The following is a 144,179-nucleotide window of genomic DNA, read 5'->3' as shown; positions in this document are numbered from 1 at the left end:
ATAGAGTGCCCACTCTGGGTCACGGTGGGGGGGTGGGTCCTGCCTCAGGTGGAGGAGTTGAAGTATCTTCAGATCTTATTCATAATTGAGGGTAGGATGGAGTGGGAGGTCAACAGGCAGATCGGGGGGATGTCTGCAGTGATACAGATGCTAAAGGTGAAGCACTCGATTTTCCAGTCGATCTACGTTCTGACCCTCACCTATGGTCTTAAGCTCTGGGTAATGACCAAAAGAATGAGGTCGCAAGTTCAAGCAGGTGAAACGAGCTTCCTCTGTGGGGTGGGCGGGCTCAGCCTTAGAGATAGGGGGAGGAGCTCGGACATCTGGGAGGGACTCAGAGTAGAGCCGCTGCTCCTCCATGTCCAGAGGAACCAGTTGAGGTGGTTCATCTAGTGAGGATGCCTCCTGGACGCCTCCCTGGGTATGTGTTCTGGACATGTCCTTCCAGGAGGAGACCTCGGGGCCGACCCAGGACACTCTGGAGACACCCTGCTGGGAGGTTCATTGTACCCTATTATTTAACATTTGTAACAATATTTGACAGAAATAGGCCTTTATGTACGTAGAAAAAGTGTCAGGGTCTGATTTACTAAAGTTTTGCTCATGTAAAAACATGTTCAAACTTGACTGCACACGCATAAACCCGTTAAAGCTGATCTACTAACAGGATGCACTGAGGGTTGTATCTCTGAAATGGTCAAAATAACTCGTTCAACCCATTTAACATGTTTGTCCTGATGAATATGAAATATGGGCATTTCTACCAGAACGAGAAAAATTAATGGGAGTAAATGCAAATATTTATTTAGTGCGCAAAATGTGATTGACCAAACCTGAAACTGGTTGCGGTGGTTGATTCTGCGTCTATATTTATCTGGTCTTAAAGGCAGGTTTGAACTGGAACAGCTTCACCACAAACTGAGGGGGCGGGGCTTAGGCCCAACAAAAGGCAACGCCCACAACCAATCTGTTCTGATCACATCAACATTTATGGAACAACCCAAGAACAAATAATACAGAAGTATGTCCTACCCACAACGCCATTGGAGAACTTTTAGATGAACTCATGGCTGATCTGGGTCCAGTCTGGGTTCAGTACCTTCAAGGACTAAACTCCTCCTACGGTTCATTTAACGTCTGCATCATTCCAGTCACTGTTCCATTAGTGCTGGTGGATCCCACAGCAGTTTATACAGCCCACTGTCTCCATGACGACAACCAATAGCACATGCTAAATCCTCAAGACTTTAAAGGTGCAGGAGACTTTGATGACCAATTTTTCAGCAAATCTGTCAAACCTCAATCATATCGTCAGTATCATGAATCTGTAAATCATTTCTGTCATAACTCACCTGAATCTCTTCCATCACAGTGAACAGTTTCTTAGTGCCATCCACCAGAAACAAACCATGTGTTTACATTCAGAGCCGGGAGGGAATCTTCAGAATTTTGTCACGACGTGCATTGTGGGAAACGAAGGCTCGCACAGCCACCTGACAACGGCAGCTGCTACAGACACGACATGGAAATGGCAGGAGCTGCCTTCCCTCCATGCATATTCTTCCAGACATTTCCACATTTCAGCTGTTTCCGTGTCGTGTTTGTTTCATCCACATAATATCATATGGCCGCACTGCTGCTGCTGCTGCAGGCGGCTGCACAAACCTCCCTTTCCCACAATGCACGTCGCGACAAATTTCTGAAGATACCCGAATGACCAACTAGCTCTGTTTGTAAACTCATGGTTTGTTTCTGGTGGATGACACTAAGAAACTGTTCACTGTAATGCAAGAGATTCAGGTGAGTAATGTCAGAAAGACTTACAGATTCGTGACACTTAGGATATGACTGAGGTTGGACAGATTTGATGAAAAATTGGTCACAAAAGTCTCCTGCACCTTTAACCTGTTGTCATTCATGCAGGAAATCTGAGTTGATCACCTGTGACATGCAAATCAACAGCACACACATGTTTTAGTGCAAGCAAGTAAATTTGCGCCCGTTATTTGTGATCTTAGTAAATCAGGGCCCTTGGATCTTTGAGTTCAGTTCATGACAAATGGGAGCAAAAACAAAAATGTTGCATTTATACTTTTGTTCAGTGTAATATGAAAAATCTGCATGGGTGTACAGATATAATATTATATATATATATACACATATATATATGTAAAAGGATTATATAAAAAAAGAAGTCCAACATTCAAAAAAGGAGTGGGAAAAGTTGAACTTATAATCTCCCACCCCCTTACCCCATCCTTCTACCTACCCTAAATTCTTCTGTCAGATCCCATAAGTAACTCAAAAATCTGACACATTTCAGACTAAATTTCGACTGAGCACAAAACAACAAAACTGGCTGAACATACCAAGGATAGACTGTCCATTCTGCATCAGCATTTCACATTAAAATAAACTCTGTCCTTTCTGTAGCAGTAATAGTGCACAAATCAAAAACAAAAATAAACTTTGTCCGTTCATAACATTAATATACAAATCAAAATAAACTTTCCATTTCTTAGCAGTGATATATATCTCCAAATTAAACTGTCCATTTTGTCATATGTACTCAACATATTGGATTTAATTGTCTTATTAAAGATGTGGTTAGATTTTCTTGCCTTTGTTTCATCATTTCAGTTGTTCCATAGGTTGACTCCTTTCACAGATCCAACCTTCCATCGTCCTCGTCCTGAATCTTGGTTTTTTGAAGTTGTCTAATCCTTTTAGACAGGACTGACTTTTACTTTTTGCAAATTTATGTTGAATATTGACCGGCAGAGAGTCTCTATTTGCTTTGAACATGATTTGTAGTATACTGTACTCTGAAATTTTAATATTCTTAGTTGTCGAAATAATGGATTTATTGTATCTCTGTAACCTTTTCCACTTAATATTGTGCCAACGGCTTTTTTTTGTAGAATGATAATCTGTTGCACATGTGTTTTACAAGCCTTTCCCCAAACCTCCACACATTATGTCAGATAAGGTCCAATTAATGAGTTATATAAACTATATAGAGCAGAATTGTTTAATAAATCCTTTACTCTATGTAATATGGAAATAGTTTTAGCAATTGTTGTCCTCGTATGATTTATATGTGATTTCCAAGTTAAGTTTTTGTCCAGCATGATCCCCAAAAATTTTGTTTCCCCCACTCTATTTATTACTCAACCATCTATATTAAATTCTTCATATGCCTCCCTCCTTCTATAACGAAATATCATAAAAGGAGTTTTTTCCTTGATTTAAGGATAATTTATCTATATCACACCATCTTTTTATTTTTTGAATTCTTCATTAACCACCTCCATAACCTGTGTAATGTTTTCCCCAGAGTAATACAAAGTTGTGTCATCTGCAAACAAAATATATTTTAACAGTTTGGATACACTGATGTAGTCATTTATATACAAAATAAACAGATTAGGCCCGAGGACCGATCCTTGCGGCACTCCACATTCAATGTACTTGTACCTCACACTTCATTCGGTACCTGCACATATTGTTTTCTTTTGTCTAGATCACTTCATATCCATTGTTGTGCTACTCCCCTGATTCCATATTTGCTCAAGTTTATTGATAAGAATTTTATGATCGATGGTATCAAACGCTTTCCTAATATAAAAAAAAAAAAGCTTCCCAGGTGTAATTTCTTAACTACTGCAGTTTCTGTTTCTTCAGTCAGTTCCATGAGTCCCATTGATGTAGAGCAGAGGTGTCAAACTCATTTTAGTTCAGTTCCACATTCACCCCAATATGATCTCAATGAGCCAGTGAAACCAGTAAACCAGTAAAATAATACCAGTGAAAAAAGTAAAATTACATTATGATAATGTTTACATCTACATTTCCTTAGAAATCTGAATAATATGAACAACTTGAAATGTCTTAAGAAAAACAAGTGCAGTTTTAACAATATTGTGCCTCAGTTTATCATTTACACATGTGCATTACAACTTACATTACAGCTACAAATACACAAAACATTTAGTAACAGGTATAATATTGATAAAATAGTTTTTACTTTTCTCAAGACATTCCACATTGTTCATATTTGTTCACGTTATTCACATTTGTAGTTATTTCAACATTTTCATGTAATTTTACTTTTTTACAGTAAAACAAAGATAAAATCGGCGGTTGTCATTATTTATAGGTTATTACGATAGTAATTTTTCTGGTGTGACCCAATTGAGATCTAATTGGTCTCTATGTGTCTGTATGGAACCTGAATTCAAATGATTTTTACTCTATTGATTGTTGATATCTTCAGTGTAATTTGTGCATTTCATAAATTCATCCCATGGGCCGGACTGGACTTTTGGCAGTCCAAATTTGGCCTCCGGGGTGCATGTTAAACACCTGTGATGTAGAGTGTTTTGAACAGAAACCATATTGACCGATTCTTATGATGTTGGGTTTTTCAAGGAATTTATCCAATCATGTTCCAAACAGTTTTTCTAAAATTTTTTGAAAACTGTGGCAGTAATGACACATTCTGTAATTAGAGAAGACATGTTTGTCTCCGTTCTTATACAGTGGGATGACCTTTGCAGTTTTCATGTTTTCTAGAAACGTACTTGTTTTAACTGATCGGTTGCATGTGTGTGTAAAAGGGTCGACTACTAGTTCAGTTCTGTTCTTTATCAAAACCATGTCCAGGTCGTTGCAGTCAGTGGATCTTTTGCCTCTATTCAGTATTTCTTCTTCTCTTATCCTGTCAAGAAAGACACGATCCACATTATCCATAATTATAGTATTATGTTCATTATGTTTGTTTATTTTTGAAATTTTTGCTGCAAGATTTGGGCCTACTTTAATGAAATACTTATTAAATTTGTTTACTATTTGAGTTTTGTTATATAAATTTCTATTTTATCTTTTGTAAAATAACTTGGGACAGGTGGTTTAACTATCATTTTTATTACACTATTAATTATTTCCCATGTAGCTTTTGTATTTTCATTTTTGCTGAATAAGTTACCATAGTGTTCCTTTTTATGTCTTTTAATTATCCCTCCTAATGTATTTTCATATTTCTTATATCGATCTTCTGCTTCCTTTGTCCTTAATTTCAAATAGCAACTATAGAAGTACTTTTTTTTCTTGCAGGCATTTCGTAGACCTTTAGTCATCTATGGCTTATCGCTGGAACACTTCCTGGCAATATTCCTAATTTTACATTCCTTATTATACAATTCCATTAATAATGCAATAAATGTGTCACAGGCTACATTAACATCATTTACATAGAAACTCTCCTAATTTTGCTTCCTTAAATCTTCCTTAAGTGCCTCCAAGGCTTCTTTGAATTGGTCTCTTATTTGTATTTTTACTGGGGATTTTATCATAATACAATAATGATTTTTATAAACAGTGAATACAGGTAAGTGATTGCTTATGTCCATTATCAATCAGAATCAGAATCAGAATCAACTTTATTGGCCAAGTATGTGAACACATACAAGGAATTTGGCTTCGGTTTTTACAATGCTCATGATATACAGTTCCAACATGAACCCAGACAACATGTGGACCAAGATACAATATAGACAAACAGTCCACTGGAGACAGAGACAACAAGACAACAAGATTCCACTTTTTACGTTTCCCTCTATTATATTCGTGATAATATTATCGATGACAGTTGAACTTTGAACTGTGATTCTTGTAGGTTTGAATACCATTGGGTACAGATTCAGAGTGTACATTGAATTTAGAGATTCATCAGTTCTGTTGAATCCATTTGGGTTTTCTATGTCAATGTTGAAATCTTCACATAAAAAGACTGTTTCATTCTGGCTTTTGTCAAATAACTCCATTATTTTGTTTGAGAAATTCTCTATACAGGACCCAGGTGTTCTATAGACGCAGCTGATCATAATATTTTTAGTTTTTTCATTTATAATTTCCACAGAGACAATTTCCACAATGTTTTTGACAACTGTTGTCATGTTAGCAATAGTTTAAATTTCAGGGTTGACTGAATGTAAAGCGTTACACGATCCCCCAGGTTAAATATATTTACAGATACACATGTAAAACTACTGCTGTTCTACATCTGAGCAAAAAGCAACTTTCGACAACACATTCTGATATTTGAGATGTTCAGACCGTACATTAAAGGGTTAAACAGTGGTTGAATTGTTGGAAAATATAGTGATAGAAATACTCTCAATATGTTGGGAACATGGTTCATATTAAACCTGCTGCTTATTATTTCAAAACAACATCCGAAAGTAAAGTTTATCAGTGAAGCCAAGTGAGGTGTACAGGTACTGACCGCTTTATGTCTGGTCTGTTTAGATCCAGAAAAACACACTTTAAGGATCCTTATGTAGGTGTAGAGGATGAAAACTAAAGGTAAAAAAATTGCATTAAAAGTGCCAATAAGTCCATAAATATTAACTGCCGTAGTGTCAGAACAGGCCAACTTAACAACTGGATAATTATCACAGTAGACTTTGTTAATAATGTTTCCACACAGATGTAAAGACGAACTTAAAGAAATCATAACAGCACAAGCAAGGAAACCATAAAACCACGGTATAATAACCATCACAGAAATCCTGTTTCTGGTCATATGTGTGTTATATTGTAGAGGATGACAGATGGCAAAGTATCGGTCAAATGACATGACGGCTAAGGTTAAAAATTCAACTATTCCATAAAAGTGTAAACAGTAAATCTGCAGGAAACAAAGTGAAACAGAAACAGTGTGAATGTCTGTGAGTATGTGAATGAGTAGAGATGGGAATATCCCTGTACTACCAAACAGTTCATTAACAAACAGACTGCACAGAAAAAGGTACATAGGTTCATGTAAGCTTCTGTTCACACAGATAACCACAATCAGCAGAACATTGGACACAAGCATTAGAACATACAACAACAAAACGATCACAAAACATAGATATTTGAGATGCCCGGTGTCAAAGTAAGCAGACAGAATGAAATGTGTCAAATGTGTGGAGTTTCCCATCGTCCTTCTCTTAGTCTGTGAAACAGTCATAACTCAGTTCAATTAGACATAGAATACATCTGGTAGAAAAAGTCCAGCTGTTGGTCTGACTGACATGGAACTAAAGCGTCACAACATCAAACACAAAACGTCTGTAGAATGTTTGCTGAAAAAGCCCAAAGTGTCCACGAATAAAGCTGTAAGAGATGAATGTTGAGTTAGTGTCAGTGTTGGGTGTGACTGAGTGAACAGTGTGTCAGTGTTAAACCTGGACCTGCTGGAGTGGGACTGGGAGTCCAGACCAACTGAACTCAACCTCTGCTTCATGTGGATTTGAACCCTTGGACTCAGGACACGCCTCCTGCACCACACTGACCTCATGACCTCATCCTCTGATGGGATGTCCCAGAGTCCTACACAGCAACACATGACATTATGTACACAACAACAACACAAGGTTTGGTCATAAGGGACAAGTGTTCATTCAGCGCTCATATGAGGACCAAGATCTGAGCTATGATCATGTTTCTTTTTTTTTTTTTTTTTAATTCACTTTTTATTGACATTCTGTATCAATGTTGACAAAGATATTCATTTTAAATGTCATCAACATTATATTAATCTGAATGTCCCATTTTCTAACAATGAAACAAACAAAAAGAACATAAACAAGTAGGGAGTGAATTGCAGTTATTGCGTTTACTATATCTAATCTTCTATACAAAAATACAAATATCAAAGTCCGGTCTGCGTGGCATGATGTATTCCATCCATTTCTTCCACCGCGTAACAAACAAGTCCTTCTTATAGTTCACCTCTGCAGTAAGTCTCTCCATCTTATATATGTCCACTGTAATGTCCATCCACATACTCAGCGTTGGGCTTTCCGATGAAAGCCATTTTCTTGTGATGGCTTTTTTGGCTGCTATTAGCAGGATATTAAATAAGTATTTGTCTCTCTTTGGCCATCCTTCTGGTATAAGTCCAAAAAATAAAGATTTACATTCAAAGGATAAGTGGCTCCCGATAATTTCTTGTGTTTCCTTATGTATTTCCTTCCAGTAATTTTCAATAACAGAACAATTCCAGAGGAGATGACAATGATTTGCATTTGTATTACCACATTTTCTCCAGCAAACTGGGGAGTTATCTCTATAGTTGGACTTTTGATGTGGTGTAATGAAATATCTAATCAAGCTTTTCCAGCCAAACTCTTTCCAGCTCTGTGAACTACTACACTTCCATTGATATTCCCAGACTCTGCTATGATCATGTTTCATATGAAGTGTCTAATAATGTGTGATTGATTCTACTTCAAGGCCGATCAGAGGTGTCTGTATGAATCTCTCTGAATTCATTTTATCAATAGAACACAGTAAAGGATTCCACCTGCAAAGAAAATACATGAGGTCCACAGGCCGGAGAAAGAGATCCAGAACTGAAGAAGATGTGATGGTTCACGGTGTCAAAAGTAGCATAAAAACACTGATATGGTGTCAGGATGAGGCCAGATAACATTATAAACGTACGTGAAATATTGTAAGTCCAAGTGAAGTTTGTGAAAACCAAAAATATATACTTCTTTTTAAAAATGCGCCTATAAAACCTATGTTGTTCATACAACCCCTTCTTTGCTTTTACAAAATGCTTTCTGCATTTACAAAACTTCGTGTTTATAAAAGATTCTGGCCTTTTTTTGAGTGAGGGGCATGGTTAGATGAGAGGCGTGTCCAGACCTGGTCCAGACAGGAAGCAATATTAGTGGTGATGGACAGACATCGCCTCATTCAGTACCACCATAATGTGTCTATTTCATCTTAAATAACACCACTTATTATTATCCGACAGAGTGAAGGTAAGGCCGTCACAGGAGACCCCACCCACCCTGTCCATCACCTGTTTGACCTGCTGCCCTCTGGGCAGCGTTTTAGGTCAGTCAAATCTCACACCACCAGATTTACCAACAGCCTCTTCTTCTGGGCCATGCGGATGGTAAACACAAACCAAACCTCAATGTGATGGACAATAAACCACTGATGAGACACATACCTGATGACTGGTACATGTATGTTTACACTTTAGTCATATGTATATATATATATATATATATATATATATATATATATGTGTGTGTGTAAAATGCTTATATATATATATATATATATATATATATATATATATATATATATATATATATATATATATTAGGGCTGCACGATTTTGGCAAAAAAAAAATCCCGATTTTTTTCCTCTAAAAACTCGATTTTCGATTTCTATTTCGATTTTTGGGTATAACTAGAAAAGACAACAGAAGTCAGCATGTCGTTTTCGTGAGCAGTCCACAATGCAAGCCACTGCTCCGACCTCAAAGCTGTGATGGGATCACGTGATGAACCCACAGTTTTGTTTTGTTTTTTCTCTTCATTAAATCTTTAAAATGAAGTAGAGTACACAAACAATGTATACGACAAGAAAATAACATAAGTTTGTCAGGGGGAATACACTATAATAAAATGTCCAAATCAGAGCAAATACTTATGTTTTTTATAGCCTTTTTGTTTCCACATTTATCCAACAGCTTTAAATAAAGTTCAACATCTTACAAAATATAAATAATATTTGGTTTTGTGTTAAAGAACTTACATTTGTGAATGAAAAATTAGGCAAGTAAGAGGACTAAATTAATTATTTAAAAAAAAAAGATGAGGTTTTTTTTTTTTTTTTTTTTTGTTTCCCCTTTTTGGGGTACCTGGGCCCACAGCAGTGATACCAGTGTAAGTCAGTGACAGGCATCAGTCGTGCGTGCGTGGACCACGTAATATGAGTGATCCACATGCGGTTCTATTTAAACTGGGGGATCCGTGCGTGGAACAGACCAACCCAGGACACACTGGAGGGATTCTATCTGTGGAGCTGGGGGATGTGTGTGGGCACAGGGCTGTGTGGGCTCCTCTGCTGAGGCTGCTGACCCCGAGACCCAGACCCGGTTCGGAAGAAGACAGTACGGTACGGATCCGGGACAACGGAAGATGAGTGATCCCCATCTCGCTATATTTCAATTGCGGGATCCGTGCGTGAAGCCACGGCTTATATTGCTATAAGTACTGCGGGTTCATTAACAGATTTAACGTCCGTGGTCATTACACGGACTTCTGTGACAGACCGCTGTCACAGGAAGAGCCTATGGTAGCCCGCGGGCACGCGGCCCGGAGGCAGAAGAAAGATGAAATCGATTTTACGATTTCCCTTTTTTAAAAATCGTCCTAATTAAAAAATCCGATTTCGATTTAAAATCGATTAATCGTGCAGCCCTAATATATATATATATATATATATATATATATATATATATATATATATATATATATATATATATATATTTAGGCATTTTATCTCGTAATATACCTCTAATTTGAACATATTTATGTGAGACGTATCTTGCGTTAAATGGAAGTTTAATGTGTGACTTTAAATCTTGCTCTAAAATGTCAGATGACCATCATACATCATGAACCAAAATGGAAAAGAAGAAATGAAATATTATAAGTTGTTTTGCAAGCCTAAGTTGTTATATTCTGATTTATATTTTGTATCTGTATTTGGATCTTTATTTTATTTGTACTGAACAGTCAGTGAAAGGTTTGATTCATGTGTGGTGTGTGGTTAAGATGAACTCACACCTGTCTGTGTTGAACTTGGAGAAAAGGTCAGATTCTAGTAAAAAGATCTTATTTTACAGCTTTGGAAAGTAATTGTGGTAAAGAGGATTGAGCAGAAAAACCAGATTATGAACTTAGGGATTTTTTGTGGTCAAGAAATGCTAGCCTAATTGCGCAGGTGTTAAGCAAGAGTGTACTTACTGAAACTCTTTGTGGCTAAATGATGCAGTAGAGGTCGACCGATTATCGGCCGGGCTGATCATCGGTGCCGATATTTGGAAATTTGACGTATATCGGTATCGGCTTTTTTTTTTTAACCCGATGGACCGATATCAAGAAATCAATTTTAAACTGGGTTATTTGGACCCAGATGCAGCCGCACCTCTTTCTCTCCTGCCTACTGTCTCCAGCACTATCCACCGAGCGCCCTCTGATTGGTTGACGCGGAAGCTGTCCTCACACACACCAACACAGTCTCATTCCAAGTCGTCAGAAATTGATGCATGGTCAGAGCCCCATAGCAGCACTATTTGACGCAGGGGGTACCCCTTCCACATCGGATTTTGATGCGGAAGGGGTACACACCGCGGAGAGGGAAAGTTTTCTAATGTGAGAAGCTCTGGAGAGAAAACACATGTCGAAGGTAAACGCAGAAAACTCTTCCAAAATTGTACTAAACATCCCTGTGCTCTACATCTCACAACTACTACTAACGTTACAGTGAGCAGCAGAATAATGTAAGACCGGAGTAAACATTAGCGGTAGCTCTGCTAACTCATATTACCTCCCGACATGTCTGTGAATTACACTGCTGATAATATGGAGATGGAAACAGTCTGTGATAGAAAAGAATGTGTTTGTGATTAAGACAGAGCGCGTAAAAAACTCAGTTCACTTGTTTTAGGGAAGCACGCTAAGGTGGAGGCTGATTGGCTTTTACCAGAACACTAGTTGGTCAATCTGGCTCTAAATGCTCTGCAGACTATGTATTAGTAATGGGGGAAAATGTATGTAATGTGGAGAATAGTGTGTGTTTGCGTTGAAGTCATATGAAGAACTCTACAACTCACAACTACTAATGTTGCTGTGAGCTTTCTAGTCCTATGATCTGAAAATTAAAGTGAAGATGAGAGAGAGTAAAATTCAGAAGTGATTTATCTGAACATGGTGGAACATTCTGAATACTGTGTGTGCTTATTAAAGCCCTAAAGGCTGTTTGTGTTCTGTCAGGAGTTTAATTGCACTAACAGCAATTATTATACTTTTTATGTAGCTTTTGTCATATTAATCATTAATAATGTGGCAACATAGTTTTGAATGACAGGGTCCCTGCTATCGCACGGTAAAATATAGAATTTAATAATGAAATCAACTTTAGGCTTCCCAAATGCTGTAATTAATGAAGCAGGATGAGTTGAGCATGTCAGCATGTGGCCCAAGAGTTTACAAGAGTTGCTGCTGAGCTTGTTAACTCCCTGTATTTTTGTTGCGTTTGAACTTAAAACACAAATAAGTCATTATAGTTACATTTAAATTTTACTTTATTTACTGTGGAAAATTTTCAGGGAGCTATTTATTTAAGCTTTTATTCAACTTTATAAGAGATGCTTCTGAGTCAAGGAAATCCATGCACTTCTGGAGCTATTATCAGAGGTTTTTCTGAACCGGGGAACAGAAGCACTGCGCCCTCATACTTTCAGCTGGTGCCCCATTACTGAAATTTACAACATAATTACACTTCTAACAGAAGAATAAGTTTCTCTTCGATTGGCTGTAGGGGTGAAACGATTCCTCGAGTAATTTGAGTACCTCGATTACAAAAAATGATCGAGGAATATTCTCTGCCTCGAGGAATCGCTTATTTAATTGTAAAGCTCAAAGCACGGCATTTCGCACGGACTATTTAATGTGTCACAACGCGCTTATGTTCCTCACGCAAAGGAAGATGACAGAGGACGCGGAAGTGTTCGGATAAAGCAGCGGGAAGATAGAAGAGACAAGCATAGAAAGGCCAGTCAATGCAGCAATGATGATGAAAGACAAAAAAAACAATAAAAAAGACAGAAAATGTCGTTAGTGTGGAAGCATTTCAGACTGAACAGCAAGTTAACACTGTGTCATGTGTCCGTTGTCACACGGCCCTTCCACACAACAACATCACATCTCCGATGTAGCATCCTCTCATAAAACACCCAGAATGGACCCGAGATAAAATAGAATTAACTTAGAGCAAATCAATGAGATTAACGTCAATATACCTTACTAACATAACGTTAGCCCTGTGGAGGGCTAGGTTTGTGTTCATTATGGAACTGTCGAATGTGTGTCTAGTTCATTACGATTTTCACAAGCATAGATATAGGCAGCGATCTGTGATTTGCACGGTTAATTTCCCTAAAGCACGGCCAAAATGGTGCACGGGTTGGTGAAAGCTTTCTCTTACCTTGTCATGGCCGAATTTTGGCAAAATCCAACTACTACTACTGCTAAAATGAAACGAATCATCAATTAACTGGATGCGTGCGTGCGTGTGGGGGGGTTATAGGTTATGAGACAGACAGATAAGGGGGGGGGGGGCATTTCCTTGATTCTCCTGAATATAGCAGGAAATGTGTCAAATTGTTCATGCATGGACTCGTTCACAGTTCCCGTTCAAATGTTCTTGTCTCTTTTATGCCACAACACATTCCTGTTAAATCTAAATTGTAAATTCTGAAACTTACAACTGCCAAAGTTGAGTTGCACATCAAAAAGGCAAAGTTTATGCCTTTTTTTTTTTTTTTTTTATTAATGCCTTATATGTTTGATACTTACTAGAAACACTAAGTTGAAAGTAATTAAATTTTATTCATTTTTATTTGTATTTGCAATTGCCTCTCTGAAAATGTTTCTAGTCAAGAAAATAAATTTTGTTGCGTATGCACAATATGAATGTAACAAATAAAACTGTTAGTTATCAAAAAAAATAAATAAATAAAAAGGAAACCAATTGGTCCTTCATTAAGTGAAATACCTTATTTCCTCTTGTGTATTTATAATTGCTCTTTAAGCAGAATACTCGAATACTAAAATATTAAATTGCTGCAGCCCTAATTGGTTGCTTGAAAAAATTGCAGGAGGGCCACTAGAGTTACAATACAGGGCTCGTGACTGCGACTGAATTACGGTCGCATGCGCCTGAGAATTTCGGTAGTGCGACTGTTTTTGAGATTACGATCGCACGGTGCGCCAATTAAAAAAATGAGCGAAAATTAATACGTGCGCCTAGAATAATGGCTGCAGAAGTAACTCGTCAGCTGAAAATAAACAAGCTCCACGCCCCGCTGACTGAAGCGGAAAATCTAGTCCCCGCCCCCTCGCGTACGCAGGCAGCATAAATAAAGGGATCAAATAACTCCACCGACGTTTGAAACAATCTCCTGCCAAACCCGGTTAGTAGCGCTGGCGTTGTTCCAAGTATTTTCCCATGACGTAATGTATCCTGCAAGTCAGATGATCATGTTGCGCGAATCAACTTGCTACACGATCAGCTGACCGTAACCACCGAATCGAGGGGCTAATGAATAAACAACAAGCGGTATCCAGACGTGTACATGATTCGTCAAAAGTTTCTTCCTCAAAAGTTGGTTGTTACAAATAATGGTGTGATTCGTCTTTCTTCTCCAAGAACCAACTAAAGTATATACCACACATTAGGGCTGTGCAATTAATCGAAATTCAATTACGATTTCGATTATTAGACGCAACGATTACAAAAATTATGTAATCGAGAAAAAACGATTATTAATTTTGAGTTGTTTTAATTCACGCGCACGCAAGCTCCCATGAGCTGCTCTGCCCCGCCCCCCTCTAAGCTACAGCTGCCTGCTAGCCGGCAGGTCCACCCCAAGAGGACAGTTGTACCTAGCGGTCTGGACAAATGGCAGGAGAATCACAGCAGAAGTGCTTGGTAAACAAAAAAGGCAAGTCAGATTCAATTGTATGGAATCACTTTGGGTTTGATGAAGAAGACGAAGAGCAAAAACACATCACGTGCAAAAAGTGTTTCGTTGTTGTGTCCGCACCTACTGGTAACACAACAAACCTTTGTAACCATCTAAAGTTTAACCACCGCCACCTTTATCATATTCTTTATCTTATGAAAAACTAAAACGCATAAAAACAACTTCGTCCGCAATGCAATCTTCAGTCTCCGAATCTCTTTACGCTGCAACTCCCGTATTAACCTAACCCTAACCTGTATAACCCTAACGTGCGTATTCTACAGGGTGTCCCAGAAGTCTGCATACATAGGAAAAATAAACGTTTCTTGACATAAACCATTTTTATTTATATAATATGCTCTGTATGACTGCCATTTGTTGGGAACACATTTCAATGCGTGTCCTCCAATGCTGAAGAACTATAAAGAAGAAATATAAAGAAATAAATGTTAGAACCATATGTATTACAGGGGTTGGACAAAATAATGGAAACACCTTCTATGATGCCACAATGTTAGGTGTTTCCATTATTTTGTCCAACCCCTGTATGTCCCCTGTGTATGGAGACTTATAGGACACCCTGTAGATGGCTGTTGTATACAGAAGGCCTTAACTGAAACCTCACAGCACGCCACTGAATTTACTATGTTTCATACTACATTGAACATACTTGAATTTATAATTTGCACTTTAGGTGAGGTTTTTTTTTTTTTTTTTATTGCTACAGTTCTATGGCAAGTCTATAGCAGTTTAATTACAGTGCACTATTTGTTTACAAAAGGAAACATACTTGAATTTACAGTACACTTATTTGATTTCAAAGATTTTTTTGTTTCGTACAAAAGTGAAAATGCTTTGCTTTAGTGGTTAAAAGTTTTATTTATGTTTAAAGAGTATATTTTACATTGTTTTGCAAGAAAAAAATAAACAACTTTAAGGTTAACAAATAATCGTTTTTAATAATCGTGATTTCAATTATTGCTAAAATAATCGTGATTATTTTTTTTTTCTATAATCGAGCAGCCCTACCACACATTGACAATTGTTTTGCAGCTGTGTCAATGTAAGCTTTTTCTTTCATACTCTATTCAAATACTTTATTCTAGGTTGTTAACATTGCTTAAATACATATAGGAATATTACTTGGTATGGCCAAGAGTTTTACTTGTTCTCCAAATTTTTTATATAATAGTGGTGCGCCTAGATTTTAGCCTGTGCTCCTAATTTTTCAGGGTTAGGAGCACAGTGCTCCTAGGTCAAAAAGTAAATTTTGAGCCCTGCAATATCCCTCTCAGATAGCCTCAGAATGTTCCATTTTTACCTCAATTTTTCAAAAGGGAACACAACCACCCCCACCCCACCCCCCGGCTTAGTCGCTTCGCTCCTTCACCTACCTGTGCTCCCTCTTACTAATTTTTTCTAGAAAAACCCCTGTATAATTTTCTCTTTGTTTGATTAAATAAACATGCTTCAGGCATTCAAACGAAGTTCAGTGTTTGCAATATTCAAAATTTTTTACGACAGTTTTTACACTTTTACTGCAAATGAATATCGGCTCCAAATATGTTGGTTATCGGCCCCCTCTAACTACTAATAATTGGTATTGGCCCTGAAAAACCCATATCGGTTGATCTCTACTATGCAGTGTAAGCTAGATTTTGGAGCAAATGTCAAACCAAGGTTTGATTGACAGGTGTCCAGGGCGCTTGTTAAACTAAGGTGACTTTACAAATATGGTTTTTCCTGGAATTAACCTACATGGAGTGATTTGACACATGTTGGTGACGTGCTTGTCTCCAACAATTGTTTTAACCAATCATACTGTGCATGTGGAATAAATGTAACTAAATATGGGAATAACGATGGGAAGTCTTTTAAGAGCCACAAAAGATTATAAAATGTATCAAAGAACCTTCTTAAAAGAGACGAATAGTGTGTTTGATGCTAGACTAATTGATAACTGACCTCTTTCTTTTTTGTAACTTTTTCTATTTTTGCCTGAAGCAATTAATCAAGCTTTGTCTTAACTTTTTAAAACCTCAACCCTTGTTTTTGGTGAATTCTTCCTTTCTCCTGGTTTGGTCCTTCCATCTGACACATAACTAGTGAGTTAATTTAAATTACGTGACCCCCCACTGGAGGAAGCCTAAATGGAGTAGTCCAGAGCCACCGTTGGTCAAGATATCTCTAGAACATGCAGCTTTTTGTCGAGATATCCAGAGATTTATAGTACCAAGGTGGTTTAAAGAAAATGAAACTAGGGCAGTAGTTCATTCACCGAAATTAATTGTGTTTTTTGAGATTTACCTTTTGCTGCGTGTTTACATTTATATTGTACACGATTTAATATATTGGTTTAATATATGTCTGTATTTTATTGTGTTGTTTTTAGTCGTATTGTTCAGTCGCTGGCAGAGATCACCTGCAATTTCATTGAACAACCTGTGTAGTGACATTATGGCCTGTTCTATTCTATTACCATCAAATGTATAGAACACCTGTTCACCACTCTTTATAATGACAATGGAGGGTGCTGTGGAGTTCATTTGAATTTAGGTAGACACCACGAAGGTGTACCAGTTTAGTGGATAATTCCAAAAAATGAAACGTAAATATATAGCCTATGTATTACCAATAAGTCTTAATTTAAAATAAAGAGACCCAGAGAGATGTTCAACTTTTAGGTAAAACATAAAAGCCTTCGATTTAATATGTTTAATGATTCAGCAAAAATAACTATTTTTGGTCTTCTTAAAAATATATATAAACAACCAGACACAACATTTTGGACAATATAACAATACAAAATAGTTTTTCAATTTCAACCCCAATTTAAATCCGATGCAAATTATCTCTCATCTTAACTGAAATATACCCTTGGATAATTTACACACATACAATAGTTTATCACAAAACGGAACTTCGACCACATGCGGATTAGCTTAACTAGACACAGAGAAAATGGCGGTGATGGTGGACCCAACGCGCGCACGCACACTCACATTTAGTAGAACTTCACAACTCTGACAGTTTTACTCACGAACAAAAATCCGCTGCAGGCCTTTTGAGTCCTGGAAAAACATTGAGTGCGTCGAAATATACCTCTGAAAAACACTGAGTGCGTGGAAACCACAGTCCGGTTGACTGACAGTGATGCAGTGAACCGCTAGCCTAGCATTAGCCTTCTGCGGCGCGAGCTTCGTCGTCTACGGCTCCCTGTGCGCATGTCCCGTTCCTACGGTCAACCCTCTGGCTCTGGTTCCAACACAGTTGTCTCTCGTAGCTCTAAGAGTTTTCAAATGGATTGATCGGATCCGTGACCCACTTGTCAGGTGTAAAATCCGGAACACTCCGCCTGTCCATCTTCTCCCTCACTTGTCTTTCCTCCGTCCTCGCGAATTCGGGTCCTTTCTCTCCTCTGTCCGTTCACCTCAACGTACAAGTACATACCCTTCACATCACATCAGCCAATCACCATTGACTATTTTGATGGACTACAACAAGTGACCAATGAGAATGAACCACATGGAACGCGACAAGAGTACAGTCAAAGGAAATAGAATACATATTGGATCTAAAACTATTATTTAGACCAAGTAATATTAATAAACCAATAACATTTTTCATCACATAAAACATACTGTTAGACTTTGATGTAAACCTTTGTAATATGTCACTGCTTTCTTCTGTCTTAACCATTTATTTCTCCACAGGGCTACATGTACATTTTTATTTGTCGCAGTAATTGATCATTAGAAGTAGGAAAAAAAAACATTCACCACTTCAGAACTTTAATTCTATGTTTAAAATATGAAACATCTGAAAGGATGTACAGACATACATATACTGTATGGGTTAAAAATATTTACAGATACACATGTGTAAAACTACTGCTGTTCTACATTTGAGCAAAAAGCAACTTTCGACAACAGATTCTGATATTTGAGATGTTCAGACCGTACGTTAAAGGGTTAAACAGTGGTTGACATACTGGAAAATATAGTGATAGAAAGACTCTCAGTATGTTGGGAACATGGTTCATATTAAATCTGCTGGTTATTACCTCAAAACAACACCCAAAACTAAAGTTTATGAGTGAAGCCAGGTGAGGTGTACAGGTACTGACAGCTTTATGTCTGGTCTGTTTAGATCCAGAAAAACACACTTTAAGGATCCTCATGTACAAGTAGAGGATTAAAAAAGATGGAACTGAAATGATGATAAAACCGAAACTTAGTGAATAAATATTAACTGCCGTAGTGTCAGAACAGGCCAACTTAACAGCTGAGTAATTATCACAGTAGACTTTGTTAATAATGTTTCCACACAGATGTAAAGACAAAGTAACAGAAATCATGACAGAAACATATAGAAAACTATAAAACCATGGTACAATAACCATCATAGAAATCTTTTTTTCTGGTCATATGTGTGTTATATTGTAGAGGATGACAGATGGCAAAGTATCAGTCATATGACATGACGGCTAAGGTTAAATATTCAATAATTACATAACTGTATATACAGTAAATCTGCAGGAAACAAAGTGGAGTAGAAACAGTGTGAATGTCTGTGAGTATGTGAATGAGTAGAGATGGAAACATCCCTGTACTACCATACAGTTCATTAACAAACAGACTGCACAGAAAAAGGTACATAGGTTCATGTAAGCTTCTGTTCACACAGATAACCACAATCAGCAGAACATTGGACACAAGCATTAGAACATACAACAACAAAACAATCACAAAATATAGATATTTGAGATGCCCGGTGTCAAAGTAAGCAGACAGAATGAAATGTGTCAAATGTGTGGAGTTTCCCATCGTCCTTCTCTTAGTCTGTGAAACAGTCATAACTCAGTTCAATTACACATAGAATACATCTGGTAGAAAAAGTCCAGCTGTTGGTCTGACTGACATGGAACTAAATCATCAAAACATCAAACACAAAACATCTGTAGAATGTTACTACTACTACTACTACTACTACTACTATGTTACCCTGCTGTTGCCCCCCCCCCCCCCCCCCCCCCCAACTTTAATGTCCTTAATATTATACCATTCTCTGGTTTATCCAAAGGCCTCACATAACATTAGGTCTCAGGTGAAGCCAGTTTCCTCAGGTGACGTTTTAACACAAAATTAAAGTTAAAGTACATTTATAATGAACTAGTGCATTGACCTGTGGGAATCCATGGGTTCTAGAGGCAGTATAGTAGATAATGGGAGCTGAGCTAAGTTTACTGGTGTAACACACAGATTAGGAAAAAATTGAATGGTCCTCTTGTTGTAGTCTTGACATGGACGTGGACCAGAGCCTTTTATACAGGACTGAACATGACGGTTTAGTGACAGCAATAACTCCAGTCTGTCTGATCGGAGTCTGCACAGTCTGTCACAGTGTTACAGTGAAGGGGGGTCATTAACAGGCCAGGTCTAACTGGGGATCGGTGGAGTGGAACCGGGCCACAGTAAGAACCAGACCAACTTTGTTAGTGTGTGATCACAGCTGGACCTGGTTCTCCTGCTATGTCCGTTGATCCAGATCCACCGCTCACCCCCCCCATTTTCAGCTGTGAACGGACTCGTCCGCAGGCCACCTGTAAGCCCATTGTCATTTGAAAAACCTGTCTGATCCTCGACCCAAAATACATCAGTACCGAAAAGGCTACATCTGTCCACTTGATCAGTTTTAAATGAACTCAACTTCTACAGCACATTGTCTCCACCTTCATGGAGCCCAAAGTGCTTTACAAAGCCCCCCCCCCAATCCAAAGGGACACCGTACACAGGGTCAGTGACTTCAGATTCCTGGGTACATACATTTCTCAGGACCTTCCATGGGGCACTAAAAAATGTTACTATGAAGACTTGAAATAAGTATGTTCTGCTTAAAATAGCAAAAGCATTCTATAATCCTTACATAATATTTTCTTATTTAAAAAAAATTTGATAAGTGCCATTTTTTTACTGTACTGGCAAATAATTTTAATTGAAACAAGACCTTTTAACCCAATAATGAGTTTAATTTTCTTATTTTTGTAGGGGCCTTTTTCGCAGAGTAAGTGCTGTCTTTGTTTTCTTCGAATGGATAATAATACAATGTATAGTTTCCCAGTGTTTCAGTGGATCTTTTGCTGACTCCATTTAGATCCAGGGGGTTTCATAAACTGCCACCCTGACTAGACTTCTTACCACTTCATGTCAAACATTCTACATCTGCCAGTGTTTAGTCTGAGTTTTTATGAGTTAAAGCCTCGATTTACTGACGCTGACAAAGGTTGGAAGAGAGATAGAACGACATATGATTTACAAAACCATTGTTTATTAAATATTCACAATGTGCAAAGACCTTTTATTTTTGTTCATCGTGAACAATTAACACTGGAGGAAAATCCAAAAGCATCTGATTTTACCTGACATTCTGTTTAGTTTTGATTCAGTTTTCTGTTGGACTAAAGGACACGTTCTGGTCTCCTGTGTGTTTGTATGTATTAAATAAATGGGTGTGTGTCTCAGTCAAATGCACTATTCTGTCTCTGAAATCCTTTTGGTCCATGTTCACTGATGCATGACTCAGTTCCTGCAGTAAAACAGTCAGATCCATCATCTCCAAATGGATCCTTTATCCTGATCATGTCTGTAAAACTAAGTCTGAACTCTGTTGGATTCAGAGGGACATGATCGACTCGACTGGAAAGAAGTTCCATTAAAGACACTAATCCAACAAACAGGAGTAAATCAGACATGTTTAGGTGATCAGTTGGATGGTCCATTCACGTCTACATGGAATGGATCAGTGTTCAGCCTTCTCAGTTGTCCTTTATATTGAACATCTGTCCCTCCTCATAGATTCTACAGCTGATAGATTTGACGGATAAATATAGTGTGTTGAACAGATTTACACCAATAGAATCTCCAAGGTGGACCAGAATGTTCTGTTAGATTTGAAAAGTCCAACCGAATGATTCGACTGGATTTTCCACCATGATATTCAAATGAGTTCAGGTCAAAGGTCATGTCTGCTAATTCTATGAAGCTGGAGATGGATTAAAGGCACAAATTCAGTATTATATGTACTAGTGGCATTGTACCTGTGGTGCCACTGTATGATAGCATGATAAGTAGAACTTGTCTGCCACCACTATCCGTTTGTAAACTACCACTTAATCCTGCATTGTGCAGGTAATAATTGGAGCCAACATGTGAGGCATGAAGGGAAGAGCATGTATTTGTTTGGTCTGTCAAACATGATTACATTCACACAGCGGTAGTGAACTGCAGCCTTCACACTGTAGCATCGTCTGCTAGCAGTAGAAATGTCATGAACGGCAGCAGAACCACCTCTGAAAATGGAGTATGGCGACAGGGATGAAGAATTCAAAGTAACGAGAGGCTAAAATCGCCCAGAATACCTCACAACATTTGAATACGGACGTAAAATTGTGCCTAGTAGATAGTCAGGTGATGCTTGTATTCATTCGGTGAGTGTGGCGGCGATCAGGCCTGTGAAGGCTGAGGAAAACCTGCACAAATGCCCTCCTGTGCTGCAACGTCAATCTGACAGAAACAGAACATGCATTATATAGTTGGATAAATGGTATAGAAGTGGATCCAAGTGCATCAGAGCTTTGATGGGATTTTAGTAAATATTGGTGCTTGAAGGTGATGGTAAATGGAGCTGAGTTCAACATCTGGAGGTTTAGAGAGTTGGACAAGATCAATATATGGAACCAGAAGATGGATCCGACTGTTTCTGAGTACGTCTATGACAGTGGGACAGGTAGGGACAGAAAGGACACAAAGCCTTAGACTTTTTGTTTCTCCACATCTCTATTCCCTCTGCTGGGAGGTTCGTTGTACCTTATTATCTAACAAACACAGCTTCATTGTGATGAAAGGAAAAAGAGTTGTCAGGTCAAAACGTTGAATCAACACCTAAAACGAACACATGAGTATTAATGAGCCTGCTGATGAAATTGCATTAAAGATGATTCATGATCAACAAAAAGCCCAAGAAACAATCAAACATTTATTCTTTTAGGTTTTCTGTGTTTTGGAGTGACGACTTACTTCCATTTTACCCCCAAATTATTCTTTATATAGTTTTGGATTTTCGACAGTTTCAGTCCATAAGCTAAAGGGTTAAAGAACGGCTGACAAATGATTAAATAAAATGATAAAATAATTTGTAAAACATTCGGTACATTGTCCATATTCAACCTGCTCTGGATGATCTCAAAGAAAACCCCAAAAGTATAGTTTAAAATTGAAGCCAGGTGAGGTGTACAGGTACTGACGGCTTTATGTCTGGTCTGTTTAGATCCAGAAAAACACACTTTAAGGATCCTCATGTAGGTGTAGACGACTAACATGACAGGAGCAACAGTGGTCATGCCAGTGTAGACGAGTGCATACATGTTATTGACTCTGATGTCAGAACAGGCCAGTTTAACGATTGAGTAATTAATACAGTAGACTTTATGAATAATGTTTCCACACAGACGTAAAGGAGCTGATAATGATACGAGGAGAATAGTGGCAATGGATGAGAACAACCATGACAGAAGAATGAGGAGGAGAACCTTCTGAGGCGTCATTTGAGCGTTATAATGTAAAGGACAACAGATGGCCAAGTATCGGTCGTACGACATGACGGCTAAACTGGAAACTGAACAACTGCATAAGTGTGAACACAGTAAAGCTACAAGAAACACAGTGAAACTGAAACAGTGTGAACGTCTGTGAGGATCTGAAACAGAAGGAATGGATACAGCGCCGTACTCCCAGAGAGTTCATTCACAAACAGACTGCACAGAAACAGGTACATGGGTTCATGGAGGCTCCTGTTCACACAGATAAGCACAATCAGAAACACATTGGTGGCAATGATCAGCAGGTACAGACTTAACAGGATCAGGAAGTACAGGTACTTTAAAAGTCCACTATCGAAATAAGCAGTCAGATAGAAATATGAGAAATCTGTTTGGTTTATCATGGTCCTGTTGGTTCAACGACACAACCTCAGCAGAGGACGAGGTAAATTCTAGTTAACAGGCATCATCTCATCCACGTCGTCGTAGAAATGTGGACAAACAGTCCAACACACTGCAGGCGGCAGTTTGGACGAAGCACAGTGGGAATCCATTCAAAGAAAAATGGCAGTGATTGGGTTGAAAGAACACAGACTGGAACCCTCAGCCGCTACAACTGAACTACAGGCTGGATGGAGTTTACATGGAGGTTTTTCCAGGAGCAGCGTGACGTGGTCCATCCAGACCAATCAGAGGAAGGGGGGACTGGAGGGTAGCGCCCCCTAAGGAGCATGGATCACAGCCCGTTTCACCTACATCACAGGGGTCAAACATGCGGCCTGTGGGCCAAAACCAGCCCACTAAAAGGTCCAGTCTGGCCTGTGGGATGAATCTGTGACAGACAAAAATTACACTGAAGATATTAACGATCAACAATGTTGAAATCGGATTAGTCCAGGGCACCACGTCCAAAGTCTGTCTTTGTACGCACCAGTTCAGGGGTGAGCGTGCCTCTGCGTATCAGACAGGCCTCCTCTGTCTGTTTTTAAATCCCTTCTTCAAACCCATCTTTTCTCCTTGGCTTTTGAAACCATGTGAGATGTTTGAAGGTACTATCTTTATTCTATTGTTTTATTTGGTAGTGGTTTATTGTTCTTATTTATCTATTTTATTTATTTTTTTATGTTATTATTTTTTATATTATTATATACATTATTTTATGTTTATTTTTTATTATTTATTTTGTTGTTTATAATTATATGGCTTTTTAATCTATTCTTGTATTTTATTCTTTTATTTGGGTTTTATTTACTCTTCTGTACAGCACTTTGGTCCACTGCAGTTGTTTTAAAGTGCTTTACAAATAAAGTTGGATTGGATTGTTTTAGTGCAGGGCTGTCAAACTCATTTTAGTTCAGTTCCACATTCAGCTAAATTTGATCTGCAGTGGGCCGAACCACTAAAATACTAACATAATAATATATAAATAATGTCAACACCAAACTTTTCTCTGTGTTTAAGAGCAAAAAAAGTAAATTTACATTAATGAAAAGGTTTACATCTACAAACTATCCTTTCAAAAGATGTGAATAACATGAACAAACTGAAAAAATTAGTGAAATTTTAACAATATTCTGCCTGAGTTTATCATTTACACATGCACTTTATACCTTACAGATCACAGTGGATCTACAAACACATGAAACATTTAATAACAGGCAGAATCTTGTTAAAATTGTCCTTATTTCTCTTAAGACATTTCAGGTTGTTCATATTTGTTCAGGTTATTCACATTTTTTGCAAAATTATACTTTGTTTTAGTGTAAATACATGAAAATATTTACATTTACAAAGAGAAAAATTTGAAGTTGTCATTGTTTATATGTTATTATGATAGTATTTTACCGATTTGACCCACTTGAGATTGAATTGGTCTGAATGTGGAACCTGAACTAAAAGGATCGTTAATATCTTAGTGTAATTTTTGCATTTCACAAATTCATCTCAAGGGCCAGACTGGACCCTTTGGTGGGCTGGATTTGGCCCCCGGGCCGCATGTTTGACACCTGTGTTTTAGTGTAAAAAAGTTCAATTAAGTGAAAATGTTTACATTTACAAACTATCATTTCACAAACAATATGAATAATCTGAACAAATATGAACAACCTTAAATGTCTTAAGAGAAGACAGCGTAATTTTAACGATAATCTGTCTGTTATTAAATGTTTTGTGTATTTGTAGATCCACTGTGATCTGTAAGTTGTAATGCACATGTGGAAATGAGAAGCTGAAGCATAATAGTGTTAAAAATTCACCTACTTTTTGAAAGAAATTTCTGCTTTTTTTATGGTTGTTCATGTTATTCACATTTTTGAAAGGATAGTTTATAGATGTAAACAGTTTCATAATGTAATTTTACATTTTTCACTCAAAACATAGAGAAAAGTTTGGAGTTGACATTATTTATAGGTTATTATTGGACTGGTCCGGCCCAGTTGAGATCATATTGGACTGTATGTGGCCCCTGAACTAAAAGCAGTTTGACACCCCTGACCTCCATGAATGGGCTGTTAGGCTGAAAAAAAAAAAAAAAATAAAAATCTGGTGGTTCACATGACCTCAACCCAACAGGAAGTCAGACATTTTTAATTCAATGTTCAAACCTCACATTCAATTGGGGGGAACGGGGGTGGGGGGGGAGCAACTGTAACACACAACTAGAGTAATAGAATATTACCAGTTACTTTAGACAGACTTTATGTTGTTCATGGTTGAATCTAGATTCATATCAGATACAGAATCTGTTGATAAATCTTCAAATGAGATAAATTCTGAAACACATGTTGGTTATGAACAAGGCAACGTGGAGTAAAAGTCACATAAAGACAAAATGAATGAATGAATGAACAGATGAATAAATGAATGAATGAATGTGAGCGTCAACATCACCCGCTCACTGTGGTTTATGTCACAGCCGGTTTAACTGAATCCAAATGGAAACGTGCGACCCTCTGTTCACATGGCGTGTGTTGGTGGTGTGGACGCTTTGGGACACAGCAGGTGTTTGCAGCTGTCCCGTATGTTGGACATCTGCAGTCCGTACACGAGCGGGTTCAACAGCGGCTGAATGACCAGAAAATACAGAGACGAGACGATCCTCAACCCGCCGGGAACCCAACTCATATCGAACCTGCTCTGAAGGATTTCGAAGCAGCAGCCGAAGAAGAAGTTGAGCAGCGACACCAGGTGAGGCGTGCAGGTACCCACGGCTTTGTGTCGGCTCAGGCGACAGCCGCCCGCGCACGCACGCAGGATTTTAGCGTAGGAGAAAAGGATGAGAACCAGAGGGACTAAAGTAGTGAGAACCACGCCGAAGAGGCCGTAAATATTATTCACACCGTTTCCGGAACAAGCCAGTTTAGCCACTAAGTAATTATGACAATAAACACTGTCGATGACGTTTCTACACAGAGTCAGACGCACGTTTAACGACAAAGTAATTATGAATTTAACAAAAGAGTAAAACCACACGAGGATGATGAAGAGGAAGGCTTTGTTGGGAGTCATGCGAGTGTGATACTGCAGAGGGTGACAGATGGCCAGGTAGCGGTCATATGACATCAGAGCCAAATTACAGAATTCCACATGTGCGTACGTGTAAAGACAGAAAATCTGCAGGAAACACATGGAAACAGAAACGGTGTGAACGTCCCTGAGGATGTGAAGGAGCAGAAACGGAAACAGCCCCGTACTCCCGTAGAGTTCATTCACAAACAGACTGCACAGAAACAGGTACATGGGCTCATGTAAGCTCCTGTTCACACAGATAACCACGATCAGCAGAACATTGAACAAGAAAATTAGAACGTAAAGTAACACGGCTACCACGAAAAAGAAGTATCGCACGTTTCCAACAGACAAATAAGCCCCGAGAATGAAATAAGACACGGTTGAATTAGTCATGATGATGTGAGGAGGTTCACTCGTCATCTGTGCACATGTGCACGGTTCTGGTGAAAGCGGAAAAACTCTTAAAGGGAAAATCAGCAGAATTCACACGTTTGAACCAAGGTTATTATCGTTAATGAAAACTAACGAAATGACAAAAACTAAAATTTTAAAAATATTTTCATTAAATGAAATAAATCAAAACTATAATTAAAAGAAAAAAATGAACTAACTGAAACTGTATTGTGTGTTTACAAAACTAACTAAAACGGATAAAAATTATGGATAAAATTCCCTTCATTTTCGTCTTTGTCAATGTTGGACTGATATAAAATTGATTTATTTCACTCCAGCAATTTTACCTAGTGGCACCATACGACACTTTTTGGTCCGTCACTTGTGTTCACTTGTGGTTTCCAGTCGTCTTCTGGTCCCCACTCTACCTGGAAACATGGAGACTAAAGCAGCAGAGTCCTGTCTGGGATTGATTTGAATATAAGATAAAAAATATGAAAAAAATAAAATTAATACTAAAACTAAGCATTTAGAAAAAAATGAAAGCTAATAAAAACTAGCAGACCTGCTCTAAAAACAAATTAAAACAAACTGAAGTCGAGAAAGAAAAGTCAAAACTAAATCAAACTAAACTATAGTGAAAAATCCAAAACTATTAGAACCTTGGTCTGAAAATATTAAAGTCGTTCAACACTGATGATCTGCTGTGGAACAAACAGAAGATGAATGAGTCACATGGAAAAGCAGACGCTCATTTCTCCAGCAGTCGTCTGAAGTGTTCAGTCAGACCGTATCAGAGCTGTTCACGGTCACTCTGCGCCGCCGGACGACGTTCGTGTGTCGACGGTTTCACAGTCGAGCTGCGACGACGTCAAGCCTTCGTCATCTGCAGACGTTCAGGACGTTTTTATACCGTGAGAGAAAACCCCAGAGAGCTCATCATCCAGTCCACAGATCTGAAGCATGGGCTAAACAGAACCAAGAACAGAACCAAGAACAGAGCAGAACCAAGAACAGAACCAAGAACAGAGCGGAACCAAGAACAGAACCAAGAACAGAACCAAGAACAGAGCGGAACCAAGAACACAGCGGAACCAAGAACAGAGCAGAACCAAGAACAGAACCAAGAACAGAGCGGAACCAAGAACAGAACAGAGAAGAACCAAGAACAGAACCAAGAACAGAGCGGAACCAAGAACACAGCGGAACCAAGAACAGAGCAGAACCAAGAACAGAACCAAGAACAGAGCGGAACCAAGAACACAGCGGAACCAAGAACAGAACAGAGCAGAACCAAGAACAGAACAGAGCAGAACCAAGAACAGAGCAGAACAAAGAACAGAACAGAGCAGAACCAAGAACAGAACCAAGAACAGAGCAGAACCAAGAACACAGTGGAACCAAGAACAGAGCAGAACCAAGAACAGAACAGAGCAGAACCAAGAACAGAACCAAGAACAGAGCAGAACCAAGAACACAGCGGAACCAAGAACAGAACAGAGCAGAACCAAGAACAGAACCAAGAACAGAACCAAGAACAGAGCAGAACCAAGAACAGAACCAAGAACAGAGCAGAACCAAGAACAGAACCAAGAACAGAACCAAGAACAGAGCGGAACCAAGAACACAGCGGAACCAAGAACAGAGCAGAACCAAGAACAGAACCAAGAACAGAGCGGAACCAAGAACAGAACAGAGCAGAACCAAGAACAGAACCAAGAACAGAACCAAGAACAGAGCGGAACCAAGAACACAGCGGAACCAAGAACAGAGCAGAACCAAGAACAGAACCAAGAACAGAGCGGAACCAAGAACACAGCGGAACCAAGAACAGAACAGAGCAGAACCAAGAACAGAACAGAGCAGAACCAAGAACAGAGCAGAACAAAGAACAGAACAGAGCAGAACCAAGAACAGAACCAAGAACAGAGCAGAACCAAGAACACAGTGGAACCAAGAACAGAGCAGAACCAAGAACAGAACAGAGCAGAACCAAGAACAGAACCAAGAACAGAGCAGAACCAAGAACACAGCGGAACCAAGAACAGAACAGAGCAGAACCAAGAACAGAACCAAGAACAGAGCGGAACCAAGAACACAGCGGAACCAAGAACAGAGCAGAACCAAGAACAGAACAGAGCAGAACCAAGAACAGAATCAAGAACACAGCGGAACCAAGAACAGAGCAGAACCAAGAACAGAACCAAGAACAGAGAAGAACCAAGATGAGAACAGAACCAAAACGAGAACAGAACCAAGATGAGAGCAGAACCAATATGAGAACAGAACCAAGATGAGAACAGAACCAAAACGAGAACAGAACCAAGATGAGAACAGAATCAAAATAACAACAGAACCAAGATGAGAACAGAACCAAGATGAGAGCAGAACCAAGATGAGAACAGAACCAAGATAAGAACAGAACCAAGATGAGAACAGAACCAAGATAAGAACAGAACCAAGAACAGAGCAGAACCAAGATAAGAGCAGAACCAAGAACAGAACAGAACCAAGATGAGAACCAAACCAAGAACAGAACAGAACCAAAAACAGAGAAGAACCAAGATGAGAACAGAACCAAGAACAGAACAGAACCAAGATAAGAACAGAACCAAGAACAGAGCAGAACCAAGATGAGAACAGAACTAAGATAAGAACAGAACCCAGAACAGAGCAGAACCAAGATGAGAACAGAACCAAGAACAGAGCAGAACCAAGATGAGAACAGAACCAAGATAAGAACAGAACAGAGCAGAACCAAGAACAGAGCAGAACCAAGATGAGAACAGAACCAAGAACAGAACAGAACCAAGAACAGAGCAGAACCAAGATAAGAGCAGAACCAAGAACAGAACAGAACCAAGATGAGAACCAAACCAAGAACAGAACAGAACCAAGAACAGAGAAGAACCAAGATGAGAACAGAACCAAGAACACAGCAGAACCAAGATGAGAAGAGAACCAAGATGAGAACAGAACCAAGATGAGAACAGAACCAAGATGAGAGCAGAGCCTAGAAAAGAACAGAACCAAGAACAGAGCAGAACCAAGAATAGAGCAGAACCAAGATGAGAACAGAACCAAGAACAGAGCGGAACCAAGAACAGAACCAAGAACAGAGCAGAACCAAGATGAGAACAGAACCAAGAACAGAACGGAACCAAGAATAGAGCAGAACCAAGAACAGAACCAAGATGAGAACAGAACCGAGAACAGAGCAGAACCAAGAACAGAACCAAGATAAGAACAGAACCAAGAACAGAGCGGAACCAAGAATAGAGCAGAACCAAGAACAGAACCAAGATGAGAACAGAACCAAGAACAGAGCAGAACCAAGATATGAACAGAACCAAGAGAAGAACAGAACCAAGAACAGAGCGGAACCAACAACAGAGAAGAACCAAGATAAGAACAGAACCAAGAACAGAGCAGATCCAAGATGAGAACAGAACTACGATAAGAACAGAACCCAAAACAGAGCAGAACCAAGATGAGAACAGAACCAAGATCAGAGCAGAACCAAGATGAGAACAGAACCAAGATAAGAACAGAACCAAGATGAGAACAGAACCAAGATGAGAGCAGAACCAAGATGAGAACAGAACCAAGATAAGAACAGAACCAAGAACAGAGCAGAACCAAGATGAGAACCGAACCAAGAACAGAACAGAACCAAGAACAGAGAAGAACCAAGATGTGAACAGAACCAAGATAAGAACAGAACCAAGAACAGAGCAGAACCAAGATAAGAGCAGAATCAAGAACAGAGCAGAACCAAGATGAGAACCGAACCAAGAACAGAACAGAACCAAGAACAGAGAAGAACCAAGATAAGAACAGAACCAAGAACAGAGCAGAACCAAGATGAGAACAGAACCAAGATAAGAACAGAACAGAGCAGAACCAAGAACAGAGCAGAACCAAGATGAGAACAGAACCAAGATAAGAACAGAACAGAGCAGAACCAAGAACAGAGCAGAACCAAGATGAGAACAGAACCAAGATGAGAACAGAACCCAGAACAGAGCAGAACCAAGAACAGAGCAGAACCAAGATGAGAACAGAACCAAGAACAGAACAGAACCAAGATAAGAACAGAACCAAGATAAGAACAGAACCCAGAACAGAGCAGAACCAAGATGAGAACAGAACCAAGAACAGAACAGAACCAAGATAAGAACAGAACCAAGAACAGAGCAGAACCAAGATGAGAACAGAACTAAGATAAGAACAGAACCCAGAACAGAGCAGAACCAAGATGAGAACAGAACCAAGATGAGAACAGAACCAAAACGAGAACAGAACCAAGATGAGAACAGAATCAAAATAACAACAGAACCAAGATGAGAACAGAACCAAAACAAGAACAGAACCAAGATGAGAGCAGAACCAAGATGAGAACAGAACCAAGATATGAACAGAACCAAGAACAGAACAGAACCAAGAACAGAGCAGAACCAAGAACAGAGCAGAACCAAGATGAGAACGTAACCAAGAACAGAGCAGAACCAAGATAAGAACAGAACCAAGATCAGAGCAGAACCAAGATGAGAACAGAACCAAGATAAGAACAGAACCAAGAACAGAGCAGAACCAAAACGAGAACAGAACCAAGATAAGAACAGAACCAAGATAAGAACAGAACCCAGAACAGAGCAGAACCCAGAACAGAACAGAACCAAGGTAAGAACAGAACCAAGATAAGAGCAGAACCAAGAACAGAACAGAACCAAGATGAGAGCAGAACCCAGATAAGAGCAGAACCAAGAACAGAACAGAACCAAGATAAGAACAGAACCAAGATAAGAGCAGAACCAAGATGAGAACAGAACCAAGATAAGAACAGAACCAAGAACAGAGCAGAACCAAGATAAGAACAGAACCAAGATCAGAGCAGAACCAAGATGAGAACAGAACCAAGATAAGAACAGAACCAAGAACAGAGCAGAACCAAAACGAGAACAGAACCAAGATAAGAACAGAACCAAGATAAGAACAGAACCCAGAACAGAGCAGAACCCAGAACAGAACAGAACCAAGATAAGAACAGAACCAAGATAAGAACAGAACCCAGAACAGAGCAGAACCCAGAACAGAACAGAACCAAGATAAGAACAGAACCAAGATAAGAGCAGAACCAAGATAAGAACAGAACCAAGAACAGAGCAGAACCAAGATGAGAACAGAACCAAGATAAGAACAGAACAGAGCAGAACCAAGAACAGAGCAGAACCAAGATGAGAACAGAACCAAGAACAGAACAGAACCAAGAACAGAGCAGAACCAAGATAAGAGCAGAACCAAGAACAGAACAGAACCAAGATGAGAACCAAACCAAGAACAGAACAGAACCAAGAACAGAGAAGAACCAAGATGAGAACAGAACCAAGAACACAGCAGAACCAAGATGAGAAGAGAACCAAGATGAGAACAGAACCAAGATGAGAACAGAACCAAGATGAGAGCAGAGCCTAGAAAAGAACAGAACCAAGAACAGAGCAGAACCAAGAATAGAGCAGAACCAAGATGAGAACAGAACCAAGAACAGAGCGGAACCAAGAACAGAACCAAGAACAGAGCAGAACCAAGATGAGAACAGAACCAAGAACAGAACGGAACCAAGAATAGAGCAGAACCAAGAACAGAACCAAGATGAGAACAGAACCGAGAACAGAGCAGAACCAAGAACAGAACCAAGATAAGAACAGAACCAAGAACAGAGCGGAACCAAGAATAGAGCAGAACCAAGAACAGAACCAAGATGAGAACAGAACCAAGAACAGAGCAGAACCAAGATATGAACAGAACCAAGAGAAGAACAGAACCAAGAACAGAGCGGAACCAACAACAGAGAAGAACCAAGATAAGAACAGAACCAAGAACAGAGCAGATCCAAGATGAGAACAGAACTACGATAAGAACAGAACCCAAAACAGAGCAGAACCAAGATGAGAACAGAACCAAGATCAGAGCAGAACCAAGATGAGAACAGAACCAAGATAAGAACAGAACCAAGATGAGAACAGAACCAAGATGAGAGCAGAACCAAGATGAGAACAGAACCAAGATAAGAACAGAACCAAGAACAGAGCAGAACCAAGATGAGAACCGAACCAAGAACAGAACAGAACCAAGAACAGAGAAGAACCAAGATGTGAACAGAACCAAGATAAGAACAGAACCAAGAACAGAGCAGAACCAAGATAAGAGCAGAATCAAGAACAGAGCAGAACCAAGATGAGAACCGAACCAAGAACAGAACAGAACCAAGAACAGAGAAGAACCAAGATGTGAACAGAACCAAGAACAGAGCAGAACCAAGATGAGAAGAGAAGCAAGATGAGAACAGAACCAAGAACAGAGCAGAACCAAGAACAGAACCAAGAACAGAGCCGAACCAAGATCAGAACAGAACCAAGAACAGAGAAGAACCAAGATAAGAACAGAACCAAGAACAGAGCAGAACCAAGATGAGAACAGAACCAAGATAAGAACAGAACAGAGCAGAACCAAGAACAGAGCAGAACCAAGATGAGAACAGAACCAAGATAAGAACAGAACAGAGCAGAACCAAGAACAGAGCAGAACCAAGATGAGAACAGAACCAAGATGAGAACAGAACCCAGAACAGAGCAGAACCAAGAACAGAGCAGAACCAAGATGAGAACAGAACCAAGAACAGAACAGAACCAAGATAAGAACAGAACCAAGATAAGAACAGAACCCAGAACAGAGCAGAACCAAGATGAGAACAGAACCAAGAACAGAACAGAACCAAGATAAGAACAGAACCAAGAACAGAGCAGAACCAAGATGAGAACAGAACTAAGATAAGAACAGAACCCAGAACAGAGCAGAACCAAGATGAGAACAGAACCAAGATGAGAACAGAACCAAACGAGAACAGAACCAAGATGAGAACAGAATCAAAATAACAACAGAACCAAGATGAGAACAGAACCAAAACAAGAACAGAACCAAGATGAGAGCAGAACCAAGATGAGAACAGAACCAAGATATGAACAGAACCAAGAACAGAACAGAACCAAGAACAGAGCAGAACCAAGAACAGAGCAGAACCAAGATGAGAACGTAACCAAGAACAGAGCAGAACCAAGATAAGAACAGAACCAAGATCAGAGCAGAACCAAGATGAGAACAGAACCAAGATAAGAACAGAACCAAGAACAGAGCAGAACCAAAACGAGAACAGAACCAAGATAAGAACAGAACCAAGATAAGAACAGAACCCAGAACAGAGCAGAACCCAGAACAGAACAGAACCAAGGTAAGAACAGAACCAAGATAAGAGCAGAACCAAGAACAGAACAGAACCAAGATGAGAGCAGAACCCAGATAAGAGCAGAACCAAGAACAGAACAGAACCAAGATAAGAACAGAACCAAGATAAGAGCAGAACCAAGATGAGAACAGAACCAAGATAAGAACAGAACCAAGAACAGAGCAGAACCAAGATAAGAACAGAACCAAGATCAGAGCAGAACCAAGATGAGAACAGAACCAAGATAAGAACAGAACCAAGAACAGAGCAGAACCAAAACGAGAACAGAACCAAGATAAGAACAGAACCAAGATAAGAACAGAACCCAGAACAGAGCAGAACCCAGAACAGAACAGAACCAAGATAAGAACAGAACCAAGATAAGAACAGAACCCAGAACAGAGCAGAACCCAGAACAGAACAGAACCAAGATAAGAACAGAACCAAGATAAGAGCAGAACCAAGATAAGAACAGAACCAAGAACAGAGCAGAACCAAGATGAGAGCAGAACCCAGATAAGAGCAGAACTCAGGGTGGATCCACATGATGCACTAATGTGTCCAGTTTTTCGCAGCTGATCGACTTTTCCCAGTTGTTTTAGTTTTGGTCAGAGTTTGTAGTTTTTCATCTGGTTCAGACACACATTAGAACCCAAACTAAGCTGATATCCTGAACTGCGTACAGAACACACACCACTTATCTGGTGTGTGTTCTGTATGCATTATAAGCTTTGGTAAAATGCGTGAGCTGGGTAAAATACCACACAATTAGTGCGATTAGCAGTTAGCGCAATTAGCGGTTATGGTTAGGGGTTGGGCTTAGGTTTAGCGGTTACAGATATGTATCGCAGTCAGGGGATCATAGGTTACAGCAAGGGGTCAGGGTTCATAGCTTACCCATTTCCCAGTTTAACCGGATCCGCCGTATATGCAGCTCTGATTCTGATTATGAGACCCAAGCAGAGGATCTGGTAAAGCGGTTCCAACAAAGACAGTATAAAGAGGAATGGACCTCAGAAGCACGAAAAAGGTTTGACCAAAAGACTCAGAATCAATGTCTTCAACTTAGAAAAACTAAAAAAACAGAGTCCAAAATCAACTGGATTATACAATACTCTCCCTTGGGCAAAGACTTTATACAGATTATCAACAAACACTGGCACAGAATACAATCAGATCTGAACCTAAAAGACTTTTCTGCACCACCACGAGTTGTTTTCAAAAGACCACCAAATGTGAGTAACATGCTGGTTCGGGCTCATTTACCTCCCCTGACTCAGCCACATTTTTTACAAAACATACCACATGATAACTATAGATGCGGCCACTGCACTCAGTGTAATTTTACACATAAAACACAGACCTTCACTCATCCTAGGTCTGGCAAATCCTACAAAATCAAAGGAATAATAACCTGTAACACAAGAAATGTAATTTACATGTTAAAATGTCCATGTGGACTAGCCTACATTGGCAAAACTAGTAGGCATTTGAAAACCAGGATCTCAGAACAGATCAAACATATGTAACAAAGACACAACAAGCCCAGTGGCCACACATTTGACACAAACACAACACAATGTCAGCATGCTTAAATACTGTGGCATAGAAAAAGTCAGTGTGCCCAGCCGAGGGGGTGATATCAACCGCTTGTGACTCCAACGGGAGGCTTTTTGGATTTACACCTTAGATACACTTAGCCCCAAAGGCCTCAATGAAGAATCTGATCTTAGACCATTTTTACAGACTCTTCACAACTTCTCACACGTTCCTAAAATTAATCTTCACATAGACCACTTCACTCCAGTGTATGTAGTATATATATCCTCACTCCAACACTGCAGTTTAGATGTCTATTTGGATGCATCTCAACGTTGCCCAATATAAACTTTTCAAAACAATTTTTCTTTTGTTGTTGCTCTTGTAAATCTGTTCTTGTATTTTTGTGAATAAGAACTGTGCACACATGCTGTGGTGTTTGTCACCACATTCAGATGGACAGTAGAACTACATGGACCTGTAGAAATTTGATTAATATCTGTTTACAAATATGAGTGCAAAGCAATTTGATGATTAAAAATCATGTATATTTGTAGACGTTTGTAACACTTTATGATTTATGATTGATTGTACGTATGATTAGGCTTTACAAGTTATTTTCTGATCTTCTAAGATGACGTATATTGCATGTCACGTGCTATTTTGGTCGGACACTGCATATAAAACACCTGTATATTTTGTATTCGTGGATACTCTGAAATGTATGACTCTTGATCATTTACAATTGATCATATGTTTGAAAAGTTTTAATATTTTTTTCTGTTATGACGTGTAACGTGGGTCACATGTTGTGATTAGACGCCACATATAGAACACCTGTGAAAGTTTCTGTCCTCAGTCTGATGAAGGGCCTCGGCCCCAAACGTCACAATTAAATGGTTTGGGAGCTCACTGGTTGTGCGGACCTTCCTTTATTTATTTCATAGCTGGGGGGGTCAGGGGTCACAGCTAGGGGGGGTCAGGGGTCAAAGTTGGGGTCAGATGTTACAGCAAGGGGTCAGGGGTTGCAGCCGAGGGTCAGGGGTTGCAGCCACAGGGTCAAAGGTTACAGCCAGGGGTCGCTGCTGGGGGTTGGGGGTAGCACCCAAGGTTCAGGGGTCACAGTCAGGGTGTCAGCGGTTACAGCTGGGGGTCGGGGGTCACAGCCAGGGGATCAGGGGTCATAATCAGGGGTCAGGGGTCATAATCAGAGGTCAAGGGTCACAGCCAGGGGTCAGGGGTCACAGGTGGGGGCCACATATGGAGGTGTATGTTCCGTCCTGCGGTCGCTGAGCTGCCGTTCACTGATGTGGACCGAACATGTTCATCAGCAGCTGAGGTGTCTGTTCTGTTGTTCCGACTGTGGACAGGACGGGGTTAGAACTGATGTGGACGTGTTCTCCAGCTGGAAATCGCTGATAGTTTGAGTCACGTTGGAAAACAACAGGTAACAGTTGAACATCGACATGAGGTGAACCGACAAAAAGCTCAAAAGATGCAACAAAACCAAAAACGACGACAATAAGTTCAAACTGACACAAAGTCGTGACCAGTTGAACCGGACGGTAAACGGAGTGATGTACATGTTCTATAAACTCATACTTTTGTTCTACTCATGTATTCAGTTGGATGTTGGTGAATTTGAATTTAATGGTTTAATCATTTGAACATCACATCAATCGGACGTGAGGCTCAGTTTTTCTCATCCTGGACTTTAGTTACATGTTGTCATTTCCAGACCCTTTAGCCTTCAGAGTCCAGTCTGAGGTCTGAGGGGACTTCATTACCGTCCTCAGACCCCCATGGACCAGGAACACCAGTTCTGGGACTGGTCTCACTGGTCAACAGCTCTGGCTCTAATTTGCTTCAAAGGGAATTAGAGGAAAGTAGTTCAGAAACAGTGAGAAAACATGTTGACACAGTGGGACGACCTCTGACCTCTGGGACCTCATTAGAGGCTTTGGTTTGTTTGAGGTCGTGTGGATCTGTACTATTATTTACTTTTACTTTTATCATGTCATTATCTAGCCACATTCTACTACATGTGAACTTCGGACACACTTATACTCTGTACAAAGTTCATATAAGCTGTGAGAAATAATAATAAGTGTGCCAAGGTCTTCTAGGATACTGTGGCACCAACTGAGCCATGGACTTATCTACAATTTACATAAACACATACATGGAACAACTCCAAAGAAACCATAAAAACACCGGTCACTAGATGCAACTTGTATTCGGACGCCGACACGCTGTCAGTATGTCTGTTAACCCTGTGTGTGCCAAATAAATCCTTCTTCTCTGAGACGACCCCGTGTCTCTCGCTGTTTCTGTGAGTGAATGACGACAGTCGTATTCGTCCTCCTGACATTAAACCTACTGTCTTCAGTCCGTTCAGGTTAGGAAGTCACCAAATAATTCCACATAATTTAACCCATTTACTTAAAAATGTACTTCAACTACGTGGAGCATTAGAACATGTTTTTATCAGTGAAGGTCCATCTGACGACCGAATGCTCCAGGGACCCAAAATCACACTAATGCATAACAACGTAAGAACGATAGCAGAAGAAGAAAGTCCAACACAGACACAGGAGGCCGTATGAATCTGTGTGTCAGTTTTTTTTTCATATTCATTTGAGAATCCACGGTTGGAAAATGAAAAAAATGACTCATTATTTCATTATTCATGTACAAATTAAATCACAAAAATCGAGTTGTTTTTCATTCTTTCGATTGTACGCACAAATTAAACATCGGAAATAATCAAATGAACCAAATGTGGGGTTTCATGTTGACATTTTTCAGATCTGATTTGGTTTGACCCGTTAGTTCCTGACTTCTTCATGTGTTCGTTTTAGTGTCTTCTCCTTAGATTGTCTCCATGGACCCACTGGATTAGACTAAACAACAACACCTGGAAGATCCAGACCAGTTTTCAGTTGTCATGTCGTCCTCCTTCACAGTAATGCGTTCGTTTCTTCTGAATAACACCAAATTCTCCATTATCGCAACACACCAACAAGTCAGGAACTTCAAATCAGATCTGAAAAATGTCAACATGAACCCCACATTTGGTCCATTTGATTATTTCCAATTTTTAACTTGTGCGTACAATCGAAAAAATGAAAAACAACTCATTTTTTTGATTTTTGATTTGTACATGTACAATGAAATAAAGTAATTTTTTTGTTTTCCGATTGTGGATTCTCAACTGAATATGAAAAAAACAAAAGATACATGGATTGTTCAGGACTGATATCAGCCATCTGTTTTAGCAGAGTTTAAGACGTCGCACAAGTATTCAAGCACAGATTGAACTGAGACTGTTAATGATAATGGAGAATTTGGTGTTATTCAGAGGCAGCAAACGCATTACTGTGAAGGAGGACGACATGACAACTGAAAACTGGTCTGGATCTTCCAGGTGTTGTTGTTTAGTCTAATCCAGTGGGTCCATGGAGACAATCTAAGGAGAAGACACTAAAACGAACACATGAAGAAGTCAGGAACTAACGGGTCAAACCAAATCAGATCTGAAAAATGTCAACATGAAACCCCACATTTGGTTCATTTGATTATTTCCGATGTTTCATTTGTGCGTACAACCGAAAGAATGAAAAACAACTCGTTTTTTGGTCCATCTACACCGAGTACTGAGACAGTCCAAAGAGAGTCCAACCAGAGGCCAAAGAGAGTCCAACCAGAGTCCAAAGAGAGTCCAACCAGAGGCCAAAGAGAGTCCAACCAGAGTCCAAAGAGAGTCCAAAGAGAGTCCAAAGAGAGTCCAACCAGAGTCCAACCAGAGTCCAAAGAGAGTCCAACCAGAGTCCAACCAGAGTCCAAAGAGAGTCCAACCAGAGTCCAACCAGAGTCCAATCAGAGTCCAACCAGAGTCCAACCAGAGTCCAAAGAGAGTCCAAAGAGAGTCCAACCAGAGTCCAACCAGAGTCCAAAGAGAGTCCAACCAGAGTCCAACCAGAGTCCAAAGAGAGTCCAACCAGAGTCCAACCAGAGTCCAACCAGAGTCCAACCAGAGTCCAACCAGAGTCCAACCAGAGTCCAAAGAGAGTCCAACCAGAGTCCAACCAGAGTCCAAAGAGAGTCCAACCAGAGTCCAACCAGAGTCCAACCAGAGTCCAAAGAGAGTCCAACCAGAGTCCAACCAGAGTCCAAAGAGAGTCCAACCAGAGTCCAACCAGAGTCCAAAGAGAGTCCAACCAGAGTCCAACCAGAGTCCAAAGAGAGTCCAACCAGAGTCCAACCAGAGTCCAACCAGAGTCCAAAGAGAGTCCAACCAGAGTCCAACCAGAGTCCAACCAGAGTCCAAAACGTCCCCATTATTGACCCAAACCGTCTCACCACAGCTGAAGTCCGATGTCAAATCCACTTCACTCAGTTAAACTTTGACAAGTCGCAGCTGTAATGACACTAGGACACGCCCTCCCCTCAGGTCAAAGGTCATCATGTGACACAAACTGACAGCATGTTATTTTATTAAGGACTAAATCATTCTAAAATGTTTCCCTTGAGTCACAAAGAAAGAAAAGGACAAAAATGGACGGACAGTGTGTGAGTGACTTCAGGACATTTGACTGAAGCTGAAGGTGTTTCCATCTGACTGGTTCTGGTTGATCTTTTCTGGGTTCTGTAGTTTGGACTCTTGAAATGTTAGTTTCCAAATGAAGCAGCAGATCAAAGTAACAGGAGGAAACAGCTGAAAAAAAATGGAATATTTGAGTTGGATTTGACCAAATATCAGCCTTTTATTCACATTCAGTGATTTGAATGAACTGTCGCTGGTTTTCAGTTTTCTGAGTTTGGAAAACATGAAATCACAGCAGGTTTTATGTTGGTTTGAGGCGCCACCTGGTGGACAAAAGGTGAACTGTTAGAGCGTATGTCTGGGCTGGAAATAAGTCACAGTGATTCTTCAGGTTTAATCAGTCATATTTCATTTGGTAAAGAGTTTAGATACAAACAGGAATAGATTCTGTAGTTTTTACTCAGTTTGTCACATGGACGACATGTTTCTACTGACTGACATTTTATTTCTCCTTTTAAAAACTGAGGGTTGTTTTCAGGTTCTTATGTTTTTTTAATAGAAAATGAAGTGGAAAATAAGGAATGTCACTGTTTTATAAACAAAAAAATAAAACTCTTACTTTCTCAGATTATATTTTTATCAGAATATTTTGATCCACATTCAGTTTCATGGCTCTAAATGTAATGACTATCCTGTTGAACATGTTCCACCTCTGCCAAACTTCATAGAGTTGAAACACAAACACAAAGGAGTTTTTTTTTTAAAGACCTGAATCTGAAAACTTTTACATTAGATGTGGTGGAACTTGGGGTCAAACATGATTTTTGCTTAATTTTTCCCAGTTCCATTCTCTGTACTTTAACAAACTGCATCATGAGTGACTTGATGTTTGTCAGTTTCATTAAATTTTCATTGAAATGTGTTGCCATGGTTATGCAGAGAATTCAAATGATGATTAAAAGCATCATGAAAAAAAGAACAAATTTTATATATATGTATACACACACACACACACACACACACATTGTTTTTATGCTCATGTTTCAGATTTGTCTCAGACTAGATGGTGTATCAGGACTGGATGCACCAGAACCCAGCAGGACCCAATAAAAACACTGCAGGACTTTTCCATGTGTCTGTGTTTTGTTTTGTTTTCATGTTGTTTCATGCAGATGTCCTCTCCTGTTACTGCAGAACAAATCTACCTACAGGTACAAATACAGTTACCTCCACCTAAACAAGGCCCAAAAACCCCCCAAAAACTACAGGACCCAACAAACATCCAACAAACGCCCAGTTAAACCCAACAGAACCCAAAAAACATAACGTGCACTCTTGAAAACCCTCAGCCTGACTTATCAGTGCACGGCAAAGTTTTTGGACAGGCGGACGGACGGAGGACCAGCTGATCATACCCTGCAGCCAGCGTGGCCGAGGACAAAAACCCAGTGGAACCCTAGAAGAGCTAAGAGGAGCTCCCCAGTCCAGGTGACGGTTCTGCTGGTCTTATAAAAACTACACAGGTTGGTTTTCTTCCTGAATGATCTGGTCCCTCAGAGGCTGAATGTGATGAAGGACCCATCTGGAACCGGTTCCTTGACCTAAACCCTTCAGGAGGTCAACCAGGACCCGTTCTACAGGTGTTGGACTGCCTGTTCCTTCTCCTTATTTTAGTTAGTGTTGGATTTAGGAGGATTCCCCGAATTAGACACAAAGACAAAACCATTCTGTTTCCATTTCAACCTGAGTCTTGGTTGAAATAAATCACATCTTTATTCAGGATTTAATAATAACCGTCTGACATACACAGCCTGTGACCTTTGACCCTGATGCACTACAGAATCATAGATGTCTCCAGCCTACGGTGTCCTCCAGTCTGTGAACTGGGACTGAACTGGTCCTTCAAGTTCCAGGGCAGGAGACCAGCTCCTGACCTTTGACCTTTGTCCACTGTTAAAATACCTACAGGGCTCCGACCTCCGACCTCTGCTCAAAGCAGATCCGGGCGTTCGCCGCCGTCTACCTCTCAGCGCTGATCTTATACCTCAGGACGAAGTAGGCGATGAGCCTCAAGGAGAAGAAGAAGATGGCGAGGATGATGAAGTCCAGGTAGAGTTTGGCGTCCAGCATGTCCAGCTCCTTCAGGATGGCCTCGGACTTCTGGAAGTGACAGGTGTCGAAGTCATCACAGTGAAGGTCGTCACGATCCAGACCATAGATGGACAGGATGACCCCTTCAAAGCCGTACCTGGAGGAGGAGGAGGAGGAGGAGGAGGGGAGGAGGAGGAGGGGGAGGAGGAAGAGGAGGAGGAGGAGGGGGAAGAGGAGGAGGGGAGGGGGAGGGGGAGGAGGAAGAGGAGGAGGGGGAGGAAGAGGTGTTTGGAAGAGGGGGAGGAGGAAGAGGAGGGGGAAGAGGAGGAGGGGGAGGGGGAGGAGGAAGAGGAGGAGCAGGAGGGGGAGGAGGAAGAGGAGGGGGAGGGGGAGGAGGAGGGGGGAGGAGGAAGAGGAGGAGGAGGAGGGGGAGGAGGAAGAGGAGGGGGAGGGGGAGGAGGAGGGGGAGGAGGGAGGAGAGGAAGAGGAGGGGGGGGAAGGGAGGAGGGGGAGGGGGAGGAGGAAGAGGAGGAGGGGGAGGAAGAGGGGTGGAAGGAGGGGGAGAGGAAGGGAGGAGGGGGAGAGGAGGAGGGGGAGGGGGAGGAGGAAGAGGAGAGAGGAGGGGGAGGGGGAGGAGGGGGAGGAGGAAGAGGAGGGGGAAGAGGAGGAGGGGGAGGGGGAGGGGAGAGGAGGAGGGGGAAGAGGAGGGAGAGGAGGGAAGAGGAGGGGGAGGGGGAGGAAGAGGAAGAGGAGGAGGAGGGGGGAGGAAGAGGAGGGGGAGAGGAGGAAGAGGAGGAGGGAGAGGGGGGGAGGGGGAGGAGGAGGGAAGAGGAGGAGGAGGAGGAGGAGGAGGGGAGGAGGAGGAGGAGGGGGAGGGGAGGAGGAGGAGGGAGAGGAGGAAGAGGAGGAGGAGGAGGGGGAGGAGGAGGAGGGGGAAGAGGAGGAGGGAGGAAGAGGAGGAGGGAGGAAGAGGAGGGGGAGGAGGAAGAGGAGGGGGAGGAGGAGGGGGAAGAGGAGGAAGAGGAGGAGGGAGAGGAGGGGGAGGGGGAGGAGGAAGAGGAGGAAGAGGAGGAGGAGGGGGAGGAGGAAGAGGAGGGGGAAGAGGAGGAGGAGGGAGAGGAGGAAGAGGAGGAGGAGGAGGGGGAGGAGGAGGAGGGGGAAGAGGAGGAGGGAGGAAGAGGAGGAGGGAGGAAGAGGAGGGGGAGGAGGAGGGGGAGGAGGAGGGGGAAGAGGAAGAGGAGGGGGGAAGAGGAGGAGGGGGAGGAGGAGGGGGAAGAGGAGGAAGAGGAGGAGGGAGAGGAGGGGAGGGGGAGGAGGAGGAGGAAGAGGAGGAGGAGGAGGGAGAGGAGGAAGAGGAGGAGGAGGAGGGGGAGGAGGAGGAGGGGGAAGAGGAGGAGGGAGGAAGAGGAGGGGGAGGAGGAAGAGGAGGGGGAAGAGGAGGAAGAGGAGGAGGGAGAGGAGGGGGAGGGGGAGGAGGAAGAGGAGGAAGAGGAGGAGGAGGAGGAGGGGGAGGAGGAAGAGGAGGGGGAAGAGGAGGAGGGGGAGGAGGAAGAGGAGGAGGAGGAGGAAGAGGAGGAGGGGGAGGAGGAAGAGGAGGGGGAGGAGGAGGGGGAAGAGGAGGAAGAGGAGGAGGGAGAGGAGGGGGAGGGGGAGGAGGAAGAGGAGGGGGAGGAGGAAGAGGAGGGGGAGGAGGAGGGGGAAGAGGAGGAAGAGGAGGAGGGAGAGGAGGGGGAGGGGGAGGAGGAAGAGGAGGAGGAGGGGGAGGAGGAAGAGGAGGAGGAGGAGGAAGAGGAGGAGGGGGAGGAGGAAGAGGAGGAGGAGGAGGAAGAGGGGGAGGAGGAAGAGGAGGGGGAGGAGGAGGGGGAAGAGGAGGAAGAGGAGGAGGGAGAGGAGGGGGAGGGGGAGGAGGGGGAGGAGGAAGAGGAGGGAGAGGAGGAAGAGGAAGAGGAGGAGGAGGGGAAGAGGAGGAGGAAGAGGAGGGGGAGGAGGAGGGGGAGGGGGAAGAGGAGAAGAATGGGGAGGGACAGGAGGAGGAGGTGGAGGCAGAGATAAACCCAGCCTGTGAGGACCTACAGACTAAATGCTGGAATCATTCAGTTGCACAAACATGTTTATTTGTGTGAATCTACGTTTTATAATTTAAATCAAAACGTAAAAAAAAAAAACTAAATCCATAAAATAATGAAATGAAACTCGTGTGTTTGTGCGACTCAGACCGTCTGACTTCTGCACATTTAAAGGATCTGTCCCTAAATGACTGAAGGGTTTGTTTCAGTGGGATCAGCCCCAGGTTCCACAGGTTCTGCTGTGATGTGACGGTTCAGAGCGGACAGCGCCCCCACCTGACATAAGAGATGTAGGACATCCACTGCAGGTACCAGGGGATGGTGTCGAAGCTGACGAAGAACCCCGAGAACAGCAGCACCGGGATCGCAGTGACCGGACCCACGAACGTAGCCACCTGCAGGACACACACACCTGGATCAGACCTGGACCCACACCCACAGGACCAGCACAGACCTGGACCCACAGGACCAGCCTGGACCCAGACCCACAAGACCAGCCTGGACCCACACCCACAAGACCAGCACAGACCTGGACCCAGATCCACAAGACCAGCCTGGACCTGGACCCAGACCCACAAGACCAGCCTGGACCCACACCCACAAGACCAGCACAGACCTGGACCCACAGGACCAGCCTGGACCTGGACCCAGACCCACAAGACCAGCCTGGACCCACACCCACAGGACCAGCACAGACATGGACCCACAGGACCAGCCTGGACCCAGCCCAAAGACCAGCCTGGACCCACACCCACAAGACCAGCACAGACCTGGACCCAGATCCACAAGACCAGCACAGACCTGGACCTACACGACCAGCCTGGACCCAGACCCACAAGACCAGCCTGGACCCACACCCACAGGACCAGTAAAGACCTGGACTGACAGAACCAGCCTGGACCCAGACCCACAATACCAGCCTGGACCCACACCCACAGGACCAGTGCAGACCTGGACCTACAGGACCAGCCTGGACCCACATCCACAGGACCAGTACAGACCTGGACCCACAGGACCAGCCTGGACTCACACCCACAGGACCAGCAAAGACCTGGACCCACAAGACCAGCACAGACTTGGACCCAGACCCACAAGACCAACACAGACCTGGACCCAGACACACACGACCAGTACAGACCTGGACCCAGACCCACAGGACCAGTACAGACCTGGACCCAGACCCAAAGGACCAACACAGACCTGAACCCAGACCCACAGGACCAGTGTAAGACCTGAACCCAGACCAACAGGACTAGCACAGACGTGAACCCAGACCCACAGGACCAGCACAGACCTGAACCCAGATCCACAAGACCAGCACAGATCTGGACCCAGATCCACAGGACCAGTACAGACCTGGACCCAGACCCACAAGACCAGCACAGACCTGGACCCAGACTCACAAGACCAGCCTGGACCCAGACCCAGACTCACAAGACCAGCACCGAGCTGGACCCAGACCCACATGACCAACAGAAACCCCAACCCTGAGGAAATCTCAACCTTTGACCTCTGGTTTTACAAAACAACATCAGAAAGGCAGAAGGACACAGGACCAGAGCCAAAGTGGACATCAGTTTGTCCAGCTCTGTGGACACTGATGGACATGAACTAACGCCATGGCTCATGGATTCTGGTCTCTGGTGGTCTCTGCACTCAGGTCCACATATGAACCAGGTCCAGCATCAGTGCTGGATTGGTTCTTTATTCATTTATTAAAGTAAAAGGACAATAAGTACAATGTCTTATTTCTGCTGTGAATGTAAAGAAAAGCCCTTCTGTATTTAAAGGATTTTATTAATTGTGTTAAATACAGAATAAGACAGGAATAAAATCCACAATGAAACAAAGTACAAGTTCATTCATTGACAGTAAATGTTACGACTCGACGTAAACTACTGTTGACGCGTCTTCGTCTTCTCCGTCTGTTCACTTCAGACCAACATTCCTCCAGTATTTCTCCTAATTGTTTGTCGTCATCAGCGGTTGTAGTCCAGACTGAAAACATGTACAAACTTGGCGCCCATTACCTAAAATGTTCGTGTTGGTTGAACGGGACAGAGCAGCACAACCAACAACCTGGAGGGGGCGGGGCCTGAAGTGGCTCATGTGCATTTAAAGGGCCAGCACTCCAAACCACCTTTCTGGTGTCATTACTCAGAAATAGACGGTATGCACGTGACGTCACCGCGGTTCCACCCACTGAGTGGCAGAAAGAGGGAGATGAGGGCCAGCATTGGCTTCAATACTGTCTAAACTGAAGACAAATATTTAATAAAAAATGGAGAAGAGCTGTTGTGAGACTGATTGTATGAACAGGTTCTTAAAGCAGTGGGAGCTATCGTTTTACAGACACCAAAAGACCAAGAAAAGAGAAGGAGATGGATCCACAAATCCAGGAAACCAAACCTAGATCTGTGGATCCTGTTGGTAGTCAGCTAACTAATTTATGCTGAATATTTGGGTCAAATCAGACCTTAAATGACGTATTGTTTTAGCTAACGTTCCTTCTTAGTGCAGCTCTTGGTTTCATGATCAGATCTTTCCTGGTTTTTGTCTTCATTTTGGGATTTTGAACCTTGTGCTCCTACATGATTAGTAAACGAACTGAAACTGAGGCTAACCTAGTTTTTCAAATACGGGGGAACTGGAGAATAAAGCTATGACGGAGTATTAGGACCACATGAGAAAAAAAAAAACACTTGTCACTACGAGTATAAAGTCACAAAATATCGATATTAAACCTGCAATTTTATGAGAATAAAGTTGAATACAAAAAGAATCACAATGTTACGAGAATAAAGTCGTAGTTATAAAAAACTCAGAATTTAACAAAACTGTCATTTGTTTATGAGATTATAGTTGTCATATTCCGACAATAAAGCCATAATATTACAAGAACAATGACGTAATTTAAAAACAGGTGGGAAAAATATCATAATTTATAAGAATATTGGTTTTTGCCACTCAGTCTGACTTAGAGGGGTGTGGCCTGGGAGAGAAGTAGTGTATGTGCATACCCTCTGTAGGGTTGAAGATGGACCTGTGGAGTTGAATGAATGAAGAATTCAGACACAAGCAGAGCATTTACAGTTTATGGAGACCACAGGGAAATGAGGGAAAATGAAGAATAACACTTAAAAAAAGCAAAATATCACTTTTTTCAGACTACTTAGAACAGAATTTAATGCCCATTTCACGCCCATACTGGCAAAAATTCATGATCCCTGGAATTTAGGAAAATGTATTTATTTACTCCAGTGTCTCGATTCACACCGTTCCGAGTCATTTCTCACCAGGGGCTGATTTCAGTATAAATTATCAGGTTGGAACGGGTGGAACTGAGTTGACAAACATTGTTTTCTTTACAGCTTGGACATTAACAGACACAATTAAACACAACACAGAGAGCAAGTTTATAGCAACAGAGCTTAACCAGACTGATCTCAATAAACGACGTTGTATGTCATGCCAGTTCTTATGGCATTTGTCGTGCTATACGTACGCATTTTCAACCTTTTACGTGTTATTCAACGGCATTTGATCGCGTGTTAATTTACACCAAGGTCTCCGGTTCACATAACCCCGACCCTCAGCGCATGGGATTTGATGCATCGATTCAGGTTGGACGGGGGGGTAGTAACAGCGTGAACATACATGGTTACAATACGAACAGATAACATGCCAGTTAAAAGTGGAGTGTATATTTACGTGAGTTGTGATATCACGTTGACTTAAGACCTACCATATCAAATTCAATACATTTTAAAGGTTTTTTTTTTAAGGTATTAAATGAAGATTTGTAAATTCAAGACTTTTTTAGACCCCGTGGGAACCCTGTCTTGGACCGTTCTGACCAAGACCAAACTCATAGATTTCCCAAGTCGAAACTTAGCAAACTTGATACTGACAAACACCTCTCACATACAAAATGCTATGCTTGATACTCGCCTATTGTTAGCATACGGCAATGAACTACAGCATCGAACCCCATAAAGTCTCAGTACAGGCCTTAGAACTAATGATCTGTAGGTTCACAGTTTATGATCATCATGAAGTCGGATGGTTTCTTACTTGTGGATTAGATGTGGTCTCTGATGAACCAGGTGGATCCAGGTGTAAACATGGCTCGTCAGGGGAGATTCATTTTCTTCCAAAATTAAGCATCTCCATCTCATTTTTACAAGGTTTGAAATAATTCATTTAACACCAGATACATAATATGACCAGTCTCAGTCGTACACATATTTCTTTGTAAAAATACAACAGATACTTTGAGTAATCGCTAACATGTATCACAAAACCACTCTGATCCTGATTCAACCTCAGAAGACCAAAGAAGGCGGCCATGTAACCTGAGTCAGCTGACCTGCAGAGAGGTGGAGGCAGCTCCGATCAGAAGTCCCAGAGACTGAGCCACCAGCGATGTGAGGACACCCAGCGACAGGAAGAGGAAGAAGCGGGCGGCGTCCGGAGGCTGCGCCGTCATCCAGTACACGATACTGCAGTACACCACCGGAAAAACCACCTGCACCGGTAAGAAAAGCACACAAACCACCTGAACATTAAAGGGAACAAGTCAGCGTGAAGTCAAAGAACTGAATGGATTTACTCATAACACCACCCCCCCCCCCCTCCCCCAATATCAAGTAAAATCTACTAAATGCAGCTGTTTTTTTTTGTTTTTTTTTTTATTACACTTTTTTTTTTTTTTGCAGTACACTTGTTTTGGACTGAGACATAATACAGCTGTACCTTCAGTTTTTCAGATATTACTTTGTTAATCCTTCACAACACAGACTGAACCTTCACGTTGGTTTGTAGAAACATCTCCATCACACATGGTGGAGTTCTGTGACGACTGTAAACTAAACAAAGACTTAATGCATGTGTTTTCTATATACTGTACATATCATTTCTTTATATTAGTATTAGTGTTTCTTTTCTCAGCTGTGCTTTTCATGATGCTGTGCAGGTTTCTACACATCCTTACATGTGTGGAATGTTAAATATCTTCCATCTGTTCATGTGGTGGTGAAACCTAGATATGCCCTGAATCCACCTATCTGCTATGTGTAAAAACAGTCCCAGTGTCCCTGTCCATTAGTGTCTGTTCTATGTGGATCAGAACCAGTTGAATGTGTTCTATGTCAGGTTCTGTTCAATGTTCCAGTCCTGTGGTCTGGATGCACATCAATCTAACTATAGAAGTGGGCGGGACTTTCACTGGAGGAGAAACAACTCATCCAATCACAGTCCATATATGACTTCTACCAGTGACCAGTAAGAACTAGACTGATATCTGGAACCATTTACATATTCTAAACCATCAGCATATGGATCATTATAAGTAAAGGCACATTTTTAATATTTATATAAATATTTATATAAAAATCGAAATTTCTCAAAAGTGTGAAAACATTTGTGGACATTGTCCCAACAAAGCTACATAGAAAATTTAAAATGAATCTGACCAGTAGTTTCCAAAAAGAAGATTGTTCAAATGTAGACATTGGTGACCTTGTGTTTGACCCTTCAAGGTCACTCTAGGTCAAAGGTCATGGACCCAAATGAAAGTCCATATATGACTTCCTATCAGTGACCAATAGTAACTATATTCATATCTCTAACTGTTTACATGTTATAGGCAAATTTTGAATATTTCAAAAATGTGTAGAAAAATTAAAAATCTAAATTTCTCAAAAATATGAACCAACTTTGTAGATGTTGTCCCAAGGAATCTACATAAAAATGTATTAAATGAATCCAATCAGTAATTTCATCAGAGAACATGTTTGAAGAAAGTGCTAATGAAGATGATGACGGACACAATAGCCCAAGGCCTGTTTGCCAGTGAGCTAATAAAAATATACCAATGTCATGTGACCTTTGTTTATCCTAACCATGTGGTGGCACTCTACAGCGTATTTATGCAGGTTTGTGCTGCTGAAAACGATCTGATGTGTATGATGTTATTAAAAATGGAGGTGGAGAATAATGCGTTTCTATAAATACTGGATACGTGCAGATGTGGTCTTGGATGAAGCCGGCCTCTGTGGTACCTGAAAGGGGACGTCGGCCATGGTCTTGGCCAGGTAGTAGGCCTTCAGACTGTACCAGTAGTTCAGGTGTTCCCTCAGAAAAACTCCCATCTCCAGAGGAACTGCAGCAGGAAGACAGTCAACAGCAGCACAGAGATGAGAAACACAGATAAAGACCAAGAGCTGACTCTACTGCAGTAAAAACCACCGAGTCCAGGACCGGAAATGTCACAGTATAAAAGGACGGAGGACATTCCTACAGTCACATGACACCTTTCCTCCACACTCGTCTGGATCTGTGTTTCTCGGGTTTATACCCATGGATTCACTGAGGGTTTGACTTTTCTGTTTTATTCTTTCATCCATTTAAAACCTCTTTCTTCTAATATATTTAAAAAGCATCTTAAGCAAAAACTGTTGCTGCTCTAATGTTTATTGTAACCCTATATGGTCTAATGAAGCAAAACAAAAGGAAACAGAACTACTTCAAAATACACCTGACCCTAAACCCCACATGGCTGATGTACAGACCATGTAAAGTCTTTATTTATGTGGATAAAAACCCATGTCTGATCATTAAATTATCTCAGAATATTGGAATATGGAGACTACAATAGGACTCAGGAAAAGGAAATGAGATGAAACATCATTAGACAGATATGTAAATATTTGAAATATGTTTGTAGTTATTTAGAACATTTGAATTTATTGAAGATTATAATGTAAATTGTGTCTCCAATCACATGTTTAAGGGACCCCGTTCATAAGCTGAGGACTGACTCTGGGGTGTCCTGTTATAAAATGTATCTTGTAAATGAATTAACGACTTTAACTGTTTGAAATAATTTTGTAATAAAATTGATTGATTTAGGTTGAAATGCATTAAAACTAATGCATGTGATGAAATGTCCAGATGTTTAGGAGGTAAAAGGATGAAGGGTTCCACTAAAGTCCACTCCTTCATTGGAGTACTGAAGGGTCGGCTGAAAACCACAACTCCCAGAAGTGAGAGTTAACCATAAAGAGTTCATCCTCCAGTTTAGGCATGTTTCCCCCGCAGGAACTTCAGGGTAGTTTTTAGGGGGCGGGCCATTGGTGCATGTGTCCACTGCAGGAACCGCCCCTGCAAATCAAATTACTTAACCCTTTAAGGGGTCTAACTGAGTCCCTGCTTTGGGATAAGTCCTCCAAAGGACCCTGAAAACACCTGGGAGGAGCTTAAAGGTTTATTCGTTGCTGATTGGTAGACCCAGAGCAGGATAGGAAAAAAGCTGCATTTTTAAACTCCTGCAGAGGACAAGCAGGAAATAATAGGATTCAGGAGAATCAACAGATTTAACAATGGAAAGTATAATGTATACGTGGGTCGATGCAGGTGTGCAGGCACTGTTTGCATTCTACGACCGAATTGATCGTGCAATGATCGCAACTAATTATGTCGGCAGTGGGTCTGACTCTGCCATGGAGACGGACAACTGAGAGGATGTTCCTGTAAATTTCCCCCCTCCTTGCTTTTAGCCCAAAGTTCCTGCGGTGGAGACACTCCTTTTATCACAATTTTTCCAAATCAAAATGAGGAGATACAAGGTTCAGTTTAAGTAGAATTCCAACGTTCACCCGAGACGTGCTTCAGTCTGAGGACAGATCTAAACCATGGACATTCTGGGTCAAGTGTGGGTGGGGTCTTACATGTGAGCACCGTGGGCATCAACGCCGCGAACATCAGGAACAACATGGAGAAGAACAGGAAGCCTGAGTTGCTGAGCACCTTCTTGGCCTCGTTGCCGATACCCAGGTAGAGCAGACCGATCAGGACACCGATCCCGATGTGGGACGAGATCCTCAGATGAGTCAGCACCTGCAGGACGACCAAGGACAGAGTCAGAGTCTGTCGGGATGCAGTGATGGCATCTGACCACCGGGGGCGCTGCTCACAGAGTCCCGCAGGATGCTGAGGAACGTCCTCTTGAATAAGATGGAGAACTGAGTCATGCAACTGGCCGAGAAACTGTGGCAGCCCTCCGACGATGACTCCTGGAACAAAGTCGAAGCGCAATAATGATCCATTTACCAATGTGGTCATTGGCTCTGATCAATTTGTACAGTTTGAGTAAAACTGAACCGTGACGGATGTTATGGAGTCAAGTGGAAACAAAAGGAAATGAAATGACCTCATGTTCAAGGTGTTGGATGGATGTTTGATGGAGATGATTGGATCTAATGTCAGATCCATGCCTTACTGATCAATTGTTGATCGGTCAAGATGTGGGTGTGTTTGTTTCTCACCTCCTCCGTTCGCTGCCACAGGAGTGGGTGGAGACTGGAGTCTCCGTTCAGCTCTGTCTGATCGTCCACTTCACACTTCCTGTTCTGAACGGCCTTCACCAAGCGGACCATCTGGTCACCGTACTCACCGGACGCCACCTCCATCACTAAGCAAACAAACAACAAACTGACAATCACAAACAACAAACAACACCTTCACTGAAACAAACAACAAGCACATGTTTCACGACATCAGTTAATACAGTGTTTGTGGGTTTCATGGTTTTGTGAGTTTGGTTTCCTCGTATCGTGGACACGAAGCTGTGGTTTTTCATTTTATCCTAGTATTCAGTGGCGTCTGGGGGTTTTACCGAAGTCTGCTGGGTTGTGGTAGGTGGGGCACTTGAGGCCCAAGTCTCTGAGGTATGGGACCAGACTGGAGACCTTCCCCCTGTAGATACACTGACCCTGACTCAGAACGTACAGCTGGAACATACAAACACGGGGCTTAGACATGTGTCTGAATCACCGGGGCTGCTGGGTAAATGTTGTGTATAGAGCACCTTGTCAAAGAGCTCGAACAGTTTGGCGCTGGGCTGATGGATGGTGCAGATGACGGTTCGACCCCCCCGAGCCAAAGCCTTCAGCAGAGACACCACCTGAAAACAGGACGAGCTGTCCAACCCGCTGGTGGGCGGATGGACGGACAGGGTTGTCGTTAATATTAAAGAACATCTACACCTCAGTCTGATCTGATATCTGGACTGAACCAGAAGAGTCTATTATTGATCCCTGATCAGCCTCAGACCAGAATCACCACATTAAATGAAATGAACATGTGGAGCATTAGATGAACCAACCAAAACTTGACTGTGATCTGGTCATAAACTGAGACAAAACTTGATACAATGTCAGTAACCATGTCCAGGACCAACTGACGACAATGAATGATGAGTCCTGAACTGCACTGAGATCAGCAGGTTAAAGACCAGCCAACAACCTGGATTTGTTCCAAAACATCAGAATAAAAAACACAAAAAGCTAAGTCTTCAGTTTTGGTTTTGGACATTTCGTCCCTCATTTTCATTTGGAAACAATGAATTGCATGATTTCATACAAACACAAAACATTGACTTCCATTTCAGTTTCTTAGGATCTGAAGCGGATCAGGTGATCTGACCTGGTGGGTTCGTCGAAGAACATGACGGGGGGGTTGTTGACCAGCTCTAGAGCGATGGCTAGCCTCTTCCTCTGACCCCCAGACAGGTGAGACGTCCTGGTTTTTGCACATTCCAGTAAACCTAGAGCCATCAGGATCTCCTGGACCTGGGCACACAAACACCTGGTTCTTAAGTAACATATGTGGCATCTCCAGGAAATAGTCAGGCCCGTCGGTCACTCACCATCTCCCTACGAGCCTCCACCTTCTCCTGGAGCTTCAGGTTTGCAGAGACCTGCAGAGGAGGACAATGTTATGCAAAGTGGATTACGGAGTACAGAGTGAAGGACCAGGTCTCTGGGTTTTACCATCATGGCTTCCTGCACAGTGAGGTGAGGCAGCAGCATGTCGTCCTGCATGATGTAACAGGAAACCTTCCTGAAGGACCTCAGGTCTCTGGGCTGACCGTTGATCAGGATCTCCCCCTTCATCCCTGTCTCTCTGCCCGAACACAGAAAACACACATGGGTCCCAAATACAGAACTAGACCAGGAGGTGCTGGACGACAGAACTCAGTTTAGAACTAGACGTCTACAGAGACATTTGTTTAGCCTGTTTGATTTTTGCTTTTTTTTTTTTTTTTGTATATTTCCACCGTTTTATGTCTTTTCTTTTTGTGCAAATGAACCTTTGTCTAACATTCTGGTTTGTCTGTTCACATTAAAACTTTTAGGGTGTATTCACACCTGGAAGGTCCTTTGGTCCACTTATTTGATTCGGATCGAATGCAGACTTTATTTTTTTTGTTTGGGTCAGTTTGCATTCTCTTTTACACTTTTTGCTGGTAGATAAAAATCTGTAAACAGAAGCACGCATGTGACAAACTGCACTAGCATTGGACAGAACAGTTGGGGGCGGGGTGATTTAGACATGGTGAGTGTTGATGAAAACAAACATGGAGGTCCAGTTATCGTTTTTGGAATATGCATTCTATTTTTACAGACACAAATTTACGAAAATAATGTTAACTGTCAAGATCAGCTCATTCAGAGCCAGTTTGTCAATGTTTTACGTGTCATTCTGCATCGGCAAAAACACGTTGCTCACAGCTATGGTGGCTCGTCAAGCACAAAAAGGCTCATGGTTCTTTGATTTGTTTCGGCTCGAGGTCAGTTCTATTCACACCAGAAGTGAACTGGCCCAGAATTTGTTTCGAAATGGATGCTTGTTTGGTTTGAATCAGAGTTCACATGTTTGTTTTGACACCTAAAAAAAGTCTGGACTTTCCAGGGAAATTAACTCTGGTCTGTTTAAACACACCAAACCAAGTACGTCTGAATACACCCTTAGTCTGATTGTTTTAGTCACGGGATAATCAGACGGTGTGATAGATAAACTGAGTGAACTGTTAGCATCAGGACGCTTGTGTTTATCTTGTCAACATTTTATTATGCTAGCGGTTAGCATAGTAACTAGACACACTCTGTATTATGTGGAAAATGTTAAATTGTATGTACAGTTTGTGTAATGACATCGAACATCCCTGATATTCAAACCTCAGTGTTTATGCCATATGCTGTCATTATAAGTAATAATAATTTATAATTGTAAGAAATAATCCGTTTGGAAACAAGCTGTAAAAACATGAGCTAACAGACGCTAAACAGCAGCTGGTCATTACTAACAACTATTCACTGATGCAGCAGTTTCATAAAAACAGAGGAAAGAGACTGTTTCCTTTTAGCATTTATAACATACAGACAACAGATTAAAATAAACTGGTAAAACCACAGATTTAAGATGACAGATAAATCAGACAAAGACGCAGCTGGAACTTGATCTGAATGAACCCAAATCAATGCATGAAAACCGCTGAACATTTGTAATACATTTTTTAGAGTTTTGATTAATAAGCTAAAAAATAAATCCTATGATTGGAGTGTTCAGAGTGGGACCCACCTGTACCCGGCCAGGATATTCATGAGGGTGGACTTCCCGGCTCCTGAGGGCCCCATGATGGCCACCAGGTCCCCGCTGGTGAACTTCCCAGAGATCCCTTTGAGTAGGATCTTGTAACCTGAGACAGAGCAGAAACAATCAGCCTACAGGTTCCCAGACAGAGCCGGTGCAGCCTTTTGTCCTGGACTTTCACACTCAGGTTTCAGCTCCATTTGGAGGTTTTTCTTGGTCTGAGGTCAGTTTCAGATTCATCTGAACCCGCTGACATCACAGAACCCCGGGAACGTTAAAGACCGGACAACATCTGGACCGGATCCACCAACGACTCCAACAAACCGACACCAAACACCCAATCCACACCACGCAACAACTCCTTTAGTTCATAACTATGATTATTATCATGATTATTTACCAAGTTGTCATGGGAACAAAGGAGGAGGAGCATGTTTATCTGTTGATGGAATGAAGGTTCTTTAATGAGATTAACAACTAAATCAGACAGAACGACTTAACAACTGGAACCTGATTAATAGTAACCTCTACTGCACTGTTATACTAATGTACTGCAGTACTACACAGTGTACTGCAGTACTACATAGTATACTGAAGTACTACATAGTACACTACAGTACTACACAGAATACTGCAATACTACGCAGTATACTACAGTAGTACAAGGCAGTACACAGTATACCTTAGTACTACACAGTATACTGCAGTACTCCACCCTGCACTGTATGTTCACTTATAAAAATATTACACCCTACGTACAATAACGCTGAATATTTGAGTGAACTAATGACATGAGTCGGGGGCCCTCTAGGGGGGGCCCCCGACTCACAGGGTCCTGGTCTTGACAGACCCAGAAGAACCCAGGTCTTCAACGACTCACAGTCAGAGTCGTGTCAGTGACCTGCAATTACCTCTGCTGGTCACAAATACCCACAATGCATCTGCATCAGCTACATGTACGTTCACATTGAACTGTTTTCAGTGTCAGAAACATGTTTTAATCATGTTCATGTCTGCTCTGTGTTCTCCACAAACTGGGAATGAAAAACCTTTGTTGTGTTTTTAACTAAATAGAGTTTAACAGATTTGTGTTTGTTCTACAAATACAACAAAAACTGACAAAATGAACCATTCAAGAAAATAAAGGTAATGTTAAGTCTAATGGGAGAAACACATCTGTAAACAGGACAGAGAAAACAAAAGACTGGAAAAGTAAGTGGAACTAAGAAGAGCCAGCTGGTGGAACGCTGTACAACTAATGAGGTTAATTATCAACAGGTCAGAGACAGATTGGATTTAAAACAAGGCAGAGTCAGAAGGAAAGATGGACAGAGGTTCTGAGTCTGACTGGAACAGTTTCAGAATAAAGTTCCTCTATGTCTATGAACGTCACCTCCACAAATACAGGTTAAAGCTCCATTGTGTAAAGAAGAAGAACCACATGTGAACATGATCCAGAACTGGCGCCGTCTTCTCTGGACCAAAACTCATTAACATGGACTGAAGCAAAGAGTCAAACTGATCTGAGGTCAGACCAATCAGAATGTGAGGGTGTGTTTGTAACCATGGACACCGTCCTCAGGACTAAAGAGGACAGGGACCATGGACAGGGACCAGGGACCAACAGGGACCGTTGTCAGCGCTCAGGTCCAAAGCCTGCATCTGTGATGGTCTGGGGCTGCATTAGTGTCTATGGAACGGGCAGCATCAACATCTGGACAGAATCATCAATGTGAAAGGAATCTACAGGTTTAGATCAACATCTGCTCCATCCAGACCACCACCTTTACACACAACACCTGGAACATGGTCCAACCACACATGCATCTGTTCAAACAGCATTGCTTCATACTAGAAGAGTCCTGGTCCTGAACTGGACCCACGAAGTCCAGACCTTTCACTGAAGACCAGGACTGTAGATCATCTAGAATCTACATCAGACCAGAACGGGGCAACATTCCCCTAAACTCCATCATCTGGTCTGCTCAGGTCCAGACGTTTACAGACTGTAGTTAAAGAAGAACAGATGATCCACAGTGGAAACATGGACCTGGGAACACTTTAAGGACAGGGTCCGATGTGTTGGGGGTGGGCGGTGGGGTTGATTCCCCACCCCCCCCACCCCAACACATCGGACAACCTCATCAATGATCAAAAACCAACTGAAATACTGAAATAACAGCAGGTTGTGACAGTTTTCTTCCACCTACAGTCTATATCACTGGCTCTAACTTTCACCTGAAGCAAACTGTCGGCATTCTCAGAATTTGCAAACGTCCCCATGTACATAAATACACTAGTCGCTTTTCCATTGACCCTCAAATTGCACAAATAGAACTTGCGCATAGAAATTTACCTAATGGAAAAACGACAATTTCGCCAAAACTCTTGTTTTTTGATTAAGAGTTTTTGCGCTGGTAAGAGGGGTTTTTTCAAACATAGTGCAATTGGTATATCAGGCAAAACTGCAATGGAAAGACCTATTCCTGTGACTAGAGTCATGTGAATTAAAAAAAACAAACAAAAAAAAAAAAAACAGATGTTGATGGACGTTACAAGAGAAGAAGAAGAGTTTTAAAAGAAACGTGTCGGTATGCGTGGACACACCAGGAAACCACATCATTTTTTTATTTAGTACAAGATAGAGGGGCAATATATAATAATAATGAATATATCTGTAAATAAACACCATATTTACATTCGTCGTCATGTTTATGGAATGATTCCTCGTGTCATCTTGCGATAATAAATAAACAAATCATTGCATTTGTGATTTAATGGAAAAAACGACATCACGCACTTCTGTTTTTTCGACAATTAGTGAATATCGGTAAAGTTTTGCGCATATGTCCAATGGAAAAGGGACTAATTTCAACCATACCTGTCTCTCTCTCTCTGCATATATCAGTGTCTTTCTCCCAAATGTCACTCAGTGCATGTGCAGTACACACATCAGGTTGTACGGATGTACGTCTGCAGGCGCCATCATACGTGTTCAACAGATGAAGTCCGACCTCAGACCAAACTGTTGACTTAGTCCAATTAGCTGAATTATGTTAACATGATGTGAAATGTGAATATTTTAGGTTTTATGCTTTGTTTTACAGTCTGATTGAGTTTCCCGTTCACCATAAATCCTCTCCCATGTTGGTGTGATCGGCCCCTATCCATGGTCCTGAAACTGAATTAGACCACTCCCACATCGCAGGTGTGGCCGTCGCAGAAAATTAAATGTTTCATATATTTTTAGTTTGCATTAAAGATGAATGTCCAACTGTTCCACATGTAATAGGACCAACCGTTAACTTAAAGAATAATGAGGACTGTTGATTTCTTGTTTTTTCATGATTAAACATTTTTAAAAAAGTTTTTCTGACAAATCTCACCCCGTTTACGGACACGCATTTCTGCATCAGATTCAGAATCACCTGATTTTTTTTTTTTTTTTTAATTGTTCCTTTTCTCAGTTTGTTTTCTCATGTTACATAGTAAATAAAATATGTCATTATGACATTTGTAAATCATAACATTCTGTTTTTTTTACACAGTTTTTAGATGAAGGTTGTATGTTTAATTAAAGCTGAATCGATCTCGTTACATTTGCTGACTGGCAGAAGGGGGCGGAGTTTCCTACAGGTGTGTTCTGGGTGAAACTGCAGGTTCTGATTGTGACCAGAACAAAGACATAATGTGCACTTTTAAGGTGAAAGCTGAGCTGGTAAATTACACACTTGAATCAACACAAAACACTGTGGATTTTACTTTAGCTTCTGTGTTTTTTCAACTGTTCCTCCAGTCACAGAAACCTCATTACTGTTATTAATGTTTATAAACTTTACGGACAAAAGTATTGGGACACATCATGTCAACAGCTGTCAGATGTCCTGTTCGTGAGGATCGGACACGGAAACATCAATATTTCCTTAAAGTTTAATGGTAGATTTTTCTTCCTTAGTCAGATGTGATGAAAGTAGATGGTTATTTGAGGTAGAAAATTATTATTTACAGTCAGAGCAGGAAAAATATAGTAATTTAGAGGAAGAACATTTAAAATCAGAGTCATGGAAAAAAAAAAAATCAACGTTGAGAGAAATTAAGTCTAAACCATCTCTGAGGAATTTTGGGAACAGATTATAATTTAAACCAAACTAACCAATGCACTGATATTTATCCCATAATGTAAATGTAATACTATAATTAGACATTAGTCATTGTTTTGTATGGAAGAGGATTAGGGCCACTGGAAAAAATAATTAAAATTCTGGTCCAATATATATATTTTTATTATTATTATGAAGAAAAAAAGTCAGAATTCAGACTTTCTTTTCTCAGAATTCTGACTTTAATCTCAGAACAATGATAAAAAAAAATATATTTATAACAGTCAGAATTCTGAGATTAAAGTCAGAATTCTGAGAAAAAAAGTCTGAATTCTGACTTTTTTTTCTTAGAATTATGACTTTTTTCTCAGAATAATAATAAAAATATATTGACCCTTAACCCTTTCATGCATAGCGGTCCCTAAAGTGGACAGTTATTTTTCAGCTGTTCTCTTGTATATTTATGGGTTTTGTTGTTTTATTTGCACGTCGTACACTAATGCACCAGCTCAAACACCGACATTCACACAATTACTGTAACTTTGCTATTCTTGATAAACCTGATCTGCACTAACATGTTTGAGTGTAAATCAATTGCTAGTTGTTTTTAGACTGTAATTAACAGTTTTCTTAAAAATATATATATTTTTTTTGCATATTATCTCCATGAAGTGAGTAATAATTAGTATTACAGTATGATAAAATGTGAGGAAACATCAGATTAGCTGCATTAATAATGTTTTTATTTCATAGTTTTCACACAGTTTATCACTTTCTGTTACTGTGTTTTAAATACATGATTCTTTGCTTCAAAAATTAAACACATGGTGTCCTGCTGAGTGGATGTTTTTGTAACTCCAAAATTTCAATCACACTGTTTTTTTCATGTTTAAAGAGGAATAAAAACACTCAGGAAAAAAAATCTTGACTAAGGTTCTCATACGTCATGCATCAGAGGTTTATTTATTTATTTTTTTTCCCAGTGGCCCTAATCCTCTTCTGTATTTCCATCTGTTTGTTCATGTGTGAACTGATGTGGTTGGAATCGATGCATTTTCCTGTTTTATATTTTGTAAATATGTGTTTTTAATCCTCACCGTGAGTTCCTCGCTGTTTTTAACCCCTGTTATATAAACTCTTCAGACTATCAGGTTGCAGCTGATCCCTTTATTCTCTCGGCCTTTTATTGAGGAGGTTTTTCTTTTCTTTCCTCTTGAAAAGCTGAAACATGAAACACAGTGTGATGAAATCTGCTCAGGTTTGAACCAGCGTCGTCCGTTTGTCAGTCGTGCGTTTTCGTTGTCCCTCAGACTGTGACGGGTTTGGACGGCGTAAACGTGTCCAGGTTTTAACTGGTGCTGTTTTGGCCTCGCTGCTGTTTAATGGTTTTGTGTTTGGTCATCGGCGGTAAATGATGGAGCTGCTTCTAATCTGACCTGGGGCTATTTACAGCAGAGGATTAACAGATTACAGATGATAATCCAACACACACTGAATACAGGCACCCGCGGCCTGATGGGAAAAGCCCCACGCCGCTCCACTGCACAGAGGCTTTTTATGGAACAGGGTTCACCAAATTAACTCAACTGTCACCAGGCTGTCCTCATTAAGCCCAACAATAAACAACAAATAAACAAACTGGACTAAAGAAACAACAAATACACAACAAAATACACCAATTAAACAACAAACTCTAAAGAAACTAATTAAACAACAAACAAACTAAAGGAACAATAAACAGCAAACTAAACTAGTTAAACAACAAACTAACTAACCTAAAGAAACAATAAATAAACACTAAACTAAACTCATTAAATAACAAACTAAAGGAACAATAAATAAACAACTAATTAAACCACTAACACTGAAATAACCAATAATGTACACTAATTCAATAACAACTGAAACAACAAATAAACAACAAACTATCTAAACAAAGTAAACAATTAACTTAACCTAAACAAACTAAAAAACTAATTACATAACAAATCAAACACATTAAGCAATGAATTAATCAACAAACTGTAAAATAAACAACAAACTAAATTGATTAAATACCAAAACAAACTAGAAGCACTCGGAGAGCACAGACCTCCGCCAAGGCTGATCAGTGCCCCCCCCCCGTGGGCCCCCCCACCCTCGATCACCACCAAAATTTAATCATTTCTTCCTTATCCCATTTCCAACAAACCCTGAAAATTTCATCCAAATCTGTCCATAACTTTTTGAGTTATGTTGCACACTAACGGACAGACAAACAAACAAACAAACAAACAGACAAACAAACTCTGGCAAAAACATAACCTCCTTGGCGGAGGTAATAAACGACAATAAACAAGCTAAGCAATGAAACAAACAACAATCTAAATAAAGACATAAACTACAAACTAACACTAAAAAAACAAATAAATAAACAAATTTAACAAACTGACAAATTAAATAAACCAACTAACAAAGGAAACAGTCAATACAAACAAAATGACAACAAACAAACTGAACAAATAATTAAAAACAAAGCGCACAGTGTTTCAGTTGTCACTGTTTGAGGGGGTTAAAGGTCATAGGTTGCTCAGTTTCAGACCCTGTGTTTTGTAACCTGTTAGGATTGATCTAATGTCTGGAGTGAACGCTGCAGAAGCTGCTTCGTCACCGGTTCTAGGTCGACTAATACCAGGTCACTGCAGTTTGTTGACTGACAGTAACCTGTAGATAATCTGTTAATTCACTCTGACCATGACCACGCCCCAGCACCGCCACCTCGTGTGTCCCGTTACCGTCGACAACAACAAAAATCCCTGTCTCTTGTGTTTAATAAAGTCACCAGTCATCTGGAAACCCGAGTGCGTCTTTAACTATGGGGTTGTTTGAGGGGTGATGAGCTGCAGTACCTTTCTTCCTCCACCAGGGGCCCTCTCTGACGGAGTACGACACATCTCTGAACTCAATGTTGACGGCCGGTCTCCGCGGTAACGAGGAGAACCTCTGGGCCTCCGTCAGGCTGTTGTCCAGCCTCCTCAGGTTCTTGTGGTTCTTGTGCTGACCCTGCAGCAGTGGCGTCGTCTGCTGGCCGCACGCCGCCCGCCGGTTGACCACCTCGTCCATACAAACGCACACCGTCCGGGGGTCCAACATCAGGTCTGGGGGACCGTTGGTGTTCTGTTGGAGTCCAAAACAGGGACACAATCAGAAACAGTCCTGAGTCTTTGAGTTTTATATGAACATCAGTTTTATTATAAATGTTTACGTTTCCTCTGTTGAGTTCCTCTGTACATTTACTGGTTGCATTGCTCTGTTTTCAGTTCAGTTTTATGTTTTCCACAGTTCATTCATGACTTTTAGGTTTCATTCCTCTGCCTTTCCTTCATCCTGTCTGTGGTTTAACTGTGATTCATGGTTGTGTGTTTGGTCATGATGAGTTCTACGTTCTGGTCTGAATGTCGACCCTATGGCTGTGTATTGGCAAGAATCTGGTGATATGATACAAATCACAATACTAGGATCACGATACAATATATCACAATATTTCATGATACTGTTAAAAAGGCCATTTTTGTTTGTTTCTTTTTTTAAATGATTATTTCCTTGACGAATTGAATTACACCACAATTATGCACAAATACTAAACACATTTTTATTTGATCACAACAGGATCTGATGCTATATCACAAAATGTTCCTGTGTTCAAACTGAAATTCTGTTTTACAGACATTACAGTTTAAGATCCTGTTCAAATGTTCATATTCTATTAGTTCAGAACTAACATAAGAACAGTATTTTTGTGTGATCCCAACAAAGAAACTAACATTATTTAATAAAAGAGTGTTAAATAATAATAAATAAAATATAAACAAAAAAAATGAACCTCCACAATATCTGCATTTGAATAAATACCTAAAAATATCGATACAGTACTTTTTAATATTGATACAGTATTGAGAAATGAAATATCACGATACATTGCAAAACCAATATTTTCTTACACCCCTAGTCGACCAGTGAAGTTTATCCTAAAATGAGCCCAGTAGAGGAGGTGTTGATGTTCTGTTCCATGTTCTGTTCCAAAGTGTTCCCAGAACACTTTGGAAAAATGGTTCAATAACAACATCACCTGATGTGATTTGACCCAAATGAACCTGATCAGATCCAGATGCACCAAATGTGTCTACAGACCCAACAGGAAGTCCACCAGTTTATACTGATGAGGACATGGGGTTCCAGCTGAAGACACTGGACTATCACAGTGTTCTCCACCGGTTACTGAATGTAAGCTTCAGGTGTTGGATGGATGTAACTCAGTCCTGTTTCCATGTTCACATCAGTACAAATGCGAAGCCTTCCAAAGGGTTTGGAGTCGTTTCCTGAAAGAGGATGAGCTCATCTGTTGGACAGTTTTTCATCCCAGTCCCCATGGTGTTCAGGTGGTGTTCAGGTGTTGTTTGGAGTGTTTAGATGTTATTTTGGTGTGGTTCAGGTGTACTTTGGGTGTAGTTCAGGTGTGGTTCAGGTGTAGTTTGGGTGGTGTTCGGGTGTTGTTCGAGTGCGGTTCAGGTGGTGTTCAGGTGTATGGGTGGTGTTCAGGTGTTGGTCAGGTGTTGTTTGGGTGTGATTTGGGTGTTGTTCAGGGTATTTAGATGTTATTTTGGTGTGGCTCAGGTGTAGTTTGGGTGTAGTTCAGGTGGTGTTCGGGTGTGGTTGGGGGTGGCCAAGGCTCAGATGGTAGAGCGGGTCGTCCAATAACCGAAGGGTTGGCGGTTCGAATCCCGCTCTGTCCATGTGCTGTTGTGTCCTTGGGCAAGACACCTTACCCTCCTTGCCTCCAATGCTGCTACTCACACTGGTGTATAAATGCATATGAATGTTTGGTGGTGGTCAGAGGGGCTGTAGGCGCAGACTGGCAGCCACACCTCTGTCAGTCTGCCTCAGGGCAGCTGTGGCTACAAATGTAGTTTACCACCACCAGAGGGAGAATGTGAGAGTGAATGAATAATGGATCCTCTGTATGCGCTTTGAGTATGTGTTGATAGAAAAGCGCTATATATATCTAATCCATTATTATTATTATGGTTCAGGTAGTGTTCAGTTGTGGTTCAGGTGGTGTTCAGGTGTTGTTCGATTGCGGTTCAGGTGTTGTTCGGGTGGTGTTTGGGTGTGGCTCAGGTGTTCATAATTTGTTCAGGTGTATTTCAGGTGTTATTAATGTGTTCAGGTGATGTTTGGATGCTGTTCAGGTGTTGCTGAGGTGTGGTTCATGTGTTATTCAGGTGTTGTTTGGGCATTGTTCAGGTGTAGTTTGGGTGTGGTTCAGGTGTTCATGTGTTGTTCAGGTGTATTTCAGGTGTTGTTAATGTGTTCAGGTGCTGTTCGAGTGTTGTCTACGTGTTGTCGAGGTGTAGTTCCTGTTATTTGGGTGTTGTTTGGGTGTAGTTCCTGTGTTATTCGGGTGTAGTTCCTGTTATTTGGGTGTTGTTTGGGTGTAGTTCCTGTGTTATTCGGGTGTAGTTCCTGTTATTTGGGTGTAGTTTGGGTGTAATTCCTGTGTTATTTGGGTGTAGTTTGGGTGTAGTTCCTGTTATTTGGGTGTAGTTTGGGTGTAGTTCCTGTTATTTGGGTGTAGTTTGGGTGTAATTCCTGTGTTATTTGGGTGTAGTTTGGGTGTAGTTCCTGTTATTTGGGTGTAGTTTGGGTGTAGTTCCTGTTATTTGGGTGTAGTTTGGGTGTAGTTCCTGTTATTTGGGTGTAGTTCCTGTTATTTGGGTGTAGTTTGGATGTAGTTCTTGTGTTATTTGAGTGTAGTTGTGGTGTGCGTGCTGCAGACACAGCCTCAGATTAGCGGTCAGCTGGTGCAGGGTGTCTGTATGTGGGACACTGTCCAACCATCTTGCCTCCATATGCGACACTAATCTGCCTCTGTCCAGCAGCGTCGGGTCACTTTAACACTGACACTGACCCACGACACACAGACCCTGTTGTGGTCGTGTTTTAGATCCATGACGTTTCCGTGTTTTCTTCTGTAGATCAGATGGTTTGGAGAAGACATGTTTCCCAGTTGAGTCATTTAGTTTAAAATACCAGCTGGTGCATTTACATGGACCTTTGTTTAACTGGTAAAAGGCCTGTGTTTTCACTGGAAGTCTGCTGTATTTTATAAACTCCTTCAGATTCTGATGGAAACATTCAGTAAACGTTGGGACAGACATGGTTCACTTAGTTTAGAACTGGAGACATGAACCGTTGTACTAGTTTTGTGGACTGTTGTGGTCTCTGTCTGACTCCTCCTCTCAACGTCCATGTTTTGAACAGGAGACAAACATGGACGACATCAGGACGGTCCAGGATACGGACCTCTGAACTGGAGGAGGACGAGGACGGCCATTGTCCTGTTAAAACCACAACCTCTGTGGAACCGGTGTAGACTTCAGAGCCTGGATTGACTGGACGTCTGTGTTGATACTTGACTTAACGATGATGTTTTCATGATGTTTTTCACAAAGTGTTGAGTCTGGACTCCTGGTTCCAAACACGGATCCTGTGGCTGATGCCTATTTTATGTTCCATCAGCTGTTACTGCAGATTCCGACAACTGTGTTACTGGTATTTTAGAGAACGTTTTCAGTCTTAGTTGTTTTTCTCCCAACTTTTTCTGGCTTCAACTTCCAGTTAACATTTACCCAAAGGTCTGAAAAATGACTCATGTGTTCACAAATGACCAAATACAGGTTTGTCGCAGGTCAAAGGTCAGACGACACTGGTTTGCTCTCAAACTGTGGGATTTTAAAGGTGCGGGAGATTTTTGTGACCAATTTTTCATCAAATCTGTCAAACTTCAGTCATGTCCTCAGTATCATGAATCTATAAGTCTGTCTGTCATTACTCACCTGAATCTCTTGCATTATGGTGAACACTTTCTTAGTGTCATCCACCGTAAACAAACCATGTGTTTACAAAGCAGGGAGGGAACTCGGGCATCTTTGGAATTTTGTTGTGACATGCATTGTGGGAGAGGGAGGTTCGCGCAGCCACCTGACAGCGGCAGCGCGACCATATATTATATGGATGACACAAACACGATGTGGAAACGGCTGAAAAGTGGAAATGGCTGAAGGAATATGCATAGAGGGAAGGGAGCTCCTGCCGTTTCTGCGTCGTGTCTGTTCCAGCTGCTGCTGTCAGGCGGCTGCCCGAACCTTCGCTTCTCACAATGCACGTCGCGACAAAATTCCGAAGATGCCCGAGTTACCTCCCGGCTCTGTTTGTAAACAAATAGTTTGTTTATGGTGGATGGCACTTTGAAATTGTTCACCGTAATGCAAGAGATTCAGGTGAGTAATCACAGAAAGACTTACAGATTCATGATACTGAGGATATGACTGAGGTTTGACAGATCTGATGAAAAAATGGTCACAAAAGTCTCCCACACCTTTAAGGCTGTTCTGAGTCAAATCTGATGATCTGAAACAAACTAAAGCTGTCGCACAAATGGACGACAGATGAAGCTGAAGCTGTTGTAAATACTACAAATAGTACAAGTACTACACACGTGTACTATGGCATAGTACTGCAGTAAGTTTCATTGCACCATTGGAAGTATTTAGAGTCCTTAAAAGTACCATTATGTAATAAAAGTCCTACATTTAGAACAGGTGTCTAACTCATTTTAGTTCAGGTTCCACATTCAGCCCAGTTTGATCTCAACTGGGTCAGACCAGTAAAATAAGAACACAGTAACCTAGAAATAATCCACATTTGTCTCTTTTAGAGTCAGAAAGTAAAATTACACTGAGAAAACGTGTATAACCTGAACAACCATATACAACCTGAAATTTCTTTTTTTTTTTTTTTTCTAGGTGAAATGGACAAATATAACTACCAACTCCAATTTTTTCCCTTTGCTTTTGTGATAAAAAAGTCAAAGTGCGATTACAACATTACGCCTCATTTACACATGTTCATTACAGCTTACACATCACAGCTGATCTACAAATACACAAAACATCCAATAACAGGCAGAATATTATTAAAATTTCACTTATTTTTCCTTAAAAATTTGAGGTTCATGGTTTGAATTTTTTATGGTTTTTGTGAAAGGATAGTTTGTAAATGTAAATATTTTCATCATGCAATTTAACTTTTTTTTTTTTTCTTTTTTACATTAAAACAAAGAAAAACCTTTGTAGTTGTTTTCATTAATAGATTATTATGCTATCACTTTAGTGGTCCCATCCACTTTTCCATCATACTGGGCTGTATGTGACCACTTGGTTGTTAATATTTCAGTCTAATTTTTTGCATTTGACCACTTCATCCCACAGGCCAGACTGGACCCTTTGGTGGGCTGGATTTGACCCATGAGCCGTATGTTTGACACCCCTGATCTAAAAGTAGTGAGTCTCAGATCCATGTGTTTTCTTATTTTATGGGATTTGACACAAATCACTGGTTTTATTTATCTGAATATTAGTTGTTTTATCAGATTAAGATAAAGTTATTTTTCTACTGAATATTGTGTTTGATGAGTTTTCTCATTTTGCAGAAACAAGGTTTGTTTACTGTCTTTAACCCTTTAAGACCTAAAATATTTGTGTCACAACTTCTGAATGATTTTTTTGTCTTTTCTAAGTGATTTATCACTATTTATTATAATATTATCCTCTAAGTAAATTCAAAGGTTATTGGACCAAAATTTTTTTAAAGACAAAAAACTGACTTTTTCAATCAAATGTATCATTATCTGATCATAAACCCAGTGTGTCCATCCACTGGCATTGATCCAATTCCATGGGTTTTATTGGGGAATCAATGTCGTAGAAGATGACGGTGTTTCCACAGTAACTACGGAGCCTCTGAACGTCCAAATGGGTCATATCTGATGACCATGAAAAGATGAATACCTGTATTTTACACCAGTTATTTCCATGAATTGATAGGATTAGTGGGTCAACAGCTATTAAACAGTTTAGATCAGTAGATGGTTTAGGTTAAAGGTGGACATTTGGGTCTTTAAGGGTTAAATCCAATGAAGTTCAATCAGAGCTCCTCAGTCCAAGTGGACTCTGAGGCCTGGTCTCCTCACCAGGAGTAGCCGAGGCTCATGGGTGCCCCCCCCCCAGTGCCCCCCAGTACTCACCATGATGATGGAGTTGGTGACGGTGGGGTTGTGGACAGACCAGGCGGCCATCAGACAGGCCATGGCCGACAGACTGACAGACTGCAGCGGCTCCGACTGGACCTCACACTCATCTGATCTCAGTCTGAGTGACGGGAGGCTGAGAACCCTAAGGCCCCGCCCCTCAAACCGCAGGCCCCGCCCCCTGACACTGCCACCGGACAGATGGACAGGTCCGTGGCCAATCGCAGACAGCCTGACTGATCTGGATTAGTCTGAGCCTAGGGCAGGGGTGTCGAACTCATCTGAGTTCAGCTTCTACAGACCACACTGATCTGAAGAGGATCGGACCTGTAAAATAATAACAGCGAAAATGTTTACGTTTACAAAGTATGGTTCCATAAAAAAATGTAAATAACCTTAACTATTTGTTCAGTGGGTCAGACCAGTAAAATAATGACATAATAACCTCTAAAGGATTCACTTTGTTTTACTGTAAAAAATAAAATTACGTGAAAACATTTAAATTTCTAAACAATCGTTTCACCTAAAATTGTAAATAACTTGAACAAGTATGAACAACCTGACATGTCTAAAGAGAAGCAAGTGTAACTGTACCAATATTCAGTCTTATTAAATGTGTTGTATTTGTAGATCCACTGTGATCTGTACGTATTAATGTACATGTGGAAATGACACACTGAGGCAGAATATTGTTAAAATTACAGTTATTTTTCTTAAGACATTTCAAGTTGTTTATGTTTTTCTCATTTTCAAAATGTAATTTTTTTTTTTTTTTTTAAACAATAAAACAACGGGAAAACTTTGAAGTTGTCATTATTTATATCTTAATGTGTTATTCTTTTACTGGTTGGGCATGTTTAAGATCATATTGGGCTGAATGTGGAACCTGAACTAAACACTCCTGCTGTAAATGGAGATTTCAGATTTATTATCCACTTTAAAACATTTGGTAGAAAAGTCCAAACTCCTACATATTTTCTCCCAAATTCACATCTTTTTTGGTCGTATTGTCTGATGTGTCAGTGATAAAAGTTGCGTTAAACATCAGATCTTTCACACTGAATCAGAATGAGCCTGATGTGAACCCTGATCTTAGGTTCATTGAACTCTGAACGTGGTCTGACTGAACCCTTTAACGTTAATCTGTCAAGGCACTGAGCCCGTTTACATCCAAACTGAAAGACCTGGATTTGTGGAGGGATCAGATTATTCAAGCAATCAAGTAAACAGTATAATCTGATAGCATTTTGTTCTTTTCAGTAAACCTGTGAAAGCCTTGTCCACTATAGAGGACAGAAATGCACTGCTGGGCCTCAGGAAGACACAGTAATTATGCCTAATGTCACTCAGTTGCATCATAGTTACCTCTGCCAGGAGGTATTGTGATTGCTTTGCTTTGTGTGTTTGCGTGTTTGTTTGTTTGTTTGTTAGCAAGATAACTCAAAAAGTTATGGACGGATTTTCATGAAATTTTCAGGAAATGTTGATACTGGCACAAGGAAGAAATGATTAAATTTTGGTGGTGATCGGGGGCAGGGGGGGCCACAGGGGCCCACTGATCTGCCTTGGCGGAGGTCTTTCCGGAGGTGCTTTTCTTGTTATTGTTTGTGCTACTTCTGAATTAATAATATCCACTTAATTTACTGTTTGCTTGACAGCAACAACACAAACAATTCATTTTTTCTTTATCCTTGTAAATAGCCTATGTGCAGTCAGGGGTCAACACACCTGGATTTCTCCTGAATACGCCAGTGTCTTCATGCATGTATTCAGGTTAATCTGATTTATTTAGTTCTTTTACATCTGCACATGTGGAAAAATAAGAAATATTGTCAAAAACAAATGTGAAAACATAATCAAATGTAAGCAGAAGACAATAATAGGAAGTTTGAGTCCATCGTCACCACATACGTATGGAATCTGATAATAGACTGAAGCATCTAAACACGGTTCATGGATTATCGTATTTATTAAGAGCATGTAAACGCATCAGATCTGATTATTCTAATTATCTTACTGGATTCTTATGGTCATGGACACGGCTCAGTGTGTTCTAAACCCTGCCTCAGTTCATGTCTGATAGATTCAAGGATCAGTTCTATGTCTCCATCTGCTGGACAAGCCATGAAACTGCAGCACAACCACAAAAAATTGAAGATGAATCTGTTTTCTATTGATAACTCTGCATTTCACAAACGTAGGGTTTGTTTTACTAAGTGAAATTCAACATGATGAGACGTGGATTCATGTTGACTTGGATGGATTTGACCTAAGGCCCTGGTGATTCTGTAGGTTCATGATGGTGGACCAGACCAACTCTACAGAACCAACGTGTTATCATGAATTGCGCACAGATAATCTGCCAACTAAAAGTGGTGCGTTATCTGTATTATAAGCTTTCAGCGTGTATATTTATGCCGTGTACAATAGCACACTTTTAGCACGATTAGCAGTTTGGGTCAGCACAATTAGCTGCTGGTGCACTGACACGCCATCAAATGGCATTAAATAACACGCGAAAGGATGAAAATGTGTACATATAGCATGCCAAATGCAATAAACTGGCATCACATTCAACGCAATTTTATGAAAGATCAAACCGCAACAAACTGGACTCAGACACCAGTAACTGTTAACTGTGATACGAGTCTGTTTAGAGGTTGGAAATGAAACCTGACATCAAACCAAAGACTCTGAAACTAGAATAAGCAAAAAAAATCTTGAATTAAGCAAAAAAAAAAAAAAAAAAATCTGCCATTGGAAAAAAAAGAAAATTATCTTGGTAATATTTCTTGAAATCAGATTTTCCAGATCTATTGTCTGTAAATCAGGGCAAGACCCACACCAACTCGTGTCACTCACACTGGTGTATGAATGTTTGGTATTGGGAGAGGACATGTGCTCACTATGTTTGAGTGTGTGTGTATATTTCATATATATATATATATATATATATATATATATATATATATATATATACAGTACAGGCCAAAAGTTTGGACACACCTTCTCATTCTTCGCATTTTCTTTATTTTCATGACTATTGTCATTGTAGATTCTCACTGAAGGCATCAAAACTATGAATGAACACATGTGGAATTATGTACTTAACAAAAAGTGTGAAATAACTGAAAACATCTCTTATATTCTAGTTTCTTCAAAGTAGCCACCCTTAGCTCTGATGACTGCCTTGCACACCCTTGGCATTCTCTTGATGAGCTTCCAGAGGTAGTCACCTGAAATGGTTTCCACTTCATAGCTGTGCCTTGTCAGGGTTACTTAGTGGAATTTCTTGCCTTATTGATGGGGTTGGGACCATCAGTTGTGTTGTGCAGAAGTCAGGTTGATGCACAGCTGACAGCCCTATTGGACAACTGTTAGAATGCATATTATGGCGAGAACCAATCAGCTAAGTAAAGACAAACGAGTGGCCATCATTACTTTAAGAAATGAAGGTCAGTCAGTCCGGAAAATTTCAAAAACTTTGAATGTGTCCCCAAGTGCAGTCGCAAAAAACCATCAAGCGCTCCAACGAAACTGGCTCACATGAGGACCGCCCCAGGAAAGGAAGACCAAGAGTCACCTCTGATGCTGAAGATAAGTTCATCTGAGTCACCAGCCTCAGAAATCGCAAATTAACAGCAGCTCAGATCAGAGACCAGATGAATACCACACAGAGCTCTAGCAGCAGACACATCTCTACAACAACTGTTAAGAGGAGACTGCGTGAATCAGGCCTTCATGGTCAAACAGCTGCTAGGAAACCACTGCTCAGGAGAGGCAACAAACACAAGAGATTTATTTGGGCCAAGAAACCCAAGGAATGGACATTAGACCAGTGGAAATCTGTGCTTTGGTCTGATGAGTCCAAATTTGAGATCTTTGGATCCAACCGCCGTGTCTTTGTGCGACGCAGAAAAGGTGAACGGATGGATGCTACATGCCTGGTTCCCACCGTGAAGCATGGAGGAGGAGGTGTGATGGTGTGGGGATGCTTTGTTGGTGACGCTGTTGGGGATTTATTCAAGATTGAAGGCAACCTGAATCAGCATGGCTACCACAGCATCCTGAAGTGACATGCCATTCCATCCGGTTTGTGTTTAGTTGGACCATCATTTATGTTTCAACAGGACAATGACCCCAAACACACCTCCAGGCTGTGTGAGGGATATTTGACCAAGAAGGAGAGTGATGGAGTGCTGCGCCAGATGACCTGGCCTCCACAGTCACCGGACCTGAACCCAATCGAGATGGTTTGGGGTGAGCTGGACCGCAGAGTGAAGGCAAAAGGGCCAACAAGTGCTAAGCATCTGTGGGAACTTCTTCAAGACTGTTGGGAAACCATTTCAGGAGACTACCTCTGGAAGCTCATCAAGAGAATGGCAAGAGTGTGCAAAGCAGTCATCAGAGCTAAGGGTGGCTACTTTGAAGAAACTAGAATATAAGAGATGTTTTCAGTTATTTCACACTTTTTTGTTAAGTACATAATTCCACATGTTTTCATTCATAGTTTTGATGCCTTCAGTGAGAATCTACAATGTAAATAGTCATGAAAATAAAGAAAATGCAAAGAATGAGAAAGTGTGTCCAAACTTTTGGCCTGTACTGTGTGTGTGTGTGTGTGTATATATATATATATATATATATATATATATATATATACACACACACACACACACAGTGTGTTGTTTCCTGCTATTTTGTGGTTTTGTTGCATTACTGACCTTCGTGTTCCATTCACTGCCGAATTGAGGAGGATTCTGGTCTATGAAAACCACCTGGAGGCTCCTGGACATGGACAAACAGCCTTTACAGTCACATTAAAAGGCTGATGTGGACTCTGCACCGTCTGATGGATCTGCAGCCGGTTCCACCTCCACCAGCCTCCAACATGAAATGAAGTTGGTTAAAACACACCTGATCAAATTCTTATGTTTAACATGGAGTGAAAACACTTGAATCAACTCAAATATTTCAGGTTCAAATCAGACTCTGCTCACAGAGACGCTTTTTTCCAGGTTCAAGGTTTATTTGGATTTTTTTCCAATGACACAAAAACAAAAGCATAAAAAACATTCAACATAAAGTCTGGTCGACATTCAGTCCACGTTCAGTTGTTAAGGCATTGATTCCTCTGATCAGCATCCGTTGGTTCGTTATTGATCAACATTGTAGATGAACCCATCAAACATAAATCATCAGCTTTAAATCCAAAACAACACAACTCCATCAGACAAAAAAAAAAAAAAAACAGTTTCAGCGTCATGACACAGGTTTGTGTCTCTGGTAATTAATGATGTTGAGGCTCCAGTTTAATGTAACAGCGATGAGTTGTTTTCACCCTAAAACTTTAACCTTTAAAGAGTTTTATTAAAGACGAACCATTCAATCTTGGATCCTGAAGGAAACTGAGAAAAAGGGCAAAAGAACAAGCTAGAAAAAAAATTACATTTCATACAAATTCAAGAAATCTAAAAACATAAACATCAAAGACAGAAAGAAAAACAACCAAAAATAGAAACAAAAAACAGAGGAACCTGAATAAATGAAGCAGAAAGATTTCAACACTTGAATACTTAAAAAAATAATCCAATTAACTCATCGGTAAATTTAGTTTTCATCAAAACATTAAATCTGACACATTGAAAAAGAAGAAACACTAATGAATCTGATTCACAAAACGGATGAAACCCAAACCAGAATCAAACGGGACCAGAACCAGAACCAAACTGGACCAGAGCCGACAAACTCACAACACAAATGGAACTCAACGAACCTCAGAGAAAAGAAACTCTACTTCGAAGAGTTGTTTTTGTGCAACGGTGTTTAGTTCTCAGTTCCTCGGTGGTTTTAATCTGTCAATATGTCAGGTCTAAGACTACAGTTCCCAGAATACTTTGGCACAAAAAAATTAACCGTCTACAATCTGCCGCCGTTTGTGTCGTGGTTTACGTCACTAGATTCACGACAAAACTGAAAAGGAGGAGATTCACAGACGACATTGTTTAATCATCATACGATTAAAACTTTTATATTAAACAGAAAACTAAATAAAACATGAAAAAAACCAAGATTAAAGTTGGAAACATACAAGATTCTTGGATTTGTGAGTTTTGTCATAAACTTGCGACTTAATCTCAGAATATTCACATTTTCTCCTTTTACATTTGCTTCCTTCTCAGATTTACAGTTTTAATCTTAATTTTCGACATTTTCTTCTTAATGTCATGTCTCCTCCTACTTTTCTTTTACACTAAGTGTAAAAAGGTGAATGTTGTGAAGTTGTACTATTTATGCATCTTTTTTTTTTTGTTGCCAGATTTGCTGTGGAGGTTTTATTTATTTTCGGTGGATCCTGGATAAGGACTGATCAGGGTCTAAGGTTCATTTAGTGAATTCTCTTCCACTGTGTGAATCTGGATCTGAAGGTTTACAGGTGACTAGGTTTCTGTTTCAGGTCCATCAGAGATGACTGAGTGGGTTGGTTTTATTAAGTGGGTGTGGTCTAAACCGGAGCCGTTCTCTGGTCTTCACTGGTCTTTACAATGCCTGATCGGAATTGAAATGGCGTCGGGGTGTTTGTCCCCGTTTGTGTTATTTGCTTTTCTTGTCGGTCGATAACGTGTCATGGAGTTTGGAAACACACTTCTCAAACTGGTCCATGACCAGCGTCCCGTTCTCGTCGAAAAACTCCGACACAGATTTGGTGACCTCGATTTCCCTCGATGACCTGGACTTCCCATCGGTGAAGGAGACTCTGAGCATGTACTGGTCATCAAACCTGCAACGCCAACACACACACCATCAAACACTCACGGAGAGACACATGGTGGTTCCTAGAATGTCCAAAGGTAGGACAGGAGCTACAGCCTTCATCTGTGAAGGTCCTCTACTGTGGAACCTCCTCCTGCCTCGGTCCAGGAGGAGATGCCCTCTGTACATCTAAGAGGACGAAGACAACTGTCCTTTTACATGTAGCTCATAGTTAGAGTTAGGATCAGGATCAGGTTTAGGATCAGGATCAGCCTGATCTTCCATCTGCTGTTACAGGCTTAGACTGGGAGACTCCTCATGATACACTGACCTCCTTTCTGCTCCTCCTCCCATCTGACCTCTTCTCTGCCCCTCCTCCTGCCTGTCCTCCTCTCTGCTCCTCCTCCCGTCTGACCTCCTCTCTGCTCCTCCTTCTGCCTGTACTCCTCTCTGCTCCTCCTCCTGTCTGACCTCCTCTCTACTTCTTCTGTCTGACCACCTCTCTGCTCCTCCTCCTGTCTGACCTCCTCTCTACTCCTCCTTCTGTCTGACCCCCTCTCTACTCCTCCTTCCGTCTGACCTCCTCTCTACTCCTCCTTCTGTCTGACCCCCTCTCTGCTCCTCCTTCCGTCTGACCTCCTCTCTGCTCCTCCTGTCTGTCCACCTCTCTGCTCCTCCTCCTGTCTGACCTCCACTCTCCTCCTTTCTGCCCTCTTCTCTACTCCTCTGTCTGTCTGACCTCCCCTCTCCTCCTTTCTGCCCTCTCTACTCCTCCTTCTGTCTGCCCTCCTCTCTGCTCCTCCTCCTGTCTGACCTCCTCTCTCCTCCTTTCTGCCCTCCTCTCTGCTCCTCGTCCTGTCTGACCTCCTCTCTGGTCCTCCTTCCGTCTGACCTCCTCTCGGCTCCTCCTTCTGTCTGACCTCCTCTTTGCTACTCCTCCTGTCTGACCTCCTCTCTGCTACTCCTCCTGTCTGACCTCCTCTCTGCTCCTCCTTCTGTCTGACCTCCTCTCTGCTCTTCCTCTTCTCCTCTATTCACACCCCAGGCCATGTCACTGACTCTCCTTTTTCCCTGGAGTCTCTGTGCTTTATGTCCTCACAGGTTTTCCCTGGATCATCTCTGGACCTCCTGCTGTGCTCCTCCTCCTCCTCCTCCTCCATCGTTCTTCATTTATCCATATAGTTGTGATAGTGTTTATCATATACTTCCATAGCTGGTACAGGATTATAGTATTGGTACTAACAGCTGCAGTAGTATTCTATCTACTGGTAGTACTTGCATTTGGAGTAGCAGGGATAGCAGTTATGGGTATTTGTACTAGTTACTGGTAGTTACAGTGGGGCAAAAAGTATTTAGTCAGCCACTGATTTTGCAAGTTCTCCTACTTAGAAAGATGAGAGAGGTCTGTAATTGTCATCAGAGGTACACTTCAACTATGAGAGACAAAATGAGAAAAAAAAAAAAAAAAAAAATCCAGGAAATCATATTGTAGGATTTTAATGAATTTCTTTGTAAATTACGATGGAAAATATGTATTTGGTCAATAACAAAAGTTCAACTCAATACTTTGTAACATAACCTTTGTTGGCAATGACAGAGGTCAAACGTTTCCTGTAAGTCTTCACCAGGTTTGCACACACTGGAGCTAGTATTTTGGTCCATTCCTCCATGCAGATCTCCTCCAGAGCAGTGATGTTTTGGGGCTGTTGCTGGGCAACACGGACTTTCAACTCCCTCCACAAATTTTCTATGGGGTTGAGGTCTGGAGACTGGCTAGGTCACTCCATGACCTTGAAACGCTTTTTACGGAGCCACTCCTTCATTGCCCGAGCGGTGTGTTTGGGATCATTGTCATGCTGGAAGACCCAGCCACATTCCATCTTCAATGCTCTCACTGATGGAAGGAGGTTTGGGTTCAGATCTCACCATACATGGCCCCGTTCATTCTTCCCTTTACACGGATCAGTCGTCCTGTCCCCTTTGCAGAAAAACAGCCCCAAAGCATGAGGTTTCCACCCCCATGCTTCACAGTAGGTATGGTGTTCTTGGGATGCAACTCAGCATTCTTCTCCCTCCAAACACGACGAGTTGAGTTTTTACCAAAAAAGTTCTATTTTGGTTTCATCTGACCACATGATATTCTCCCAGTCCTCTTCTGGATCATCCGTATGCTCTGTGTCAAACTTCAGACGGGCCTGGACATGTACTGGCTTAAGCAGGGGGACATGCCTGGCGCTGCAGGATTTGAGTCCCTCTTGGCGTAGTGTGTTACTGATGGTAGCCTTTGTTACTTTGGTCCCAGCTCTCTGCAGGTCATTCATCAGGTCCCTCCGTGTAGTTCTGGGATTTTTGCTCACTGTTCTCATGATCATTTTGACCCCACGGGCTGAGATCTCGCGTGGGGCCCAAGATCGAGGGAGATTATCATTGGTCTTGTATGTCTTCCATTTTCTTACAATTGCTCCCACAGCTGATTTATTCACACCAACCTGCTTGCCTGTTGCAGATTCACTCTTCCCAGCCTGGTGCAGGTCTACAGTTGTCTTCCTGGTGTCCTTTGACAGCTCTTTGGTCTTGGCCATGGTTGAGTTTGGAGTCTGACTGTTTGAGGCTGTGGACAAGTGTCTTTTATACAGGTAATGAGTTCAAACAGGTACCATTAATACAGGTAACCAGTGGAGAACAGAAGAGCTTCTTGAAGAAGAAGTTACAGGTCTGTGAGAGCCAGAAATCTGGCTTGTTTGTGGGTGACCAAATACTTATTTTCCACCATAATTTACAAATAAATTCTTTAAAAATCCTACAATGCGATTTCCTGGATTTTTTTTTCTCAATTTGTCTCTCATAGTTGAAGTGTACCTCTGATGGAAAATTACAGACCCCTCTCATCTTTCTAAGTAGGAGAACTTGCAAAATCAGTGGCTGACTAAATACTTTTTTGCACCACTGTATACTTTTAACCATTCAGTTAAAGGTAATTTTTCCCTCCACTGTCACCAAGTGTTTACTCCTGGAGGATTCTGTTAATGTCTGTGAATGGGCTTAAAAATCTGGTCTAGACTGGCTCTAAATGTAAAGTAAAATGAGATTACTTTTGTTATGTGGCGCAATATAAATAAAACTTAATTGATTGATTGATAAAACACCACCTGCATCTGATCCAGGTTCAAATACATGTAACTGGACTTTTCTGTGTCGCATGACATGTGTCAGTGATGGGGGTCAAGGTAAACAAACCGTTTGAGGGACGACGACAGCTGCCAGACGTGGTCCGGGTCCATCCCAGCTGGATCCTTCTGCAGAGCCACCAGGAAGATGTTCTTCTCTTTGTAGGACGTGTACAGAGTCAGGACACCCATCATGATGAAGTACGTGAGGAAGACAGGAGTCAAGGACGACAACTCCATAGGAACATGAGTCAAAGTGGACGGGTTCTGTCCACACGTCAAAGACCAGGTGAAACCCAGTCAGCCCTTATCATTCATTAACACAGCGAAACCTGCACTAACCCACAGTGGACAAAGGACACACATCAGACCCACAGTGGACAAAGGACACACATCAGACCCACAGTGGACAGAGGACACACATCAGACCCACAGTGGACAGAAGACACACATCAGACCCACAGTGGACAAAGGACACACATCAGACCCACAGTGGACAAAGGACACACATCAGACCCACAGTGGACAGAGGACACACATCAGACCCACAGTGGACAGAAGACACACATCAGACCCACAGTGGACAGAAGACACACATCAGACCCACAGTGGACAGAAGACACACATCAGACCCACAGTGGACAAAGAACACACATCAGACCCACAGTGGACAGAAGACACACATCAGACCCACAGTGGACAGAAGACACACATCAGACCCACAGTGGACAGAAGACACACATCAGACCCACAGTGGACAAAAGACACACATTAGACCCACAGTGGACAGAGGACACACATCAGACCCACAGTGGACAAAAGACACACATCAGACCCACAGTGGACAAAGAACACACATCAGACCCACAGTGGACAGAAGACACACATCAGACCCACAGTGGACAGAGGACACACATCAGACCCACAGTGGACAGAAGACACACATCAGACCCACAGTGGACAGAAGACACACATCAGACCCACAGTGGACAAAAGACACACATTAGACCCACAGTGGACAGAGGACACACATCAGACCCACAGTGGACAGAAGACACACATCAGACCCACAGTGGACAGAAGACACACATCAGACCCACAGTGGACAAAGAACACACATCAGACCCACAGTGGACAGAAGACACACATCAGACCCACAGTGGACAAAGAACACACATCAGACCCACAGTGGACAAAGAACACACATCAGACCCACAGTGGACAGAAGACACACATCAGACCCACAGTGGACAGAGGACACACATCAGACCCACAGTGGACAGAGGACACACATCAGACCCACAGTGGACAAAAGACACACATCAGACCCACAGTGGACAGAAGACACACATCAGACCCACAGTGGACAAAGAACACACATCAGACCCACAGTGGACAAAGAACACACATCAGACCCACAGTGGACAGAAGACACACATCAGACCCACAGTGGACAAAGAACACACATCAGACCCACAGTGGACAGAAGACACACATCAGACCCACAGTGGACAGAAGACACACATCAGACCCACAGTGGACAGAAGACACACATCAGACCCACAGCGGACAAAGAACACACATTAGACCCACATGCTTTTCACCTTGACAATACATGAAGATGCACAAGGACACAGTACACAGGGACTGATCAATAACCTGATCAACAATGTGATCTGTGAGGATATGAGATGACACAGCAGGCCAGAACCGGTCTGGATTCGGGGAAGGGGTGCAGGTAGTCCCAGACCAGGGCCAACATGGCGAACAGGCAGGACACGGTGCAGATCAGCAGCCGACCGTCCACCAGGTTGAAGTTCTCCACATAGCCGAACTTCTCCAGGAACACCTGGGGGGGGGGGGGGGGGGGGGGGGGGGCAGGTCAGAGGTCACACACAACACATCCATAAACACGGAACTGGAGTTTGTTTCACTGACCTTCTTTGCAGCGTCATCCAGAGAGTTCTTCACTGCGGCTCCGTCCCATTTATCGATCTTCACTGGTTTCTCATCAATCCTCCACTGAAAAACATTTAGAAGAAAAATCAATGAGAAACCCATCTGTTCACAAGTTATAGTCAAGTCTGTAAATTGAAGGTGAGTTTCCAACAAATATACAGAGACAGGGGCCAAGGTTTAGGGTTTCATTTCATATGCATCACATCAGCTGCAGCTATGTTTGACTGCATTGTCCCTGTCAAACAAACAAACAGCACATGACTAGGACAGAGCGAGCCACAATCGGCCCAGATGGGTGTTTCTATGAAACTGGTCCCTAAAAGCAGGACATGGGGGTTAAAATTCAAGCCAGGTGTAGACTAATGTTATGAAGCAGGTTTGGAAGCACTTTGGGTCTATTTTAAAAATAAATATTAACTGAGATAAAAGAAACAATTTTTCAGATAAAACACATCTTTATGTGGCGTATACAAAAATCCACATGTAACAGTAAAAAGGACACGAAAATTACGTGCTACTATTTTTGGAATATCTTTCTATTCGCTCACAGGTACATTTTGGGAATCGAAGTAAATATTCAAGGCAGAGTATTTCACAAAAATGACCACTGTTGCAAAATCACCGGTGATTTATATGTGTTTAAATGTTCAGGTTCTGTGTGTAACACCAGTGGACACGATGGGTTCCACACCAGACCTGGAATGAGACTGAGATTGATGAAAAACCCACATGCGTGGATTAGAAAAACCACTAAGTTTGACACATTTAACACAGTGTCTTTATTTGTAGTCTATAGAAGACAATTTACAGACATGTTTTCACATCTAATGCACTGACACCTAGGGAGATTTAATATCGATATTTGGGTCCTATTTTTGGAGACAATATTTGATTGTAAATTCATTAATTATGGGATGGCTCAGAGCAAGAGTATAATTTTTGAGCATTTATTTGAGGCAGTGGCGGCTGCTCGTCTTTCAGACAAGGGAAGCTCAATTGTCGGCTTACATCAAAAAAAATTGTCAAGTTGTTAAAAAATAAATTCGGTCCTCCGTTCCTTTTTAAGAAAATGGTCAGTGACCTTATCGTAACAAATAGGCGTCTTTTCCAGGGACTTGACCAGTGTCCTCTGAATGTCCAGCAGAGCTGGGCTGCTTAGATTGCCTTGGCCCATTGTGTTGCAGGTGTAAGACTTCAGCCTTTTTAAACAAGAGATGCTCCTTTCACGCCGACCTAGCCGACAGTATGATTGATTTAACTATCTACAAAACGATATTAAACTCGAACAAGAAATGATTAAATTATGTAACTGAAACAAGAATACGCTGAAATTGTTAAATTGAAACAAGGAAGTATAATTCGTGAGTTTTATTTACAGTGAAAGAAATGAATGAGTAATTTCGTAGTGGTTTCTCTCTCTCTTTCACAGCAGAATGTGCGACGGTATTAAACTGAACTGTGTCAAGTGAAGGAGTAGATCTCAAACTAGCTGTCAATCAAACGGGATTCAGCCTTTCGACTGATCTTCCAATCAACACGTGGGATTCTGGTGTCCAGCCCGGCTGAGCTCCGCCCACAGCTCCATTCACCCCCAGAGACACCCGGCGTCTGGGGGCGGGACAACATCGTGGCATTTATCGAATTACCGTCCAGTTTTGAGGCAATGAAAAAAACTGTTCCACTCAGTCCCATTGAAGCCCAGAGACGGACACAGTCTACGGACAAATGCACTGAGCAGAGATGGAGGAGAAAACAGAGACACGGGAATGGAGGAGAAGTGAACAACATCGTGTCTGTTGATTTGTGATAAAGCTGATTCTGAACAAACTCATCTTTGAGATGAACGTGTTTTAACACATTTGTAGTCAATGAAATGTCAACACAACCATACATATTTAACCATTTAATTTTTGTAATTTTAGGGGAAGCCGGGCTTCCCTTGCAGTCTATGAGAAATCACCACTAATCTGAGGTCATCATTAGGTCCATCCTGGGGGGATATATATCTACATTTACCTTTTATTTTTGGGTCTGAAAAGCTGGAAAAGTACCAGATACCAAAATAAACCCAGTTTCATGGAAAGACCCAGATTCGACGCAGGTGAAGTTTCTACATCAACATGTCACATATTAACCCTCCGGTATCCCATCCATGGAGGTCATTTAACCACCAAAAGTGCATCATCTGCACAGTGTAGCAGCAATGTCAGAATGTTTTTCATACAGTTTGTTTTAAACTTTTGGTTCTAGTAGGGCTGCATGATTAATTGATTTTAAATCTAAATCAGATTTTTTCATTAGGACGATATTTATAAAAGGGAAATCGTCAAATCGATTTCATCTCTCTTGTGCCTCCCAGTTGCGCGCCTCCGGGCCGCGTGCCCGCGAGCTACCGCAGGCTCTTCCTCCTATCTGTGACAGCGGTCTTTCACAGAAGTCCGTGTAATGACCGGACGTTAAATCTGTTAATGAGCCCACCGTACTTACAGCAATATAAGCCATGGTTTCACGCACGGATCCCCCAATTTAAATACAACTGCCTGGTGATGACTCATTTTACGTGGCCTATATGACACATGACTGATGCCTGTTTCACAATGGTATCACTTATGTGGGCCCAGATACCCCAAAAGGGAAGGAAAAAAACAAAAAAAACAAAACAAAACAAAAAATTATATATATATATATATATATATATATATATATATATATATATATAATTTATTTTTCGTACTTGCTAAATTTTTCATTCACAAATGTAAGTTCTGTAACACAAAACCAATTATTATTTATTTTTTGAAAGCTGTTGAACTTTATTTAAAGCTGTTAGATCAATCTGGAAACAAAAAGGCTATAAAAACCATCAGTATTTGCTCTGATTTGGATTTTGTATTGTAGTGTATTCCCCCTGGCAAACTTGTTCTGTTATTTTCTTGCTGTATACATTGTTTGTATACTCCATTTCATTCAATAAAGATTTAATGAAAAAATAAATAAAAAAATAAAGCTTCTGTGGGTCCATCATGTGAAACCATCACAGATTTTAGGTAGGGAGCAGTGCCTTGCATTGTGGGCTGCTTATCAAAACAATATGCTGACTTCTGTTGTCTTTTGTAGTTTTATCCAAAAATCGAAACTGAAAATCGAGTTTTTAGAGGAAAAAAAAAAAAAAAAAAAAAAAAATCGGGATTTATTTTTCACCAAAATTGTGCAGCCCTAGGTTCTAGGTCAAATGTTAAATGCTAAAATGTGTCGGTGTGCATTTTGTACTCACTTGGTAGATGGGTGTTAGTGTAGGAATTTAACATGGTTTACAATGTGCTGATTTTAGTGAATAGGTCAGAATTTAGAGAATCGTGCAAAAATGAACAACTTTTAAATTCTGACCTAAAACAAATTGTGAAAAAGAAAATGACCATTAATAACACGACATGCAAAGTGTGCATAATATGCTCACCAGGGTTAAACATCTGTTTCTGAACCTTAAAATCTTTGTTTAAAAACAGAAACTTGACTCAAACTGTCAGAGAAGGAATGAACTGCCCCTTAACAATATGACTCAAACCGCTCAATCAATATTCAAATTAACTTGTAATTATTTTAACAGTTGCACTATTATTCAACTCTTCATGACTTTTCCATCTCACAAGACAATTACTTGCAATGCCAACTTAACACAGACAATAAAGTGATTCTATCAAATTATTAAAAGTTTATTATAACATAAACCTGTACAAATCTTATGTTTAGTCTAAAGTTACTGGTCGATTAACGGTGATGGTTTCAGGTTAAATGTCCATAAACCAGGTAGTTCCTTCCTTAACATATGTCACATCCTGGACACGTATGTCTACATTAAAACTTACATCTGGATGACAACTGTGCAGTTCATAAACCTTAAACCCTAAACCAGATCCAGCAGATACGTTAACGTCTGCACATTGATCAGTTACATTACTTTAAATGTCCATGTAAATCTAACTTTGCAGCTGTAAACCGTTAAATGTGCCGTTTTCTGATTGAAGTCGGCAACGGACTTAACTTGGTCTCCAACAGCCTTGGATTAAACCCAAACTGAGATTTTCAGCAGATAAAACTCCGTCTAAAGTCTCCCCCTCGTGTGAACAAACTCTCATCTTAATAACGCCTTTATTCATGAATTCATCCACTTTAGCCACAGCTGTTAGCTTAGCCTAGCTTAGCTCGGCGCACTCAGAAAAGCCGGACCTTAACGGACTGAAAATCGCCGTTTGTCCGCGGACCGGACACCGAAAGACGGCCTTTAACTCGTTTTAGAAGCGGACGGTACGACTCTACACCGGGGAAGATAAAGTTTAATTCTACCTTCTCCAGGAGTCCACTCTTCCCGTTCCGAGCGGCGGCCATCTTGAAGCACCTATGACCTGGACGCTTCTGATTGGCTCACAGCATGGTTTGAAAGGAAGACCGCGTATGACGTCACCACGTAAACGTCTACGAGTTTTTTTGTTTTTTGTTTTTTTGTTTTTTTTTGGGGGGGGGGGGGGTTATTTTATTTTATTTTTTTACGTTTTGCAAAATGTATTTTAAGTTCTTCAATAAATTGTGCGTCTTTTGAGTCTAATAATATATCTGTCCTGTTTTATAAACTATGAACTAAAGAAAAAGAAAATAGAAAACAAATTAGGGAATAAATATCTAATGAAATCTTGTTCTTTTTTACATTATTGAAACAACTGTTCAATGTATTTTGATTCATTTGTTTGTTTGTTACTATCGGAAATGGCGCACATCTTCTCTGATAATGAAAGAAACAAATTTTGCATTGTTTGCATTAATTTCACTTATTCATTCATTCATTCATTCATTATCTGAACCTGCTTTATCCTCACTACGGTCACAGGGGTCACTTGGAGCCTATCCCAGCTACTTATAGGCAAAGGCGGGGTACACCCTGGACATTTCACCAGTTCATCGCAGGGCTGACATATAGAGACAATCACTCTCACATTAATAATTTCAGTTATGAAAATAATTAAATAAATAATTAAATAAATAAATAAACAAACTAAAATAAACTGCTTTATCTGCACTGGGTCATTTTTAGTCACAGGTCTTATGTCATTATTCTGTTTTCATGTCATTCAAAGCTGTTTAACCTCCCAGAACTCAATCTCAAACCAATTCTATTCACATGTATTTTCCGTCCTATTTGACATAATGTCCTAACTTTTTTGTTCATATGTAAATGTTCAAAGTATTTCTTTTGCTCTATGCACATAGCTAGGCCAACCATCCGCTCTTCTCAGTGTATTCAATACTGAGAAAACAGTCTGGCCACCGACTGTGGAAACTTCACACTGGACTTAAAGCAACGTTGATTCTGTTCCTCTCCACTCTTCCTCCAGAGTCTGGGACCTTTATTTCCAAATGACATGTAAAATTGACTTTCATCTGAAAAGAGGACTTTGGACTTTCCACAGTCAGTGCTGGTTTGTTCTGCCATGGCATCTGCTGGTGCTGGTCCACTGTGTTTTCTGAAGTCCACAGTCAACACACCCATCTACCAGGATGTTTTAGAACACTTCATGCTTCCTTCTGCTGACAAGCTTTATGGACATGCTGATTTCATTTTCCAGTAGGACTTGGCACCTGCCCACAGTGCCAAAGGTACCAAAAGCTGTTCAATTGACCATGGTGTTACTGTGACTGATGGACCAGAAAACTCATTGACTGTCAAAAGAAAGATGAGAGACAGCAGATCCACCAATGCAGATGACCTGAAGGCTGCTATCAAACCAACCTGGGCTTCCATTCCACCTGAGCAGTGCCACAGGCTGATCACCTCCATGACACCACACGCTGATGCAGTAATTCATGTAAAAGGAGAACCAACTAAGTATTGAGTTCATAGAAATGTACAGACTTTTCAGAAGCCTGACATTTCTGTTTATTTATTTATTTTTTTTAATTGATCTTATGTAATTGTTAAAAACTCCACTTCTTGTTTGGGGAGGGGCAGGACCTAGCCTCACCTATCAGGCTACACCCAACCATTTAAGAGGAAAAATCAGACCCAGCACATCCTCTATTTTCTTTGTCTGATGGGGAAAAAATAAACAAAGGTCCACATAACCTGTGAGCTCCCAAAAAGTTTATTAAACAAAGTAGTGACTTTTCAGGCCGAGAACCTTCATTAGACGAAGGACAGATGGAAAAGCACTAGAGCCCGACTGATATGGGATTCTTGGGGCCGATGCCGATACTGGGGGCTACAAAAAGACGATATCCAATATATCGGTCGATATCCGATATTGGCTGATAACCGATATATTGGCCGATATATGAAATAAGAACACTGATCTACACAGGATATAATAATCTTATATTAGATAATTGTGGACAGGTGGATAAACAGTTGCATAAATCTTTATCTCATAAATATAATTTACACAACTTTCAAATGCAAACTATGCAATCACAAAAATAATTAGAGCAAAAAATATGACTGAGCACACAATTATGTTTTCACTCACAAATTTTGATGTGTCTGCCTCATGGCACTACAACTTCTTACATGGACTAAGGACTAAACTGAGCATGTGCAGAGTGAATTAAGTGAGTCCTAAGTTGTGCCTGATTGGAGCAACTGCAAGAGTTACAACTGACCCATGTTCCAACTGTCCCCAGTCTCCCCTACACTATTAACACCCAAGCCTGCCTGCAGAATGAAACTGTGAGGTAGACAGAAGTGCACGGACATGGGTGTGTGTGTGTGAATACTTCATAAGACGGGGGGGGGGGGGGGGGTTTAGCGATCCATCATCCTCATCAGATCTCACGGGGGGGGGGGGGGGGGGGGGGGGTGACAGTAAAATATTCACAAATACAGTGATCCAGCTACTTATCATACAAATATAAAGAGATAATCAAGTTTCTTCACATTCATAAAAGTCCATGTAATTATACTGTCCATGATCACTGTATTTGTGAACTTTTGACTGTGGACTTTTTATGATTAACTGCATGTTTGACAAGTTCAAATTTCTGATTTACTTATCTAAGATGAACCTATATTCACATGTCAGGTGATACTGTGATTAGCCTCTGTATAAAACACCTGTGCTTTTCCATCTGTCCTTAGTCTGATGAAGGGCCTCAGCCTGAAACTTCACTACTTTGTTTAATAAACTTTTTGGGTGCTCACAGGTTGTGCGGACCTTCATTTATTTTTTCATCAATTTTTTTGGGATCCTGCACACCTCTCATTTTTTGGATGTGCATGTTGATCACCTCTCTTCACACTTTGTTTGATGGGGAGCATGTGGCCTGAGGCAGAGACTAAGACTTCAATGCATTGACTGGATATAGATGTATATCTAAGGAAGTTATATTTTAGGCTATGGTTATTTGAATCTCCTTAAGTATGTCTGTAATTGTTTTGATTATAGAGCTATTGTTTTCCTTTGTTTAAAATTTACATCATCTGACCAATGTTGATCCATTTATCCTGTAATAATCCTGCTGAAGACAAAACAAAAGCATAAATGGAATCCCTGACCAGTTTCATATCTGACCATATGCCAATGCAGAAGTTTTAATTATTCTATCTCTATCAGCCCTTCAGTATCACCCTTCATAGTTTTTACAGTAATATTCTAATTTTCTGAGTCAGTGAATTTTGGGGTTTCATTATCTGCAAACCATAATCAAAATTTAAAGAAATATAGGCTTCAAATATTTCACTCTATGTGTAATGAGTCTATGTAATATAGGGGTTTCACTTTCTGAAATGACACAACATATTGAACTTTTTCATGATATTCTACTCTTTTAAGATGTGCCTGCATACATGCATGAAGACATTGGGGTACTGGGGAGAAATCCAGGAGTGTTAATCTGATTTATTATAATCAGATTACTGCTGTTATCTGATAAAACAAATCAGATTATACTGTTTACATGATCAATGATAATCTGAAAACCACACATCAGATAATGATCAGAGTATTGGTGTGGATGTAAATAGGTTCAGTGTCATCAGGGTACATCTGTAGACCTACATCTAAAAATACATGAATGTAAACATATCAACCTGAGATGGTCCCCTGTGGGATCTCATTCACAATTTAATGAAACACAGATTAATGATCAATAATAATCTGATAACTCCCCAAATCAGGTAATGATCAGTATATAAAGCCGCGTTTACACTGCGTGGTACCGGCTTAACTCGACTCTAGTACCAGGTACTACTCCTAGAGGCCGCTTCCATCACAGGATAGTACCGACTTTAGAGTACCTGGTCGTCATATGTTGCATTTCCACTATGTGGAACCGGCTCGACTCGACTCTGGTACCAGGTCCTATTCCTGGAGACCGTTTCCATTACAGGATACTACCGACTTTACAGTACCTGGACGACATAGCGATGAGGCACATTACTTCCGTGTCGTCTGCTCAGCGAGTTGACGATAAACTCATTCGTTGTGTGCCATCTCATCAAGCTCATGCTGAATTTTTATGTCGACCACCAAAGACTGAATCTCGACCAATTGTGGTGTAGTTTTGCGGGCTGTCATCATGTGGATGAACCTACCAGTATATTTACTGTAAACTTCCACATCTGTTTTTTGGTCACAGAGACAACTCTCTGACTAATCAGTGGTCTGCAGTGTTTACAAGTCACGTTTTAGTGTCTTGGAACCTCGGCGGAGGTGATACCAAAAAACTAGTACCGGATACCAGATTCCACGTCCGTTTTTGTGATGGAAATGCAAAAATGCCGAGTCAAATCGAGTCGAGCCGATACCATGTAGTGGAAACGAGACGTCGTTTAATTTTTTCAGCTTCATTGCATGAAGGTCCTTTGGTAACCATGTGCTGTCATCTGCTCCGAGTTGCTACTAAACTCACTTGTTGCATGTTGTCCTGTCAAGCTCACGTTGAATCATTTTATCGACCGCCAATGACAAATGTCTGAACCGGGCACAGTGACAACTCTCTGACCAACACTTTTATGTGACGGAAACACAAAAAGGCTGAGTCGAGTCAGTACCACGTAGCTGAAACATGGCTTTAGTGTGGATGTTAACAGGTTGATTAATTCTTCTTTCCAATCACACCGATCTGGAACATGTGAAGAACCTGTTTCCCACGATGCCTCTGCTGTGTACCTGTCCTTCAGGCGGTCTACTGACATGAAAAGACGCTGCAGACGTTTGGATGTGAACAAACAGAGAAAAGGATGTTTATTAAATTACACAGATCCAGAGTAAATTAAATTAAATCTGATTCATGGTCCACTCCTGCTGCATCTCCATGGAAACGGCTTTAAACACTACAGTACCCATGATCCTCTGCGGCCAGAGGAATCATCCGAGTGGAAGACGTTGGACCGGCGTCCAAATGTCCCAGCATCCTCTGCTCCTCCACACTCTGATTCTGACAGGAAATACTTTGGAAGCTCAGAGATTGAACGGTCCGATAAGTGATCGATGAGAATCGACCATGCTGATTATTGATCCGCAGATGGATCAATCATGTGATCAGTTCTGCTGGTGAAACATTCATTAACCCTTCGCCACAGGGGAAAAAAAAAAACAGATTAACTGATGAAAAACGGAGCTGAAATGAAAACTAAGCAGATAATTATCAACAGTTTGATCAATTTAAAGCTGATTTGATAGTGATAAATATTTAATTATCGATCATCTACTGATTGAGATGATTGGTTATCTCAGTTTCCTTCTGTTTCCTCTTTCATTTAACATTGATCATAATAAATACTGATACTGGGTGACCTGATGACCTTTGACCCTGCGTCAGACCCTCTGATGACTCAGCCTGATGATTAACAACCAATTAATCTGAATCTTAATGTCCATGCAGATGACGGACAGTATGAGACAATAGTGACGGTTGTAGCTCCGTGGTGGAGTTGACCAATCAGAGTAGGCCTTCCTGGAAGGGGCGTGGCTTCCTTACATTCAGTTGCGCCCTCCAAACAGTTTCGTGAGGACTTTAAACCCGGGTCAAGCGACGTAAAGTCAAATACAAACACTAGAGCAAATGATGGACAGGGTCGAGGGGTCAAAGGTCTCATGTTATAGGTGACCAATGATCGAAGCCCCTCCCACCACGTCCTCTCAGACAGGTGAAGGTGGCGCCGGATTCACCTGGACTTCACCTGCTTCTCTTTGAGTTCAGTTTGGTTCCACAACAACTGAAGACACAGATGCATGATACCCGTGGAGCAAGAAACTGATTGGCTGTAAAATATAAAATTCACATCATCATGATTCTCTCTGCTTAGAGAATGAATATGGACATGGATCTGTTTGAGGTGATACCCATGATGCATCACTGTACATGAATTCCTTATGTCATGAACAATGAGCATGAGTAAATAACTGTTTTCATCAAATCAGCTTTGAATTCATATCACTTGTCTCCATTTTTTCATTTTAACTCCGTTCGTGTCAGTTCTTCTTCTACTCTTTGCATATGTGAACCTCCTTTGCTCCTTTTCTTTAGTGCTTCTTGGTGATTCGCCGAGACCTCCTCAGGCCCCGCCTCCTGCGGTTGTGATTGGACATCCAGGAGCGCAGGCGGTACTTGTCAGGGCTGGTTCTGGTCCGGGCGGCCTGGTTCTCCAGGTCAAACTGTCTCTGCAGCCTGATGGCAAGCGCACGGTCCTGCTGCACCTGAGCGCCATCCCCGCTGAGCGTCCGGCTCCTCTTCAGGTCCGGGTCCGAGTCCGGGTCCAGGTGTTTGGTCTTCTGTTTCCTCTTTGAGGTAGACTGGTTGTGGGCAGGACCCTGTGAGTCTTTTGGCACAAACTGTAACCCAGAGTTCTTGGCGTACGGAGAGAACGACTGCTTCTTACTGAGCAGATCCTCACCACCAGACTCCGCCCCTCTGATTGACTCCACCCCCCTGATGGAGGTCTCGCTCCTATAGCGGATCGCGGGGACCCTGATCTTGGGAGCTGGTCTGAGCACGTCGTGGTCCGGTCCAGGTCCGTCAAACAGCAGCCTCCTCCTGTTGGAGACAGAATCACAACAAGTTACTCAGAGGACGGACTTTCCATCTTGCTAAAACTTTCCCATCAGGCTTTGCGTTCAGCTCTTCCTACCTCTGACTGGTGGACAGTGTGGCGTCTCCGTCCCGTCCCGTCCAGCTCTTCGTGGCGGTTTCATGTATCTCGTTGACCGGACTTGTTAGCGTGGCTCTGGAGCTCACTTTGAGGCTCTGGCGGTCCAGTTCGATCTGCCTCCACTTCTGTAGGACGGCGGGACTGGCCTCGTAGCTCGTGTTCCGCTGCAGACCGCCGCCGCTCAGGTTGCGCGGCGTGGACTTGACGATAGTGGGCTCCAGGAGGCGTCCGTCCGGCAGCCGTTTGGGCGGCGTGCACGGCGAGCACACAATGGGCTTGAAGTGGTTGAGCTCCTCTGAGATGCTGTCGTTGCTCTCGGGGCTGATGGAGCGCTCGGGGCGGGGCGGAGCTAAAGGCGTGGACGATGACGTGACAACCGCCCGCCACGCCAGCCTGCGCTCAGGAGGCATGATGGGAGCTGAGACGCAGCGGCTGTTCTCCGACGACAGGAGGATCCCGGCGGTGAAACTGTGACTGATACCAACCTGGAACACAGAAGACACCGTCAGACCAGAACTGACCCGGCTCTGAGACCGGAACCGGCCCAGGTCTGAGACAAGAACTGACCCGGATCAAAGACCAGAACCGACCCCAAATATAGACCAAAACCTCCCCAGGTTCAAGACCGGAACCAGCGCAGATCTAAGACTAAAACTACCCCAGGTCAAAGACAAGAACTGGCCCAGGTTCAAGACCAGAACCACCCTGGGTCAAAGACGAGAACCGGTCCAGGAAAGACACACACAGAGGTCAAAGGTCATACTCTGTCGGTCAGCGCCGGCTGCAGGACAACCCTCAGCTTCCCTCCTTGTTCCTCCACCGGGTCAGTGCAGCTCCGACTCCTCTGAGAACCACTGAAGAAGAAACACAGGTCAGAGGTCACACAGGTTGGCAGTAATGAAACAGATTTGAGCTTTGTGATTGGACGATACATGTCATGTGACCGTCATTTCATATTCTAGTCTTGAACAGCAGTTGAACACCTGTCACATCCGTGAAATTCAAATGTAAGTCTGTGGAGACGATGCAGACGGAAGCGAAACAACAGAGATGTGAAAACAGGTCTAATTGACTCTCTGATTGGCCGCCATTTGCTACTCGCTGATTGGCCGGCTGCTCTCACCTGGAGGCGGCTGACGAGGTTTTGGTCTTCCTGATGAAGGCTGAGATGGTCCGGATCCTCCTGCTGATTGGCTCCTCGTTCTCCGAGTCCGACAAAACACCCTGAAAAGGAGAATTCATTTCACAGTGACCACACCCCCTTTTCATTTGTCTTCCTGTTTGTTTGTTTTTTACCGTGAATTTATGGATCAACCAATAGCTTCACCCCATGACTAATTAAAGTTTATAAATATTTATGACTTTAATAAGGATTGTCAGAGTTTTTTCTTATTTTTGCAGAGTTTTTCAGAGAACAAAGATTTTTCTTTTGAATTAACAACTTTAGTATCAAAAGTGTTTGTTTGTTTTTACACATATATAATATAATGAAAAATAACAGATTTTCTTCCCATAAATGAGTCCTTTCTGACACACTTAACACTTTAAATCAAAACACCCAAATTCATCTCCTCTTCGTCTACGTCAAACATAAGGCCTAGGGTCCAAAACCGGCCCGCTAAAGGGTCCGATCCGGCCCAGGGATGAATGTGTGAAACTCAGATATTCACAGTCAATGGTGTCAAAATCATTTTAGTTCATCTGTAAATGAAGAGGCCTAATATTGTTAAAATTGCACTTATTTTTGCTAATGCATTTCAGGTTGTTGGTGTTATTTACATTTTTTTAAAGAATTGTTTGTAGATGTAAACATTTTCAAGATGTAATTTTACTTTTTTACTCATAACAGAAAAGTTAGGAGTTGACATTACTGACAGGTTATTATGTTATTATGTCACTGCTCCTTAGAAAACACCCACAGGAAAATCTGTCATCAGTGGATCATCTTTTCAATTAAAAGCAGCAAAAGATTGGAATGTGCATCAAAATCACTGAAACTGGACAATTTTATTTCAGTTTCTACATTTAAGAACTGTATTATGGACATTTACCAGACACGTGCTGCTACTTATACATCATTTATGTCTGTTTTATTTTTAGTTTCAGCGTCTTTTTAATTCCCTTGTATTTTTTGTCATTTGTATGTTGTTATATACGACACCCTCCCTCATTATTGTAAATAATATTGAATGTTTTCGTAAAGCCTTATCTGGTTAAATACAAGTTAAATAAATAAAGAAAATATTATTTTACTGGTTCTGATCCACTTGAGATCATATTGGGCTGAACGTGGAACCTGAACAGCCCTGATCTAGGGCTGGAGCCTCTGATCGTTATCATTTTTGTACATGTTTCTAATTCAACTAAATGAAACTTGACTGGTGCACACACACACACACACACATCAGATCACAGTTACTGGATCTGGTTCAGATCAAACTTACAGGTTCATCGTCACGGCGAAATGGTCCACATTCGTCTTTACAGACAAAGATGTTTCTCCTCCTGATGTCTTCTCTGTCCTCACATGTCAACACCTGGAGAAATACGAAGTACAGTTACAACTGCATGTCTAAACCTCACAGTGGATGTGAGGCTGGATTCCTCTGTCATCTGTCGTTTTCATCCTCATCTTGTGGACTCACTCTGTGTTTCGTGGTCGGTCCTGAGGAGATGTCTGAACACTTCAGGACGTGCAGCGGAGCAACGAAAAACTCTGTAACACAAACAGTCACATGATCAATAACAATCAACACATAGAAAACGGATTCAAAGAAAACGTAGACCTGTGTTATTCATGTAGTTTAGACACTGTCACTGAAAGACAAAGATATTAAACACAAATGACAGGACAGACGTACAACACAAACAACTGTGTTAAAATATAATAAAAACATTTACAATAAATGCACAGCAGATGTGTGTGATTCTGTGTTCTGACAATAACAACCAGTTATCAGTGTAAAAACTCAAAGCAGCTCCTCCTACAGCTCAACAAGTCCAGACAAGTCCCACAACTCTACTGCACTGACCAAAAAGACATAAAACTGACAAGAAAATAGACAAAACTGACCAGAAAGACACAGAACTGACCAGAAAGACACAGAACTGACCAGACAGACACAAAACTGACCAGAAAGTACACAAAACTGACCAATAATGACACAAAACTGACCAGAAATGAGACCAAACTGACCAGACAGACACAAAACTGACCAGAAACTACATAAAACTGACCACAAAGACACAAAACTGACCAGAAACTACACGAAACTGACAAAAACGACACAAACCGAGCCGTGAACGCCTCTAACTGGTCGGTGTCCGCCGTTAACGGCTGATAAAACCCATAAACACCGTGAGCATAAATCTGATCCCAGGTCAGTTCGAGGCCGGTTCTGCCTCATTCTAAACTATTCTGTTACATCTGAGCTCGGTTCTGGAGTCTGAACCGGGTCTAGACCTGGTCCACTTTACGGACCGTGTGTGTTTCTGGTCCGTCATTAAATCGTCAACTCCTCTAAAGTTGTTCCGGACCCGGGGGTCCGGCAGCCCGGGGCCGCGCTCATACACCGGAATGTGAGCCGGACTTTCCGCGGGAAACACACCGACCTTTACGGCTGTCGCAGGCCCTCCTGGCCGTCCTGCTGCCGCTCCTCTCGGGGTCGCTCCTCCTCCGGAGCCGCTCCTCGCCGCCGGAGTGCGTCCGGGCCGGGCAGAGCCAACCGGCCGGGTGTCCGCAGGGCGGGCTGCCGCCGCCGGGCTGACCCTCCGCGCATGCCGTACACCTCTTACCGGTGTCCTCGGCCGAACAGAACCCGAACCCGGCAGCGTGGGTGCCGGACCCGGGTAGTGACCTGCCGGAGGCTGCGGTGGCGGCGGCGCTGGCCGGTGAACCAGGCCGATCGGCAGACCCTGCGGTCGCCATCTTCCCTGGTGAGCGTCTTCTCTCCCAGGCCCGCCGTCACAACAAACCCCGCCCTCACCGTGAGCCACGCCCCCATAACAAGCTCCGCCTTACTGCTGCGTCAGCAGCCCGGGCGCGAGACGTTCAGCGGAACTTCAAAATAAAAGCGTAGAATAAGAAATAAACATGTACAAAATAAAATCACTGGAGTCACCACAGACACATTAAATCACGAGTAAATGTGAGTTAATTTCTTCACGGACTGAAGCTTTCATTATTTCCTGGTCAATGATGCGACGTCTGTCTGTTTTTTTTTCAGACTTAATCCATGACAGATCCATATTTACTGCGTGTAACTTCTGTCCTTTAAATGTACTGAGTTGAACTTTTCGAAAGTCAGTTAGTTTGTCTTTTTTCTGTTATTGTATGTCAAAATGTCATGTGCTGTGAACGTTCATCTGTCATATATATTAAAAACAGTTGTCCTACGTGTCATGTTGTCCACAGTGTTTTTAATACTATAAACATGTCACTATTTGTTTAAGTGACTAAACTATGTCCAGTGATGTGTATTTTATGAAATATCATACAGTGCAACTAATAATAGCTATAATCTATTAATTGTCAAATTGTAAACAATCTGTTTTACTTTGTTGAAGTTCTAATTTATATAGTGTATGTCAGGATCTGTGCCTGTGTGACCCTCAGCTCCTCCTTCTCATAATCATCATTATCATCATCAGACTCACCTGCTGGCGCTGCGTGGCTGCAGCCAATTATCTCTAGCCTATTTAAGGCTTTGGTTTGCAGCCATGCAGCGCTGGTTCATTTCTCTCCATAACCTGGATATTTGTTCATCTTTTCTACGGACTCTGACTCAGGTTTTGTGTATTTTTTTATGGACTCTGTTTTTTGCTTTAGATTTTGGTGTTAGGTTTTCCGTTGTGCTGTTTTCATTTTTTGTTAAATAAATTTTTAATTTTTTCTCCTCAGTACCGTGCATTTGAGTCCTCTCTTTCCCCCCGTTGTGACAGTGTATTTGATCCACAAAGACAGATTCAGTATATTTCATATAAATGCATAGAACTCACAGAAGAAAACAGAAGAAACAATGGGAAATCCAAGTAGGAATAGAAAGCATGGATAACATGAAATGACTGTAAAAGAAGATAAAATGATTTAAACAAACATATTAAAATGACTAAAAGAATATATATTACTCCAGACTCTTCAACAGCAATAATGAGGGGAAATTAAAGGTTAAAACCTACATGATAAAGCACAACTATGAGATCATTATGTAAAAAATCCCCAAAAGATTAACACTTTTTTGATTAGTGAAATGTTGAAATGATTAGTTTTCTAAGTGGAAAAAAATGGTAAAATTAAAAACATTTTATCACTCTCTGAAATTAATGTTAAAGGGCAACATGACGAGTCTTAAACACCATTAATGTGTTTATTTTATGGTTGTAGATTTAACTATGTGTTCTTCAACTGTGGTTTGCCAGTTTAGTCAAATTAATTAACAAAATATTGTTCTGTTTCCTACATATTTCAAATATTCAGTGAAATGTATTCAATATTGTCATTTTTGTTCAATTAAAACAAAGTCCTTCACATTTTTTTGTATTCTGTTTCACATTTTAATAAAATAATGTTTGTGGGTTTAGGAGTTTGTGGGAGATTTGAATCTTATCTTTAACTTCAGTTAAATGTGTATTTATTTATGGATTCTGCTTTTTTTTTTTTTTACCTTATTAGTTTAGTTTTTTCCTCTAATTATGTTGATGAATATCAGTTAAATGACACATTTAATAATAATAATATTATTATTATTATTATTATTATTATTATTATTATTATTATTATTATTATTATTATTCCATGTTACGGGTTTATTGTGGAGGTAATCTGCTGCCCTCCCTCCTATCGACAGGTGGCGGTGCACACCGGAAGTAGACAGCGGTTTATTTACTGTCGAAGAAGAATTCGCGGAACAAGATGGCGGCGTCCTGACAGCCGAAGTCCAACCAATAACAGGTAACATTAAAGGCTTAATTTTTCTTTAAAAAAAAAAAAAGAATCGTCTTACAAATTTGATAAAATTAAAAAAAAAATTCGGAGGGTCAAGCATAAAGCTCCGCCCAGTTTTTTACGTTCTAAACCCATTAATTTAATGAAAATTATTTCGTTAATATTTCAGAAAAACCAAGAAAGTTAACTTACCAACGAACAGATTTGGAGAAATACATACATACATAAATAAATACATTAAATATGTGAATGTATTCAGTGTCCGTGTGAAACAGTTCATGCATCAGTTAATCTCCTAAAATGTAAAGATTTATGTTCTTTAAATTATTCAACGCAGGATCTAAGTATCAATGTTTTCACATGATACAACTCTGAAAACTGTCACCATTTCACTTAAAAAGCTGTTTTATGTCACTGTCACTGTATGTTCACAGACATGCGAACGTGTTTGAAGGTCGTGTTGTTTCTCTGATCGTGTCGCTCGGTCCTTGAACGCATCCTGAGATGTAACGTGCGCAGTGTCACAGAAACAGGAACATTCATTCACCACAGACATTTATCTGTGACTTTACTTCAAGCAGTTGATGTTGTTGCGTATCATCACTGTTTATTACAACGTGTGTGTGTGTGTCCTGTTACAGAAGCTTAAAGAGTTGGATAGAGATTGACAAACAGGATGAGTTCAATCGTCAACATCTGAGATTAGATTAAATAGAATTTTATAGATTTATTGATCCCTCAGGAACTGAATACATATATAAGAAATATAACATGAGATACCAATAACAATAACTATAAAAACAGTAGTAAAAAACAGGCAGTTGCACATTAGAAAGTACTAGTAGTAATAAATAATAAAGTAGTAGTAATATTAGATAATAATAAACAAGTAATCATATTATAATATGCATTTTAGATTATAATATTTATATCAATTCATAATCACACAATAATAATAATAATAATAATAATAATAATAATAATAATAATGATAATAATAATAATAGTAATGGTTCTGGTTTCGTTTCAGAATCGTGGTCCCGGTCTTGATGCAGCACCATCGACCTGTGGTGAACGTGGTCCGTCTGGGCCTGCGGTCCTACCAGGAGGCTCTGCAGTTGCAGCAGGTCTACGTGGACCGGCACCGGTCCGGTTCTGGTCCGGCCAACGCCCTTCTACTGTGTGAACACGCTCCAGTCTACACAACAGGGATCCGGAACCAACCATACCCGGAGGCTCAGCTGGACCAGCTCCGGCTGCTGGGGGCTGAGGTGTACCGGACCAACCGAGGAGGACTGATCACCTTCCACGGACCAGGACAGCTGGTCTGCTACCCAGTCCTGGACCTGGGCTGCTTCAAGAAGGTGGGAACCGGTCTGAGCTGGTCTCAGTCAGTCTGAGCTGGTCTCAACTGGTCTTTCCTGGTCTTTACTTGTATGTTGTCCTTTCAGAGTGTGCGCTGGTACGTCTGTGAGCTGGAGAAGACCATCATCTCGGTTTGCAGGAGGTTCGGCATTGAAGCATCGACGTCTCCTCACACCGGAGTCTGGGTCGGGCAGAACAAGATCTGTGCCATCGGTACTGAACCACATCCTGGTCTCAGCAGGTTTATGGTGGATCATCACAGTCCTGTTACCGTAGTTACATTCACACATGTTCAGATACGGCAGACGGTAGTTTCAAGTCCACCAATTTCTGTTTTACATTAAAAGAGAAACACATCTCGTTTCTATATTAAAAACCCAATAACAACTTCAGCTTTTTGATAACTTACAGAATGTGTTCCTTCAAAGACAAGTTCTCAGCACTTAGGAAGCCGCAGATATTTAAACGAAGAAACCAGCTCTACTGGATGAGCATTTTTTGTTTCCATAATTTCTGTTTGTCTGGTCTTATTGTGTTTGAGACAGTGAAAAATATGAGGGTTTTTTTCTCTGTGTTTAGACCAAGTTGTAGATAATCAAGTTGTTCCTGTAAAAATAAACAACGAAGGGCCCAGGACTGAACCTTGTGGAACCCCAAAGCCCAGTGACTTACAGAAACTGAGCTATGAGCCTCAAAGTGACAGGAGTTCCATCCACCTGACCATTAAACCAATCAGGAATCAAACCGTTCTGTTCAAATCCACTAAAACTCACGGTTTACATCCACGACTTTCTCACAGTTTACACGAAACCCAAAATAGGAACCAACTGAAGTTCAGAAGCCTCTGATTGAAGACTTTCTAAGTGTCTATGATTCACTGACAAATGTGGCATGAATCACCATAGCAACCACACACTTCAGTCTGGTCGTTATATGATAAACTAATGTTTCTGTAGCAGTTTCTTGACATTTTACTTCTATAAGGTACAGAAATGTTCACATTTCCTCTAATTCATTCCTTTTTTTTGCAGGTGTAGTTTAGTTTTTGCGGGGTTCTGACTGAGCGGACAGTGACGGTTCCATGTTCTTGTCGCAGGGATCCACTGTGGGCGTTACGTCACATCTCACGGCCTGGCGCTGAACTGTAACACCGACCTATCGTGGTTCGGACACATCGTACCCTGTGGGATCGAAGGTAAAGGCGTGACATCGCTCAGCGCTGAGCTGCACCGAGACGTGGACGTGGACGAGGCTGTCCCACATCTACTGGACGCCTTCAGGGACAGATTCAACTGTGAGCTGAAAGATGGCAAGATGACCGGCTGACGAACCAGGTCTGATCTGCGACTGTGGCTTCAGCCTGGGGTCAGAGGTCATATTCGGAGACCTGTGTTGTTGAGGTCGTCCCATGGCTGAAGGTGAACCGTGTGGAACCAGACATGGATGTTTAACCCTGAAGGATCCACTTCAGTCTGGAACCGGGTTCTCAAGGTCAGTATCAGATGTTTTCTGGTGACCTCTGACCCCGATGAGCCAGAATCTGAAGATCTACGTGTTTTACAGGTTTTCAGTGTGAGACCGGATCAGACTGTGGACCTGATTAGTCCACATAGATGTGGATGTCTGTGGACTTTTACAGCTTTTCAGTGAAAATGTTTCACTGTGATTAAAATGAAGCTTCTGTTATTGAAAAATAAATGAAATGACTTAATGTTTTCTGTGTGACAACCTTATTCTATACATGTAGATTATTATTAAAGATCACATTTTTTCAGTGTTTTGAAAAGTGATGAAACATCTTTAACTTGGTCTGTGAGGAGGGTGAAGCTCCTTGTGGTTTTTATATGGACATGCATCTTACATCTGAATTTTTGCCTCTGAATTTTTTGTTATTCTAGATTTATGAACATAGTTGAATTCAGAGACAAAAAATTCAGATACTTAATTTCAGTGCAAAAAAAAAATTCAGTACTAAAAATTCAGTGGCTTTTATAATTCAAAATCTGATGAGACAGATTTGCTTCCATAGACATGGATCCCATTTATTCACCAACTACGTCAACCATACATGGAATTCTTTTCTGGTAGTTTTTGCAAACAAATTATTGGGATCCTGTTTGGACATAGTAAGAAGTAAATAAAACTAAAACAAGTGGTTCCAGACACAACAAACCCCACCCCTCACAGATTTTGTAGCTTATTTTGGCATCAGTCCAGCTGATGTCATCATGTCTATGTGTGTGCTGATGTCAGCATATCAGTTGCCTCTATATATGTGCCAAGTTTGAAGTAAATTGAAACAAAATGTATGTTTTTATAGACATTTGAAATTTCACCAATTACAAGTAAATGGGAGAAGAAGAAAAAAGATTTTACAAATTCCTTTAAAAAATGTGAACTTTGACCTATTGTTCCCAAAATGTAATCACATCTATTCTGGGTCACTGGCAATCTATAAACCCAATTTGGTATGAATTCAACCAGTAGTTTTGCTTCTAGAGTGATAACAAACAAACAAACTGAACCAAAAACAATAGCCCTTACCTCCCCTTCGGAGGGCGGGGTACTAATATTAATAAGAAATATGAGTAAAATAATCAATAAAATGGACAACACCAAACAAAAACTTCTAACTTAGGACGATGTTTCTATATGTGGAACAAAGACGTAGCACGTGAAACGATGAAAACAGGTAAGACCAACTATACTAGGAGTAATGGTGCGTTCACATACATGACACAGTAGAGGCTTTTATTTTGAAAGAGGACCGGAAGCGCTGTGTGTTCACTTCAATTAAATCTGAAGTTTCGTTTTTATGTCAAGTCTAACTTTACTTCTGTTTATTCTGGGTTATGTAACCGGGCTCGGGGCTAACATTAGCCTGGTGATAAGTTATAGTTCAGAAGCCGAAGTAGAGACATGAGTGTGGGGCTGAAGAGCCGGGGAGCGGACGGAGCCTCCGCTTAGCCGTTAGCCGTTAGCCGTTAGCCCGGACATGGCCCGGCCTTAGCGCACCTCCGACACTTACTATGGGGGACGATTACGAGCTGAACGGGGACATGAACGCTAACCCCCGGTGCCAGAGCACCGGCGACCCGGTGTTGGACAAGGCCGTGCATCAGTGGTTGACCTGGGACAAGGTGAGTGTCCGCCGGACGTCGGAGCACAACCGAACCTGAGCGTTGAACCAGATTCCACCGGAAAACACAGCGTTTTACCGAGAAACTGCAGATTTTAAACAGGTCTAGAAAGAACAGGTGGAGAAGTCTGCGTTTTATTCATCACTGGCCTGTTAATGTAGAATCGGTGCAAACATTATGTCCATGTTGTGTCTAGTATTTGGTTTAATTCGACTTAATGAAGGTGTTCATGGTGCTGTTAAACCTGAAGGAACATGTAGGAGCAGCAGCTGTAGAAGATCCGATTTCACCTCTAGAGGATCCGATTCCACCTACAGAGGATCCGATTCCATCTGTATGAAGACACATGGAATGAAACCGTCCATGCCGAATCTACTACTGGTACCAACCCAGTTATTAAACACACCCAGTGCCGCTTTACATCATGATGTAAAGGGTCCACTTTGAATTGGACGTTAAATGGTTTTGGTTGTAAATAGAGTCCTGGGTTCTACAGCGGATCCGTGTGGACCTGAACCCTGGTTATAAGGATTAGTTCATGATAAGTAGATTAAATGTAACCGTGACTCAGTAGTTTTTAATCTGGTCCAATCCATCAGAAGCTAATCCACTGGGTCAGAGTTGATCCACCTGGACTTCAGACTGAGCCAGATCCAGTTCACATCCACCCCTGAGTGGTTTGTGTTCCGGTCCTGGACCTACTGCAGAACATCAGGTGGTGCAGATGGTCTGGGAGTCTGATGTTGGATCTGGTCCCTGGTTCTCCACCAGCCTGGTCCTGGTGCAGGACCCAGTCTTTGGTCCTGATGTATGGAGTGAAGCTTTAAGTTTTAAATGTCAGCAGTGTTTTAATTTGAATCCAGTCCATAAACCCTCTGACCTCTGAGCTGTGTGTTCATTAAAGGTGAAAGGTCACGCACGTCGTTGACCTGTGCTGTAAATGTCACTGCCTGGAAAAGAAACACACACACACGTGTTGTGTTTCCATGTGTTCAGGGAACATGACACTGACTCAAATGAAGATGGAGTCGACATTAAAACCAGTTAAAGTTCTGATCTGGATCTGGATCCGGATCTGGATCACACACTGAAACACATTTAAGTACCAAACACATGGACCCAGGTTTAAAAGTGGTTAAACTAGATTTAAAACCTTTTCACAGTCCTTTCTCATGGTTTGTTCTCTGTACTGTTGGACATGTTCTTGGTGGATTCTGCAGAACCCTCAGACCCGGGCCCAGGTGGACTCTCTGGTGGCAGCAGGTCGACATGATGAGCTGAGGTCCAGACTCTGCAGCCGCATGAGCTTCGGGACTGCTGGACTGAGAGCCCCGATGGGCGCTGGGTTCAACCGGATCAACGACCTGACTGTGATCCAGTCCACACAGGTGAGACCAGTAGAACCCAGTAGAACCAGACTAATGGAACCAGGTCAGTAGACCACTTGGGTGAGGTATTTACCTGGAGTCTTTCCTTTTGGTGTCTGCAGGGTTTGTGTTCTTACCTGTTCAGGTATTTCACAGACTTCAGCAGCCGAGGAGTCGTCATCGGTTTTGACACAAGAGGACAAGAAGAGAGTGGCTGTAGCAGCGAACGGTAACGGAACAACGCCCCAACACTCAGCACTGAGACGCCCAAATGGTGCACTGTGACAGGCGTTGTAGTGACTGTGTTCAGGCATCACAGCGATGCGTAACAACACCAGAATACACATCACTGTCGTACCAAGACTCACATGACCACAACAGCTGGGCTTACATTAGAAGTAGAGACACCTTATGGTCAGTTTCTGTGTTCATGTATCGTCATGTTTCTGTGCTTATACATTCTTCTGCGTTCAGTCTAGCGAAGCTCTCGGCGGCCGTGATGCTCAGCAGAGATGTTCCCGTTCATCTCCTCTCTACGTTCGTGCCGACGCCTTACGTGGTGAGGAAGCAGTAACATGTCATTTCCTGTCACAGCACACTGTGTTGACTTCAGCTCAGTGGATTTGTTGGTTCTTTTCCAGCCGTACGCTGTGAAGAAGCTGGGAGCGGCGGCCGGAGTGATGATCACCGCCTCGCACAACCCCAAGGAGGACAATGGATACAAGGTCAGTGAGTGCGGAGAAGAAGAAGTGACTTCTGCTCCTCTGGTTCCACTGCTGTGTGTCTTCATTTATTCTGTTGGTTTGTGGTTTTCGTACCTTCCCTTCTCTCTTTACCATTTGTCCTTGTATTTCCTTCCCTCATCCATATAAGGACATGAGTCAAACCACAGACATTTAACTCTAGGCCTGACTCCATCGACCGAATCACGTTCATGCTTTGTGTGAGTTAAGGCCCCAGTGGACCCTTAAACCCACTGCTGTGGCACCCTCTGCAGGTGTACTGGTGTAACGGCGCTCAGATTGCTTCGCCTCATGACAAGGAGATCCTGAGGTGCATCGAGGAGCAGCTGGAGCCCTGGAGCGCCTCCTGCTGGGATGAGGAGCTGGTGCAGCGCTGCTCGCTGAGGACCGACCCTCTGAGCCACATCAACAGCTGCTACATGGACGAGCTCACCTCACTCTGCTTCCACAGGTAAGGGGTGGAGCCCAACAGCTGCCTCAGTGGTTAATAGGGGCGGGGCCTAATGAGAGCGGTATCTCTTAGGGAGTTGAACCGCCGCTGTCCTCTGAAGTTTGTCCACTCGTCCTTCCACGGTGTCGGCCATGTCTTCGTCCAGCAGGCCTTCCAGAACTTCGGCTTCCCTCCACCCATCCCCGTCCCCGAGCAGAAAGACCCCGACCCCAACTTCTCAACCGTCCGCTGCCCAAACCCCGAGGAGGGCGAGTCCGTCCTGGTGAGTGGAACCTGGTCCTTGGATCTTCAGGGCCCGGTCCTCAGAGGCCCCGCTCGTCCTCAGATCCGTGTCCTGAGCTCCAGGTTCATGATGTCCACGTCTCTGTTTCCAGGAGCTTTCTCTTCTTCTGGCTCAGCGTGAAGATGCTGGTATTGTCATGGCAACGGATCCAGACGCGGACCGCCTGGCCGTCGCTGAGAAGTCTGAGGGGTAAATGTAGACCTGGACCTGAACCTCAGTACTGTTAGGTGGTTGGATTTGCAGTTTGTCAGGAATGAGTCTCCACAGTGTCAGACCAGGGGCTCCGATCAGACCAGGGGCTCCGATCAGACCAGGGGCTCCGATCAGACCAGGGGCTCCGATCAGACCAGGGGTGTCAGACACCTTTTAGTTCATGTTCACATTCAGCCCAAATATGGGTCTGACCAGTAAAATAACAACAGTGAAAAAAGTCAAATTACATTGTAAAAATATTTACATCTACAAATTTTCCTTCAAAATATGAATAACACAAACAACCTGAAATATCTTTAAAAAATAAGTGCAAGTTCAACATTTATACATGTTCATTATAATGTACAGATCACAGTGGATCTACAAACACACAACATTTAATAACAGACAGAATATGGCCTGTTCATATTTGTTCAGATTATTCTCCTTTTTTGTGTAAGGACAGTTTGTAAATGTAAAAATTCACATGTAATTTGACTTTTTTACACTTCAAGAGAAAAATTTGGATTTGTCATTATTTATGGGTTATTATGTTATTATTTTATTGGTTTGATCCACTTTAGATCATATTAGTCTGTATGTGGAACCTGAACTAAAATGATTTTGACACCCTTGATCATTAGTATCTTCAGTTTACCCAGTATTTAACCTGTATTTAACCCGTGTTTACCCAGTATTTACCCAGTATTTAACCCGCGTTTATCCAGTATTTAACCCGTGTTTATCCAGTATTTAACCTGTATTTAACCCGTGTTTACCCAGTATTTACCCAGTATTTAACCCGCGTTTATCCAGTATTTACCCAGTATTTAACCCGTGTTGACCCAGTATTTACCCAGTATTTAACTCGTGTTGACCCAGTATTTACCCAGTATTTAACCTGTATTTAACCCGTGTTTATCCAGTATTTACCCAGTATTTAACCCGCGTTTATCCAGTATTTACCCAGTATTTAACCCGTGTTGACCCAGTATTTACCCAGTATTTAACCTGTATTTAACCCGTGTTTACCCAGTATTTACCCAGTATTTAACCCGTGTTGACCCAGTATTTACCCAGTATTTAACCTGTATTTAACCTGTGTTTACCCAGTATTTAACCCGTGTTTACCCAGTATTTAACCTGTGTTTACCCAGTATTTAACCCGTGTTTACCCAGTATTTACCCAGTATTTAACCCGTGTTGACCCAGTATTTACCCAGTATTTAACCTGTATTTAACCCGTGTTTACCCAGTATTTAACCCGTGTTTACCCAGTATTTAACCCGTGTTTACCCAGTATTTAACCTGTGTTTACCCAGTATTTAACCCGTGTTTACCCAGTATTTAACCTGTGTTTACCCATGGTTACCGTGGTCACCGGTCCGTCCCTGTTCTCCAGGTGTGGATGGAAGGTCTTCAGTGGTAACGAGCTGGCGGCTCTGCTCGGTTGGTGGATGTTCTTCAACTGGAAGGAGGCCCATCCTGACCCTGCAGACACTCGGTCCGTCTACATGTTGGCCACCACTGTGTCGTCCAAGATCCTCCAGGCGTTCGCTCGCATCGAGGGCTTCAACTTCGAGGTACGAGTCTAAACGGCGCTCAGAGGCGGAGCTTTTTCCTGAGGGTTAACATATTTAACGTCTGTGTGTTGAACAGGAAACGCTGCCGGGGTTTAAGTGGATCGGGAACAGAATGCACGAACTCGCCAAAACCGGGAACAGCGTCATATTTGCGTTTGAGGAGTCGATCGGTAAGACCGGTTTTACTCCAGACCTGCGTCTTCTTCACCTTCAGGCGTCGTCATGTGCCCTGGGTTCTGTCTGCAGGCTTCCTGTGTGGCAGCATGGTGCCTGAGAAGGACGGGGTGAGCTCTGCCGCTGTCGTGGCTGAGATGGCGGCGTATCTGCACAGCAAGAACCTGAGTCTGAACCAGCAGCTCCACAACATCTACCAGACGTAAGACAAGCAACAACCGAAGTCTGGAGAGTTCTGCCAGAACCTCCAACATCTGAAACTGAGGTCTCCAAAACCAAACTGTTGAATGTTGGACTGTTTTTAGTCATGTGATCACTGTCATCAGCCAATCACTGCCTCTGTCCAGCATCAAACAGGAAGTAACCGTCCTGATTGAAACCCACATGCACATGTTTAATCCGAAATCTACAGATGAACAGTCGGTTCGGTATAAAGCAGGTCTGTTGTTCTTCTGTGGTTCAGGACAGCGGTTGTAGCGCCCCCTACAGGAAGAACTGTCGGTCCTTTAAAGACCCCCTTATGTCTCCTGTAGGTTGAACCCAAACCTCAGACGAACATGACACAAGAGGTTTTATGAAGTAAATCTGATGCAGAACAAAGTCCATCAGAATAAATGAATCCTGCTGCTCATGGTTCCAAAAACAAAAAAGAAGCTTCATGGGGACTGTGCCTTTTCTGTTGTTGCCCCAAAACTGTGGAACCAGTTACCTTTAGATCTTAGACAGGTTCAGTCTCTGCCTGTCTTTAAATCACAACTAAAAACGCTCTTTTTCTCATTGGCTTTTAATCAGTGAGTGACATGTTTCTTCATATATATATATATACACACACACACACACACACACACACACACATATATATATATATATATATATATATATATATATATATATATATATATATATATATATATGTATGTATATGTATATATATATATGTATATGTATGTATATGTATATGTATGTATATATATGTATATATATATATATGTATATATATATATGTATATGTATGTATATGTATATATATATATATATATATATATATATATATATATATATATATATATATGTATGTATATGTATGTATATGTATATATAATACTGTTTTTATTAGATTTTAATTTGTCTTTGTTTTTATGATGGTTGTATTTTGTTGTTCTTAGCCTGCTTTGCACCCTGTGTTATCACTGTTTTTACTTATTTACTTATTTGATCTCTTGTTTTACTTTTTGTGTACAGCACTTTGGCCAGCTGTAAAGTTCTTAAAGTGCATTATAAATAAAGTTGGTATGGTATGGTATGGTAATCCAGATTAGGTTCATTTGATTATCGACCCTGATCTGACTGTGACCGAAGGGACCGGGTTCAGTTAGATTCAGAGAACTTTCATGTGGTCAGTTGGCCACTAGATGGCAGCACACTCCAATCTAAGACACTGAGGAGATGGATGAGTTCCATTTGAAATCAGATAATACTGTGTGTATTAGTACTTGGAGCGGTACCTGGGTGTACTGTGTGTATTAGTACTTGGAGCGGTACCTGGGTGTACTGTGTGTATTAGTACTTGGAGCGGTATCTGGGTGTACTGTGTGTATTAGTACTTGGAGCGGTACCTGGGTGTACTGTGTGTATTAGTACTTGGAGCGGTACCTGGGTGTACTGTGTGTATTAGTACTTGGAGCGGTATCTGGTGTGTACTGTGTGTATTAGTACTTGGAGCGGTACCTGGGTGTACTGTGTGTATTAGTACTTGGAGCGGTATCTGGGTGTACTGTGTGTATTAGTACTTGGAGCGGTATCTGGGTGTACTGTGTGTATTAGTACTTGGAGCGGTACCTGGGTGTACTGTGTGTATTAGTACTTGGAGCGGTATCTGGGTGTACTGTGTGTATTAGTACTTGGAGCGGTATCTGGGTGTACTGTGTGTATTAGTACTGGTACTGTGTTGATGTTGAAGTATGTGATGTTTCTGTTCCAGCTATGGTTTCCACATTTCTAAAACATCGTACGTGGTCTGCAAGGACCCGCCCACCATCCAGAGGATCTTCACCCGAATCAGAAACTTCGACGGCGAAGGTTCGTATCCAAAGACGTGTGGCGGGATCAGGATCGTCCACGTTAGAGACGTCACCACAGGATACGACAGCAGCCAACCAGACCTGAGATCGGTGAGACGCAGACACGACCACACGTCTTCTTCTGTCATCATTGGGTGTGTTAACGCCGCCGCATGTCGTCTGCAGGTTCTGCCCGTGTCTCGCAGCAGTCAAATGATCACCTTCACGCTGCAGAACGGCGTCGTCGCCACGTTGAGGACGAGCGGCACCGAACCCAAGATCAAATACTACACCGAGTTCTGTGCAGCTCCAGGAGAAAGGTCAGAGGGGCGGGGCCTCAGTCAGGTATGGATGATGTAATGTGTGTCTTCTGAGGGGTGTGGCCTCACTCATGTGGTTGTGTTACAGTGAAGCGTCCAGTCTGGAGGCGGAGCTTCAGAAGGTCACCTTCGCTCTGGTCGACGAGTTCCTAGAGCCCGAGAGGAACAACCTGATTCGCCGCTCCGTTTAAGCTCCACCTCCTGTGTGTCCTCCTATTGACCATCGCTGTGTGTGGGTCAAAGGTCATCCCGTCGTCCTTCACTCCAGTTTCGACCAAACATATTCACCTCCGCACCAACAGCAAAGCCTGATGGGTAAATGGCGGCATCCAACCAAAGACTGAGTGTAAACAGATGTTCTGTTACGCTTCCAAGAGAAATGAACCAAATGTGGAAGATCAGGAACAACAAAACCGCTGTTACCATGACGACAGGTCGGCTCAGATGTGAAAACCGTTTCCAGGCGACATTAAAGCGTTTGAGCTGGGGTTTAATTAGATAGTCTTCAGGTCCAGTATTGTCCACAGGGGGTCACGTGTTATTGGACTGACGTACTGAATGTAAATGTACGGATGGAAAATGGCTCCAGAGCGGATCAGCACCAGATCCAGATCCAGATCCACGAGCGGACCCACTGCACCAGAAACCAGTTCTGTTGATTGACAAAGGTACATTTCACTCCTGTGTCAGAGCTCAGGATAGGGGGTTACCATGGTTACCCTGACCCATCACCCTCATATGTCCATGAGCAGAAGTTGATGGAAACATGTGAAAATGTTCAGTAAGTGTTTCGACCACAGGGTGGCGCTGCAGCTTTGAGGTCTTCAGGTATGTATGTGGAGGAATTGAAGGCGTTCACTGGAGGTCAAAGGTTAAAGTTCAGGGTAAATGAAGACTACAAACTTTACACAGTATCTGTAAGAAACTCATGAATATTTCAACTTATTTTATTCATTTCATTTAATGTTTTAGATTCATTTTTATTTAGTTTCATCTTTTAATTATTCGTTTTACAGCTATTTGATGTTTCTAGTTTCATGTAAAAGAGAAATTGTGACAAATTAGAGGATTTTCAGGACGAATAGAGTGAAACCATCCTTTATTTAAGATGAGGATGAACATGATGATTCTCCAGAACCAGACCAACGTGATGGAATATGAAACTAAATGATTGTGTAGGAGGTTTGTCTAGATCTGATGTAGTTCTTTATCCTCATTTTGCTGTGAAGTCGATCGTTCCACGTTGGGACTGAGGCAGTTTGATCAGGTTTTTCTTGTTATTTTTTCCTTGTTTCTGAATGCGTTTTGTTGTGACTGATCTTCCACGGACTCGGTAGAAAGGTGGAATGTGTTTTTGTTTGCGCCCCTCACACTCCGTCCATGATATTTATTTTTATACTTGTATTTATGTGAGCGCCCCCTGCTGGAGGCTCATAGAGCTCCTTGTTTATTTTCGTACAAAAGCTGAAGCTGCTGCTCGCGTCTCTCTGAAGCTTTTCGTTTTCACCGTGCTCATCGGAAACAGGATGGAGTGAGCGCTCTGTCGGTTTTGTGTTCAGCTGTTCGTGTTGGTCTGTGCCAATAAAGCTCTGAAAATCCAACATGTCTGACGCTTTATTCAGCTGCAAACACCAGACTCATCTCATGAAATCTTGTACGTCACACCAGTTTTTATGGCATTTGGCGTTCTATACATATGCATTTTCCTCCGTCTGCGTGTTCAGCACCATTTGATCACGTGTCAATTTACGCTAAGATGTCCAGTTCACCTAACCCTAACCCTCAGTGTGTGGTGTTTGACACACACGTGGAAAGCTTATAATATGTACAGATTACACGCCAATTACAACTAGAATGTATATTTATGCAATTTCATGATATTGCGTTGGGAAACATGATGAAATGTTTCACATTTATTTATTTATTTGCACATCATAAAACAGCAAGAGAAAATTTAAAAAAAAAAAAAAAAAAAAAAAAAACAACATTCAAACAAGTAACATCATTAGGCCCTTTTTGACCAAAAGCCCAGGAACTTTATTACCAGGAACTGGTCTGGGGTAAAAGCGTTCTTGGTAATGTGTTTCCACCACACCCCAAAGTTCAGGGGTAATTTATTCAAATCGGTTGATGATGTAGAGGAGCAGTAACCGAACCTGCAGTCCAGTTCATGTCCATTCACAAACTCAGCTCTGGTTCAATAAAATGACCCAGTACTGTAAGTGGACGGGTTGGGTTGAACATTTTACTGGTTGTTGAATCACTAAATCCATCTGGAATACATTTTAAATGAAGTTAGCCATCATTACATATCCTTAATTTCTGTTTAAAAATGGTAGAATATGTCTTTTCAACTTCTCATTCCTCAAACTCAGTCACATCTAACTTTAGGGTGTAATGGATGGTTCTGTTTCATTTCTATTGTTTTACAGATATAGTCCAGGTTCAACCCTAAAGTCACACAGATTTACTCAAATACCTACAGTTAATTCGACAGCATATTACTTATAAAAGTACTTATACTCTACTCATATTTGGATGCCTTGTAAATGAACAGACAGTATTAGGTTAGATTTTTTTTTTTTTTTATTAAAAATCGAAACAAAACAAAAGGTGCAAAAAAAAAAAAAAACAAGGTGCATGAGATTAAAAGGGAAATACACGTGTGAAAGGTTCAGGCTTCTGGACCAGTGTGTGGACCAGCTGGTCCTGGACCAGGGTCTGGACCAGCTGGTCCAGTACAGCTGGTCTGGAACTCCATGGTCCCGGTCCCTGTTTCTCTTTTCCTACATGAACAGTCATAAAAATGCAACTAAATGAATGACAGAACACATGATGACACATTCCTTCTACTATGATGTGACATGTCACATGTGTGACCTGGGCCGTTTGTAAACAGCAGGAGCGATGGACCAGGACACAAACGAGCCGCAGGTTCAGAAAAAGAGGCCAGTCCGTCCGGTCCAGTTTCAGTGTGGAAATCACAAACATACAGAATAAATCAGTTGTTCAGCTCCCGGCGACAACACAAACACTCCACGTTCTGTGGATTTAGATTTAATGTCAGACTGTTGGCCAGTTAGCATTAGCATTAGCATGAGCTTAACCAGACTGAAACAGCTGATGTGCCTCTGATACTGTTTACAGCATGGACCAAAACTAACAGGGAATATTTCTGTCATATTCAGACCACTGCTTGTTCCACAGTCAGATCCACAACGACCGCTGTGGTCCTTAGTTTCTTTTAATCCTGCATACATTTCTTCTTCTTTTCTTGTATTCTTTAGGCGTGTGTCTTATATTTGGCTCCGAAAAGCTTAACTTGAACTTCGCTCGTTTCGTGTCGGTGATTCAAAGTCTGTCTGAATTTCCTCATCGTCCGTACCACTTATTGTAGCTTCTCTTTTGGTCCATTTTCCGAATTATGAAAATACAAAGCTTGTGGAAATTAAATGAATGAATTAAGATAAGATACTTTATTGTCATTATACAGAATGTACAATGAAATTAAATTGCGCGGGTGAACAGAATGTGGAAACGCTGCCAGTCTAGTTCACCACTCAGTGTTCTGCAGCACACAGCCCCGCCCCTAAGAGCTGCTGGTATCTGAAAAGTACTACCTCCTACCAGGAACTTCTTGCGGGTTAAATTCAGGGCCGGGGGAAAAGTCATTTACCCGGGTAATTTTCGGTGCAAACGCAGTGGGGACTTTGAAAGTTCAGGGTAATACAGAAAGTTCCTGCAAAAGTTCCTGCGGTGGAAAGGGTCTGTTGTGCAGGAGAGGTTAGAAGCCAAAAAAGGCTTATGTGAATACCTTCATGGAAATGACAATACACGGGAAAAAAGAAAAAAATATTAAAAATACAATATGACTGAATAAAGAAAAAAGAATTAAAATACAATATGACTGAATAAACTAAAGGAAAAACAATAAGAAAAGCACTCAGACAGCGCAGACCTCCACCAAGGCAGATCAGTGGGCCCCCCCATGCCCCCCCCCCAGTGGACCCTGGTGGAGCTGAATGAACCCTGGTCCACCCTGGCGAACTCCGGTACCTGAGTGAACCCTGGTGAACTTCAGTGAACCCTGGTGGACTTAAATGAACCCTGGCAAACCCTGGTACCTGAGTGAACCCTGGCGGACCCTGGCAAACCCCGGTACCTGAGTGAGCCCTGGTGAACCCTGGTACCTGAGTGAACCCTGGCGGCCCTGGCAAACCCCGGTACCTGAGTGAGCCCTGGTGAACCCTGGTACAGAGTGAACCCTGGTGGACCCTGGCAGACCCCAGTACCTGAGTGAACCCAGGTGAACTTGAATGAACCCTGGTGGACCCTGGTACCTGAGTGAACTCTGGTGGACCCTGGCGAACCCCGGTACCTGAGTGAACCCTGGTGGACCCTGGTACCTGAGTGAACCCAGGTGAACTTGAATCAACCCTGATGGACCCTGGCGAACCGCGGTACCTGGATGAGCCCTGGTGAACTTGAATGAACCCTGATGGACCCTGGTGGACCCCGGTACTGAACGGCCTTGAGGCGCCTCATGTCATCACGTCTGATCCTAAATGTCAGTGAACGTGTGAAATGATGTCGTACTGTGCTGGTGTTTGTGAGTCTGGATTTCATCAGGTCATTAGTTAACGCCGCCGTCCATCCCCAGGCCTGATGGGAGGTCATTATCGGCCTCCGAGGACCCGTCGGACCGGCACCCGGCTCTGATTGGTCTCATTGGTCAACAGCTCTAACTGTGATGTCACCCGGTGGGGATTAGTGGAAACAGTGATTAATGTCAGACGCAGAAACAGAAAACATGTTGACATGATGAAATGATGCAAGGGGGGCGTGGTCTAAATGTCAGCCACGCCTGGGACCGAAGCCCTGGGGTTCAGCATTCACCGGCCCATCCAACCTGGACGTAGAGTCAACAACTGCACGGTGTGTTTGGACTGAGACGGACACTGAAACCGAATGAAACCGAACCCAACACACAAACGCCAAAAAAACCTTCGGTAATGTTTACGTTTATCTCGCATTAAAATAAAACCAAAGTGTCCGTGGGTCGTTTCTCCGATCATATTCATTAAAACCAGAATAAAAGTCAGGACACGCTAAAACCCTGCTCATCTGATTTGTGGAGTAATCATTATTATTGATCATTAATCTGTGTTTCATTAAACTGAGAATGGGATCCCTCAGGGACCGTTTTAGGCCCCATCATTTATAGGCAAGGCAGGTTTATCTATACAGCACATTTTATGCACAATACAAGTCAGAGTGCCTTACATAAAACATAAAAGCGTTACAGCAGGGGGCAGGGAAGCAATAAAAGTACAGGCAGAAAAAAAACCAAAACAAACAAAAAAACCCCAGATAAAACAGATTCATAGAATGAATTTACAGATGCAGGTCTACAGATGTACACCGATTATTACACTCACACTAATACTTTGATCAGTATCTGATTTGTGGATAATCAGATTATTATTGATCATGTAAACAGTATAATCTGATAATAATAAATCAGATGAAGAGATAAAATCAGACTTTATTGATCCGACCACAGGGAAATGTAACAGTTTACAGCAGCGACATGCAATACACCAGTGCAAATGAAATAAACGTTCTTAAAATATAAAATTTAAGAATAAAATTTAAAGATATTACGTAGTGATTGCACATATACATGATGTGATGGGGGGTGGGGTGGGTGTCACTGTGCTGTTATACAGTCTGAACACACCTGGATTTGTCCCCAACACTCATCTCGTTCATCTGATTTATGTGTAAGCGGTGGTGTCGGACTCTGCGTTGTGTTTTTTTTAAGGACGAGACCCGCACATATAACTGGAGGCAGTCTCTGTTTATTGTTTTTTGCTCCTGACAAAAGTGACAAAGTTACAAAAACCTCCGGTCAGCGACCCCCGTAAAACATGCCCCTCTGCCATAGAGATCCGGAACAAAAGGAAAGAGGTAAAGGTGTGAATACTCTAGTTCTAGCGGGCAGAGTCACACTGTAAAGTACTGGTTGGGAACCAGACTCAAATTATAAGTTTCACATACTGATATCGGAGGGCCCATAATGTCAGGTATTAACCAAACAAAATGAAAATAAAATGAAACAGATTTTGTGTAATTATAACAACAATACACAATATCATCTACATACCCGACATTGCTTCGAAATATTGACCCTGTACATATGAACATCGCACATGGGGAAAAAAACAAAGAAACTGTAGGGGAACGGAAGTGACCGCAGACAAGACGAAAACAGGAGGTTTGATCCCACCGTCCCTAGTACGAACGAACTCTGAAGGAAGTCCGATAAGGACCCAAACAGCTAAACCAGGGTGTATGGATTCTCCTGTTTCTGAAGCCACATGTAAATGCATCAGATCTGTACTTCCAATTATCTGATTAATAACTGACTCTGTGAACGATGTTTACACCTGGAGACAAAGGTCAGAGTTCAACCAGATGGTTTGTACAACAACTGTTTCAGGACTTATGCTGCGTTTTGAGCTCAATAAGTCACGACTTCACACCACGGCTCACGACTCTGTAACGTTCCAGGCAAGTCACACCAAACTGCCTGAGTGCCAAGGAATTGTGGGAGCGAGATGTAAACAAACCAACATGGTGGACCGTATGTCATGCTCATTTACAATCATTCTATCGCCAAAGGTGTTTGCTCTTTGCTTATTTGAGGGAAACGGAGGAGGAAAACGGCGCATAAGGCAAGAGAAGCTGTTCTACCTTTGATGTTATTTGTATATTCGGATTCGTATTTGGTATAATTATTCTTGCGCGCATTGGACTGAAAACTAGTTAACGCTAGAGCAGCTGCTGATCATGCAGAACATTTGCAGATAAATAATGTCAGAGCAATAACTTGTTTTAATAAACAATCTGCACAAACACCACATCCATGGGGGGGGGGGCACCATTGCTACGTGGACGTCAGAACTCATTAACTGGGAGAACATGGATCTAGTACGAGTTCACGGGTGGGAAGTCACAGGTTTGACTGACACTCCAGTGCATTTTCACCTGTAGAAGGTTGGAAAAAACCAAGTTACAGGTGGACTGGAAAGCAGCATAAATGTGGTTAAATGTGGTTAATTTTCCAGATGTTTAGTTCCTGTAAATCAGTCTAAAGGTCTGAAACGTCTGGAACCACAACAAAACCACTGCAGGGTCCATCATGGACACCACACCCTGAACCCAGCAAAAGAACCAGGACCTGACCCAGACCTGACAGTGGATCAGTCTGGGTCCAGTCCTGGTCCCAGCTGTGTCTGTAAAGGTCTGAAGCTGAAGACCTGGTTCACATGCGGTGAACCTGCGTCCAGAGTCCCCTGAGACCAGAATCCATAAGCTGTGGCGTCGGTTCCTGTCCATCAGAGTCCACAGAGCCAGTCTTGTGGGTCTGGTCCAGGTCTTTGGACGGCGTTGGGGTTGGTTTGACATCTGACGTGATGACAGGTGGAAGGGGGCGGAGTCATCTGAGCGTCTCCCTGTCCAGGTGTATAAGAGCGTCTGAGTGCGTTGTGGTTCAGCAGGTTTTCAGCTGCTCACATACGGACGCTCAAGGTTCTGACGCTGCTGTTGTTGTGGTTCATGGTTGATGACGTCATGTTGACATTGGTTTGAGTCTGGAGTTGAATTCATGTTTTTCTCTTTTGAACTTTATTCTGTTTCTGAAATGACTGACGTTCATTATTCGACTGTTTTAATCCTGGTTTAATGAAAATGTGGATCTGGTTCAGTTTGATCCAAATGCACTGATTTGATGTTTTATAGTTGGATCAGTTATTGATAGGGTCCTGGTCTAGGCTGGTCCTGTGGCTCTGGGTCCTGGTCCGGGCTGGTCCTGGGGCTCTGGGTCCTGGTCTGGGCGGTCCTGTGCTCTGGTCCTGGTCTGGGCTGGTCCTGGGCTCTGGGCTGGCCCTGTGGGTCTGGGTCCAGCTGGTCTTGTGGGTCTGGGTCCAGGTCTGTGCTGGTCTTGTGGGTCTGGGTTCTGGTCTGTGCTGGTCTTGTGGGTCTGGGTCCAGGTCTGGGCCGGTCCTGTGGGTCTGGGTCCAGGTTTTGGGCTGGTGTTGTCGGCTGGGTCCAGGCCTGTGCTGGTCTTGTGGGTCTGCGTTCGGTCTGGGCTGGTCTGTTGGCTCTGGGTCCAGGTCTGTGCTGGTCTTGTGGGTCTTAGTCTGGGTCCAGGTCCAGTTTGATTCAATGCACTGATGTGATTTTTCACAGTTGTATCAGTTATTTATTGGTTTTCAGTTGAAAAATGTTGAAAATGTTGATGAGGTTTTACTTAAATTAATCTTCATCTTTTTTTTCTTTGTGCTTAAGAGTTTTTCATGGTTAATGAGTTAAAGTCTAGATTTATCAAAGCTGAAAATCACTGTAATCTAATTTAAAGACCAGAGTTCATGAAACGTCTCATATTGTCACGTTTTCTTCTTGTTCTCATGAATCTTTGACTCTTTTTGTTTAAATTTACATTCACTCACTGTCAGTTTTCCTGTTTTTGTTTTTTTTTCACTGTTTGAACTCTGATCATCCTGTGTCACCGTATTGTACTTGGTTCACTTCTCTTTTATAATACTGATGATAGATAATGAAACTGATGTCTTTTTTTCTGGGTCAGATGTGGTGTTTTTTCCTGTTTTTTCACATCATTTGTCATGATAACATCCCTCCAGTTCAAGTCTGTTTGATTCAAACCGAAGTGACGGACGTTTTCACAGAATCCGATGGATTCACGTGTGTTCAGTGAAGTTCAACCTGTTTCTACATTTTGTCAAAAACTGTACAAATAATTCAGCGATTAATAACAAGATGTGACATAAAATAAGTCATCTGTTTCATCCCGTCCTCAGTTTTATTGCTGTTTAACTGCTCTGTACCATATATCTTCTGTTATTTCTGTGCAAATAATTTGTCTAAAAAACACACACATATAAAAACAGACAGGGCATGAGAACCGGGCTGAAACCATCTGGACCACAGGTGGATGTCCTCTGACCCTGACCTGGTTCTTAAACCCTTAAAACTGGCTAAATTCGCCGGTGGGACTGATCTCTGACTCACAAACTCAGCTTTCATTTTCTTCTCTTTTTTCCTCCGTCACTGAGGTTGGTGTCATCGATCCCCTTTGGATCCGGGTTCTGTCGGTTCTCATCGGTTTCTCTCAGGATGGAGAACTCCTCTGAGATCGTCTTTGTTCTTCAGGGACTCAACGACTCGCTGCCCGAACCGTCAGCTCTACTTCAGCTTGGCGCTGGTGTCCTACCTCTTCACTGTCTTCGTCAACGTGATGCTGGTGGTCACCATCGTCCTGGAGAAGACGCTGCACGAGCCCATGTACATCTTCGTGTGCAACATGTGTCTGAACGAGATCTACGGCGCGTCCAGTTTCTACCCGAAGCTCCTCCATGACCTCCTGGCCGACGCCCAGGTCATCTCGTTCGGCGGTTGCATGACCCAGATCTTCGCCGTGTACAACTACGTGTTCTGCCAGTTCAGCTGCCTGACGGTGATGGCCTACGACCGCTACGTGGCCATCTGCCGGCCGCTGCAGTACCAGCTGCTGATGTCGGCCCAGAAGGCGGTCCGCCTGCTGCTGCTCACCTGGGCCTTCTGCCTGGTGGAATGCGGCGTCGGCATCACCCTGACGACCAGGCTGTCCTTCTTGCCCCAGCCGCCTGCCCAAATCTTCTGCACCAACTGGAGGTGTGGAATCTGTCCTGCTCTGACACGATGCTCAACAACATCTATGGTTTTGTGGTCATGTTCTCCCACCTGTCCCAGGCCGCTCTGATCCTGGTGTCCCTACGTCCACCTGGTCCGGGCCTCGTTGCGATCCCAGGCCAACCGCAGGAAGTTCATGCAGACGTGCCTGCCTCACCTCCTCACACTGTTGGTCTTCACCGCCTCCGTGGTCTTCGACGCCATGTTCTCACGGTACGGCGGCGGCGGCAGCACGGTGCAGGCGCTGCGAACGCTCTGGCCGCCGAAGTCCTGGTCATCCCGCCCATCATCAAACCCCATCATCACGGCATCAACCTGCAACAGATCCGGATCAGAATCCTCCAGAACTTCACCACCAAACCAAATTACACAGATGAACCTGAGAACATCAACACTTATCTGACTAAATGAAAAGATCAGATGCTAAAAGAGGTGAAACCTAACGAAAGTTTGTCATGTGATTCTTTTTATTTAACCCTTACAGACCCAAATGTCCTCCTTTAACCTAAACCATCTACTGATCTAAACCATTTAATTCCTGTTGATCCACTAAACCTATCAATACATTAATAATTGGTGTAAAATACAGTTCTTCATCTTTTCATGGTCATCAGATATGACCATATTTGGACATTCAGAGGCTCCATAGTTACCGTGGAACGCCGTCATCTTCTAGATATTGATTCCCCAGTCAAACCCATGGAGTGGATCAGTGACAGTGGATGGACACACTGGGTTTATGTTCAGCTAATGACAGATTGGACTGAAAAAGACACTGTTTCTTCAGTTTTTTTCTGTTTTGATGTAATAACCTTTGACTTTACTCTGAGCTTTTATGAACATCTACGATAAGTCAGTTAGACAGGAAATAATGATAATATAAATTTTATTATAAGTGCCTTTCAAGGACACCCAAGGACACTGTACCACAAGATAAACAAACAATCCATAAAATAAAAAGAAATAAACCGATTAAATAAATTACTTAATAATTAATTAATTAATTAATTACTAATAATAATAATAATAATAATAATAATAATAATAATAATAATGACTAAATATAGAACTGAAGATGTAAAATGGAGAAGAAATAGATAATTTCCACAGGAAAAAAAAATGCAAAATTCACAGGATAATATCATAAATAATGATGAAAAATCACTGTGTCAAACAGGTGGCCCGGGGGCCAAATCCGGCCCGCCAAGGGTCCAGTTTGGCCTCTGGGATGAATTTGTGAAATGCAAAAATTACACTGAGATATTAACAATCAAGGATGTTAAAATCATTTTAGGTCAATTCAATCTCAAGTGGGTCAGAACCAGTAAAATACTATCATAATAACCTATAAATAAAGAAAACCTACACATTTTAGCTTACCGGCCGACAGGCTGTAAGCTGCTGTCATCATGCAGCATCGTCGTTGTCTGTGACAAAAAAGTCAATCGTCTTCTGCTCCGAAACTACAATTCTGATTGACTTCAAACTTGGTATACAGCTTCTTATGATGATGTCAACAAAAGTTAGTGAAATTATTTGGGATCCGGATCTGATTCTGGATTTGGTGCCACTTTGAAAATGTCCCCATTATAAGAGATAGGAAGTGGATGGATGCAATAACTCAGTAAATATAAATGATATCCAGTGTAAATTTCTACAGTCCAGCCCTGATGGGGAGATGACCAAAACATAATGTCCACATGCTGATCAGGATCTTCTTCTGGATCTGGAACTGACGGAAAATTTAACATGGGCTCTTGTGGGGAAAACATTTCAATCGTCTTTTCTCCGGAAACTCCAGTTCTGGATTGACTTCAAACTTGGTATACAGCTTCTGTACGATGATGTCAACACAAGGGATTGAAATTATTTCAATCCAGACCTGATTCTGGATTTGGTGCCACTTTGAAAATTTTCCCATTAGAACAGATAGGAAGTGGATTGATCCAATAAATCAGTATCAATGATATCAAGTGTGAATTTGAATTTTTTTACAAATCTGATTGGAGTATGCCCAAACATGGACTATTTCTGTAATAAAACAAATACACAGAACTGGGTGATAATAATGGCATCTGGATACATTTCCCAAAGCTTTTAATTTGGCCGGTAAGCTACAGGGCCATTGGTCCTATTTTTCTCTTTGTTGTGGTCTAAAAAAAAAAAAAAAGTAAAATTACACAAAAATGTTTACATTTACAGACTAGCCTTTTGCAAAAAATGTGAATAACCTGAAATGTCTTAAGAGAAGTATGTAGAATTTTAACAATATTCTGCCTCTTACTGAATGTGTTCTGTTTTTGTAGAGCCACTGTGATCTGTAAGTTGTGATGCACATATATAAATGACAAACTAAGGTGTAATATTGGTAAAATTGCACTGATTTTTCTTAAGAATTTTCAGGTTCATATTTGTTCATGTTATGTTTAAGTACAGATCCTAGATGTAAACATTTTTATTATGGAATTTGACTTTTTTTCACTCAGAAACAGAGAAAAAAACCTTGGAGTTGACGTTATTTATAAGTTCTTATCCTATCATTTGTATTATTTTACTGGTCCGGCCCACCTTTATGTCATATAGGCTCTATGTGGCCCCTGAACTAAAAGGAGTTTGACACCCCTGATCTAACTGAAGGTTAATTACGGCGTCCCTCAGCGTTCAGTAGTATGGTTAATCCAGTATGGTTAATTCAGAGCGGCGCCCCCTGGTGGACTGATTGGCAAACGCTCATTCCAACACATTAAATGTCAGTAGCAGCACTTCGTTCCAGTCAGACTAATGACAACGACAATAAGACATTTACGAAAGGAACTAAGAATTGGAATGGGATTATTAAGTCTCATATCAGTACTCGGTATCGACAAGTACTCAAATGGAAGTACTTGTACTTGTACTTGTACTCGGTCTGGAAAAAAGTGGTATCGGTTTGTGCATCCCTACATATTCAGATATCAAAAACGTCAACATGAAACCCCACATTGGTCTATTTGCTTCTTTCCCATTTTTAATTTGTGCCAACAATCAGAAGAAATGAAAACTTGTTTTTTTGATTTTGATTTGTAAATGAAATAATGAGTCATTTATTCGTTTTCTGATTGTGGATTCTCAGTTGAACATGAAAAGAATGAATGCTACATGGATTCTCAAACCTTACTGTGACACATGGGAGTTACATGACATCATCTAATGAGTCCAGGGTGGAAACATGTTTAAAGTGTCTGGATCCAATATCGGACTCAGTTCCGCAGGTCGAACCACTGGTCGACTCCACTGGTTCTTCTAGTGTTTAAGACTTCTCTATCAGAACTGTGGAACCGATGAAATATTTTCAGAAAAAACTGTTGTAGAATGTGACACACTGATTTTATTGCATGAATGTGACTTTTTCCGTCTTGTTTTCCAGTGTGACTGTTTGTTAAAGTTATTGAATTGAATTATTCTGATGAACAGGGTTATGATCACCTTAAAACACGCTGAAGGGATGATGGGAACAACGCTACTCAGTTCTCCTTTTCATACTCACTGGTTACTTTGACTCTGAGTAGTTGAAATATGTGTTTTTTATGATTCTTGTGACTTTGTATGTTTCAATCATCCTGTCTAATGTGTTTCTGATTGTGCTTATCTGTGTGAACAGGAGCTTACATGAACCCATGTACCTGTTTCTGTGCAGTCTGTTTGTGAATGAACTGTTCGGTAGTACTGGCCTGTTTCCATTCCTTCTGTTTCAGGTTCTCAGAGACATTCACACTGTTTCTGTTCACTGTGTTTCCTGCAGATTTTCTGTTTATATTCTTATGTATCTGGAGAATTTACCACTTTAGCCGTCATCTCCTATGACCGATACCTGGCCATCTGTTTTCCTCTGCAGTATCACACTCATATGAAGTCTTATAAAATCTTCCTCCTCATCGGTCTCTCGTGGATTTACCCTTTATTACAATCATCACTCTGATTCTTATTACCTGCTCCTTTACAGCTGTGTGGAAACATCATCAACAAAGTCTACTGTGATAATTACTCTATCGTTAAACTGTCCTGTTCTGACACCACAGTCAATAACATCTATGGATTCATCGTAACTGTTATAATAGTATTTGTTCCTCTGGGTTTCATCCTCTACTCCTACATGAGGATCTTTACAGTGTGTTTTTCTGGATCTAAACAGACCAGACATAAAGCTGTCAGTACCTGTACACCTCACCTGGCTTCACTGATAAACTTTTCATTTGGTGTTTGTTTGGATGTTGTACAGAGCAGGTTTAATGTGAATAATGCTTCCAATGTGTTCAGAGTTTATATCCCTGTATTTCCTATCATGTCAGCCTCTGTTTAAACCCCGTGATGTACGGACTGAAACTGTCCAACATCAGAATCATGTGTAAAAACCTGCTGTTTGATTCCGTTCTGAAGTGTGCTGCGGTCCAACAGTTCGTGTGGTAGGTGTGTTTCCCGCTGGTTCAGGCTGTAATAATGTGTGCTGAATGAAGTCATTCATGTGAAAAATATGGGGAGTTTGGTGTCCTTCTTGTCATGTCTTGTGAGATTTAAGGGTCAAAGCAGTTGTTCTCAGTCTTTTCTGTGCCCCCCCCCCCCCCCCCCCCCCCCCTTTGGAGGACAAAACTTCTCCAGGCCCCCTCAAACCCAAACACCATTGTAACAGTGGTGCAATTATAACTTCTATTGAAAGAAACATCAGTATCATAACAATCCTTTTTGCTTTCCTTGAATAATTTGTTGTTCAATTTAAAAATAACTTTGATTTTACTTGAATAATACAAATAAACTCAACCAGACTGCTCCAAATAAAAACAAGATATGTGTATTATCTATTACTTATTTTAGAACAACAAACAAATTGGGCAACAAAGATGAACATTTGACCAATATCATGGGTCAGTGAGCCCGTTTCCATTGCACATTGCACCTTGGGCAAGGCACTGAAGCCTAAATGTGTGCTGGTAGGACCTGGCAGTGCCTCACATGGCAGCAGTCGCCTACTGGTGTATGAGTGTGTGTGTGAATGGGTGAATGTGAGGCTTTGTAAAGCACTTTGGCTACCACAAAGGTGTAGAAAATGTGCTATATTATTTATTTACCATTTACATCTCAGAACATTAAAGTGTAAAACTGTGCAAAAACACAAACAGTTTTTGTTTCCAGTCAAATCAGAGAGAGAGGGGGGAATGGCTGGTACTTCTGTAACACTGTCCCACACTTTCATGGTGCCCAAAGCCCTTTTCAAAGCCTCACATTCACCCGTTAACCATGCAAGGCCCTGCCAGGCCCGACCGGGACACATTTAGGGTTGAATGCACAAGGACACCTGCGGACACGTGGGCAGTTGGAGGCAGGATTCGAACCGCTGACCCTTCAGTCATTGGACGATCTGCTAACTATCCCACAGTTAGGTTTAGGGTTCCCACGGAGCTCTGTCCGCTAGAATGGTGACGTCACCTCTGAGATGTAGAATGTGTATTATAGAAGAGAAATGCACACCTCAGCTCCACTGATTTGTAGCTCCTGTTTAACCTGGTGTTTGGTTGTATTTTGTACTGAAAGAGTTTGACACTGAAGATCTGAGCACCGATCAGCTGATCCAGATCAGATGTGCACAGCTGTAGCAGCATGTGTGTTTTATAACATCAGAAAGAAAAAAGCCTCATTCAGTTGCTCTGAGTGTCATTTCAGTCTGATGCAGTGCTCTATGGACCAGTACCACCAGCTGATTATTAGGCCTGTAACGGTACACAACAGTTTCGGTTCGGTACGTTTTTGGTTTTGAAGCCACGTTTTTTTTTTTTTGTTTGTTTGTTTTTTCCAGTTCGGTACGGGAAGAAAGAAAACCCCTCAAATGCCTTTAATTGCATTTATTATGAATTTTTGAACATTTTTCCCCCATTTTTGGAGGAGAACAGAATATAGAAAAACAGGAATAATATAATTCTGCTGCTATAACTCAAATAGAAAATAAAATAATACAATATTACTAAATGTATTTTAAACATTAATATTGCACTTTTCCCTGAAAGGTAGTTTTGAAGAAATAACACAAATCTAATCACAGTTCTGTCAGTTCACATTCTGCAGAAAAGAACAACAACAATCCCACACGAAGTGCAGCATTAACAAGAGGACAGACTGGTATTCTGTTTAAACAAACTGAAGAGCAACATTAACAAGAAAATTAACCACGTTAATTATTTAGGACAGCTAACAAACTGTTTAGGCCACTTTGGGTACTTGTGTCTGTGTGTGCAGGTGTGATTTGTCAGTAACACTGGGGGGGGTTGCGGTCCATAACTAACGTAACTAACATGGCGTGAAACTTTACATACTTTCAACATCCAACTCCAGGTTCTATTCCTGTATTATACAGCATGTGAGAGAGAGAGAGAGAGAGAGAGAAACAGACAGACAGACAGACGGAGCTAGTGTAAGTGTTTCAGAACTACCGTAGTTCACTGGTGGCAAACAGCGTCCGTCTTATTAACGTCTCTTTCACTGGGACCTGATGTGATCCAAACTGGACTGTAATGATGGCGGAGGGTCTTCAGTCTCTTCCTTCCAGGTTCACATCATATTGTTGTTGTTTTTTAACTTTATGTCAGCTGCTATTTCATATTTCGGGTCATGTGCGCTACTTCAATATGTCCGTGTGGAACTTGCACAGATTTGAAGTTCCACATTGAACGACGTCTTTCTTTGCCTTTTCTTTTTCTCAATACACAGTGCCATTTCGGTACAGCTGTGTACCGAACAAGTGCATACCAAAACGGTTTGGTTCGGTATATGGACCGTTACAGGCCTGCTGATTGTAAACATGTGCAGGGGTTTGTTCACTTATTGTCCATGTGCATTTGTTGACATCAGAACAGCTGTAGTGAGAAGAGGAGCAGGAGCCGCTACAGTTCAAACTGGCCCCACAGTGTTCACTGGTACTTTACTGATCCACAGTAGTACTGTTGTGTAGATGATCTGGTTTAGTACCACCTTTAGGCACCGCAGGTACCGGTCCACACTAATGTTTAAATCCCAGCCCTGTGTTATAAACTCCTCCCTGTAACTCACTCATTCATTCTGTTCTCTGCTCAGGCTGTGAAAGTACAGGCTGTAACTGACACTATTTTGTGTAATCTATTACTTATGGGACACATTTCAGTTCCAAAGAGTGACAGACTATCAACTGACCTCCTGTTACTACAACATAAGGAAGAAATGGGTGTAATGTGGAAGGTGTAGGCGGAGCCGGAGCCAGGTCAAACCCACCAATAGAAACCCTTCTCTCATCCATCAGCATAGGCCCCGCCTACTAAGTGCAGTTGAACTTGCAAGCAAAACTTTTTAAGTCACAAGCAAAGAATACTGATTTATAAGCAAATGGTCTCTTTTTTATTGTCACTCATTGTCTTTTGCTCTCAAATGTGTTTTGTGTTTGCAAATCTATTCTATTTGATAAATAAAGAAACAAATGTCTGTCCAGAAGTGGCTGTATTTGATGCAGTGATTCAGGTTGGACAACCTGAACATACACGCAAAAAGCTTCTAAAATGTACAGATAACACGAGAATTACAAGTGGCGCCTATATTTACGTAAGTCATATCGCATTAGGGGGAGGGATGGGGTGAATCAAACCATTTTTGAGGTGTGGGGGTAAGGGGGTGGGGGGTGCTACTGTTGTTACCATATTCCGTTTCAACCATACGCTGTATCTGGTTTTGAAATTTTTGTAGATCGTTAAAAAATAGAAAGTAGAAAAAAAAAATCTCTGAAATTAGAGGGATGCTCAGATTCATTTGGGGGGGGGGGGGGGGTCAGCACCCCCAAAAAAAGGCTAGAAACACCAGTGTGTTCATCCATCTTAGATGAATACACACTAAGCATCTTCATACAAGGAGAATTCCAAATAATTAAAGCTTTAGAAAGGAAATGACAAGCCCGTTCTCATCCTAAGTCATGGCGTTCTGCTTTGACCTTTCTGTGAATGTGGTGAATCTGCAGATGAATGAAAACAGGCTGAAATCATCTCCTCTGTGAAGTAGATGATCCATCCTTATTGTTCAATAATAGACCAATATCTATCCTTCCATGTTTTACAAAGGACTATTAGGATAAATATAAATAAAATAAATAAAATCCTTCATCCTTCACAGGCCCTCATCAAACATTTCAGCAGTGTCACTAAAGCCCATAACAAGAAGGAAGTCAAACTTGGAGAGTTTGTTGATTCAACAAAGAAAACCATGAGATTTTATTTCAGAAACTGTCCCTTTATAGTTTTAGTGGCTGAATACTAATTATCACATTGAAACCAATGTGTGTCAGGCAACAAAACATCTTCACATTCTAAGTAGTGTCCTTATGGAGTGCCACAGGGATCAATCCTCGCACCTTTACTGATCCTTATTTGTGTAAGTGATTTATACTTAAAGCATCCTTCATTTTCTTTGCAGATGTCTCAATTACTTTCATATCTGGTAAAGACTGATAAAAAAAAAAATGGCATCATAAAAGAATCCAAAAATTAACTAAAGTTGACACGTGTTTCAAATTTAATTATCATGCATGAAACAAGTTCATACATGCTGTTTCTGGCCAGAAACAAACAATACAAAATCACTTTCAACATCATTCTGTTCCCAAAGTGTCGTCCGAGGCTTTTATTCAACCCTCTGAGGAAAACTCAGAAGGACTAGTGGTTCCATTCAGACCTCTGATGGTTCCACCAGACCCAGATCCTTCCAGACAAAGATCCATCCTTCATGGCGTCCCACTAGACTAACCCATCCCAACAGGAAGTCCACCAGGAGGAACCATGTTGTGTTTGTCCAGCGGTCCAATCAGAACTCAGTCAGTCAGTGACATCATTCAGTACTGAGGTCCGACTGCTGCAGATGGAAGTTTTAAAAGTAGTCGAATAAGAGTTTGAGCTCAGTTTGGAGGGACTGACAGTGGGAGTCACACATGGGACTGAACTGTTTAGTATCTATGAACACCAGCATTTGACTGACTTTAAACAGGCTCAGGTAAACACTGGCACAGATTTACGGGTGTTCATGAAACTGAAGAAGGTTTATGTGTTTGACGCTCGGATCCATTTTCCGTTATCATGAAAAACTATTCACAGGTTTCATATTTTAACCTCACTGCCTACTTCGACACTGGGACTTTGAAATACATGTATTTTATTCTAGTTCTGTCGTTATATCTTTCAATCATTGCTGCTAATGTTCTTCTGATTGTGCTTATCTGTGTGAACAGGAGCTTACATGAACCCATGTACCTGTTTCTGTGCAGTCTGTTTGTGAATGAACTCTATGGTAGTACTGGGCTGTTTCCATTCCTTCTGTTTCAGATCCTTAAAGACATTCACACTGTTTCTGTTTCGTTTTGTTTCCTACAGATTGTCTGTGTTTATTCTTATGCAACTGTTGAATGTTTAACCTTAGCCATCATGTCATATGACCGATACCTGGCCATCTGTTATCCTTTACATTATAACACACATATGACGTCTCATAAGGTTTTTCTTCTTATTTCTCTGTCATGGTTGGTTTCTTTTCTTTCAGTCATTGTCACAACATCTCTGAGTTCGTCTTTACATCTGTGTGGAAACATCATTAACAAAGTGGGCTGTGATAATTATCTGTTAGTTAAACTGGCCTGTTCTGACACCACAGTCAATAACATCTATGGACTCATCATAACTGTTATTGTTGTAATAATTCCTCTTTTTTTCATCCTCTACACCTACATGAGGATCCTTAAAGTGTGTTTTTCTGGATCTAAACAGACCAGACATAAAGCTGTCAGTACCTGTACACCTCACCTGGCTTCAGTCATTAACTTTGCTTTTGGTTGTTTCTTTCAGGTCATTCAGAGCAGGTTTAATTTGGATAATGTGCCCAATATGTTGAGGATATTTTTGTCAATATACTTCCTCACATGTCAGCCGCTATTTAACCCTTTAATGTACGGACTGAACATGTCTAAGATCCGTATAATATGTAAAAATCTCTTCAACTGAGAATTTAAAAACACATCAGTTCTCTACAATCAATAAAAAGTTCAAAAAAGGAACTGTATTATGTAATTTCATATAGTTATCCATTTATTCTATATGGTATTTCTGATCAAATCAGATAAAAAAAAAAAAATCTTCACATTTCAGATATTTGATCAAATCTTAAGACTCCAGACATAAATTCATTTTCATATGTAAAGTATGTGAATGTGGTCCTCCGTACATTATTCAACCACTATTTAAATACAGAAACATAAATGTATGAATGAACATGTATTATAGTGTGTAGAAAAGTTTAAACCTGTATTTTACAAAATATTCTCTGACTTCAAAATTCCATGAACACAGAACATATGGGAAAGGGTTAAATGCGGAAAATGTTCATATTCACTAAATGTCAAAAAACAAAGAAAGAAATAACAACAAAAGTGGAATTAGATGCTGATTTGATAAACTCAGTGTTCAGTCAGACCTCTGAGGGGTCAGCGTCTGCGTTCTGATCTCCGTTTGAAACAACAGACCAGCGTTGTGTTGTGATTTATTTTACTCATTTGATTCCCTCGTCTTTGTTTTTGTGAGTCCAATGACTTCAGTTTTTTTCTCAATCCTTTTGATAGATTTAGGGGATGGAGGGGTTTCTACCATAAAACCACCTTTTAGAACCTAGTTCTGTCCAGGTCTGTAGTGTTTTAATTAGTTTCTCTGGATTCTGGGAAATATAACACAAAGGAAATGATAAAATGCTTCTTCAACAACCAACTTCCTCTGAGCCAGATCAGTCCAACTCTCCACTGGATGGACAGAGGATCCAGGAAGGGCAGAGTCCATGTAGAAAGGTGGCACCCCAGCAGGTGAACCCCCCTCTGGGAGTTTGGAAACACCGGACGTCCCACCAGGTCCACCAGAGTCAGATTTGGGTTCAGGCAGAGGGTCGGGTTCAGGGCTGGACCCTTGACACGCACCAGGGGCACTGAACTCCAGACTGGACTCTGGACAGATGGCTGCCAGTCCTCTCTCTGGGCTGGGGCCAGTGGCCGGATGGGAATCTGGACAGGTGGTGAACTCAGGACCACGACCGATGGCTGGACTGGACCTGAGGCTGGAGCCCACCGGGCTGAACGTCGGGCTGGAACCGGCCACAAACTCTGGACACTCCGGAGTCTCCACCTGGGGTTCAGGTGTATCGCTGGGAGGGGCAGGAGCAGGAGGTGGAGGTATGGGTGGAGGTGCAGGAGCTACTGCCCAGAAAAGGGCAGTGTGGGAGAGGGTGGCAGCGAGCTGCTGCACCTGCAGAGCTAGTGCTGCTGACAGTCGTTGTCAGCTGCTTGTCTGACCTCATCGGCCGCCGTGGTCATCATGGCCCTGTGTCGCTGGAGGGGGCTTCAACTGCCTGAGGCTCAAAGGTATTAGGTGTGTGCTGGGTCCATTCCTGGCCCGATTGTTCTGAAACGTGTTCTGTAGAGCGGATCGGAACATTAACAGGTAACTGAGCTGAGGGACACTTCGGAAGAGCAGCTGCATTGGCTGGACTCAACTCGCCTCTTCCACGTGGCACTGCCGCAAAACCACAGGAACAGTCCGGATGCAGTGTTCAGGATGGGGAGTGGGTTGAGGAAACAGAGCAGTAAAGACGGCAGGTAACTAGAACTGGACTCTGGCTGGGACGGGAACACAGCTGGAGGAAGGCGGGGCCGGCAAACACCACACCATCACAGGCAGATGAGACGCAGAATCCACCAAAGCAGGTGTCGTATCCAAGGCAGAAGGCTGTTCGGTTTACCAGGGCACACATGAGGAGACATGCCCCCCCACCCCCATGTTTTCACACAGCGTACTTGAGTCTGTATCCGAGTACGTTTGACCCCAAAGTCCACTTAACTGTATACATGTGAATGCAGACGTTCCGTACTCGAGTACCGTACCTGAGTCCAGCTGAGAAGGTAGTCCTGGGTACGGACTGCGTGGACTCCAGTACGGTACGCTGTCGTGTGAATGCGATCTGTGCCCCATACCGGACATGACCGAATCCCCATGAGACCATAGACGGCGCTCCTGTTGTCTCCTGAAAAAGCCTCACATCCGTGCGGCACAGGTTCACCTTATCGACCGAACCACAGGGTGATTTATCAGGGACGACGAAGGTCGCTCTTCTTTGCCTCAGACAGGATCACAGACAGAAAAGTAGTGCCTGTCTTGCAGCCATTGTAGACAAATGAACAGAACAGTTGTTCGGTTGATGACATAAGGGTTTGTCTTCTGACTTTTGCGTTGTTGGATAGTGACAGAGTTCCTTCCACAACGCCACCTACTGTTTCCACCCTGTAACACCCACTCGTACTTGGGCATGGGCCGCGGTACATGACTGTGAACACAACGTCTGCGGGAAAGCTGTGAACGTATCCAGGTACGGTACGAACTCAGGTACGCTGTGTGAAAACGCCCCGAGAGTCAGAGCACTGACTGAGAACAGCCTGTGATGGCGGACAGACACAGAAGTGCAGTGTGGAGCTGATTCACAACAGCTGACAGAGAAACTGCCACATGTGATGTGTGCAATAAAGTCATTCATCACAAATTTAAAGGAGAATGATTTGATTATTTTTATACTGATAAATTATTTTATATTGTAGTTAGTAAATAAAAAAAAATCATTTGGATGAAGTCTTTGTCCTGTGTTTTATCATAATCAACTAAGGGCAAAGTCACAAAATTATTCAATGATCGTGACATTTCAAGTAAAAAAGTATCCGTATTGGCGATACTAGCCCTGTAATTCCCAGTATGGCCCACCCTTATTCCAGACTAATGGACCATGTGACCCCAGTGGATTTATTTCTTCTGCAGTTGTCAGTTGTGTATTTGTTTGTGACGCTGTTGTTGCTGTTGGCATCAGTTCATGGGGAAGGGATGGATGGGTGTATAAGTACAGCAGCTCAGTGTCAGCGTCCACACACCTGCAGGACACACCTGCAGGACACAGCCACGTCATAGTAACGTCTGACCACTGATTAAACTGTTGTCTTCTACTTGAACTAAACCTGTTCATGTGTTTTAAATGATTTCAAAGCTTTAAAAGACTGTTATAACTGAGACACATGGATGAATAATAATGGGATTTTTTTTTATTTTTATTTTTTGTAAACGGAAGAAAATGCAGTTGTCATGTTTTGCAGGTCTTTGAACCTTTTTGTAATTATTAATATTTCACAAACCAGGTTGAAAAGGTTGATTATGGAAAATTATTCTCAAGTTTCTTATTTTATTCTTGTTGCCTACTTTGATACTGGGATTTTCAAGTACTTATATTTCCTGATCCTATTGTGTTTGTATGTTTTAATCATCATATCCAATGTTCTTCTGATTGTGCTTATCTGTGTGAACAGGAGCTTACATGAACCCATGTACCTGTTTCTGTGCAGTCTGTTTGTTAATCAACTCTATGGTAGTACTGGGCTGTTTCCATTCCTTCTGTTTCAGATCCTTAAAGACATTCACACTATTTCTGCTTCGTTTTGTTTCCTACAGATTGCCTGTGGTTACTATTATGCAACTGTTGAATGTTTAACCTTAGCTGTCATGTCATATGACCGATACCTGGCCATCTGTTATCCTTTACATTATAACACACGTATGACGTCTCATAAGGTTTTCCTCCTCGTTGCTCTGTCGTGGTTATACTCATTCATTACAATGATTATCCTCATACCATTGTCTGCTCCTTTACAGCTTTGTGGAAATACTATTCATAAAGTCTACTGTGATAATTACTCTATAGTTAAACTGGCCTGTTCTGACACCACAGTCAATAACATCTATGGACTCATCACAGTTGTTATTGTTATAATAATTCCTCTTTTTTTCATCCTCTACTCCTACATGAGGATCCTTAAAGTGTGTTTTTCTGGATCTAAACAGACCAGACATAAAGCTGTCAGTACCTGTACACCTCACCTGGCTTCAGTCATTAACTTTGCTTTTGGTTGTTTCTTTGAGGTCGTTCAGAGCAGGTTTAATTTGGATAATGTGCCCAATATGTTGAGGATATTTCTGTCAATATACTTCCTCACATGTCAGCCATTATTTAACCCTTTAATGTACGGACTGAACATGTCTAAGATCCGTATAATATGTAAAAAATCTCTTTTCATTCAGAATAAGATAGAACAAAGAAAAGTGAAAGGATAGTGACTGTTGTTAGTGATGGTACTGATCCAGACCAGAGCCAGAGTCTGTTCCTCATTTGCTTCTTTTACAATTCTTGAGCTGAATTAACCTGTTATATCATTACGTTTGGTTTTGTAATGTACATATGAGTTTATATATGGATTCTGCAGGTCCACTATATGGACAGAAGTAGTAGTAGTGGACCCGTTGAATCCAGGTGTTTCTTTTCTAACAGGGTCTGGGATACAAAACAATAATGACTCATGTCAGAATATAGTTTTATATTATGGGATAGATATCAGTGCTTTGGTTTGTTTGGGTTCAATTGTTATCTTTGTTTATAAAATGACTCAGAGATGGTTTGGACTGAATTTCTGTCAACACTGAATTTGGTTTTGGTTTTTCATCCATGACTATAATTTTAAATCTCTCATTAAACTTTAAGGAAATATTGATGTTTATAAACTATGTGGACAAAAGTATTGGGACACATCATGTCTACAGCTGTAAAATGTCCTGTTCATGAGGATCTGAGATTAAAACAGCAATATTTCCTTAAAGTTTAATGAGATATTTTTCTTCCTCAATGAGATGTGATGGAAGTAGATGGTTAGATGTTGGTAGAAAATTATTATTTACAGTCAGAGCAGGAAAATATTTTAGAAATTTAGAGGAAGAACATTTAAAATCAGAGTCACGGATAAAAATAAATAAATAAATAAAAAATCATTGTTGAAAGAAATTTAGTCCAAACCATCTGTGAGTCATTTTGGAAACAAAGATAATAATTTAAGTCAAACTAATCACTGCAATAATATTTATCCCATTATCTATGTGTGTGTGTGTGTGTGTGTGTGTGCGTGTGCGTGTGTGTGTGTTTATCTGGTCAGTTTGGTTCCTTCAGTTGAGGAACAGTCCCATCTCCACATTAAATATCTCAGCAAATTGATGGGACCAATATTTTGGGAGATATTAGTCACTTTGAATACAATAGTTTTACAATCAGGTTGCGTTTCCCATGACAGTTGACTGGAAACACAGTACCACACTGCATGATGGGAAATGAAGTTAAAAACAGGAATTACACATTTACTAACTTCAGTCCCTAGATATCAGTATTAACATGAGCCCTGGTTCCCCACAGGTCAGCGCACTAGTAAAACTATATTCTGACATTAGTCATTGTTGTTTTTATCCCAGACCTGTTAGAAAAGAAACACCTGGATTCAACGTGTCCACAGACTTTAGTCCATATAGTGAATATTGGACATAACACAGCATCACGGTTAAACACCAGGTTTATTTTAAATCTTTGTTTGAATTTATTAATAAAACTGATACAACAGATTGGAATGAATGAAAAATACCTGTGCTATTGTTTAGTGCTAGTTTTTAAGTTGGGTTCATGGTCATGGCTTTAAAACTTGTGTAATATTTCACATGTCTTATGTGTTTTAAACTTTTTACTGTTTTAACCTCCTGAGACTCAGGAAATGTCAGCAAAGTACCAGCTTTTTTTGTTTTTTATTAAATAAGTGCCTACATTGGAAATCATGATGCAACAGTTTTTTCAGATGCAGTTTTTAACATTTTTGTGGAATGTCCTTCGTGGAGGACAGTTTTCTTTTCTTTTTTTTGTATCAAGTTGTGAAACTCTCGTCTACAAATATGGACAGAAAACCCATCGCTGAGTCTGAGGAGGTTAATGTTGTCTCTGTCTGTCAGTTCCTTCAATAGTATTTATTGTAATTAGATGCTAATTGTCATGGTTTGTGTTCATTGCGATGCTTTGATGTTACTACGTCTGGATACAGTATTTTCTTTTGCCAACATAGCTGCACTTCGTCACTGCTGACCAAACCAGACGTTACCATGATGAAAATAAAGCATATCTGAACTGATCTCACCTCATCTGTTTCTTTGTGGTCAAATCAATCGTGTACAGCTGTAAAACATTCCTTGAACAAATTCTGATTGAGTTTAAAGTGGTTGGAGTGAATGAAGTTGTATTTCATGCTCAGGATCACATGACGGTCCGCATGAGGCCCCCCCAGTCACATGGTCATCCTGGTCATTTTACGCAGCAGTCGCCCACATCTGTTGTGTCGTCTTGGACCGGTCCTGTGGGCGTCGACCTTGACGTCAGATCGGGCTTGATGTGTCGATGGTTTGACGGCAGTGTTGACCTGGTGCTTCAGGGTCACCGCGTGGTAACGGGGGCAGATGGGAGGAGCTACAGGGGCAACAGGGTACAGGTGCGGGGGGGTTGAGGAGTCGTTACAATGTTCAACCATGGTCATATTTTCTTTTTATCTCCGTTAGCTTAACCCTCCTATCCTCCTCAAATATTACCAAGACATTTTACCCTTGGGGTCAATCTGAGCCCAGGGATATTTGTTTTCTTCATTTTTCTCTGTTTCTGATCTTATGACAATGAACTATAATCTGAGCTTTTATGAACATCTACATCAGGGCTGTCCAACCCTGGTCCTGCAGATCCACCATCCTGCATGTTTCAGATGTGTCCCTCTTCCAGCTCAGCTGACGGTCGTTCTCAGTCCTCTGCAGAGCTGGATCATAGGCTTATCTGAATCAGGTGTGTTGGAAGAGGGATACATCTAAAACATGCAGGATGGTGGCTCTGCAGGACCAGGGTTGGACACCCCTGATCTACATGATCAGCCAATTAAATATGGGAAAATACCTGATTTTCATTTAAAAAGAAAAACAAACACAACATACAGAGGATAATATTACAATAAACGGTGATAAATAACTTAAGAAAAGTTAAATAAAGAAAAAAATTCATTTGTGAACTGCCACAAAAGTAGCACTGAATGAATGAATGAATGAATGAATGAATGTATTTACCACATAGTGGAACCAGGAGGTGGACATCATCTGGGGGAGGGGCCTCTGATTGTCTAATCCAGGGGTGGTCAACCTGCAGCTCCAGAGCCTCATGCGTCTCTTCATCATCCTTGTAGTGGCTCCTCCCTTTCCTGCAGCCAAGCCAGCCGCTAGCATTTTTCTTGTGCGCTACTCATTCGACAGTTACAGTAGATGAGCTGCATGGAGCGAATGTGCCTTCAGGAAAACAGAAGTAAGGGCTCATTTCTGCTCTACGTTAAAGACGCAGACGGACAGAGGGTTCTGTCCGTCCTTTGTTTATTACTCATGTAATTCCTTTTTCCGGGAGCTTGCAGATGTGAACCCAGACGGAGAATATGGAGCAGTACAACTGGGAACTGTGGAGGCAGTGCTGAGTTTGGAAGAGAATCATTTCTATGAATAACGATACTTTTCATAGAGCGACTGTATGAGTATGAGTACTGTGTACTTTTGGGGTAATCCTACAACAGATTCCCTTCCAAGCGACAAAAGTGTGTTTTTTCATCTGAAATAGGCTTTAAGACTACATTCAGTGATGAATAAAATTATTTTTTCCAATAAGTACCTCATGAATTTGGTATATTTGGTATTAGTACTTCATATACTATTAGCACAAATACTATGAACTACTTTTATTGTGTACTTTTGGAGTAATACCCCAGAATCCATTCCACACTGCACTTCTGTTTGTTGTATTCAGTGGTTGTAACAGATAAAATGTAAAAAAAATATTAAAACTTTTTATTCTGTTATTTTTTGCAGCTCCAGACTATTTTTTTGGTGGAAGAGGGGCAAAATGGCTCTGACTGATAATAAAGGTTGCAGACCCCTGTGTTTTAGGCTGGTTGTTCTCAGGCGGTGAAGCCGTAGAAAATCCAAATGAACCCTTTCAGACGCTCAGAGGTATGTCGTGTGCTTCTCATGGGGATGAAGTGAACTACTTTTGTCGTCTAAGACCTGGACGTTCAGCTCCTCCTCACCTTCTGTCAGACTCTTTGTGGTGGTTTACAGAGTCATGCACTTGGTGGAGTTCAATGAGGGTATAAAGTGACATTTTAATGGCTTGTCTGCTTAATAAATGTAATAATGACCCTAGGGACCCTCTGGCCACGCCCTCCTCCTCTTGACAGGTGTCCTGGACCAGACCAGCTCCTATAATCAAGACCCTTAAAGGCTTCAGATTTATCTAAACCCACTTTTCTTAGTCTGTGGTTCACTTCTTTGTGTATTTGTACTCTAATAGTTCAGACAGTTTGAATTTGAACCCTCCAGCTGCTGCAAAACGATCTTTAGATTCATTTGGACAAAAATCCAGTGGATTTCTCCAACCTGTTTGAATTCCTTCTTAATTAGTTGCATCTCTAACTCGTCCCGTCTCCACATTTGCTCATATCAGGTCCAGACTTCAGACCAACATTTCTCCAGTATTTCTCCAGAGTTGTTTGTCGTCATCAGCGGTTGTAGTCCAGACTGAAGATATGTCCAAACTTGGAGCCTATTACCTCAAATGTTCAGTTGTTGGTTGAACGGAACAGAGCAGCACAGCCGACAACCTGGAGGGGGCGGGGCCTGAAGTGGCTCATATGCATTTAAAATGCCACCTATCGTAGCGGGGGAGACATGATTTCAACAGACATGTATTGTGGTCCTGTGTCTGTAGACTGGGACAAAGACAAGAGTCTGATGAAACAGTTTAGTCAGACTGTGGTTGGAGATCGATTAAAGCCTTTAACTGGACTGTGCATATAAACGTACTGACTGAACATCTCATCCGTAGACTCTTAAGTCTATATCAGACTATAGAACAGTGACCCCCCCCAATCATACCATGTACATGTGCATCCATGATGATGTAAATATAAATAATATTTAATTTTTCATTCAAATTCTTTATGTAAATAAATATTTATTTACTGCTGAAACAATGTGTAAAATTTCAAGTACCCACAATGCAGTGCAGGAAATATGCCACAGTATCACTGTGTGACTCCTGTGCACACCTTTTTTTATGCTTCCGTCACTTCGGGGTTAGTGGGGGTCACCAGTCTCTGGCACCGTTATTTTGGGTGTCATGAGTTTTAAAAGTTTGGGAACCCCTGGACTAGAGTCCCCGCTGAGGAGGGGCAGACCAAGACAAATACTGCTGTAAATAATATGTTGTAATATGAGAAAAAAAAAATGGGAGAAAAAAAAGCCAGTCTGGATCAGAGACTCGTGGTAAAATTTCATTACTTTTGCTCTGGGAGTATTGGACTTGTAGACCAATGGTATTCATAGACATCACAGACATTGGCTGTGTCCGCTGTCAATCAACCAGCATACACGTGGGGTCAGGAGTCCATCAGCCTGTCACCTGCGTCCTCCTGAGCTCCGCCCACTGACATACAAAAAACAAAGGTATAAGCCTCAGACACCGGCATGCAAATACTGGCAGAAATCATGGAAACTCCACGCAAAAAAAGAAGATGCGACTACAGAAAGAATGGGCTAAATATATATAAGCTAAATATATATGTATATGAACTGTATATGTGTATGTGTGTGTCTATTCACTGTAGATGTCTCAGACCTAAACTTAACAGCCACATTAAATCAGTAACATCATCAGCCTTTTACCGTCTCAAAAACATGGCCAGAATCAAAGGTTTACTGTCTGAACCAGACTTAGACAGACTTATCCACGCATTTATCTCTAGCAGGTTAGACTACTGTAACGGCCTTCTCACTGGACTCTCTAAACCAGCTGTCTGACAGCTTCAGTACATCCAGAACGACCATATTAGTCCTGTGCTCAGATCTGTGCACTGGCTTCCTGTGGCTCAGAGAATAGACTTTAAAACAGCTCTGCTCGTTTATAAGTCTCTCCATGGTCTAGCACCAAAGTACATCTGTGACATGTTGGTCCCATATGAACCATCTTGGACCCTGAGACCCTCAGGGACTGGTCTTCTGCTGGTGCCCAGAGTCAGGACTAAACATGGTGCAGCTGTGTTTCAGTTCTATGCAGCTAAACTGTGGAACAGTCTTCCTGATGACGTCAGACACACCTCTGCTGTGACAGTGTTTCAGTCCAGGCTGAAAACAGCTGTTCAACTGTGCATAGAACGACTGAAAGGGTTCTATCTGCACTCTGACCTTTTACTTTGTTTTAATTGATTATTACTCATGTTTTATTGATTATGTTTCAGTTGTAATTGTGTCTTTCCATCTTTTCCATTTTTGTAAAGCACTGTGAATTACCCTGTGTAAGAACTGTGCTATACTAATAAATCTGCCTTGCCTTGTGTATCATGTTCATATAACAACCTTTCTCCCACACTGTGTCCAGAAAACAGAAGCCGGATGAGGCCTTGGTGGACATGATAGTTAAAGATGGTCAGCCTTTTTCTATTGTTGAGGATGAAGGTTCAGAACTTTCATTCAAATCCTGGACCCATCATACTCCATTCCAAGCCGCAAAACTGTAAAGGCAATGGTGGAAGCAAGGTACACTGTAACTGAAGAGAAGGCCTTGGCAGAAATGAAGCAGACTTCAGCTGTTAGTTTAACTGCTGACATGTGCACATCAGTCCACATGGATGCGTACCTTGGTGTCACTTGTCATTATGTGTCAGACCGCCTAGATCTGGCTACTGTGCTTTTAGGTGTGCAGTATTTTCCTCTGACCCACACAGCAGATGCCATTGCAAATTTGATGACTGAGTGGGGAATCACTGCCAAGGTCTGTGGGATGGTTACAGATGGGGCTCACAGTATTGTGGCAAATGGGACTCAGTTAAACATCAGACACATTTATTGCTTTGCCCACATGCTGAATCTCATTGTTAAAAAATCACTCTGTCAGACTTCTGAGCTGGAAAACATTCGCAGTAGGGCCCGCAAAATAGTGGGACACTTCAAGTCCAATTCAAAAGCAAAAGAAAAGTTGTGCTCTGTTCAAGTTAATATGGAAATGCCACAAAAAAGCTTGTTCAAGAGGTGGAAACGAGATGGAACAGCACTTATGCCATGTTTCATAAGCTCTATGAGCAGACAGAACCATTAGGGGCAGCCCTGGCATCACTTAGCACTGACACACTGCCTTTCACTGCTGATGACTATGCAGCAATCAACCAGTGCCTGACAGTTGAAGGCCATTCTATCAGGCAACTGTTGAGCTCTCTGAGGAAAGGGGAGTGTCAGGGTCAAAGGCCATTCCTGTTGCCAAAATACTGAGACTTGTCATTTCTGCCGAATGTGCCCAAATGGCTCCTTGTACTGGTACCGCTCTTGCCAACCATTTGAAAATAATTTGACTGAAACATTCAGTGGCTTGGAAAAGGTGAACTCCCTGTCTGTGGCCACCATCTTAGATCCATGGTTCAAACTGGCTGGCTTTACTCATCCAACTAATGCTCAGGCTGCTGGCGAAAGGCTGACACCAGAGTGTGCCAGTCTGGAGAATGCAACAACATCTGCCAGTGCTGGTGAAGAAAATGACAACTTGTGGGCTGTACTGGACGACTATGTAGAGTCTTCTGCTTCAGGACCTTCACAATAAAAACTGAGGAAACAGAAAAATAGAAAATGAAAAAGATTAAACGTAACGTGTGTGTGGTGGAAAACCCTCGGCCTTCAGTCCACACCAAAGAGTTTTCACACAGGGACGACGAACCCATAACTATCCCCTGTGGCCGAGGGTAAAAAAACAGATGAAATTCTCTGGTTGAACTGGAGAAGAGAGTCACACTGAGTTCAATATTATTTCAGCCGAAGGTTTGGAGAAAAACAACTAAAGGCAAGAAGTGGAAAAGAACTTATGGGTGACGGTATTAGACCAGGAACATCAGAGAAACACAAACTGGTCTGGAAGTTAAAGGTCAAATACAGAGATTTAGTGTCAACGTTTAGGAAAAAAACACAAGCACGACATGTTCAGAGACTGAGTTCAAAGTTTTCTGCGTTGGCCAGGAATCAAAACCAGGTCAACTGTTTGGAAGGCAGCTGTGTTCACCACTACACCAGCAAGACTGAAGAAGAGGAACCGAAGACGAAAGAGGAGAGTGGAGGAGCCGAGGGAAGAAGGTCCAACTAGAAGGAAATGATCTGAATGAATGGGAAATAACTCAGGACATATTATTATTATTATGCCACGTATGCGAAACCTCTTCAGTTTTTTCTCTTCTGAAATAAAAACCTATAAATTTATTAATATTTTTAATGAACATTTACATTATCAGTGAATTAAAAATAGAAAAAACATGATTTACACTAAAAATGCAACGTGGAGATAAAAATATTATATCACAGTTCTATTTATATTATGTGTATATATTAAATTATTCTATTTATATTCTATTTTGTCTCCTACAGTAGGATCTGATTTCACTGTAACCCTGGAGACCACAGATATGACGTAACTGTTGACGTCATTCAGGTCCAGGTCATGACACACATGTAATACACATGAGTCACCAGCAGATGGTGGTGTTGGTTAATGGATGTTCACTGTGGAATTCAACTACAGGACACTGCAGTTCACCAGGACCAGCACAACTGCATCCAGAACCAGAACCAGCATTCATCTAGACCCAACAGAACCACATGGGTCTAGTTTAATGAGGAGAACCCTGAGACCACATCCAGAACCAGAACCGGCATTCACCTAGACCCAACAGAACCACATGGGTCTAGTTTAATGAGGAGAACCTTCAGACCACATCCAGAACCAGAACCAGAACCAGCATTCAACTAGACCCAACAGAACCACATGGGTCTAGTTTAATGAGGAGAACCCTGAGACCACATCCAGAACCAGAACCAGCATTCATCTAGACCCAACAGAACCACATGGGTCTAGTTTAATGAGGAGAACCCTGAGACCACATCCAGAACCAGAACCAGCATTCATCAAGACCCAACAGAACCACATGGGTGTGGGTTAATGAGGAGAGCCCTGAGACCAGAACCAGAACCGGCATTCATCTAGACCCGACAGAACCACATGGGTCTAGTTTAATGAGGAGAACCCTGAGACCACATCCAGAACCAGAACCAGCATTCATCTAGACCCAACAGAACCACATGGGTCTAGTTTAATGAGGAGAACCCTGAGACCACATCCAGAACCAGAACCAGCATTCATCTAGACCCAACAGAACCACATGGGTCTAGTTTAATGAGGAGAACCTTCAGACCACATCCAGAACCAGAACCAGAACCAGCATTCATCTAGACCCGACAGAACCACATGGGTCTAGTTTAATGAGGAGAACCCTGAGACCACATCCAGAACCAGAACCAGCATTCATCTAGACCCAACAGAACCACATGGGTGTGGGTTAATGAGGAGAGCCCTGAGACCAGAACCAGAACCGGCATTCATCTAGACCCGACAGAACCACATGGGTCTAGTTTAATGAGGAGAACCTTCAGACCACATCCAGAACCAGAACCGGCATTCATCTAGACCCAACAGAACCACATGGGTCTAGTTTAATGAGGAGAACCCTCAGACCACATCCAGAACCAGAACCAGCATTCATCTAGACCTGACAGAACCACGTGGGTCTAGTTTAATGAGGAGAACCCTGAGACCACATCCAGATCCAGAACCAGCATTCATCTAGACCTGACAGAACCACGTGGGTCTAGTTTAATGAGGAGAACCCTGAGACCACATCCAGATCCAGAACCGGCATTCATCTAGACCTGACAGAACCACATGGATCTAGTTTAATGAGGAGAACCATGAGACCACATCCAGAACCAGAACCAGCATTCATCTAGACCTGACAGAACCACGTGGGTCTAGTTTAATGAGGAGAACCCTGAGACCACATCCAGAACCAGAACCGGCATTCATCTAGACCCAGCAGAACCACGTGGGTCTAGTTTAATGAGGAGAACCCTGAGACCACATCCAGAACCAGAACTGGCATTCATCTAGACCCAACAGAACCACATGGGTCTAGTTTAATGAGGAGAACCTTCAGACCACATCCAGAACCAGCATTCATCTAGACCCAACAGAACCACATGGGTCTAGTTTAATGAGGAGAACCTTCAGACCACATCCAGAACCAGCATTCATCTAGACCTGACAGAACCACGTGGGTCTAGTTTAATGAGGAGAACCCTGAGACCACATCCAGAACCAGAACTGGCATTCATCTAGACCCAACAGAACCACATGGGTCCAGTTTAATAAGGAGAACCGTCAGACCACATCCAGAACCAGAACCGGCATTCATCTAGACCCAGCAGAACCACGTGGGTCTAGTTTAATGAGGAGAACCCTGAGACCACATCCAGAACCAGAACCGGCATTCATCTAGACCCAACAGAACCACATGGGTCCAGTTTAATAAGGAGAACCCTCAGACCACATCCAGAACCAGAACCGGCATTCATCTAGACCCAGCAGAACCACT

The 144,179-nt window shown here is 41.8% G+C and overlaps 9 protein-coding genes, 1 long non-coding RNA gene and 2 pseudogenes across 11 annotated transcripts; 6 read left to right on the top strand and 6 right to left on the bottom strand.

Moving 5' to 3' along the window:
* Window positions 1–6,058: 6,058 nt before the first annotated feature.
* Window positions 6,059–7,084, bottom strand: LOC115431757 (olfactory receptor 10A6-like). The gene has a single exon (XM_030152404.1). It carries the CDS (start codon window positions 7,013–7,015, stop codon window positions 6,059–6,061), a length of 957 nt encoding a protein of 318 aa, XP_030008264.1. The 5' UTR covers window positions 7,016–7,084.
* An 11,323-nt stretch (window positions 7,085–18,407) lies between these two features.
* Window positions 18,408–19,459, bottom strand: LOC115431765 (olfactory receptor 11A1-like; annotated as a pseudogene).
* A 6,424-nt stretch (window positions 19,460–25,883) lies between these two features.
* On the bottom strand, window positions 25,884–27,156 carry LOC115431754 (olfactory receptor 11A1-like). The gene has a single exon (XM_030152400.1). It carries the CDS (start codon window positions 27,130–27,132, stop codon window positions 26,158–26,160), a length of 975 nt encoding a protein of 324 aa, XP_030008260.1. The 5' UTR covers window positions 27,133–27,156; the 3' UTR covers window positions 25,884–26,157.
* A 7,935-nt stretch (window positions 27,157–35,091) lies between these two features.
* Window positions 35,092–38,924, top strand: LOC115431788 (uncharacterized). The gene is made up of 3 exons (XR_003937138.1): window positions 35,092–35,102; window positions 38,418–38,422; window positions 38,788–38,924. It is a non-coding gene; the product is annotated as an uncharacterized LOC115431788 (long non-coding RNA).
* A 3,274-nt stretch (window positions 38,925–42,198) lies between these two features.
* Window positions 42,199–69,412, bottom strand: abcg1 (ATP-binding cassette, sub-family G (WHITE), member 1). The gene is made up of 15 exons (XM_030152388.1): window positions 69,290–69,412; window positions 63,054–63,321; window positions 56,054–56,171; window positions 54,463–54,595; window positions 54,339–54,389; window positions 54,116–54,261; window positions 53,499–53,622; window positions 53,307–53,421; window positions 52,957–53,102; window positions 52,606–52,704; window positions 52,360–52,528; window positions 50,692–50,792; window positions 48,999–49,157; window positions 44,906–45,024; window positions 42,199–42,720 (listed from the first exon to the last, which is right to left on the bottom strand). The coding sequence occupies exons 1-15, from the start codon at window positions 69,350–69,352 to the stop codon at window positions 42,492–42,494; spliced, it is 2,040 nt and encodes a 679-aa protein (XP_030008248.1). The 5' UTR covers window positions 69,353–69,412; the 3' UTR covers window positions 42,199–42,491.
* Window positions 69,413–74,304: 4,892 nt separating this feature from the next.
* spcs2 (signal peptidase complex subunit 2) lies at window positions 74,305–85,604 on the bottom strand. Its single transcript, XM_030152426.1, has 5 exons — window positions 85,516–85,604; window positions 81,151–81,234; window positions 80,901–81,061; window positions 79,283–79,417; window positions 74,305–76,073 (listed from the first exon to the last, which is right to left on the bottom strand). The coding sequence occupies exons 1-5, from the start codon at window positions 85,555–85,557 to the stop codon at window positions 75,887–75,889; spliced, it is 609 nt and encodes a 202-aa protein (XP_030008286.1). The 5' UTR covers window positions 85,558–85,604; the 3' UTR covers window positions 74,305–75,886.
* A 4,766-nt stretch (window positions 85,605–90,370) lies between these two features.
* Window positions 90,371–96,266, bottom strand: rnf169 (ring finger protein 169). Its single transcript, XM_030152392.1, has 7 exons — window positions 95,921–96,266; window positions 94,954–95,024; window positions 94,753–94,845; window positions 93,432–93,532; window positions 93,072–93,162; window positions 92,288–92,793; window positions 90,371–92,193 (listed from the first exon to the last, which is right to left on the bottom strand). The coding sequence occupies exons 1-7, from the start codon at window positions 96,234–96,236 to the stop codon at window positions 91,683–91,685; spliced, it is 1,689 nt and encodes a 562-aa protein (XP_030008252.1). The 5' UTR covers window positions 96,237–96,266; the 3' UTR covers window positions 90,371–91,682.
* Window positions 96,267–98,182: 1,916 nt separating this feature from the next.
* On the top strand, window positions 98,183–101,413 carry lipt2 (lipoyl(octanoyl) transferase 2). Of its 2 annotated transcripts, XR_003937135.1 has the most exons (5): window positions 98,183–98,258; window positions 99,283–99,616; window positions 99,704–99,830; window positions 100,714–101,108; window positions 101,181–101,413. XR_003937135.1 is itself a non-coding variant. In XM_030152425.1 (4 exons), the coding sequence occupies exons 2-4, from the start codon at window positions 99,302–99,304 to the stop codon at window positions 100,941–100,943; spliced, it is 672 nt and encodes a 223-aa protein (XP_030008285.1). In that variant the 5' UTR covers window positions 98,183–98,258; window positions 99,283–99,301; the 3' UTR covers window positions 100,944–101,411. The 2 variants fall into 2 exon arrangements, 1 of the variants encoding a protein (XP_030008285.1); XM_030152425.1 differs by having other exon boundaries at window positions 100,714–101,411.
* A 970-nt stretch (window positions 101,414–102,383) lies between these two features.
* pgm2l1 (phosphoglucomutase 2-like 1) lies at window positions 102,384–111,531 on the top strand. The gene is made up of 14 exons (XM_030152389.1): window positions 102,384–102,757; window positions 103,978–104,145; window positions 104,247–104,353; window positions 104,599–104,683; window positions 104,766–104,849; window positions 105,122–105,318; window positions 105,391–105,580; window positions 105,693–105,790; window positions 107,196–107,376; window positions 107,453–107,546; window positions 107,623–107,752; window positions 109,532–109,721; window positions 109,797–109,930; window positions 110,019–111,531. Exons 1-14 carry the CDS (start codon window positions 102,647–102,649, stop codon window positions 110,119–110,121), a joined length of 1,872 nt encoding a protein of 623 aa, XP_030008249.1. The 5' UTR covers window positions 102,384–102,646; the 3' UTR covers window positions 110,122–111,531.
* A 7,597-nt stretch (window positions 111,532–119,128) lies between these two features.
* On the top strand, window positions 119,129–126,788 carry LOC115431195 (olfactory receptor 1361-like; annotated as a pseudogene).
* A 2,008-nt stretch (window positions 126,789–128,796) lies between these two features.
* Window positions 128,797–129,714, top strand: LOC115431769 (olfactory receptor 11A1-like). The gene has a single exon (XM_030152415.1). It carries the CDS (start codon window positions 128,797–128,799, stop codon window positions 129,712–129,714), a length of 918 nt encoding a protein of 305 aa, XP_030008275.1.
* A 3,213-nt stretch (window positions 129,715–132,927) lies between these two features.
* Window positions 132,928–133,896, top strand: LOC115431194 (olfactory receptor 11A1-like). The gene has a single exon (XM_030151426.1). The coding sequence runs from the start codon at window positions 132,943–132,945 to the stop codon at window positions 133,894–133,896; it is 954 nt and encodes a 317-aa protein (XP_030007286.1). The 5' UTR covers window positions 132,928–132,942.
* The last annotated feature ends 10,283 nt before the right edge of the window (window positions 133,897–144,179 follow it).

The sequence above is a fragment of the Sphaeramia orbicularis genome, chromosome 13, assembly GCF_902148855.1.
Source record: "Sphaeramia orbicularis chromosome 13, fSphaOr1.1, whole genome shotgun sequence".
NCBI classification, from domain to species: domain Eukaryota; kingdom Metazoa; phylum Chordata; class Actinopteri; order Kurtiformes; family Apogonidae; genus Sphaeramia; species Sphaeramia orbicularis.
Note: the sequence above shows the minus strand (reverse complement) of the source record. Positions and strands in the feature narration are given on the sequence as shown.

Coding starts and splice junctions, on each gene's coding strand:
- LOC115431757 (XM_030152404.1), bottom strand. CDS start 7,015: ATGACTGTTTCACAGACTAAGAGAAGGACGATGGGAAACTCCACACAT.
- LOC115431754 (XM_030152400.1), bottom strand. CDS start 27,132: ATGACGAGTGAACCTCCTCACATCATCATGACTAATTCAACCGTGTCT.
- abcg1 (XM_030152388.1), bottom strand. CDS start 69,352: ATGGCCTGTCTGATGGCCGCCTGGTCTGTCCACAACCCCACCGTCACC. Junction 54,390..54,462: donor CTGTGCAGGAAGCCATGATG/GTAAAACCCAGA, acceptor CCTCCTCTGCAG/GTCTCTGCAAACCTGAAGCT. Junction 45,025..48,998: donor CTGCCTCCACCTCTCTGCAG/GTCAGCTGACTC, acceptor TGTGTCCTGCAG/GTGGCTACGTTCGTGGGTCC.
- spcs2 (XM_030152426.1), bottom strand. CDS start 85,557: ATGGCCGCCGCTCGGAACGGGAAGAGTGGACTCCTGGAGAAG. Junction 81,235..85,515: donor AGAGTGGACTCCTGGAGAAG/GTAGAATTAAAC, acceptor AATGTTTTTCAG/TGGAGGATTGATGAGAAACC. Junction 76,074..79,282: donor CTGTCGTCGTCCCTCAAACG/GTTTGTTTACCT, acceptor TTGGCGTTGCAG/GTTTGATGACCAGTACATGC.
- rnf169 (XM_030152392.1), bottom strand. CDS start 96,236: ATGGCGACCGCAGGGTCTGCCGATCGGCCTGGTTCACCGGCCAGCGCC. Junction 94,846..94,953: donor GACCGACCACGAAACACAGA/GTGAGTCCACAA, acceptor GTATTTCTCCAG/GTGTTGACATGTGAGGACAG. Junction 92,794..93,071: donor AGCCGGCGCTGACCGACAGA/GTATGACCTTTG, acceptor TCTGTGTTCCAG/GTTGGTATCAGTCACAGTTT.
- lipt2 (XM_030152425.1), top strand. CDS start 99,302: ATGCAGCACCATCGACCTGTGGTGAACGTGGTCCGTCTGGGCCTGCGG. Junction 99,617..99,703: donor ACCTGGGCTGCTTCAAGAAG/GTGGGAACCGGT, acceptor TTGTCCTTTCAG/AGTGTGCGCTGGTACGTCTG. Junction 99,831..100,713: donor GAACAAGATCTGTGCCATCG/GTACTGAACCAC, acceptor TTCTTGTCGCAG/GGATCCACTGTGGGCGTTAC.
- pgm2l1 (XM_030152389.1), top strand. CDS start 102,647: ATGGGGGACGATTACGAGCTGAACGGGGACATGAACGCTAACCCCCGG. Junction 104,354..104,598: donor AGTGGCTGTAGCAGCGAACG/GTAACGGAACAA, acceptor TTCTGCGTTCAG/TCTAGCGAAGCTCTCGGCGG. Junction 105,319..105,390: donor ACCTCACTCTGCTTCCACAG/GTAAGGGGTGGA, acceptor GGTATCTCTTAG/GGAGTTGAACCGCCGCTGTC.
- LOC115431769 (XM_030152415.1), top strand. CDS start 128,797: ATGAAAAACTATTCACAGGTTTCATATTTTAACCTCACTGCCTACTTC.
- LOC115431194 (XM_030151426.1), top strand. CDS start 132,943: ATGGAAAATTATTCTCAAGTTTCTTATTTTATTCTTGTTGCCTACTTT.